Source organism: Sorex araneus, chromosome 3, assembly GCF_027595985.1.
Source record: "Sorex araneus isolate mSorAra2 chromosome 3, mSorAra2.pri, whole genome shotgun sequence".
Taxonomy (NCBI): Eukaryota; Metazoa; Chordata; class Mammalia; order Eulipotyphla; family Soricidae; genus Sorex; species Sorex araneus.
The window spans coordinates 112,240,861-112,381,820 of record NC_073304.1 but is presented as its reverse complement, the minus strand read 5'-3'; the positions used below and the strand labels follow the sequence as shown (position 1 = coordinate 112,381,820).

Sequence of the window (140,960 nt, the reverse complement as noted above, 5' to 3'; positions counted from 1 at the left end):
GACGTGTCCTGTTGCACCAACCAGCCCCGTGAGCACTGCTCGAGAAGACTCGTGAAAAACTGGACAGTATAAGTCCCTACCCACGGCCATTTATTTGGTGGTCAGTAAGTGCTGGCCACGCTTGTTATCAATCATCTAAGGCTGGAGCACTTACTTGCACTGGAAACAAAAGAAATGCTTCCCATCAGCGCCAGGCAGTCTCGATGGGAAAGATCACCACTCTGATGCAGCAGGGCCAAGGGTCAGGGTTAAGCGCAGAGGCTGAGAGCACCCAGCACGGCCACCCAGGGGTGGCTCTAGGCCAGAGAGATAGTACCAGAGCGAAGGTGTCCACCTCCCGACTCGTCACTGGTCTACGCCTACTTCTTAGCACCCACCACACCTGGTCCCCTGAGCCCTCAGCACAGAGCTGGAACACCCAGCGGTGCCAGGCTCACTCCCCGTGGGCTCAGACGGCCAGGTGGGATGCTGGGGGGGAACTGGGTGGGCTGCATGCACTGTGAGTGCCCTGCCCCCTGTGCTGTCTCTCTCGCGAGCTGATGCTTCCATGCTGGCATCTAAGAGTAGGGGCTCCAAGGGACAACCCTGCTTTCCCGGGCAGAGCCTCCCCTGGACCCCGCACCCTCCTTGGAGACACAAGAGCGACTAGCCCCAAGCCTGGTGACGGACAGTGGCTCCTGCTGCAAGGCCCCCCTGTGGCGAGCAGGTCCACCTCTGCGCCCCGTAGGGCCTTGGCCTCACAGCACAGCACACACAGGTGCCGGTGCCCAGTGTTGCCACGTGCTGCCTCCGAGTCCTGCAGCACACGGTGGTCGCTGGCGCCGGCAGGGAGGCTTCATGCAGACCTCCTGCAGACCCTCCCTCCGGCCTTAGTTCTCCCGACTGTAAAGACCGACGTGCCCCTGCCCAGGGACCAGGCTGCCGGGCTTGCTCTGGGTTCCATCTGAGTTTTACGTTCGCTCCCAACCTTTCACGGGAAGCTGGGCCAGAGAGGTACCGCAGCAGCGAGGGCGCTTGCCTTGCACATGGCTGACCAGGGCTCCACCCCAACACCTCATGGGGCCCCGAGTCCCTCCAGGAGTGACCCTTGAGCGCCGAGACAGGAGGAAGCCCTGAGCACCAGGTGTGGCCCCAGACCACAAACAAACAGGAAAAAGGGAAAGCTTTCCAGAAACCCCAGTGTTGCCTTCGGATGACGGGAACAAGTCGCCCAGATTCGGGCCAGACCTGACTGTCCCCTTGGGCTGCCAGGACCTGCAGTCACCTCCCCTCAGGGCCTGAGGCCCTCCAGGCTTCTCTCCCTCATGACCCCCCCCCCAGACTTCTGGGCCTGCAAGCCCTGAATGTCAGCCCCGGGTCCAGCCCCCGGAAGCGAGTGAGGCCCCGAGGTGGTGGAACAGGAGCCCTAGGTGGGGAAGCTGTTTGGGCAGAGTGGAGAGGAAAGGCCGAGGTCAGCGCCGACACCTGGTCCTTGCCCACCTGGCTGGGCATGTTCCCTTCCGGTCCTGCTCTCCTGACATGCCGCTGAGGTCAGCAGGAAGGCGGCTTCGCAGAGGCCTGGGGAAAGCACAGTCTTCCTGCCTGCCCCTCCCCCCACCTGGCTGGAGGGAAGTGGGGAGAGCGGGCTGCTGTCTGCCCAGGCCTGGGAGGACAGAGCCGGGCCAGGGCTGGGGCCCCCCTCCACACCCTGCCCTCTTGCTTGCCCCGGTGTGTGCTGCAACTCTCCTGGACACCCGGTTTCTCCCAGCTCAGGGCTGGTTTTGCCTCACACCCCTTCTGGTGTTACAGAAACCTGACCAAGAAAGAGGGCCAGAGAGGCAGCGTATGGCCCTGCACGCGGCCAGCCCGGGTTCAATCCCCGGCATCCCATAAGGCCCCCCAAGCACAGAGCCCAGAGGTAGCCCCTGAGCACCACTGGGTGTGGCCCCAAAACAAAACACATAAAATTAAATTAAAAGGACAAAAAAAATCTGACCAAGAAGCAGGCACTGCCGCTGGAGAGCTGACGGGTAGGGGCTTAGTCACGCACGGGAACTCGACCTGGTCAGCCCTGACACGGGCTGGGCCTGGACACAGTCCCACAGAGCTTCCGCAGGGCAGGTGTGCGACACGCCGAGGTTGGCCCGCCGTGGAGAGCACGCTGAGCTCCAGGCGTTCTCTGACGGTCTCTGGCCCGGGCCCCGCGGGGTCTGGCTCTTCTCCTCTTCTGCCGTGACTATGACGGATGGCCAGGCAGGCCCTTGCCCAGCTCCCAGAATGGTCACTCAGAGGTCCCGCCTTCGTCTCCCACCGCTGGGACACCCGCTCAGCCTCTCTGCGGTGCTCCAGGCTGCCCCTCGGCCCGCCTTCTCTGCTCATCTCCCGGCGCGGCCTGCGCCAGTCACAGCCCAGTGGTGCCCAGGAGGGCTCCGGCTTGCAGACCCAGATCCAGGAGTTGCCCTTTTCCTGGGGCAGCCCACTCCCCAGCTCTTGGGGCTGGCGGTCCCCCTCCCTTTCAGTGTGTCTGGCCCCTGGCAGCCATGGAGAGAAGTTTTGGGAACTAACAGGTTAAAGAGGGGGCTTCCCAGGGAACTGGGACCCCCCAGGATCTGGGGTAAGGGGTAACAGGTGACTTCTGCCTAGCCTGCTTGCCTGGGCTCCCGATGCTGCTGGGTGTCACCGAGTGGCCAGGCCCTCCTGGGTGGGACAGAGAAGGGGCTGCACGCTTAGGCGGTGCCGAGGCCAGCTCAGAGCCTAGAACACACGTCACCAGCCTGCACCGGTGGAGCACCAGGACAGCATTTGGTGGCTGGCACCTTCCCGCCAGGAAGTTCCACCAGCAGTTGTGGACAGGTCAGCCCAGAGCGTGTCCTGCTCGGAGCCCCTGACCCCAGAGCCCAGCGGCGCCCACCTTCTCTCAGCCCCCGGATGCCGCTGCTGTCCTGGGGTGAGTGGGCCAGAGGGAACTAGTTACTGGCTGCCATGGCTTATGGGGTACGGAGCCAACTTGGGCCCAGCCCTGACCTCCCCCACCCCCAACACAAGGCCCAGACTGAGTTCCAGTCTCAGGACCAGGTTACGACAAGGAGTGTCACTGGTGGAGGGGTCTTTGCCTGTCTCCACGTCACCGCGTCCCTCCCTGGCCGGCTCTTACACTGAGAGGGGCTTTGGCTCTCTGTCCACAGGCCCTGTGGAGGAGAGGGTGGCCCCCTATGGTAAGGGTCCGGAGTTTGGCTTAGGGGTACGGCTGGGTGGGAGGGTGGGACAGCGGGCAGGGCGGTGTCTGCTGTGCCCGAGCCAGCCACAGAGACCCTGGGCCCCTCCTGTGGTTCTTTGCCCCCAGCTAGCCACAGTGATCCTGAGTGCAGAGGCAGGAGCAAGCCCTGAGCTCAGCCTGGGGTGGCCCCCAGACAAAACAACACACACACACACACACAACTACGACTTCATATTTTGTAGTTAAGCACAGTTTTGCATTCTCCCGTTTCTTTCACCGACTCGGACCCTCACCGAGTGGAACCGGCCTCCTTTTGCTAGGTGGGTCTGTGAACGGGGCTGGCTGGGGGGCTGGCAGGTCTCTGCAGGGGGCGGTGGGGCGCCGCGTTTCCGGGAGCTTCGAGTCTGGCTGCGTTGCTCTCCGTGGCCACCAGGGTCCGCCCGCGGGCTGACCGCGGGGCGGGGCCTGAATGTGGGGCGGGGCCTGCCTTGGGGGCGGGGCCGATGCGTCTATAAAGGCGGCGCGCGCGCGGCGGCCGCGGACTCTGCGCTGGTGCGCGCGCCCGTCGTCCGTCCCTCGCCCGCGTCGCTTTGGCTGTCGCTGCCGCTGCCGCTGCCGCCCGCCGCCCGCCGCCCGCCGCCCCCGCGATGCTGGCCCTGCGCCGCGGCCCCCGCCTGCTGCCCCTGCTCCCGGCCCGCGCCTGCAGCGCCCGCGCGGCCTCGGCGCCCGGGAACCCGCTCGTCTACCTGGACGTGGGCGCCGACGGGCAGCCGCTGGGCCGCGTGGTGCTGGAGGTGAGCCCAAGGTCACGAGCGGGGGCTCGTCCCGGGCCGTCGCCCCGCCCCGCCACGTGGGACCCCGGGGCGCTGCCCGTCCGTGCTGCCCCCAGCCCCCTCCCCGCCGCGCGGCCCGGGCCTCGGTTTCCCGTCTGTGGCTGCCGGCCCGACCCTGGCCCGGCCTCTGCCGGATCCGCCGCACGCCCGCCCCGGGCCCGGGAGGCGAATGGGGGAAGTGAGAGCCCGGCCCGGGCAGCGGTGGCTGTCCGGGACTGACCGCCCCCTCTGCTTTCCCTGCAGCTGAAGGCCGACGTCGTCCCGAAGACCGCAGGTGAGACTGCCGGCGCCCGCGTGCACGCGGGTGGGGGGGTCGGCAGCCCCGCCCCCTCCCCACTCCCTCCTGCCCCCCTCCCACACTCCCTCCTGACCCCCTCTCCCCACCCCTCCCCCCACCCCCCTCCTGACCCCCTCCCCCCGCCCCTCCCCCCCCCACTCCCTCCTACCCCCTCCCCCAGCCCCTGCACTCCCTCCTGCCCCACCCCCACTCCCTCCTGCCCCCCTCCCGCACTCCCTCCTGCTCCCCCACTCCCTCCTGCCCCCGCCCACTGGGGTTGGGGTTCGGCCCGGAGGAAGCTGCCCCTGACCACCCTTGTCCACCGCATCCCCGCAGAGAACTTCCGAGCCCTGTGCACGGGTGAGAAGGGCTTCGGCTACAAGGGCTCCACCTTCCACAGAGTCATCCCGTCCTTCATGTGCCAGGTACCGCCGAGCACTGAGTGGAGGGCACTGAGTGGAGGGCACTTCCGGGCAGACGCGGGATGACCAGCCAGCTGGTGTGGGACCCGGGCTCCTGGGGGTTGCTGAGGGTCTGGGCGAACTGGCCACTGCACTCCTGTGTCAGCCCCCAGGCATCCTGTTCCCTGCACCGCCCAGCGGCTGTCCCGTGGATGGGCTTCCCCCAACGGACCGTGGCCACCCAGCGGGGAGAGTGCTCAGGCCACTGAGGCAGGAGGAGGCAAGGACAGATGCCAGCGTGGGGAAGGGGCTAGGGCTGCCCTCAGGCCACCTGTGGCGTTAGTGGACACTTGTCTGGTTCCTTGAGGCGACTGGCGGGGCCACACCTGGGTGCTGGCATGGGCAGCTCTGAGCTGCAGCCTCTGCACTAACCAGATGCCCCGGGACGGGCGTGGCGGGAGGCGCCCCTGGTCGTGCCCGCTCAGGGCACTCGGAGTCATCCTCAGTGGCCTTGGGTGCTCTGAGGGCACTTCAGAATTGCCTGGGCACATGAGCGGGATGGAGGGCGATGGGGTGAAGGACACAGGCCCAGAGAAACCACGGGCAGTACCGAGACAGTATCCATGATGAGTCTTGGCCGTGGTCACAAAACTTGAGAGGACTGGGGGCGGGAGAGATGGGGATAGCGAGTGTCACAGGACAGTGGCGGGCACTGACCGCAGGGCCGCTGGGCCGAGTACTCGCCTTGCTTGGAGCCCAGACCTGTGTGGTTGCCACCTCCTCAGCACCCGCCCCCGGCGCTGAGTGTTGCAGACGTGTGACCTGTGGTTAAAATAGGCCAGATGTCACCGTGCAGGACAAGGCAGGTGTGCTGCTGCCCTTCTGCAGATTAGGGGCTGGGGGCGGCGCAGGCAGCCCCAGGCCCGGGGCTCAGGCCTCTGCTCTCACAGGCCGGAGACTTCACCAACCACAACGGCACTGGGGGCAAGTCCATCTACGGAAGCCGCTTCCCCGATGAGAACTTCAAGCTGAAGCACGAGGGCCCAGGTGCGGGGTTCGAGAGAGCTTTGCTGTGCGGGTCCCTGGGCAGCTGGGCCCGGCCATGTGTCTGAGCTTGCTCCCAGCGCCCACGCACAGGGCACAGCCCCAGTGTCCCTGAGCACTGCTGGGAGCACCCCACCCCACAGACACCGACACGTGTTCCCCTGGGAATTTGGGGGAGCCCTCGAGGGAGCACCCCGCATCCTGCCCCTCAGAGCCCGTGGGGCCACCAAGGCAGGCAGGGGTGGGTGACCTGACTCCCTGCCCCCCCCGGCAGGTGTCCTGTCCATGGCAAACGCGGGCCCCAACACCAACGGCTCCCAGTTCTTCATCTGCACCATCAAGACAGACTGGTGAGCCCCTCGCCGCGGCCCTGAGGCCGGACTGCTGGCTCGGAGGGGGGGGTCCCCTCTCCTGGGCCGGGGGCCCCCTGGCCGTGGGCTGACTGGCTCTGGGATTCTGCTCTCCTGTCTGGCTCTATCTGGCTCTGGCTCTATCTGGCTCTGGCTCTGGCTCTCTGGCTCTTCCTCCCTTTTTTCTTGCTATTTTTTTTTGCCATTTGGGTCACACCTGGCGGTGCTCAGGGGTTCCTCCTGGCTCAGGAATCACTCCTGGCAGTGTTCGGAGGGACTATTTGGGATTCTGGGAATCGAATTGGCCATGTGCAGGGCAAACACAATACCCGCTGTGCTGTCGCTCCAGCCTCACTTTGTTTGTTTGGTTTTTGGGTCACACCCAGAGATGCTCTGGGGTGACTCCTGGATCTGCACTCAGGAATCACTCTTGGTGCTGCCTGGGGGACCATATGGGATGCTGGGGATTGAACCCTGGTCGGCCGATGCGAGGCTAACGCCCTCTCCTTGTGCTGTCCCTCCGACCCCGCTCCCTTTTATCTTAGCGGGAGGCTCAGTCCTGGCTCTTCTCTGTGCTCGGGGGTCAGGCTGGTGGTGCTGGGATTCGACTGGGCTTGCTGCTGCCCTAAGATCTAGAGCCCCTTTCTGCTTGGGGAGAACGCCCGTGTGGCCGCGCAGCCTGTGGCCGTTGGTTTTGGACAGGCCAGGGCGGTTCTGACCTCTACCCTGCCCCTGCCTGAGATCCGCCCGGGATCCTGCTTGGCGGGACTCAGCCGTGTGTGTCAGTTCTGGGGGCTGCTGCCCTGCGCCCTGGTGCTGATTGCCAAGACAGTCCTGTGCGTGACCGCCACCGTGGGCCCCGGCGTCTGAGCTGGCCCAGCAGGTGCCCAGAAAGGCAGAGTTTGGGGGCTGGCTGAGGGGAGCTGGGGGCCGATGCTGGTCTTGGGACTTCCCTGGCCCCAGGGCCATGGCACTGCCGACTCTGTCTCTGCCCGTCCCCGCAGGCTGGATGGCAAACACGTTGTGTTCGGGCACGTCAAGGAGGGGATGGAGGTCGTGAGGAAAATTGAGGCGCTGGGCTCCAAGAGTGGGAAGCCCTCCAAGAAGATCGTCATCACAGACTGCGGCGAGCTGAGCTGACCGCGGCTCAGCACACGTGGGTGACTCACCTGGTGACTGCCCCAGCCGCCCGTCACGGCATCCTTCCCACCTCAGCGTGCCCAGCAGTGCCCTCGGGAACACGCCCCGGGCCAGTCATGGCCGACTTGTCCCCTGCTTGGACAGCAGCTGCGGGCTGGGCTGGGTGGCTCGGGCTGCCTTCACTGCAGCTTCTGTCAGGACCGATGCGGCCGCGAGCCGAGGCCCTGCTGTGACTTGCTGTGCGAGTCGGCGGGCCCAGGGCTGCTGTGCGTTGTCTTTGCTTTGTTTCGATAAACGCGACCTACTGATGACACGTACCCGTGCGTATGTGCACCCACACCTACGTACATGTGCTGCCCTCGCCTACAATGTGAAGTAAATCTATTTTCTGTGAAAGACCCTGGTTTGAGGATCTGTGCCTGGGGGTCTGGAGCCAGCCGTGACCCTCTGCCCAGGGCCTCAAGGAGGCCTACGTTCCTGTGAGGAGGGAGGTCGCTGTGCTTCACCCCCGGGGGCGGGCCCACCCCCGGAGTGTCCTGTGCTGTCCACGCCCCCTGGTGGCCCCAAGTCTGTTTTCCTCCTGCCGGTTCCCGGTAGCACTGGGCGGCAGCGGGCAGCGCCGTGGAGCCTTCCAGGCGAGCTGCTGAAGGCTGCACTCGTGGGCGCGAGGGCCGGGCCGGACAGTCCTTGGTGTCGGGGTTTAGAGGAAGGCCTGGAGGCCAGGGGTGCCATTTAAACGGCAGTGCAGTTTTCGGTGTCTGAATCAGCAGGTTTGGGGAGGGGGAGAAGGCCCTCTAAGCAGGCGGCCGGGGGCCGGCAGTCAGGGCATCTGCAAGACTGGTCTTCTGCCCTGGCGAGCTGAGCGGAGAGGTGCAGACTGCTGGCCTTGGGCTCAGCAGCTGGGGGCGCCGGTCTGCGCTGCCCGACTCCCCGACTCTGTCCTCAATCACCCGCTGCCGCGTTTTCCCCCAGGGCCTCGCGGGGATTGCATTGGAAGACCGGAGCTGAGTCAATGATGGAAAGAATTAGTTACTGTTCACCAAGTCCATCTCACAGATAGGTAAACCGAGGGGTCCTGCTGGCCCAAAGGGGGCGTGCAAATCAGTGGGCAGAGCAGGACCCCTGCCCATTCGCCTTTCGCCCTTCCTCTGGACTCTGGGACCCTTGAGGAGGCAGTGCAGCCGCGGGCCTGCTCCCAGAGGGCTCCGGGGCACGAGCAGGAGCAGCTGTCTCCACCCTGGCCCTCCACCCTGTGAAAGTGGCTCTGAGCCCTTCCAGGCAGTCCTTGGATTCTGTCTCCTGATAGAATTCTATGGCCTGTGGGGTCTTGTTTGAGTTTGAATCACACTGGGAGCTGGACAGCGCTGGCCTTGCACCTGGTGTCCTGGGCTCTGTCCCTGGCACCACACAGGGTCCCCTGAGCGCCACCTGGAGTGATCCTGGACACAGAGCCAGGAGTAAGCCCTGAGCACTGCAGGTGTGGCCCAAAACCCAAAAGATAAGAAAATAAGGAGAAAAGAATGGAAAAGGAAGGGGAGGGCCTCAGGGAGTTGCAGAAGGGAGGGGAGGGGCGGGAGCCTGAGAGGGCAGGGCTGGGCCACAGACGTGCCTGGGGTCCCCGGGCTGGGGGCAGGGATGGCCTGCAGGTGCCTCAGGGTGAGCTGTGGAGCAGGGATCTTGGAGTGTAAGCCAGACGGGCTGGAAAAGGGTCAGACTTCATCGTGGGCTCTGGGACCCCCGATGCGAGGCTGGGGGGGGACACTCCGGAGGGCCCTGGTGAGGCCTGGCTCTCCACCTCCTCCCCAGGGAGAAACTCTCATTTTAATCCAGTCATTGTTTATAGCAGGGTTAATGACAGGGGTTATGCATGCAGTGTTGACTTTTTGGGGGTGGGGAGCACAGCAGGAGGTCCTCAGAGCAGACTCCTGGCTCTGTGCTCAGAGCACTCCTGGCTGGGCTTTGGGGACCATATAAGGTGCAGGGGTAGAGCATGGGTCCACTGGGTACAAGGAAAGTGCCAGGAAGCAAAATTATTTTTTCTTTTTTTTTGGTGTGGGGGGCACACCCTGTGGTGCTCAGGGATCACTCCTGGCTCTGCACTCGGGAGGTGCTCTGGGGACCATATGGGATGCCGGGGATGCAACCCCAGTCAGCTGTGTGCGAGGCAGATACTCGCCCCACCGTGCTGTCACTGCCCAGGAAGCAAAATTAATCCAGTGGGCAAGGGGAATACACCCGCCAACTCCGGGAAAATTGAGCTTCACCATGGCTGGGGAAAGATAACTCGGTAACCATCACAGGAGCGGGTACAGGAACCCATCCTGGTCCCGGTGCTCTGCAGAGACCAGCTGGGGAGCACAAAGGTGGGAGCAGACCAGGGGACGGGAAGCCCTGGGCCTGCCTGCCCTGTGCTGGGGACAGGCGGGGTGAGCAGAGGGCCCTGCCGGGCAGGAAGTGGAGCATGTTGCAGGGATGCGGGAATCTGGCTCTGCCTCTGCAGGCCTCACTCAGGAATCTGCTCCTGGGACTTCTGCAGGACGGGAGAGCGACAAAACCCAGCTCAGCTGCTGACAAGGCAGAGTCAAGCCCCGGGGAGCAGAGACCAGCGATGGCACGCTGGCTCCTGCGGGCTGGCGACACCTCACTTCCGTGCTAGGAAGCGGGCCACTCACGGGGCCCGGGCCCTCTAGCAAACAAAGGACTGGCAGTAACCGCAGCCAGAGAACGGGACTGGACAGCAGTGTTCAGTTGTAACATTCAAGGGGCCACTGGGGAGATGAACACGGGCATGAGTAGATGGGATTTGAGCAGAGAAATGATCAGAGATGTTGGAGTGAGAGCACAGCAGGGAGGGCACTGGCCTTGCACACGGCCAACCCTGGTTGATCCCCAGCACCACATATGGTGCCCCCGAGCACCATCAGGAGTGATTCCTGAGTCAGAGCCAGGAGTAACCCCAGAGCATTGCCAGGTGTGTCCCTTCCGCACCCCCGTAAAAAAAATAAGACAGGCTCCCCCAAAGAATCAGTGAAAAATTATACCTAAACTGCTCACCAAAATTAACTTTTTCAACGTGGGTGCTCCAAAAAAGCCCACTAAGAAAGACAACCCAGGCGCTCAGCAGTGAAGAATCCTGGCTGGGGGGCTCCGAAATGCCGGAGAATGCTCTGGACCCCAGACTGAGCCGGTAACACTGGGTTGCCCCAGATGGAGCAGGTGCAGTCTCCCCACCTTCCCCAGATGGAATCCTGGCGACCAGGAGCTAGGAGCTTCTGCAAATATGGCTCTGGTATGTGGGGACCAGGACTATTTCTCCAAACCACACGGCCTCATAAGTGGCCACATGACCTTTCCTGAAATACAAAAAAACGCTCAGGAAAGGCTCCTCCACCCCTGAATGGCCGTGATCCCAGAGGCACACAAGCCAATCTCGGAACGCAGTGGCTGCTGGCAGAAATGCTCCTGAACTGTGAACTCAGCTACGGCCCTGTGCAGTCCTGGGAGGGGAAGGGTTTTCGTTCCTTGGCCTTTTCCCCTTTGCGGCAGCATGGTGATTACCACCTTTCAGTGCCAATTGGACAGAGAGGTAGGAGCTTGCAGTGATGGGACGCACGGGGAATCTCGTGATGGAGGCGGGGTGGAACCGGCTCTGCTCCCCGCCCAGACGAGACCCCGAGCGGCCGCCCACGAATGGCTCCTCCGATCCTGAACAGCCATGATCCCAGAGGCACACAAACCAATCTCGGAACACAGCAGCTGCTGGCAGAAATTCCTCTGGACTTAATTACTAAAATACCAGAATTCTAAAACCATGCGGCCACTGTTGTGGCCGTGCGACATCATATGCTTTTCATTATCAGCAACAGAAAACAAATGATCTAGTGATGCCTTTTTGGCAGGTCTGATTGTTGGGGGGGAAATTCCAAATAATAGTGGGTTTTCTGTCAAAAATTGAATGTAATCAAAGTAAAGAGAGAGTAAAGTGAAAATCATCTGCCACACAGGCAGGGTGAGGGATGGGTTGAGGGGTATACTGGGGTTCTCGATGGTGGAACATGTGCACTGGTGAAGGATGGGTGTTTGATCATTGCATGACTGAGACTTAAACCTGAAAGCTTTGTAACTGTTCTCACGGTGACTCAGTTAAAAAAAGAAAGACAGGGGCTGGAGCGATAGCACAGCACGGCCGACCCGGGTTCAAATCCCAGCATCCCATATGGTCCCCTGAGCACCGCCAGGAGTAATTCCTGAGTGCAGAGCCAGGAGTAACCCCTGAGCATCGCCAGGTGTGACCCAAAAAGCAAAAAAAAAAAAAAAAAAAAAAAAAGACAACCCAGGAGCTGGAGCAATGCTGCAGTGGGCAGGGCACCTGCCTTTCTGGCCGCCCACCTGAGTTTGATCCCCCACCCCCATGTGGACCCTGAGCCTGCCCAGTGTGCCCTGAGCACAGAGCAGGAGTAGGCCCTGAGCACTGCCAAGTTTGGCAGAAAACAAAACAAAACAGTTTTTTTTTTTTTTGCTTTTTGGGTCACACCCAGCGATGCACAGGGGTCACTCCTGGCTCATGCACTCAGGAATCACCCCTGGCCGTGCTCAGGGGACCATATGGGATGCTGGGATTCAAACCCGGGTCGGCCGCGTGCAAGGCAAACGCCCTACCCGCTGTGCTATCGCTCCAGCCTCCAACAAAATAGTTTTGGATAAGCAAAATCGTTGACAACTTTTTTTTTTTTTAGCTCATTTAAGACTTTTAGGAATTATCCTGAGGACAGAGAATAATAAAGAGATATTTATTCAGGAAAATCCACCAACTGAAGCAAACTTAACCAAAATGACTGAGTATAGCAGATAGGGTGTTTGGTTTGTGCAGCCAACCTGGGTTGGACTCCTAGCATCATGCCAGGGCCCCTAAGCCCCACCAGGAGTCACACCTGGCGATGCACAGGGGTTACTCCTGGCTCCGTACTCAGGAATTACTCCTGCGCTGCTCGGGGAACCATATGGGATGCTGGGAATCGAACCCGGGTCAGCCGCGTGCAAGGCAAACGCCCTACCCGCTGTGCTATTGCTCCAGACCACATAATACGTGTATAAACAGATCCACTAAGCTGGCCCTCACTGTGGTGGGTTATTGGGTGGCACGCACCCCCCCTGGCAAGGCACAGCTCAGCGCTGGAAACCCCTGCCCTAAGGATGGCCAGTGTCAGAGCACCTCCATCCCCCGTGGAGCTCAGCGTGAGTGCTCCCTCTCCACCCACGGCCGCCAGCCGAGGCCCTCACCTGCATTCCGTTTCCCAGCTGCCTGTATCTCCCGTCGCCGACTCCTTTGTCATGTGAAATGCAGGTGTGAGGCCAAAGGTCCAGCCGGGTTGGCCAGAGCTGGGCTTCGCCCTGAGGGAGCACCGGCCGCTGCTGGCTGTGTCTGGGCGCCGGCCACGGGGGCTTGTTTCCTGCCCACCCCATGGTCCTCGCCTTCCTTTCTCCCTTTTCACCTCCTTTTGGGCATGTTTCTGACTTATGTTTTTGGGCTTGTCTGCTTGTTTGCGTTATTTTGGGGCCACCCCAGCAGTGCTCAGGGCCTTCTGGCAGTGCGGGGACACGGAGGCCAGAGTCAGCCTCTCGCAAGGCAGGCGCCCTGCCCGCTGACTCTCACTCGGGCCCCCAGCAGTAGGTGTCAATTCCGCGCTGTCTCTGGTGGCTAAGTCTGTCGGGCTGCTCTAGAGTTCAGTCCTGCCTTGACACTCTGCCGGGGACGGCTTTCTCCTCTACGCGCAGGGCCGAGCCTTTCCGTGACCTTGCTACTCTGACCCCATCTCTTATTCTGACGTAGTTTACAAACTCATATTATGTGACAGCTCTTGTTTAACCTGCATTTCTCTCTGTGTCTTTTTTAAAAAATTTAATGTATTTATTTTGGATCATACCAGTGGAGCAGGGGGGAGGGGACTCTCCTAGCTTAGTGCTCAGGTAGAGCTCCCAGCCCTTTGAGTTATCTATCTGGCCCCATGTTTGCATTTTTATTTTATTATTTTTTAAAAATAAATTTATTTATTGAATCACCATGAGAGCAGTTACAAAGTTTTCGGGTTTGAGTCTCGGTCATACAAACAGGAAACACCCGTCCCTTCACCAGTGTACATTTTCCACCACCAAAAACCCAGTTATGCCCTCTCCCACCCCACACCCTCCCCCTACCTGTGTGGCAGATGATTTCCACATTACTCTTTCTCTGTTTTTATTACATTCAATATTTCGACACCAGACCCACCATTATTTTTTTTTGTTTGTTTTTGTTTTTTGTTTTTGGGTCACACCTGGCGATGCACAGGGGTTACTCCTGGCTCTTCACTCAGGAATTACCCCTGGCGGTGCTCAGGGGACCATATGGGATGCTGGGATTCGAACCCGGGTCGGCCGCGTGCAAGGCAAACGCCCTACCCGCTGTGCTATCGCTCCAGCCCCCCACCATTATTTTTATTTATTATTTTTTTTTCTTTTTGGGTCACACCCGGCGATGCACAGGGGTTACTCCTGGCTCTGCACTCAGGAATTACTCTTGGCAGTGCTCAGGGGACCATATGGGATGCTGGGATTCGAACCCGGGTCGGCCCGGTGCAAGGCAAATGCCCTACCCGCTATGCTATCGCTCCAGCCCCCAGACCCACCATTATTATTTGGGATTTTACCCCAGCACTCAGATCTGCTGGAAAGGCAACATTAGACAACTTGTATTATTGCTGATTATGAATAGCATATGATGTCACGTGGTTGCAATAGTGACCACACGATTTTGGAATTCTGAAATTTTAATAATTAAATCTGGAGGGATTTCTGCCAAAAGCCACTGGGTTCCGAGATTTGTTTCTGAGTCTCTGGGGCCAGGGCTTAAGCCGAATATCAGTATCCCTAACCTGCATTTCTCTTGTAGGCCAACTTCAGCCTTAATTTGTAAAGCCCGAGTGCCTCCTTCCGAAACTGCCCTGTCACCTTCATCTGCGGGGGTCGTGATTTCTCTCTGGAATCATTTCTCTTCTGAACAAGCACTTCCTCTAGTGTTTCTCGCTGTACATGTCTGCTGTGATTCATTCTTTAGTCTCTTGTCTGAAAGTCTTTCAGTCGGCCAGTCTACAAGGGTTTCTGGGTGAATTAGAATTCTAGGTTTATGTGTTCTTTCTTTGATGTTGCTTTGCCGTCAGCTGACTTGGATTTTTGTTCTGAGGAGAAGTGTGTGTGACCATTTTACTCTTTATCAGACTACCTATGATTTTAAAAAAAAAAAGACAGGCTGTTTTTTCAAGATTTCCTATTTAAGGGCCGGTGAGATCAGCTCAAAACACCCGAGTGTGTGCTTTGCATATGGGGCGCACCCCTACCCCACGAGCACCACTGGGGGTGGGCCCCAAACAGTTGGATTGTGATCTGACATTATAAGATTCTCTTTATGTATTTCTTGCATGAACCCAAGTTCATAGAATATTGGGGTTTATGCTTTTTTTTAAAAAAAAAAAACACAGCCAAGCAACAACTGTAAGATGTTGCTTTTTATTGATTGATTGATTGATTGATTGATTGCTTTTTGGGTCACACCCGCCAATGCACAGGGGTCACTCCTGGCTCTGCACTCAGGAATCACCCCTGAGTGCTCATGGAACCATATGGAATGCTGGGAATCGAACCCGGGTTGGCCACATGCAAGGCAAACGCCCTACCCACTGTGCTATGGCTCCAGCCCCAGGGGGTTTATGCTTTTCATCAAATTTGAACAAGTTGTCAATGATCTTTCAACATCTTTTTGTCCTTCCTCTCTCTGACTTTTGGGGATTCCTTGTGCCGTCGGCAGGGAGACAGGGAGGGGCCCATGGCAATGGCAACGGCTTTGGAGCTTCCGAACGCCTACTTCCGGACACGGACTAAGGGCTGGTGGGACTTCACCTGTCGCCCGCAGACCCCGAGGGGGCTGGGCCCGCCTCTGAGAGAAGCTGCAGTGGGAACGGAGGCCAGGAAAGGGCTTCAGAGAAGGCCATCGCCGCTCCCGGCTCTCCAGCCCCGCCCCAGGCCCTAGCCACATCCCTGGCAGTGGCCTCTGACGAGGCCGAAGCCCCACGCGTGGCAGCTTGGAGACACGCTCTAAAAGCCACCAGGAACAGGTGCAGCCCGGGCCCCTGTGCTGCTTATGTGTATGTGGCTGAGCACATGTGTGGGGGCTCTCTCTGCCCTTGGGGAAGCCCGTGCTCTGGCTTGAGCCTGTTACTCTCTCTCCCTGTGCTCCACCCCCCGCCCCCCAAACCTCCAAATAGTGTCTGTCCTCCACTGCTCATCTTTTCCTGAAATTCTTCCCTGTGGGAAGGACGCAGGCGGCCCGGGGGAGGCCCAGGGCTGTATTCCTTCCTGCAGAGAGCAGTTCCCACTCCAGCCTGCGTCCGCAGCTCCCTAGAGGGTGGGTTCGGGGTCAGCTGCTGTGCCAGGCGGAACAAGTGGGCATCAGGTGTGGCTCCGGCCGGGCAGGGCTGGGGGACCCGAGGCCTGTGCGCTCAGGGGCTCACACAGGCTTCCTCAGTCCTGGCCTTCCTGGCCGGCCCCTGGGGCCGAGGTGGGTCGGGAGGAAGTGGCCGTCTCTCCCCTGTGCTTCACGTGAGTCCCGCGCGCCCACCGGCGTCACTTTCATGTGTATTAAACCCGTAAGAGTTGTCCTGCCATATATTCAGGGCCTTTAATTTGCTTCTTTGCCTTTTTTTTTTTTGTAGCTGTGTGTTTCATTGGGTTTTCTGTCTTGTTTTTCAATATTTTTTTTAACATTTAAATCTTTTACAATACTGTTAATGTTGCCTGCCCCATCTCCGCCCACCAGCTTCAGTTACCTCAGCTCTAGAGTGCCCCACGTCCAGCCAGCTCTGCCGCCACGGTCCAAGGGTCAGCTGGTGTTTGTCAGTCTTTGCCCCTGCCTTGCAACACCATGTTTGAGTTGTAGCGAAAGCCAGGATCTCACCTATCTCCCTAGCATCCCCCCCCCCCTCTCTCTCTCTCTCCCTCTCCCTCTCCTTCTCCTTCTCCCTCTTCCTCTCTCTCTCCCTCTCCCTCTCTCTCTCTCCCTCTTCCTCTCCCTCTCCCTCTCCCTCCCTCTCTCTCTCTCTCTTCTTTTTTTTTTTTTTTTGTTTTGTTTTTTGGGTCACACCCGGCGATGCACAGGGGTTACTCCTGGCTTTGCACTCAGGATATACCCCTGGCAGTGCTCTGGGAACCATATGGGATGCTGGGATTTGAACCCTGGTCGGCTGCATGCAAGGCAAACGCCCTACCCACTGTGCTATTGCTCCAGCCCCTCTTTCTTTTCTTTTTGGATCACACCCGGCTCCTGTTACTCCTGGCTCATGCACTTAGGAATCACTTCCAGTGGTGCTCGGGGAACCATATGGGATGCTGGGATTTGAACCCGGGTTGGCCGTGTGCAAGGCAAACGCCTTACCCGCTGTGCTATTGCTCCAGACCCCTTCATCCCCTTCTCTTTTGACTCATTCATCTGTTCCTGGACCTTTGGGTTATTTTTAGTGCTAATATGGGCTTGGTGTGCATATATCTTTTTGAATTTATGTTTCTGGCTTCTTGTGGGACGATGCCACTGGCTGGAATCAGTGGGTCATGCCGGAGTTCTATTTCTGAGTCTTTGGGTATCTCCATCCTGTTTTTCACAGGGGCAATGAACGGGAGGCTCCTTTTCACCACCCCTAGCATTGACGGTTTCTGGACTTTTTGCTAGAGGCCATTGTCACTGACACAAGATGATTTCTTACTGTCCTTTTGCTTTGATTTTCCTTTTTTTTTTTTTTTTTTTTTTTTTTTGCTTTTTGGGTCACACCCAGCAATGCACAGGGGTTACTCCTGGCTCATGCACTCAGGAATCACCCCTGGCGGTGCGCAGGGGACCATATGGGATGCTGGGATTTGAACCCGGGTCGGCTGCGTGCAAGGCAAACGCCCTACCCGCTGTGCTATCACTCCAGCCCCATGATTTTCCTGATAATCAATGATGATGAACACTTTTTCATATGCCTGTTGGCCGCTTGTATGTTTTTGTTGAGGGGCTTGAGTTCAGCTACTCTCCCCATTTTACAGTGGTTTCTTGTTATTTGTTCGGTTTTTAGTTGAGTGTTTTATATATCGTGAATATTAGCTTTTTGTCAAATGTATGGTTTGTAAATCTTTTCTCCCATCCAGTGGGGTATTTACAATAGCTGTAATTTCTTTCTTTCTTTTTCTTTTTTTTGGTCACACCCGGCGATGCTCAGGACTGACTCCTGGCTCTGCACTCAGGAATCACTTCTGGCGGTGCTCGGGGGAGCATAGGGGATCCTGGGAATTGAACCTGGGTTGGCCGCATGCAAGGCAAATGCCCTACCCGCTGTACTATCGCTCCAGCCCCTACAATAGCTGTAATTTCTTTCACAATGCAGAAACTTTTAAATTTGGTGTAGTCCCACTTGTTTATTATATGTAATCTGTTGTTTATTTTATTTTTTTGTTTTCATTTTGTTTTGTCTTGGAGGCCACACTTGGTGATGCTCAGGGCTTATTCCTCACTCTGCACTCAGGAATTATTCCTGGAAATGTTCAAGGGACCATAAGGGATGCCAGAGATTGAGCTCGGGTTGGCTGTGTGCAAGGCAAACGCCCTGTCCACTGTATTTTCACTCCGGCCCAGCCCGTTTATTTTTGCTTTTCTTTTTCCCTTTTTGTTTTTTTGTTATTTGTTTGGTCTCGCTTTGCAGCCACACCTGGCTGTGCTCAGAGCCTGTTCCTGGCCCTGCACTCACCCTGGCTATCTTTGGGGGCATCTGCAATGCAGGGATGGAGCCAGCGCCTTGCCCATTGTACTGTCTCTCCAGTCCCTACTTTTTCGGGGGTGGGAGGGTCACACCCCATGATGCTCAGGGCTTCTGCACTTAGGTGTCACTCCTGCAGGTCTCGGGGGACTGTCTGGGGTGCTGGGGATGGAACCAGGGTCGGCCCCGTGCAAAGCCAGCGCCCTCCCTGCGGTGATGCCCCTCGGGCCCACCCAGTCCAGCTTTTCTTTGCTTTGCCAACAGAATCGAACCACTGAAGGCAGCTCTGGGCCCACTTAAAAGAGTTTCTTCAGCATTTCCCCTACAGCTTCAGTTCTAATATCAAGGGCTTATGTGAGATAGTGTCCAGTTTTTTTTTTTTTTTAAATGTGAACAACCAATTTCCCAGAAGCATTTGTTGAAGATTTTTCCTTCATTCCACTCCACACGCACGGCTCCTTGGCCATAGTTGAACTGTCTGTGCAGTTCAGCTGCACAGCTCCGGGCTCTGTTCCGTGGCTCTAACAGTCTGAGTTCACTCTGATATCACAGTGTCTCGATTGCCATAGCTTTACTGTAAAGCTTAAGGTCAGGGAATGCAAAATCTCCCTCAAGTTTGGGAGTCTTGTGGTTCTGTACAAATTTTGGTAGTGTTTTTGTTCTGTGCCCTCGCTGAATGCTGTTGGAATTCTGATAGGGATTGCACTGAATCTGTGTACGACTTGGGCAGGATGGTCATTTTAACAATGCTTTTTCTGGGACTAAAGAGCTACTACACCACGTGGGGCCTGCTATTTTACTATATGAGTTTATCGTTTCTAATAGAATTTTGGTAGTCCCTGAGGATTTCTATTTCTGTTATTGCATCATGTGCCAACAGTGATGGTTTAACTTGAATCCCCCACTCTTGCCTGCCTGCTGTAGCAGGGTTCCAGCACTGGTGAATAGTAGTGATGAGAGTGGACACCTTTATTCTGGGGTGCACAAGACATATCCGAGAGGTGTTTTTTATTTTTTATATTTTAGGTTTCTTTGTGAATTCAGTCAGAGAGGACCTGCACATCCTTTAGTCAAAGGTCAACTTTACCCTATTTGAGGGCTTATTTGAGGCCCTTCTGGCGGGTGCTTTTGCAGGTATGGGGACCCAGGATGGGGTCAAAGACAGTGGCTTGAGACATGCCAAGCCGGACCCTGGCTCTGCTGACCCCAGACTTTTTTTTTTTTTTTTGCTTTTTGGGTCACACCCGGCGATGCACAGGGGTTACTCCTGGCTCTGCACTCAGGAATCACCCCTGGCGGTGCTCAGGGGACCATGTGGGATGCTGGGAATCGAACCTGGGTCGGCTGCATGCAAGGCAAACGCCCTACCTGTTGTGCTATCACTCCAGCCCCCAACCCCAAGCCTTTCTGTTGGGGGACAAATGGGGACAGAAAATATTTAAAAAATGATGTTAGGGGCCAGAGAGAGAGCACAGCAGGCAGGGTGCCGGCCTTGCACACAGCTGGTTCAGTCCCCAGCACCCATAAAGTTCCTGGAGCCCCACCAGGAGTGATCCCTGAGCACAGAGCCATGAGTGACCCTGAGGTAGAGCTGAGTGTCATCCAAAAAATAAAAATAATAGTAATATAATGCTTTAAATTTTTCAAGAGGAATTGATAAATACATGATGTCACTGAACAAAGGGATGCAACCAGACTGACAAGGGTCTCTGGGTTCCCAGGGAACAATTATGAAGGTCAAGAGGGTCACAGAACATAGCCAATGTTCTATTAACATGTGTGCGTGTGTGCATGTGTGTGCGTGTATGTGTCTCTATGTGTGTGTGTGCGCGCGCATGTATGTGTTAATACCTAAGCAGAGACCATAGTCAGATGTGTCCAAACTCTGGACAGGCCATGGGGTAGTTGGGAATATTTTTGCCCTGCTTTTGTACACCCTATTTAATTTTTTCACCCTACTTTAAAAAAAATTATTAGAGAATCACTGTGATGTACAGTTACACACTTATGAATTTTCGTGTTTGCATTTCACTCATACAGTGATTGTTTACCCATCCCTCCACCAGTGCCCATTCTCCTCCACCAATGATCTCAGTATCCCTCTCACCACCCCCACCCCATCCCCACCACCCCACTCTGCCTCTGTGGTAGGGCATTCCCCTTTGTTCTCTCTCCTTTTGGGTGTTGTAGTTTGCAAGAGAGGTATTGAGTGGCCTTCATGTTCGGTCTGTAGTCTACTTTCAGCAAGCAGCTTTTAACCTGAGTGGGTCCTCCCAACATCCTCTACCTGGTGTTCCCTTCTCTATCTGAGCTGCCTTTCCCCCCAGCACATCTCCAAGCTGTGGGGCAGGCTTCCTGGTCCTTATCTCTACTACTCTTGATTCACCCTACTTTTTCACACTCTTTTTTTTCTGTGTTGTTTCTGCTTCCCATTTCTATTATTTTTCGGGGGTGCACGCCCATGGTGCTACGGGGCCCAGATGGGATGCTGGCCCTGGTTGGCCACGAGCAAGGCAAGTGCCTTAGCAGCTGTACTATTGCTCCAGCAATGATTTCTTGTCTTAAGGAAGGGAGGGGGCAGCTTCTACAGTTCAACTCGCACAGAGGTGCATTTGGCCTAGACACTGCGGGAAATTAGAGCTCGCCTGGGATCTAGAAGAAAAATTGAATCAAAACAAACCTAGGCTGCCCTGAGGAAGGTGCAGTTCTCAGCCAAAGCCACCAGGGGGAGGCAAAGAGCAATCTATGCTGGCAAGAGCCACTGGGGGTTCTGAGCTTTAGGATGGGGAGAGATTCCGGAACAGCAGAACCGGTTCTGGTGTGGGGAAGGTCCCTGGCCTCAGCACAGACGGGGGCCAGGCAGAGACCCAGTGCGAACAGCAAACAGGCCCGTGGTGCCTGTGCTTACCTGGGACGTCTCACCCCAACTCGTGTCAGTGGGCACCAACCACAGCCTCATCTGGCCAGGAGCCTGTCAGGGTCCTGCAGGGCGGGGGGCAGAGAGCGGGGTGGGGGGGTCGGCTGCACTTGGGCCCCACAGGCTACAGGGCGCCTGGCTCTGTCCGAGGACAGGCCTGGAGTGGAGAGCTACTGAGTATCCCGGGAGGGCGGCCCTGGGGGCAGGAGGGTGCTGAGGCGGGGGTCTGGGTTCTGTGCCCTCACAGACCCTGGCCCAGGGCTGAGCGACCTGCCTCTGCAGGGGGCATCTGGGACAGGCCACAGCGCTGGGCAGGAGAGAGCGGTCACGCCGGGACACATCTCTGATGGTCAGACATGAGAGGGTGCAAAGGGCTGGCGAATGTGCCAGCCCCACTGCCCACTGCCAAGCTTGGGCAGGAATGACCCCTGGCACTGTGAAAGTGACCCTGCAGGGCGAGTGTAGGCCCCGGGTCGGCCGAGTCCTGTTCTTACTCGGCGCTGATTGCAGCCCTGCCTGCCACTCTCGACCTGAGTCACAATGCCTGGGTGTGAGGGAGGGAGGGAAGGGGGCTGGTGAGGCAGCAGACCTGCCCCCCCGCACACCCACTGCCCTCCTTTGAAGTAGCGGACCCTAGGGGTGAGCAGGCAGAGCTGGGCACTGTTTCGTTACCAGGAGCAAACGAGGGCCGCTGAAGTTCCCATGCACAGGCAGATCCTCCTCCACCAAGGCTCAGCTGGGGTGAGGGAGGGGCTCGGGGACTCAGGGGACTCAGGGGACTCGGGGACTCAGGGACTCAGGGGCTCTGGGACTCGGGGACTCAAGGGCTCTGGGACTCAGGGACTCAGGGGCTCTGGGACTCGGGGACTCAGGGACTTGGGGGACTCGGGGACTCAGGGGCTCGGGGACTCAGGGACTCGGGGACTCAGGGACTCAGGGACTCGGGGACTCAGGGGCTCTGGGACTCGGGGACTCAGGGGCTCGGGGACTCAGGGACTCAGGGACTCGGGGGCTCAGGGGCTCTGGGACTCGGGGACTCAGGGACTCAGGGGCTCGGGGACTCAGGGACTTGGGGACTCGGGGGACTCGGGGACTCGGGGACTCAGGGACTCGGGGACTCAGGGACTCAGGGACTCGGGGACTCAGGGGCTCGGGGACTCGGGGGACTCGGGGACTCGGGGACTCGGGGGACTCGGGGGCTCTGGGACTCGGGGACTCAGGGACTGGGGGCTCGGGGACTCAGGGACTTGGGGACTCAGGGACTCGGGGACTCGGGGACTCAGAGACTCGGGGACTCAGGGACTCGGGGACTCGGGGACTCGGGGACTCAGGGACTCGGGGACTCGGGGACTCGGGGGACTCGGGGACTCGGGGACTCGGGGGACTCGGGGACTCGGGGACTCAGGGGACTCAGGGACTCGGGGACTCGGGGACTCGGGGGACTCGGGGACTCGGGGACTCGGGGGACTCGGGGACTCGGGGACTCAGGGGACTCGGGGGCTCTGGGACTGGGGGCTCGGGGACTCAGGGACTCGGGGACTCAGGGACTCGGGGACTCGGGGACTCAGAGACTCGGGGACTCAGGGACTCGGGGGCTCGGGGACTCGGGGACTCGGGGACTCGGGGACTCAGGGGCTCTGGGACTCAGGGACTCAGGGACTCAGGGACTCAGGGGCTCGGGGACTCAGGGACTCAGGGGCTCGGGGACTCGGGGGCTCCGGGGCTCGGGTTCTGAGGGACTGAGCTGCCTGCAGTAGCCGTGCTTGCTCTACTGACAGTCCCCGTCTGGCTCTCCGGGACTCCCCAGGTCAGCCTGCGAGTCGGTTCGTCTCGGTGTGTCTGAGTCTTTTCAGGTGTATTGTCAGTGTGCCTGGTGCATGTGCTGTGTGTGCATGAACATGTGTGTGAGTGTGTGAATATGTGTTAATATGAATGAACATGTGTGTGAATGTCAGTGTATGTGACTGTGTGGTTTTTTTTTTTTTTTTGCTTTTTGGGTCACACCCAGTGATGCTCAGGGGTTACTCCTGGCTCTGCACTCAGGAGTTACTCCTGGCGGTGCTCGGGGGACCATATGGGATGCCAGGGATCGAACCCGGGTCGGCCGCATGCAAGGCAAACGCCCTACCCGCTGTGCTATCGCTCTGGCCCCGTATGTGACTGTGTGAATGTGTGTGACTCTGTGGGTGTGTGAATGTGAGTGTGTGTGTGAGAGAGAGAGGGAGAGAGTGACTGTGTGAGTATGTATCTGTGTGACTCGTGTGCGTTGCATGTATGTGTGTGTGTGTGTGTGTGTGTGTGTGTGTGTGAGAGAGAGAGAGAGAGAGAGAGAGAGAGAGAGAGAGAGAGAGAGAGAGAGAGAGAGAGAGAGAGAGAGAAACTGTGTGACTGTGTGTTGGGCGGGTGGGGGCACAGACCCCTCACACCCTGGATAGCAGCAGCTCCGGGGCCGCTGAGAGGGGCCTTTGTGTCTGAGGACGGGCTGTCCCAGGCTCCTGTCAGAACTCCAGGAACAAGCCAGCCTGGCTCAGGGGCGGCGCTGCCCTCCACCCTCTCCTGCCCAGGAAGTGGGGCCCAGGAACTGCGAGCAGAGAGCAGGGGGTGGGGGTGGGGTCTGGGTCCCCGGGCAGAGGGAGTCAGGACCAGGTCCCCCATCCGGCCTGGAGGAAGGTCTGCATGAGTGGGGAGACGCCCCCCGGACCTCCTGTCAGGGTCAGAGGCAGCCGGCGGGGCGGGTGGGCCGCGTCTCCGAGCCCTCCTGTCACCCTCTGTCTGCCGGGGGTGAGGTCCCAGCGGGATGGAGCCTGTGGCTGGGCCCAGCAGATGTGCCAGGGGACACAGGGGTGCCAGGACACTTGTTCTAAGAAGTGGGTGGCTCTGAGCCTTGGTGGCCACCCCGGGGCCTGAGCACTGGGGCTCTGAGCTGGGGGACACTGGGCTTCCCCTGGCTGCCCGCGTGCCAATGAAGCAGGTGCGGCGGGTCACCAGCCCCTCGTGAAGCATAACCTGGGCACTGCGTCCACTCCACCACCTGCCCCGGCCACCTCCTGCAGCTGACCTCTGGGGGCACCTACCCCTGGGGGCCTCACTTTGGCTCAGATAGATATGGGGGGTCCAGGGGTAGCTCTGACGGAAGCAGGGGCAGGCCTAAGCATCCCCGTAGTCCTCCAAGGCCTCGGGTGGACTCCGCCCTCTCCCAGCCCCCAGTGGCCTCTGCACATGGACGCCAAGTCCAACCGGAAATCCTTGCTGTCCGGGGCGAGGCTGTCTCCTGGCGCAGCAGGTGTGGAACTGCTGTTTGTGCTGGATTTGTTTCCTCTCGAGCAGACGTGCACAGCCTGAGCCCTGGGGCTCCCTCACCTGCCCCCGGCCCCTCTGAGCTGGAGCCCCACAGTGGCTCTGCGCCTGCGTCCTCAGCTCCACCTCGGGGCCCCAGGCCACACTGCACGCATCTCCTCCACAGCTCGGAGACGGCCCCAGAGAAGACCCAGGACCCCACTCTGCGGCCCCACCCGGCCATGCCCCGAGGAGGCCTGCTTTGCTTCCTCTGCTCCAGCTCCGGGGAAGCCTTTGGAGCCGGGTGGCTGCAGCCATGGTGTGACTGGGACAAGACAAGCTTGCCGACCCGGTCAGAGGCATGGGCGCCTTCTGGCAATTCTCAGGCATGGGGCTGGCAGTTCAATGCAGGCAACCGCGGTTCCGTCCCTGGAACCACAGTCTCGCCCGGAGGCCCCCACCACCACAGGGCTGGAGGCTGGGGTGTTCTGAAAGCCGCCGGGGAAGGGCCCCGTCCTGGGGGAGAGCAGAGACACAGCTGGATCCGCCCAGGGTCAGGGCTCCTGGTTCTGTTCCCTTTCCCTAGCCTGTCTGGACGCCCAGCCCAGGAGCACCGAGGGCCGAGCAGGACAGCGCTGCCCTCACGGGCTGAGGGCAGAGCGGTAGGGAGGAGGCGAATGGCTGGCCCACCCACCCGTGTTCCGGAAACAAAGACGAGAGCCTCTTGCTTTCCAAAGTCCTTTTAATACAGCACGAAGGGCTGCTTGTCTGACGCGAGCTGTACAGATCTCCAGGAATAAGGCACACAGCGGAATGCCATCCCGAGGGCCGGCTCCGGGGCCGTGAGGCTGGAGCCTTCTCCGCTGGCCGCGGGCTGGGCCCTCGGGCTCTGTTTGTCTTTTTAGCTGGACACACACACATTCACAGACAGACACACGGACGGGTGCGGAGGGAGGCTGCCCCTCGAGGCTGATGTCAGGGTTAGTGGCCACCGGCTACGATGCAGTGATGACGGGTTACTTCAGGGTAGATTCAAGTCGATTATATGACGTGGGGACAGATGGAAGGACTCTGGGTGACAAATCCAAGGGCGAAGAGCCTGGGTTGGCGGTGGCCTCACGCTCCTGTCATCCTGTCGTCCCAGCAGCTGGGAGCCGAGCCCGCTGCCCTGCAGAGGCTGCAGGCCAGGGCCGGTCCCAGCAACCCCCAAGTTAATAGCAATAACAAGGTAATAATAAGGTGCGAGAGAAATGGATTAGATACTAGGTTAGCCTCTCAGCAGAGGTTCCTTCCCACTGCCCCTAGAACAGCTTCCCCCAGAACGGTGCCGCTGCCCCGGCACACAGACGTCTACACAAGGAGCACAGGGAGCATCTCAGCACTCAGGGCAGGCTGGCTACTTAATACTGATATTTCTGTCAAAGGGAAAAATACGAGTAACAGTGATATGGCTCCAGGGGCTGCAGACGGCTGCCCCAGCCAGGCCAGGCACCAACTCCGCACAATGCCAACAATATTTCCTTCTCACTGCAGTTCACTTTGCATACTTTTTACAGACCAAAGCATAGGAGAAAAGGGGGGGGATCAAACAAAACTCCAACAACGGGCATAAGGGAGACTTTCTCACCCTAAATAGTTCCTTGTAGCTTGACCAGAAGGTGGAAAAATACTTTCAGAAATCCTTGTTGATATTTGATCGGCCTCCTGAAAGCTCTGAAGCTCTTAAAACGCTTCATTTTGTTTGTTTCTCCCCAAAGACCAAGCAATTATGTGCTTTCCCTTTCCTTTCTTTAAGGCCCTCAGATATATACAGACAAAAATCATGGTGAAGATTTTTGGGGAGAAGGTAACAAATTCAGTGTTGTGAGAAAATTGGCAGCCATGCAGAAATTTTAACATCTACTAATTTTCAAAATACACACATAGTAAGTTTTTTTTTTAAAAAAAGGAATTCTGTGTCAAGTATAACTCAAAATAAATACAAACTCACAAGTAGAACTATTGAATACTTCATATGGGGTAAACACTCTTAGCTCCCCCAGCTGGCTAGGACCTACCATCTGCCAACCACCGTCCCTTTGAACAACTCACACGACCCTCTGGCACTTACTTCCCCCAGCACGTGGCCTGGACGGCCTGGCCTTGCTCACCACACAGCACCCCTGTGCCACTGAACAGGGCAAGAGACCCCTGCGTGGTTGGTGCCTGCAGCCGGACAGACCCACCGACACCATCAGTCTAGAGCTCGCTGGGTCCTGAGCTCCAGCTCTTTGCAGGGTTCAGGGTTCTTCTGTTTCCACGACACAGGTATCTTGGGGTACCCTATGCCTTCCCTGTGGGGCCAGGTCCCTGTAAGGGCGGGGCCCATGGCACACACCCCAGAGCCTGCACACGGCCCCTGAGCCTGCACACGGCCCCTGAGCCTGCACACGGCCCCTTGGAGCCTGTACATGCCCCGAGCCTGCACACAGCCCTGAGCCTGCACACGTCCCCCAAGCCTGCCCATGGCCCCTGAGCCTGCCCACGGCCCCTTGGCGCCTGCCCATGGCCCCTGGGCCTGCACACGGCCCCTTGGAGCCTGAACACGCCCTGAGCCTGCACACGCCCCGAGCCTGCCCACGGCCCTGCCTGGGAGCAGTGAGGCTGACTTGCCCAGTGGCTCCAACTTGCCAGGATGCCAGCACCACCTGCTGCTACATGCTGCTACTCAGTCCCCATGGGCAGGACGAGCTGGCAGGGCTCAGGCTGGAACAAACACTCTCAGGGCCGGGACCCCCAAGCTGTGCCTCAAACCCACTTGCTGTCTAGCCAGGAGCCTGCGGTGGCCGTCGGGAGCGTGTGTGGGGCTCCGGCAGCTGCGGTGAAGGCCGAGTCTTCTCCACAGGCACACTGGGGGTGCGGGATGTGTGGCGGACCCTGGCAGGCAGGGCCCCGGCCCCTCCAGGGCAATGACTCAGGTCTCTCCTGGGGGCAGGACACCCCCTCCCAGACCTGCTTTATGCAGTCCAGAGGCCCCTTGGGAGGTAGGAAATCACAGGCCCCACTGCACAACGGGGGAGCCGGGCGGGCTCCCTGCGAGAGGGGGATGGGGCCCCCACCAGGCTGAGTCCTGCCTGGAGCAGCAGAGCCGTGTGGGGTGGGCTTGGCGCCTGTAGCCCGCGGGGTTCTGCAGAGCAGCCGCCCCTTGCCATGGGGCCATCCCGGGGAGCAGCGCAGGGCCCAGCCAGGTCCTCGTTCACGCCTCCCCATCCCTGACCCGAACGGGGTCGGGGCAGCTTGGCAGAGCTTGGGGCTCATGGAGGTGGGCAGCAGGTGCCGGGCTGGCAGTGGCTGGAGAGCCCAGGGGGTAGGGAACAGGGCGGCCCTGGAGAGGTGCTGCTGACGGGAAGGTTCTGGAGGTGCCTGGCTGGTCTCAGGGGACAGGCTTTGGGATTCACAGTAAATTTAGTGCATTTGTAGCCAATACAACGCTGCTGACCCCAAGAAGGCCCCGAGGAGGGGACACTGCAGGGGCCTGCAGCCCCCGACCACGGTTCTCTGGAGCCCTGAGCACTGGAGCTTGCTCACCCCACCCCGAGCCCAGCCCAGGCCCACCAGGGGGAGTGTGGCAGAGGCCTGGCTTATGGGGGCATCTGTGTCCATAACACTGCTTGTCAGCCCACATGACCCGGAAACGAAGCGTCCCCGGTGGCACGGGCAGTGCGCCTGGCCCTGTGCAGGGCGGCGGCGGTCACTGGACGCGGCGGCAGTAGTAGCCCAGGACTTTGCACTTCTCACAGAGGTGCTGCGGGTGCTCCTTGCTCTGGTCTGAGACATCCAGGCCGTCGGGCTTCTCCAGGGGTCTCTGCGGAGAGGCAGGGGGAGGCGCGGGGTGGGAGAGAGGCAGAGCGGGCGGCGCCGTCCAGGCTGGGGGTGAGACCGGGGGGCACAGCCTTGGGACCCAGGGGCTCCTTGCCCCTGTCCGGACAGCTAGCTCACCCCCTGCCGCCCTCTCTTGCCCCCCAGACCTACGACTGAGGCAGAAGGGGGCACACAGACACTGCACCTGAGGGGCCGCCCGAGTCCCGGCTGTGGGGCCAGGGCCTCTCTCAGACAGCTCCAGAGAGCATGGGCCCGCGGCCACAGCAGCGTGGGCTGGGGTCACCCTCAGCCCCGAGCCTTCTGCAGGGCTGACCTTTTCCTGACTGCGGGGCACCCGCGTGACCTCCCGGGAGTCAGTGGGAGAGGCAGGAGGGGTGGCGGGTCCTGCTTTCAGTCAGAGGGAGCCACGGGTTCAACACTGCCCCCCGCCACACTGTAGCCACTCAGTGACGCTTCCCTGCTGCCACACACAAGGCCCCAGGGCAGGCAGGGGTGTTCCAGGAGCCCCCAGCTTCTCTCAAGGCCCTTTGGGGCCACCCAGGGCAGCACGAGTGGGGCCCCTCTGCCGCCCGTGGTGTGAACCTGGCCAAGTCATTTCACCTCTGTTCCTCCCGTCCAGGAAAGGGGCTGATGATGAGATGCAAGCTGGGGGGAGAGACCGACAGACACTTTCTTAAGAAGAGCCACGGGGAGGGGGGGGCTGGAGCGATAGCACAGCGGGTAGGGCGTTTGCCTTGCATGTGGCTGACCCGGGTTCTATTCTCAGCATCCCATATGGTCCCCTGAGCACCACCAGGAATAATTCCTGAGTGCAGAGCCAGGAGTAACCCCTGAGCATCGCCGGGTATGACCCAAAAAGAAAAAGAAAAGGGGGGCACGGATGGCCAACAGGTCTGTGACAAACTGCTGCACGCCCTCATCATCAGGGAAATGCAAAGCAAAAGAGCAATGGGAAATCACCGCACACCAGAGACCCACACAGCATGAGGCAAACACGGCCAGCGCGGCAGGAGAGGCCCTGTCCACTGCTGCTGGGAGTCCAGCCTTCCTGGAAAACATGGACACTTATCCAGAGAACTAGGGACTCAGCTTCCCCACGACTGAGCAATTCCATCCTGGGCACCCACTCAGAGGGCTCCAAAGCCCTCTTCAGAAGAGCATCTTGCACCCCCATGTCCCTCGCAGCGCTGGCCACGAGAGCCGAGACCCGAAAACAACCTGAGTGCCCAAGAACAGAAGCGTGGACAAGGAAGCCAGGGTCCGTCTTCACAACGGAACCAGCAAAGATGCGACCATGCGATCCGCTGCGAGGGGGTGGCGGGGAGCACGTCACCGAGCGGATGCGGAGAGGGACACAGACCATCTCACTTGGATGCGGACACAAGGAGACGCTCGGGGACGGTCAGGCCCTGGGAACCGGGCCTGCGGAACTGAGACAGGCAGCGGGAATGAGCCCTGGTGCAGTGTGGACATGGACGCGGTCACTGACGGCCCTGGGAATCAGAGCGGGAAGCAGCTGTGGTGGACGAGCGTCACTGTCGTCACTATCCCCAGCGATGACGTGAGACCGGGGGTGACGGGATGGGCAGTGCCTGACAGAGCAGCACTGAAAGTGGAAACTGGACACCCGGGCTCGTGGGCGCCACAGCGTGACCGGGGAAGGCCTGCGGGTGGGCTGTCGGGAGGGCTCCCTGGTCTCAGTGAGGCCTGGGTCCCTGGGGCCCCAGGCTCGCACTCCACAGCTCTCCTCCTTTTGAAACGGGGCTTCCGCGAGTCAGCACGTGGTGCGGCAGCTCTGAAGCGAGCACCAGCTCTTAGGTGCAGTTACTGGGACAGTGCCACTGCAGATGCTCACTGTCGCCGGCACAGGCAGCTACTAGCATCAGGTAGGAGGGGGTGGGCTGGCGCCAGGCAACCTGCAGAGGCCTAGTGGGAACCTCAGCGGCCCCCAGCAATTCAGGCCGCCCCCCTCACCCCGCCCCTGCGGCCCCTCCCTCCAGCCTGCACCCTGGCCCCACCCCGCCCCCGCCCTGTCCACCCCTCCTGGCTGCACCCACCGGCCCAGCCCTTCCCAGGCCCAGCCTGGAGACTCCCGTGGGGCGAGGCCAGGTGGCTGCCTCCCCTCAGGCGGTGGAGCGGTGGGGCTGACCGGGGCCGGGTCGTGGGATGGCCAGCAGGGGCGGGGCCCTGCACGGTGTCCTCCTGGGGGCAGCCCACAGGGGAGGCCGACAGGAAACACGTGGCTGCGGGGCTGGGGGGTGCTCAGGTCAGAGCTGCGGGGCTGGGGGTGCTTACGGCGCCTCCTCGGCTGTCTGAGGCTCCTGGCCGCTGGGCGACCGGCCTGGTGTGCAGAGGCAAGGGGCGCCCGGGGCGAGCAGGACAGAGGGACGGATGGACGGGCTCCCGGCACCGGGACACCTCGGGGCTGACAGGCTGGGGGCTGGGGAGGGGGAGGAGGCCAGGGGGCACTGCGGGGCTGGGGGCAGAGATGGCCCCCTGGAGGCCCAGTGCCCACAGCTTCACAGACTGTCCCCAGTGGTCCCAGCTCCACCCCCAGGCACGCGGCTCTGTGACCCACGTGAAGCAGAACCGGGCTGGAGGCGAAGCCCAGGTGCAGCGCAGCAAGGGGCGCTGAAGGGCAAGCTCACCTGTGTGCAGGCGGGCTCCTGTGGGAACGGGCCCCCTACCTGGGGTGCAGGCGAACCCCAGTGCCTGCAATGCCGGGCCTCCCCCAGGGTCCCCTCTCACCGCTTCTAGTCGCCAGACTGAGGGGGCGTGTACCGGTACATACAGGGTGAGGGGTGCATGGCACAGGGTTGTGAAGGGTGTGTGGGAGGGTGGTACACGGTATGTGAGGAGGGGGTGTCGATGTGTGTGGATGGAATGTGAGGGCGTATGCGGTGGTGTGAGGGTATGTGTGAGACTGCTGAGGGTGTGTAAGACTGTCTGAGAGTGTGTGCATGGTTTGTGAGGGTATGTGAAGTGTGTGAGGGGGTGTGTGAGGGTGAGAGTGGCTGAGAATGTGTGAATTGTGTGAGGGTGTGTGTGAGTTGTCTGAGGTGCTGTGAGGTGTAAGTGTGTGTGTGTGAGGGTGTGTGTGTGTGTGAGGGGGTTTGAGGGGGTGTGTGAGTTGTCTGAGGTGCTGTGAGGTGTAAGTGTGTGTGTGAGGGTGTGTGTGTGAGGGGGTGTGAGGGGGTGTGTGAGTTGTCTGAGGTGCTGTGAGGTGTATGAGAGTGTGTGTGAGGGTGTTTGAGTGGTACAGGTGGGGGTGAGGTGTGGGTGCGCACACACAGAGCCAGTGTGGGGGTGAGAAATGACCTCCTGTGGCATCTGTAAGAACCACTGCCACGGCACATGAGTCCCTGTCCAGGCCCCTGCCAGCCCTTGGCAGCCCAGCCTGCCACCGCGCCCTGTTTGTCTGCTCAGCCGCGCCACACGGGCCCCCCATGCACCCCATCCTGCACGGCTGCTCTCTCACCCCCTCTGTCTCCCTCAGGGCCACGCTGCTGGCCCCATGGGGCCATGGTCTCCCACTCTTCCCCTCTGGCCCTACTCCCGGCCTGCTGCACGCTCAGACACCCCCAGCCAGTGGCCACAGAGCGCTGTGTGACCTCCGCTCCCGGAGCCAGACACGGCCAGCAGCGAGGCTTCCTGAGGGGCCCACGTCCTGTCCCTCCTCACCCGCACGGCTCCCTTCTAGCACCGCAGACACCCGGCCCACACCACTCCAGAACTCTGCTTCCTCCAGTCCTTCTCACTTGCCGACTCTGCTCTCGCAGGTCCCAGGGCCACAGCCCCCCAGTGCCCCTGCTGTGCCCACTGCCCATGGCCCTGCTTCTCCCTCACCCACGCTCCTGGGCTCTGCCACGCTGGACCCACGGGGACACTGGCCCAGGAAGCAGGTCGCTGTGGCCCCTGCAGGCGGGCAAACGGGGCCGACGATTCAGGTACCTCCCAAGACAGCGAGGCACCTGGGACGAACGGCCACCTCCCGCCTGGTCTCCCGTGCTCCCCGCGCTCCACCCAGCCTCGGCACTGCCCAGCCCCAGGCCCTGGTGCTCTGAACGCCAGTCTCGCCGCTCCTCCTCTCCCTGGGCCGCCGGGCCAGTGCCGGGATGGGCACTCGGTGGCCGAGGGATCCTGCTCTCCCTGTCTCCGTGCTGCAGAAGCCCCCGCCCACTCCGGACAGCAGCAGGTCAATGACAGCCCCCGGAGTCTGCAGACTTCTCACCAGCGCACGGTCTTCCCGTCTCAACTGGGGTGTTGGGACCCTGCTGGCTTCCCGCGCTATGTCCGCCCTGCCCACTCCACCCCCAGGGCCCCACCTCAGTAACCAGCACCGACGCCACCATCCCCGTCAGGCTCCAGCGGGAAGGTTCTGGATCCCTGCCTCCCCGTCGCTGGCCAGACCCTTTCCAGTGAAGTCCACGTCTCCACCAGTCCCGGGGGCAGCCTCGGCCCGCCACCTCCCAGCTTGCCCCAGACCGGGGCCAGGATCTTCCTAGGGCTCTTGGCACGTCCGAGGCCAGAATCTGCACACGGCCTCTGAGTAGCAGCTTCAGAACGAGGCTCAAGTTCTCTTGCTCAGGGCTCGCCCTGCACTGCCCTGTCTCCTCCGCCTCCTGACCCATTTCTCTTGCTCTGAGCTTTGGGCCTGGAGCCCTCCAGGAGCTCGGGCCCCAGCACATTCGCACCCTTCTTGACTGTCTTTTTTTTTGCTTTTTTGCTTTTTGGGTCACTCCCGGCATTGCACAGGGGTTACTCCTGGCTCTGCACTCAGGAATTACTCCTGGCGGGGTTGGGGGTCCATATGGGATGCTGGGAATCAAACCTGGGTAAACCACGTGCAAGGCAAACGCCCTGCCCGCTGTGCTATCGCTGCAGCCCCTTGCTCTACTGTCTTTCCAGGGTATCTTTCCCCCATTGGGACAGGTCAAGCTTCTCCCCTTTTTATTTTATTTATTTATTTATTTATTTATTTATTTATTTATTTATTTATTTTGCTTTTTGGGTCACACCTGGCGATGCACAGGGTTACTCCTGGCTCTGCACTCAGGAATTACTCCTGGCTGTGCTCAGGGGACCATATGGGATGCTGGGAATTGAACCCGGGTCGACCGCGTGCAAGGCAAACGCCCTACCCGCTGTGCTATTGCTCCAGCCCCCTTCTCCCCTTTTTAGGTTTTGAGGCCACACCCACAGATCTCAGGGACTCTGGCTCTGTGCTCAGGAATCACTCCAGGTGAGCTCGGGGAGACCAGATGGGCCGCGGGGACCAGACCCGAGTGGGCCGTGTGCAAGGTCAGCACCCCACCCCAGCACGACCTCTCCAGCCCGCCCAGGGCAAATTTTGCCCAGGACTCAGCCCTCTGCACCCGGCTGCTGTGCGGGAGGCGCCCAGGCCCGAGCCCAGGGACGGGCAAAGGCACAGGAGGCGCCAGCAGCTCCAGCAGTGGCCCCCTCCAGAGTCCAGCTGGGGGTCCCCGCATCCTTCTCCACCTGGGGGTTCCCCACCCATCCGGACAGACGGGGCTCACCTGCTTGTGGGGGTACACGTTGATGTGGCACTTGATGCACTCCTGCCCCATGTTGGCCCAGGAGTTGCCGCTCATCCACTTCCTCTTGCACTTGGGGCACTTGTACTCGCCAAAGCAGCGCTTCTTGCCCTGGTAGGGTGTCAGCCCCTCGCCCTTGGGCCGGGCCTAGAGGACAAGGAGCAAACACAGGGGTTTGGGGCCCATCAGGCCAAGGGCCGTCCCCCAGCCCCCCAGCCCATGTTCCCCTTCTCCCTCCCCCCTCAGAGCAAGTCTCTCAGGGCACCAGGTGACAGGATACACTGAGCATCCGGACTGTGGCGCCCACCACACCCTCGCAGAACAGTTTCCACGTCCAGTGTTGAAGACCTGTACGACAGACGAGGGACGCGGGATGTGTGTGATTTTGTCCACTGACTGCAGACCCGGTTCCTGGAGGTGGAGCTGTCGGGTCAACAGCACGCGCGCTTTCTTTTGTTCTGGTTTTTGTTTGTTTGGGGGAGGCCACACCTGGTGGTGCCAGGGCTGACACCTGGCTCTGTGCTCAGGGTCACTCCTGATGGGTTCAGGAAACCATGCGTGGTGCCGGGGATCAAACCTGGGCTGGCTGTCTGCCCGGCAACCGCGCCAGCCCTGCACCGTCTCTGCAGTTCCAGAGGTGACCCTCGCTGTCTCTGCCCCGTGGCCTGCTTTCGTTATTTCGAGGTCACGCCCACGGCCCAGCAATTATTTTTCATATCCTGGCTTCACGGAGCACAACCCCCCACACGTCCACCCACTTCACTCCCAGAGGCCCAGGGTCTCTTGGTGCTACTCCTGCTCCTTAGGCCACCCTCGTGCCCGCGAGTCACTCCTGGCCTGGGGACCCCTGGGATGCCTGGGGCAAGGCAGGCGCCCTCCCCGCTGCGCTCACTCTCCAGCCTCCACTGGGGTGATCCTTCCCCAGGGCTGAGCAGAGCTCCTCAGGGCCTTCAGGCTGTGCGGGTGAGACGACCCCCTCATGCGCAGGAGTGCCGGGGGCAGCCGGGAGGGCGGCACTGGGTGGTGGGTCACTGCCCCCTGCGTTACTGAAGAAACTCCACTTCGTTTCCCTCCGAAACTGCCAGCCTGCGCCCTCACCGACAGTGAGGCGTCACTCCCCTCCCTGTGCCACCGACACCTGCCGTCCGCCCGCCCGGCCACGCGGCCGCTCTGCCACTGTGCGGGTCCCTGTGGGTGCCACTCCCTCCAGGACTGGCTACAGGGGAGCCCCTCGCACTCGCGGCCTTCACTGGGACCGAGTCTTCAGCATCAGTCACTCCCGTCCCAGCCCGGCCCCAACCCTTCTGTCCCTCCGTTTCGTGAGGGGGCCCGCCAGGTGCCGCTCCTCCCGCTCTGTCACCGGGGCTGCTCCGGCTCGCCCGCCCACTGAGCCGAGGTGCCACATTCCACCGCCTCACGCATCGGCCTGAGTCGTCTTCCGCTATCATGAATGTAACAGGCAGTCCAGAGCAGGCCGGAAGGTGCTTGAAGCTGCCCCAGTATTCGGACCCGGGCCCTTCCATCTGGAATGGAGCACACGCTGGTGACCGTCAGCAGGGCGGGGAGAAGCCCCGGCTTCCACGGCACTGTCGGGCCTGGAGCTTACGCCCAGCCAGCCCCTCGCCCCCCTCCCTTCCCGAGAGGGTCCCAGCAAGTCCCTCCCGTCCCTGGGACTCTGAAATGAGTCACAAGGTGGACGTGGGCCCGACTCCAAGGGGGCCGTCGCCTGGGCAGAGGAGCACAGCACAGCTGTCTGCCCTCAGCCCAGGGCCCCCAGCACGGCCAGCAGTGGCCCTGCAGGACCCGAGGAGGAGACAAGGGGGGCTCCCCAGGGGCGGCGGGGCGGTGGCTAGGTTCGTGGGGTGCTTGGGGTCAAGGGGGAGGGCTGAGGAGGGCAGTGCCGTGCAGTCTGCTTTGGAAACAGGGAGAGAGGAGAGCCACGGGGAGCCAGGGCAGGGCCCAGCCTGAGGGGTGACAGGCCACTCTGGGCGGCCCCACGTGAGGGCTGGCACCACCTGCTGCGCCCACACTGAGGACGCACCTAGCTGGGCCTTCGGCCACTGAGAACTCGGAGCCATCGCCAATGTCCTCTGCGTCCCCTCCGGGGCTGGGGTGAGGCCTGTTCCAGGGACGAGGCCGCTCGGCTGAACAGATGGCGCCAGGTGTGAGGGCCGAGGAGTGGCCCGCTGTCCCGCCAGGGCTCTGAGGGTGCCCAGGGAGGCCGAGCCCCCGTGTCCCTCCCAGCCAGGGTCCCGGCCCAGGTCACGATTTGCTTTCACACTTCGGCAGGTGGGCTGGGGCAGCCACGCACACGCTGACAGACAAGGCTGAGCCCACGGAGCAGCTTGCGTCCCCCGGGCAGAGCCAGGGCCTCTCTGCAGACCCCAGCCTGGCGCAGAGAGAGGGTCCTGGCCCAGCAGGGGCCAGCACGGCCAAGCATGTGTGCCCCCCTCTTGGTCCACCGGCTCAGACCCCACCTGTGTGTGAGGCCGGGGGGACCCGAGGGCTTGGGCCAGACTCCAGACCAGGTGAGCACGGCCATGGAGGATGATGGCCTGAGGGTCGAGGACAAGGGGCACCCAGGGGGCTGGCAGCAGCGTGGCCAGGCACCCCTCCCAAGGGCTCGTGAGGCTTGCTGCTAGTGCATGAGTCCTGGCGGGTGGCCATAGCCCTGGGGTTCCCACCATGGGCGGTGTGAGCATGGGTGGGGTCAGCCACTGTCCACGGTGTTGGCGAGAGGCTGTTTCCCTGCTAATCTGCGTGTGGGACACTCTTCGAGTGAAGGGGCAGCCACGGGAGGGAGCACGTTTCTTGCTCTATTTTTTTTTTTTTTTTTTTTGCTTTTTGGGTCACAGCTGGAGATGCACAGGGGTTACTCCTGGCTCTGCACTCAGGAATTACTCCTGGTGGTGCTCAGGGGACCATATGGGATGCTGGGAATAGAACCCAGGTCGGCCGCATGCAAGGCAAACTACCCGCTGTGCTATCGCTCCAGCCCCTCTTGCTCTATTTCTTTACTTGGGCTGGAGCGATAGCACAGTGGGTAGGGCGTTTGCCTTGCACGAGGCTGACCCAGGTTCAATTCCTCCACCCCTCTCGGAGAGCCCAGCAAGCTACCGAGAGTATCTCGTCCACATGGCAGAGCCTGGCAAGCTACTTCTGATGCATTCGATATGCCAAAAACAGTAACAAGTCTCACAATGGAGATGTTACTGGTGCCCCTCGAGCAAATCGATGAACAGCGGGATGACAGTGATACAGTTATTTCTCTACTTAAACTGGGCCAGAGGCTGTCACACCTTTACAAACCTGCTTCCTGGGGCCAGAAGTGACAGTACAGTGGGGAGGGTGTCTGCCTTGCATGTGGCTCACCCGGGTTTAACTCCAGCACCCCATAGGGCTGCCCAAGGCCTGCCAGAGCCAAGAGTAAGCCCCGAGCATCACTGGGTGTGGCCCCCAAACTAAAACCATAAATTAACAAAAAAGTAAATAAAAATACCCTTTCCATTCCCCGAGCAATTCCTAGTGTCCTAGTTCTGGAGGCTGTCCTGAGGGATGAGCAGGGATATGTCCCCGTGGTGCTGAAGGCAGCACTCATGGCAGGGAAGATGAACATCCAACCCAAGCCAACCAAGCCACACTCCACCAGCCCTGGCTGTGGGGTGGTGCAGCCACAGTAAGGTGGCAAGGAAGAAATTCACGTGTTTACATGGGCTTTTATATTCTAAGGTTTTGGGGAAAATGCTTATACTGAATTTGGAGGAAAACTGAAAAACCAAAACCAAAAACAACTGTCAGGAGAGGGTCAGAGGACACCCAAAAGCCGGGATGTCCACGCCCTGCCGCTGGCCCTCCTGCCCACACGGGGGAGCTGTGTGCCTTTCCTGTAGTGCTGGGAGAGCGCGTCCAAGGCAGCCCCGCCTGCAGTGGCGGTGGGGATCTGGCAGGACCACCGTCCACCGCTTGGTCTGCTCCCCGCATTCACTGTCCACAGAGCTGCCTGGCGCTGCCCACGGACCCAGCTGCTCCTCTGATTTGGAGGGACGCGGCTATGTGCCCAGCGGCCTTGAGCTCCCTCAGTCCGTCCAGGGTGGGCCTGAGCCCACGCGGCCCCTTAGACTATGTGCCCCTTTGGGGGCAGGTGGCCGGGGCAGTGCCCCAGCTGTGACCCCAGCTGGGTTCTGCCCAGGCAGCCTCTGGTGCCGGATCCAGGGCCCAGGAGGGCCAGCTGCTGGCCACACCCCGCCTGACCGGCCTCGCCCTCCCCACGGCCCTCCTACGCGCCCAGGATGGCTCGTCCATCCAGGGGTCCGGAGGCACCAGAGGTCAGGCAACTCGCCGAGGGCCTTGCTGACCCCACCTGCCTGACTCGGGCCTGCTCTGTCCGTGCCCACCGGGGGGCCAGGGCCCAGCAGGAGGGGGACTGGATGGTCCTCCCCGCCTCCCCTGCTGGCCTCCCCGTCCTGCTCGACCGTCCTCCCCGCCCTCCCCTGTTGGTCTGCCCTGCCCTGCCCCGACGGTGCTCCGGGCATGCTCCGGGGCCCTGCTCACTCCCGCTCAGCACTCAGCCGTGCATGTGGCACCTCACACCTCCCTGTGAGGCGAGGCCGGCCACCTGGCCCCTCGGAGAGAGGACAGTGGCTCTCGGTGGTGGGCCTGGGCCTGAGTGAGGACGTAGCAGGACAGCTGCTCCCCAAAGGCCCCACCCTTCCCGGCCCTCCCGGACAGCCCTGGGGGCCACTGGCTGGGGGCCAGGCACCGTCCCACCTGGACGCCTCTGCTGAGCTCGAGCTCAGGCGCACCACCCTCTGCTCCCGCTGCCCTGAGCCAGGCCTGGGAGAAAAAGGGCCCCTGCTCCCCGCGCCTCACCCAGCCCACATGCCCCCAGCCCCTCCTAGAGACCCCACTGAGGCCCAGAGCCACAGACGAGACCTGCCCCACGGCCAGCACAGCCTTGGTGTGGAGGAACCCACGCGGCTACGGCACCGCCCGCTGCCCGCTGCCCGCTGCCCGCTGCCCTCTGCCCTCCGCCCCAGCTCTGCGCAGCCCTGGAATATGCAAGCACACGGACGCGCGAGACGTGTTCTCACAGCCGGGCCAGGGCAGGCGCGCCCCTCGGCACAGACCCCCTCGGCCACCTGCTCCGAGGCTCAGACCCACCGAGACTTGCGTCGTGGAAAGTTCAGAGGCTGCGGGTTGCCGGCCCAGGCTGACCCCGACAGAGACAGGAGCGGCCCGTGACGTGATGGGGCAGGTGAGGCCAGACCCGCCCTGCGCGAGTGAGGCCCAACCAACAAAAGCAACAAAGAGAAGCAAGTGACACCCTTCCCTCAAGTGTCCCAGACTGTTTCTCCCGTGTCCTTGGCCACTTCTCGAAGAACCCTCCAAAGCCCCACAGCCAGGAGGACACACTCTGGTGCCTGAAGCCCATGGGACTGCCCAGCGCTGCAGTCCGGCCCGGGCAGCTGCCTGCTGCAGAGGTCCCAGGAAGTGGCCTCAGCAGGACAGACGGGGGCGGAGCACACTGCCATCAAGGCCGGTGGGGGGAGGGGGCCACGGGAGGGGGCATGCTGGGGGGACGGGGCAGGAAGGGGGATGGGCAGGGAGGGAGGACAGGCCTCGGCCCACGTCCAGCACCCGCCTCCTCCCCAGCCCCGCCCCTCTGCTAGGCTCTGGCTGCAGCCCAGCTGGGCCCGGAGAGCCAGGCCAGCGGCCACCCCTGGCCTGCCCCAGCCCAGAGCCAGCGCGGGGCCTTGCCACCTCGGCCCGGAACAATGGCTCACAGGGAGCCAGGCCAGGGCTCAGGAAAAGCCCAGTGAGGGCTGAGGGGGGCGTGTGGCCACAGGGAAGGAAACACAGGGAGGACGCAGGGGAGGGGAGGGACGAGCTGGGAGGGGCAAGGGTGTGCGAGAAGAGATGGACACCAAAAGGAAAAGAGCCTCCAGGCACTTGAGTGGTGAGCAGCCCCTCCCTTTCTCCAGGCCCAGAGCCCCCCACCTCCCGCACCAAGTCCCACCCCGAGGCTGGGAAGTTTGAAGAAATCTCCAGAACTTTCTGGAAAGCAAAGGCTTTAAATCACATGCACAGCCGCTCTCCGAGTTATCTGCTTCCTCCACAGCCAGCAGCACGGGCAGGGCAGGGCAGGGGGAGGGCGGGAAGGGGGGCCGGCCCAGGGGGTGGAAAACATCCAAATCCCAGAGATTGCAAAAGTCCTGGCTTCCCGACGGAGGGCCGCGAGGAACGGACAGAAGCCGCTGTGGCCGGCACTCCCAGTGTCCCCAGGTCCCTGCCACCCACCCGGCCAGAGGCGCCCAGACAACGCGGCCACCTTCCCGGCTCCCTCCACTGCACTTACGTGCCAGCCCCAGGCCTCACTTCTCGCCGTGGCCGCCCGTGGGAGCCTGGGCAGGGGTGAGGTGGGGGGAACATTCACGGGCCTGAGCAGCAGAGTGGGGACACGGGCCTGGGCAGTGGAGGGGTGCGGTGCAGGGGTGTGGCGGGCACAGCTGGGCAGGTCCTGCCACTGCCCCGGCAGGCTCCCTGGCCCCGGGGCCATCCCCCGCTGGAGAGCGAGTGGGCCTGGGCGGGAGGAGAGGGCCTGGGGGCCGCGGTCACCAGCCCTGCCCTCGCCAGGCTGCAGGCCTGAGCCCCACAGCCCCTCCGGCTGTGCTGGGCGGGCAGGTGCTGGCTCAGCGGGAGGGAAGCCGGGGGTCTGGGCCACCGCCCCAGGACGAGGCGACGGACCTCGGCTCAAAATAGCGCCGGGGAGGGTGTGGTGGGCGGCCGAGCGCCAGATGAGGAATCCGAGCTGCCCGCAGAGGCCCACTGAGTCAGCAGTCTGGGGCCACTCTCGGAGCCAGGCTGCGGCGTCACATGGACCCGCCTCTCTGCACCTCTGTCTGTCCTTCTGAGCACGGAGCCGAGTGTCACTGCTATGGCCACCTGACTCTCATTCCAACTGTCCCCAGAGGAGCAAACAGGCTCAGAGAGGCTAAGGAACCTGTCCAGGGTCACACAGCAGGTGGGTGGCGGCCCCTCAGCACAGTCTCACTGGCTTTGCTCAGTTCCCTCCTTGCCAAAGTGAGGGCCAACGGCTATGGCTGAACTTCCGGGTCACTTGTGGTGACTGACCAGGCAGAAAGGAGGTCAGAGGCTCAGACTGGTCCAGGCATCACCCCCCTTTACCACCAGCCCAGTGTTGCTGCCATAGCAATCAGAGGCAGCAGGGCAGGCGTGAGCAAGAATGTGCATGCATGTGTGCATATATGTGCAGGTGTGTGCACGTGTCTACAGCTGGGCACACATCTGTGCACACACGTGTGCAGATGTGTGTGTGTTGGTGTGTGAGGCAGCATATGCACGAGCACACAGCACCAGGAGTGCAGCGGGAGCAGGCCGACCTGGGGGTGGCACCTACCTCGGGCACACTGTGGACCGCCTGGCACAGGGCGCTCCCGAGGGTCCGTGCTACCAAGGCTCCCTGAACAAGTGTGTGTCCCCTGGCGTGCACCCTGGCTTCCCCTGGGCCCATGACGCGTCACAGGACTGCTGTGGCTTCAACACACACCCCTGGCTGAGGAACATGCAGAGCCACCACTCCTTCTCCAGGAAGCCCTCCAGGAGATGTCAGCCTTCCCCAAGAGCTCCTGGCGCTGTTTGTCCTTGTGGGAACAGAGGGGATGCTCCTCCCCAGTGCTCTTCATGGGACAGACCACGGATGGGCCCTCTGGGTTCTCTGGACCCAGCAAGGAGGAGGGAGGAGAGGCGGAGAACGTGGGTCCCCCCCAGCTTACAAATGAGGCTGGAGAGAGGCTGGTGGGGGCGGGGCGGCATAGAGACTTCCTGCACAAGCTCCTCAGGGCGGCGATTGTCCCCCGGGGCCCAGGCCTGCTGTCAATGGGCCCTCTGTCCCTCCCGGGCAGGCTGGCCCGGCTCACCGCGTCCCGCCGGGCAGCTGGGAGAGGGACGCCCACACTTCCTGTCCCACTGTGCGGGCCTGGGGGGGAGGCAGAGCGCCCGGGACCCTGAGACAAGTGCTCATCTATGTCCCTCCGACGAGGGTGGCCCAGCTGGGGTAGGGGGCGAGGACAGCGGTGCTGAGGACACGGGTGCTCCCGCCCCTCCCCCATGTTGCTGTTGGAGCTCATGTGACCCACCAGCCGAGACCCGCTCTCTGCACCCCTGTCCTGGGCCTCTACCAGGTCCCAGTCACTCCGCTCAGGGTGTCACCTCCCGAGAGTTGCCCAGCAGCACGGCCCCCCGGTGCCCATCCTCATGCGGCCTGTCCTGTCCCACACTCACGATGCCCAGCAAACGGGCACAACACACTCGATCACCACGTGCCTCCGCCATACAGGCAGGGCCTAGGCTCTGGGGCCACACGGGCGCCACGAAAGTGACTTCCGAGCTCAAGTTAGGACCAGAAAGCATTATAAACCCACCTGGGAACTCCCCCCAAAATGTTACACTTGCTTCTCTTCGACTCTAGCTCCACAGGGGCATTGCAGAAACTCCAGCAAGGACACAATCTGTGTGTGTATGTGTGCAAAAGCTGATAAAGATGTATGTATCCAAATGCACTAGCGAGGATGTGTCCTGTAATGCACATGTGAGCACACACTGGTGAGGGCACACATAGTGTATGAGCCTGCATGCTTATGCACACACTGGTGAGGGCACATGTAGTATATGCCAGTGTGCACACACTGATGAGGGTGCGTGTACCATATGTGAGCGTGAGCATACACTGGTGAGGGTGCGTATACTGTGTGTGCACACACTGGTGAGAGTGCGTGTATTGTATGTGAGTGTGTGCACACACTGGCAAGGGTGCATGTACTGAGTGTGTGCACACACTGGCAAGGGTGCATGTACTGTGTGTGTGCACACACTGGTGAGGGTGTGCGTACTGCATGTTTGTGCACACACTGGTGAGAGTGCGTGTACTGTGTGAATGTGTGCACACACTGGAGAGGGTGTGTGTACCGTATGTGAGTTTGTGCACACACAGGTGAGGGTGTGTGTACTATATGTGTATGCACACACTGGTGAGGGTGCATGTACTGTATTTATGTGTGCACACCCTGGTGAGGGTGCGTGTACTGTGTGTGTTTGTGCACACACTGGTGAGGGTGTGTGTACCGTATGTGAGTGGGTGCACACTGGTGAGGGTGCATGTACTGTATGTGAGCGTGAGCATACACTCATGAGGGTGCATGTACTGTATTTGTGTGCACACTGATGAGGGTGCATGTACCGTATGTGAGTGTGTGCACACATTGGTGAGGGTACGTGTACTGCACCTGAGTGTATGGACATACTGGTGAGGGTGCGTGTACTGTACCCGAGTATATGCACACAGTGGTGAGGGTGTCTCCGATACATGCACATATGTGCACACACTGCGTGTCCCATACATGCCCCGTGTTTGTGATTGCATACCCTCTTCCCATAGGCCTCAGTGGGTTATGTGTGGATCTAGGCCACCAGCCAAGGCATGTCTCAATTTCTCAAACGACCAAAGAAACCAAAAACCGGAGGTTTATGTAGAGGAGGAATAATTCAGTCAGGCTGCTCGACGTTGGCAAACCTCTATCCTGGTGCTGAGGCTGTGGCTGATTTCTCCCGGCCAGGACGTGCATGCGGAGAGAGATGGATCCCTGGCTCTGTGCCTCAAGACTGGGGTTCAAATCCTGGCTCTGTCATTCCTGGCCATCGGGCACCTCGGAGCCAGTGTTCGGCCCTCAGTGAGACACCCGTGGGGAGCGAGTGCTGGCCAGGGCAGGAAGAGCACGGGCCAGCCTGGCACAGTGAGCTGTGCCCACGTTCTCCTCGCCCAAGGCTCCTTCTCTTCTATCCTGTCCTGTTTCCCTGCCGGAAACCCTGGCAAGTCTCGGGACCCAAACTCTCACCCTCTGAGTGACTGAGTCAGTGTGCTCGGCTCCTTTGACAAGGGGGCCGCACAGGTGACTGAGCCAGTGTCACTGCAGCCCGCCCACCCCTGCCCCAAGGCCTGTGAGGGCTCCCAAGGCCCCACAGATGTGTGAGTTCTGCTCCGCCAGCTGCAGTCTGGAAAGGCTGGGAGAGGCTTTCTCAAGGGCACGGGGCCAGTGGCTGCACCCCCCGTGCCCACTGTCTGGCCCACTCTCCCTCTGAACCAGCCGCACCCTGGCCCTGGGAAGAGTGAAACGGAGTCTGTGTGGTGGGAGGCAGGAAACGGCCGGGGATGTCACCTGGAGGCAGCAAGAGATGCTCTGGGGCCTGGCTCCAGGCTGCACGGGGCAGAGGGTGGGCGCTCTAGTCGGTCACGGGACCCTGCCAAACCTACTGCTGAGGACAGTGGGCCGGGCCCTGGGCAGGTGCAGATACACAGGGTGCCTCTGGGCAAGCTGTTCCTTCAGTCCATCTGTGTGTGTGTGAGAGAGATAGAATGTGTGTATGAGAGAGTGTGTGTGAGAGTGTGTGTGAGAGAGAGTGTGTGTGAGAGTATGTGTGTGTTGCTGTGGATACAGCAGACTCGTGTGTGTGTGTGTGTGCGCGCGCGCGCGTGTGCGTGCATTCCCTTGCATGCAGTGAGCTCTCAGGACTGGGGATGTGTCTGAGTCCTAATACTCAAGCTCCACTGACAACTGGACACCGGCAGCTCTCCCGGGAGGTGGGCCTGGGCAAAAAGCAAACTTCTCCCTCCAGCCTGCTGCAGGGTCACACATGCCCCTCACACTGGCTCAGTCTTGCACCCCTCGGCTACCAGGACGGAGCAAAAGCCAGAGCAGGGAGGCTGGTGGGCCTGTGCTGTCCCTGCCCCCTCGGGTCCCGGGCCAAGAAGGGAGAGGGCGTGCGTCCAAGCTCACACAATCACCACCTTGTCTGGGGAGACAAAGACCCGCGTCCAGCACTGGCGGCCAAGTGCCCGCACGCGGAGACAGTCCCCGGGATGCTGCACTGAGAAGTTCCCCAAACACTCGTCCCCCACAGCTCAGACTCACCAGGCCGCGGCGATGCAGCCCCGAGAAACGCTGAAGCACCACAGCCTCCGCGTGCACTGGGGGACCCAGGACCAGGCATGCAAAACCTCCCATTCAGCAGCCGGGGTCCAAGTCACCGGGGTGTGTGTGTGGGGGGGACTCTGGCCTCAGCACCCTCTGGCCCTGCCACTCACTCATGGCGAATTCTGTGGAGCACACACACTCACACTCCCGTCACCCCGCAGCAGCACACACACTCCCCTGTGCGGCCTGGGGTGACACCAGCCTCACCTGCAGAGCTGACAGGCACCCTGGCAGACGCACCCACGGCACCTGGACCCGACTGACTTCCCGCCACCTGACAGGTGGGCAATGGGCCCAGGAAACTGGCCCAGGACAGCCAGCGCTGGACCCCACTGAGCTCAGCCCCCCACATGCTTTCTCTGCCGGGACCCCTGGTTCCTAGGGTGCTTTCCAGTGGGGGTGGGGAACACACAGAGATGTCTGGGGCCTACCAGGACCTCCACGGTTCCCAGCCCCAGGACGCTGGGTCAGGTGCTGGGGCCCGCTCCAGGGGTACAGGGAGCCTCAGGTAAGTGCCCAGTGTCTCCTCGCCCAGAGGGCTCACGGCAGAGGACGGGGCCCCTGGGACCCCTTCGCGGCACTCCCAGGGCTAAGGGGCCGGAAGCCTCCAGCACCCTCTGCCAGCTGGTTGCAGCCAGTCACAGAGCCCCGCCTAGGTCTGGCCTGAACTCCGTCAGCGGCCCCTCTGCCTGGACCAGGACGAAGACTGGACTTCCTAGGGAAACCGCCTCCTGCCTGGCGCCCCCAGGAGAGGCCCGGCCCCGGCTCCTGAAGAGTGGCTGGCGGCCCCCGGACCTTCAGCACCGGCCCCCCATCCCAAACGGACTCCTGCATCCAGCCAAGCAGGGCAGTTCTGGGGCTGGGGCCCCCAGGAGGTGGGCTTCCCCGCACCCCCCAGGAGAGAGGAGCAGGAGCCCAGACGATCCTTAGAGCCGCAGGGGCCCCAGGGCCACCTGTGGTGACTGTGCCAATGGGGGCCCACGGCTGCCGTGATAACGCTGAGACAAGGCCTCCTGGGTACGGACGTGCCACGGACATGAGGGCGGCGTTGGGGCAGGCGAGGGCCTGGCTACGCCCAGAGATGGGGGGGGTACCTCAGCCTCCCCCACAGCCTCTCCCAGTGCCACACAGGCGGGCGCTCTGCTGGCCTCCAAGCAGGGTCCAGGGGCTCCGGCTGAACCGGCCCCTCAACTGACCTGCTCCCAGGCGGGGCTGGGGGCTGTGGAAGAGGCTACCTGGAGGTGCCCCCAGGCCGACCCTCGCAGCGAGGGAGGACGTGGCGCCAGGCCGCAGCCAGGGCACGCTGACAGGCAAGCACATTTCCCACTCGCCCCCGAGCCGCGTCCCTGCCTGGGGACTGACTGCAGCCGGCTTCTGCCCGGGCTCATCCTGGGCCTCAGTTTCTCCTCTGCAGAAGGTCACACGGAGGCCATAGTGAGAGCTGGGGTGGTGTGGGGAGAGTCAGGGCATCGGCCAGAGCCTGCCTGGGGAAGTTCTGGTCTGGGCCACACCTTGGGCCAGCACCAGGCTGGCAGGAACGCAGCAGCCACACCTCACTGCAGGTGGTGCTGAGGCTGTGCCTGCGGTTCCGTGGACTCCCGGTCCAAGCTCCTGCCAAGATCCCAGCCAGGACGCTATGAAAACTCAAAGCTGGTGTGTGTGTGTGTGGGTCCCCTGGGAGCCCCGCACGGGGTGAGGGTGGCCGACAGGGCCAGTGAGAGGAGGGGACACGTGTCTCAGTGTCCTATTCCCAGTAAGGCCCCAAGCAGGGGGGCGGCCATCCGCCTTGGCCAGAGGGGCTCAGGACAGGGCTGACTTGGCCAAAGGTGGGCAGGAACTGGGGCCCGGGTGCGACTCTGGGGGGATCTCAGGCCCCCGGGGTTTGCGCCCCTGCACCACATTATGAATGAACAAATGAACAAAAGCAAAGTTGAGTGATTACTAAGCAGCTGGCAGGGCCCGAGCTTGGGGCTCCTCACCCCACTGCCAGCCAGGCAAGTGCAGCCGTGCCGGGACAAACCCAGGCAGAGGAGATGGTGGTGCCAGGACCCGCGCACAGGAGGGCACAGGACAAGCCTCGGCTGGCTCGGCTGGAGGGAGCAGCGGAGAGCAGGGGGAACGGGTGGCCGAGGGCACGGCACAGGCCGAGCTACGGGCCTGAGCCGCTCACGGCGCCCGCGGCAGACACAGCACAGCCTTCCACGAGGAGCTGCATCCGAGCTGGGCCACACGGACACAGGCAGATGCGAGGCCATGGGTGGCTCAGAGCCCCGTGCCGGGGGCCTGATGACAAAAGGTAGGGGTCGGCAGGGGAGCATGCGGGGCGGCGGCGGGAGGCGGGAGTCATTACACAAAGGCCCTGCGCGCTGGGACAGGCAGCCCAGAGTGTCTGTGCACCCTGCAGAAGGCAGAGGAGAGAGGACGCCCCAGGTGGCCCGGGCTCGGTCTCCACACTGGGCGTGTGGGGCACTGAGGACTGTGTCGCCCCACACGGTCCCCCACAGACACCCCACAAAGCACACGAGACCCGATGAAGCCGTGCCAGAGGACGCAGACCAGAAAGGGCAGGAGGAGGCACGGGTCGAGCGCACGGGAACCCAGCCCGCACCTGCCTGTCCTCTGAGAGAGCGGGAGCGACAAAGGGGGAGAGTGGGAGACAGTCAGCGGTGAGAGACTGAGCGTGTGAGGGAGTGAGATGACAGTGAGTGACGCGAGTGTGTGAGTGGGCGTGAGTGTGAGAGTGGGTGCAGTGGGTGTGAGTGGGGGAGGGGTCCTATCGCTGGGGGCTCCTGGGGGGCGAGGAAAGCAGAGGGCCTTTCTGGAGTGGGAGCAGCAGGCCTCCTTCTCACGTGCCTGAGGCCCGGCCCTGTCCCGAGGGTCCGGGCAGAGGCCACAAGGTGAGGCAGCGCAGGGTGGGCCCAGGGCTCTGGGCTCTGGGCTCCTTCGAAAGGAGAACTGGCCACAGAGGATGTGAAACTCCGTCTCCGGCTCCTTCCTGCCAGGCCCAGGCAGCAGGAAGGATGTAGAAGGGACAGAAGGGACTGTCCATGAGCTGCCTGAATACCAGAGCCAGGTGCCCACCACCCCCAGCCACTCCACTAGGGGTCTGCTTCCTCCTCTGCCCCTGCAGCTGCCTGGAGGCCCCAAGCTCACCTGCCGTGGTCCCTCTGCAGAGCCCAGGACAGCCCTGATATTCTTCCTTAGGGTCTGGAACTTTCTCCCCACTGTTTGGGAAGCTGCAGGGAGGTGCTGCAGTCCTGGCCACTGGGGCAGTGAGCACCATGCCACGGGCCCCAGGAGCTGGTGGTAAAGAGACTGTCTCCAGTCAGACCGATTAGAGTGGGTCCAGCACACGCCAACCGGAGTTTGGTTCTTAGCACCCCATATGGTGCCCGAGCACAGCCAGGACCGGAGAGGTCCCTGAGCACCACAGGGCATAGCCCCCAAACCAAAAGAAATAAATGGAAAATAACGGGACTCATTTCTCCTAACTTCTCCTGACATTTCCCCTCGGGTCAGAGGTACCAGCTGGGGAGTATGGAAGAAGGAGCCCTGAGGGCTACTGCAGGCGTGGGGACTTGCAGTGTCCACCGTGGGAGCCACAGCCCTGAGCCCTGGCCAGCACCAGTCCGGACAGCAGGTGACCGCCTGTCCTGTCACCATTCTCCACGCTCTGGACGCTCCTGGGCTCTGGAACCCCGCTCTCCTTCCCTCACCCCCCTGCTCTGTCCCAGCTCCGGGAAGCTCCAGAGCCAGGAGACGGGCCGTGCTGGCGGGCAGCTTCACTCCTGCCCTGGGCCGGCCTGCTCAGCCTCTCTGCTGCGGCTTCCCCAGCTCAGCCACTCGGCGGCCGGGGAGGAAATCCAGGCTGGAAGCCCCAGGCAGAGGTCAGCGCCAGGCTGGCCGCCACAAGCCTCCTGCCTCCTCCAGATAGGAGGGGACCCGCCTGCGCTGACCGTGGAGGGGTGCAGGGTGGGGGCGGCCCGGGCCGGCCTGCTCTCCCCTGGTCTCTGGCCCCTCCCCCACACCCTGAACTGATTCACATCCTGCCTCTAAGGTTTCAGACGCTCTAGGACTGATTCTCCCCAGCTCTATTTTTCTTCTTTTTCAATCTCCAAGAAACCGGAGCTGCCAGCTGGGTGGGGCCGGCCCTGCTTTCTGTCTGACATCTGGATTCTGTTAGCGGCCCTGGGCATGCTGATTCAGGCCCTCCGCAGGCCCCTCAGGTGCCAGGTCCCCGCTGGACACCAGGGCAGAGGCAGAGATGCCCCTGTGGGCCCCCTCGGAGAAGCAGCGCCCACCACCCCCACCCCAGGGTGTCCGGGGAGTGGTGGCAGCTGAGAGCTGAGAATGTCTACTGGGGGTGATGTAGACAGAGTCTGCGCCTAGAGGTGTTAAGTGGGTCATCAAGGTGGGGTGCCCGGCAACAACCCCAAATGGTTCCGATGTTATGGAGTGAGTCAAGCTAGCTCAGAGAGGTTTAGTCCGTTGTCCAAGGCTGCAAAGCAGCCACATAGCAGAGCTGGAGCGAGGACTCTGCTCCTTGGGTCACAGATGAGCAGCAGACACCACTCACACCCGATCCCTGCAGCTCAGACCTCTAGGCTGAGGCACGGGACCACCAGGTTCTCACATCCTGTCCGTGAGGCCCGGCACCCCGGGAGCTCCTCAGGGCTCCGCCTGAGAGAGACACAGGCTGCTCAGGTGCGCCCCGGAGCCCCGGGGCGGGGGGCGGGACACCTTGCTCCTGCTGCACAGGGCGTCCCACGCTGGGCTCCTTGGCTCTGGATTTCCCAGTGACCGTCCACGCGGCCCTTGGGGACAAAAGCACCGGCACCCGCCCGGGGCAGCGACCTGCCCGAGCCTGCGAGCGCAGGAGCGTGGCCCTGGGGAGGGCGGAGAGCCGAGGCTGGCCAGGGCGGGCGGAGGGGGTGTCCAGCCGGAGCCGCTCTCTGCGCCCAGGGGTGACCCCGCTCTCTCACACCTCTGTCCGCGCCTGGCCTGGGTTTCCGGCCACCACATTCCCAGGTGTGTCTGTGCACCCCTAAAATTCTCGGGGGGCCTCTACCTGCTTCCAGACAGAGCCCAGGTGCGTGGGGCTGGCACATGGCCTCTGCCACCTGCTGGGCCGCACCTCCCCACGGCTGCCCCCCTCCCTACTGACCATCACGCTCACGGCCACTGAGGCTGGCTCGCATTTCCTGGCCTTCCGAGAGCAGCCTCCCATTTGTGGGCCTGGGGCCTCCTCACCCCTAGGCTGGCCCCCCACCTTGGTGGGGGCTCCTGTAAACCCCAGGGGAGTCAGCACTTCCCCACAGCCACAAGACCACCTAGGCCACCCTGCATTGCCAGTGGGGCCCCAGCTGTCCCCTCAGGACAGGTCTGGCTAATCGAGCGCGGGCTGGATGCAGAGTACAGGAGGGCAAACGGGGGCCCTCAGTGGGCACTATGAACCTCCAAGGGGGAGCCCCAGCCTATCCCTGGCCTCCGACCGCCTTGGGCCAGCTGGCCCCAGAGGCGAGATGGGCTCTACCAGACACCTGACTCTGCCCACTCGGGCTACTTGGTCCTTGTCCCTCTCTACCGCCAGGAAACCATCTTTTTGAGAAAGAGGGAAATGACCTGATTTTATTGTTGTATCTTAGAATTATACCCGTGGGGCTGCTGGCTCTGCACTCAGAATCACTTCTGGGGGCTCAGAGGACCAAATGGGGTGCCGGGAAGTGGACTGGGTTGGCTGCAAGCAAGGCAGGTGCCTGACTCTCCCGCTGTGCCATCCCTCGGGCCCTCAGCCTGAGCTTTTGAGATGGATAGTGGGGCTCGGAATCGGAATGCTGGAGCAGACAGGGGCGGGCAAGGAAAGGCTGGAAGGGTCTGCAGGCGGGAGTCCACGGTGACAGGCCCCAAGAACCATTGGTATGGCCCCCAAGTTAAAAAAAAAAATAAAAAAGAAAGAAAAATTTAAAACGACATAAAGCAGAGCACAGTCTAGCTTTGTGGGGGGCCAAACTCAGGGCCTCACCCACGCGGGGCGGGCCAGGCCCCCACCCCGAGCTGGATCCCGGGCAGCAGAACTGAAGAGCGGGACTCTGGAAGCAAGAAGACCTGAGATTCGATTCTGGCCCTCGCTGTAGCTGCAGACCACTCAGGGCCACTCCCTTCAGGAGCCGCAGGGGGTCTCATAGCCTCTCTGAAGCTCATCTCCGCCTGGTGCTGAGCTGCCGGGAGCCTGGAGCCGATCAGGCCCTGCCTTCCCCCAGTGCCACTGCTGCGTCACAGCCCTGGGGCCAGGGAGAGGCCCCACCCGTGTGACTAGCTAACTGCAACCTGTCGTGCTCTGAGGCTTTGAAGATGACATGGCCCTGGAGTGGCAGCTCAGCAGGCGAGGCTCTGGCTGACCCTGAACGCCAGTGGAGTGATCCTTGAGCACGGAGACAGGAGTAAGCCCCGAGCCCCACTGTGTGCCCCCCAAACAAAACCAAAATGAAAATAGAATCCATAAGGGCCAGAATATAGCTCAGTGGGCTGGGTGCCTGCTGCAGGGCGTCAGTCCCCAGGGCCACAAGGCCCCCCACGCATCGCTGCATACGGCCCCGGGCCCCCAGTATGGCTCAGTTCGCTCAGGCACCTCGGACGCTGAACGGCTGGAGAAGCACCACACCCTCAGACCTCACACTGACCTGCCTGCCAGGATGCTCGAGAACGACAAACGGGCCCCCGTAGCTCTGAGCTCTGCTGGAGCCCCCGCTCCCACAAGAGAGCGAGCACTCCGCAGCCTCTGTCTCCGAGCCCCTCAGCAGGATGTTTCACCTGGACTCTCATCGCTGCCTGCCACAGGCTGCAGCCCCACGGGCAGCGGAGGGAAGCGAGGCCGTCCCAGGTTCTGCACATTCCACCCCTATTTGCTCATCCAAGATCTGAGAGCAAGAAGCATGACACGGTCCTTAGGACAGAATGCCGGCAATCTCAGTTGGCTTTCAGAAGAGATGGCGAAGAGGGAAAGGGAGAAACACCAACCCAGAAGCTGTCTCAAGAGAGCGAGCGTGAGACCACCACATTCCCAGAAAGACTTAACTGTGGATCAACATTTAAAGAAATGCTAAGAGAGGGTCTTCAGGCCGAAAGCACGTGGCCCCAGCCACCCGCACAGCTACGCATGAGACAGAATTTGTCCTGTGAAGATAGAAGGAAGAGGGACTAAGAGGCGGGGAGAGCAACCATGCTCTGAGCTAAGGAAATGGCTCCACGAGATGATCTAACTTCCTAAGAGCAAAGGAAGAGCCCGGGGAACGGGGGCAGGAGGCTGAGTGCTAGGAACACTGTGGCTATGCAATCGCCCTCCCTGTTTCCTGGAGCATCTGAAAACATAAGGTAAAAATTATAGAGTATCCTCTGCAGCATACAGAGATGACACATGGGGCCAGGGAGCGAAAATACCGCAGCGCACTTGCCTTGCATGCAGCTGACTGGGGTTCAATCCCTGGATCCCCATATCATCCCCTGAGCCTCACCAGGAGTGAACCCTGAGCACAGAGCCAGGATTAAGCCCTGAGCACTGCCAGGTATAAATATATATATATATACACACATATATATATAATATATAGTATATATATGTAGTATACTACAGAAGGCTAATACATCTCACTGGAGTCAAATTAGCATAAATTGTAAAACCGAGTGCAAAATAAGCCAAGGAAGGAAACAGCTTTAAAATATAGTGTGAGTGGGGTGGGGGGGATGGGATGGGGGTGAGGGATACTGAGATCATCAGTGGTGGAGAATGGGCACTGGTGGAGGGACGGGTACTCAAGCACTGTATGACTGAAACACAAGCAGGAAAACATGTAAATCTGTAACTGTACCCTCACGGTGATTCACTAATAATAATAAAAAAAAGATAAAAAGCTAGGCTTTAGAACATGAGTCCACCACCTACCAATTTACTGACTTGCTATCTAATAAAACTCTTTTTCTATCCACCAAAAAATAAAAAATAAAATATAGTGTGAGTCGCTCACAAACTGCCTCTGGGTGCCATTTAAACGCATTAACGACCATGATCCAGAGACTCACGAATGACTCTCAGACCGAGCAGCTCGCTACAGAGATGTTCCAGGATCTCGCACCAGGCTGATTTCGCCGGCACCTCAGACGGGAGCCGGTTCCTCTCTCCGCCTGCCCCATGGAACCCTGACAGCTGCAAACCTCCAGAACCCAGTCGCCGCCACCCTCACAGCCGATCTTCACAGGCTCGACTTACGCACCCCCCCACAAGAGACTAAATCTGCTGAAAAACCCAGGTGTGCGGGCCCAGTGACACAAAGCGCCAGGCCGCAAGGGTCAGGATTGGGCCACCCCTCCCCAACTCCCCGCCCTTCCGGGGCCCTGGCTGTCACGCCCATGAACTGCCTCCGGGCGCCATTTAAGCACATTAATGGCCATGATCCAGAGACTCACAAATGGATCTTGGAACCCAGCAGCTCACTTCACTACAGAGATATCTCTGGACCCCAATTATTTAAAATTTAGAATTCTAGGAGCGTGTGGCCGCAAAAGCTGCTGCGTGACATCACAAACTTTCTTTTTCTTTACTTTTTTTGTTGAATCACTGTGAGGCAGACTCTTATAGACATCTCATACTATTCATAACAAATGCAATACAAAATAAATTATCTAGCATTTGCCTGTGGGGCAGGCTTGAGTGGTGGTGGGAAAATTAAAAATAATGGTGGTGAGAAGGTGTAATGGTGGAGGGGTTGGTATTGAAATATTGAATGTAAACAACTATTGTGGACAACTTTATGAAAATAAAATTTAAAACAATTTAAAAAGAAATAAAATAAAATATAGTGTGAGGGCTGGAGCAATAGTCCAAGTAGGGTGTTTGCCTTGCATGGGGGCAACCCAGGTTCAATTCCTGGCACCCCATTCCTAAACCCTGCCAGGGCTGACCCTGAGCACAGAGCCAGGAGTAAATCCCGAGCACTACTGGGAATAGCCCCAAACAGAAAAAACAAAAAATACACATTCACATAGAGAGTATGTGAAAAAGTCCTGAAGAACTTACAGTAGTAAAAAGTACTACTTAACCTAAGAGGAATCAGCAAGAGAGGAGCAAACAGGTCCGAGAGACCAGGGGACAGGACAGTGGTCAGCAGGCAGCACCGCACGAGTGCTCCTTTCCCTGAGGGTCACCTCCCAGGCACCGAGCGGTTCCCCCCCCACCAAATACAGTTGAGCAGTTTACAAAGGAAAATTACCCTACAAGGAGGGATCCCGCGCACGCTGGTGGGGGAGGATGGGCACTGTGGAGGGATGGGCAAACAGTCACTGAATGACTGAAATGCAAACACGAAAGTTCATCAGCTAGTAACTGTACCTCACGGTGATTCACGAATAAAAATTAAAAATAAATAAATAAATAAATAAATACATAAAATGCTTGACTTCCATAGGGAAAAAAAAAAAAGAAAAAGAAGCCTACAGACTTAATTCCAACTTTACCAACAGCTTACATCAAAATAGGGTTGGTAATAAGGCGAAGTGAATAAATTGAACAATGTCAACAAAAGGCAAGAATTATCAGTCTGGGTTAAAAACAAACCAAGATCCGTCAACAGCCAGTCTGGGGAAGACACAGTCTAGGTTCAAAGAGACAGCCGACTGGGCCCCTGACCTCCATCCACAAATATTCCCTGAGCACAGACTCAGGTAAAGGCCTGAACACTGTCAGCTGTGGTCAACTTCCTCCTACCTTCCCACTAAATATACATACACTGAAATAATACACTGTAGCACTGTCACCCCGTTCATCGATTTGCTCGAGTGGGCACCAGTAACGTCTCTATGAGAGACTTGTTGTTACTGTTTTTGGATATCGAATGCGCCACAGGTAGCTTGCCAGGCTCTGCCGTGCGGGTGGGATACTCTCAGTAGCTTGCTGGGCTTTCCAAGAGGGGCAGAGGAATCAAACCCAGGTCGGCCGCATGCAAGGCAAATGTCCTATCCGCTGGAAATAATACAAATATGAATTAAACTAGAAATAATTAAAAATACATATTTGGGAAGTTCATAAATGTGTGAATATTATGAACATTCTTAAGTAACTAATAGAGCAGAGAAAATAAATCCCAAAGGAAATCAGATTATACCCTACAATAAATAAAAATGAAGATGTAACAATTTAAAACTAATAGGATACAGTTCAGTGAGAAATGTACAGCATAAGTACCAACATTACAAAACATTACAAAGTGGAAGAAAGAGGAATCCGTCACAGAAAACCCACCTCAAGAAATGGAGAAAAGAACTGAATCTAAAGCAAGGAAGAAAATAATAAAGATTAGAGCCAAGAGCTAAAAGGATGGACGTGGAGGGATATTTACTACAGCAACAGCAGAAGGACAGAAAGGGGGAAATAAAAAGTGAAATTTATGGGAAAAAAAAAGAGGAAATCAGACTAAAAGTTTGTTTGTTTAGGTTCAACAAAATAGACAAAACTTGAGCAAGGGAAAGAAAAGATTCCAACTACAAGAATTAAGAAGTGTTGGGGCTGGAGTGATAGCACAGCAGGTAAGGTGTTTGCCTTGCATGCGGCTGTTCTGGATTCGATTCCCAGCATCCCATATGGTCCCCCAGGCACCGCCAGGAGTAATTCCTGAGTGCATGAGCCAGGAGTAACCCCTGTGCATCACTGGGTGTGACCCAAAAAGCAAAAAAAAATTATTAAAAAGTGTTAAGAGCTGGAGTGACAGCACAGCAGGGAGGGTACCGCCTTGCATGAGGCCAACCCAGGTTTGATCCGGCATTTCATATGGTCCCCGCCAGGAAACTAGAAAAAGTTTCCTGAGTGCAAAGCTAGGATTAAGCATCACAGGGTTTGGGCCAAACCCTGCCCCACATCCTCCCCCCATCAAACTCTACCCACAAAAGAAAGTGCAAGCTCAGAGAGCTTCACAGCTCTGCAAAACCTTTAAAGACAAGCAACATCAATTCTTTAAAGCTCTACAACAGAATGGAACAGAATGGAACACCTCCCAAACCCAAAGAACTAGTAAATGCTACTCCATGAATGACCCCTGAAAATAATACAAGAGGAATTGGCTCACAAAAGGCCACATGGATTCCACATGTCTAAAATGTCCAGAATGGATGAATTTACAGAGAGAGAAAGCAGATGAGTGATTACTAGGCAGGAGGGCCCAGGAGACGAGGTGTTTTTCTGAGACACTAAGAATGCCTTACAATTGACGGTGGTGACAGCTGGACAGCTCAGCCAGAGACTGAAGCCCCGCAAGGTGCATGTCACATGGATGAGTCACATGCTGTGGGAATCACAGCTCTGAGCGCCGTTACTGAGACGCGCATTCCACGCATATGTCGTGGCTGAGCGCTCACTCACTGAGGATTTCACAGGAAACTGAAGTTTTCATGGCTTTGAGAAAGGCTTGTCAACCTGCTCATTCTTAACACCTGCCATGGGTGCTGCGGTGGGCTGAGGCGGGGGCCAGACAGGAGGGGGACAGAGAGTGAGAGCGGGGACCTGGACCTGTCCCTGGAGGCAGCGAGCAGCTGGTGCAAACACCGGAAGGCTCCAGAGGGGTGGGGCAGTTAAGCCCCGGGCAGATACGAGACGCTGAGTCAGCGCCTTCCCTGAGTCCCTAACGCCATGCACCGATTAGCCCCTCTGACAGAAGTGGAAACAAATCAGTCCCCAAAACTCTGTTCTCCCAGCCTTGGGAATGGGGCGGCACAGGCCGGGGTGGACCTGGGACAACGCAGCTTCACGCTGCCTGGCCCCCCCAGGAGCCTCCCAGGAAGGAAGAGCAGGTCAGCTGTGCGTCCCGCAGGCAGGGCCACAGGCCACACGGCCACCCCTGCCCAGGGGCGCTGCGCTGGCTCCCACAGCCTCCAGCCCCTCTCATGCTCTCCCTCCCCGGGAAGCTCCTGCAGGGACAGTCAGCGTCCCCTGGGTGGGGGATGTCCCTGCCTACCAGGGCCTCCAGGGCTGTTAAATGATCCCCTGTAACGTCTTACAGTTGTGTGCTCTGAGGTCACAGCCAGGGGTGCTCCAGGGCTACTCTGGGCTCTGTGCTCAGGAGAGAAGCCTGGCACTGGGGCAGGTGTCCGGGTGCAGGGCCGGGGATCAAACTGGGTTTAAACACTTGCAGGGCAGCACCTGACCCACGATCCCATCACTCCACCCCTGGGTGCCGAGTCCTGGCCACACGCGGCGTTACCTAAAGTGATACCAACGGGTTCCCAAGCTCTGCAGGCGGAAGGAAACCAGGCCGGGGGGCCCAGGCAGCACCTGTCTCCTTCCACGGGGCAGGGCTGCGGCTGCTCTGCCCCCTCGGAGGTTCTGCGGGGAAGAGAACGGAGCCCCTTTGGCTGGGGGTCAGGTGGGGAGAGCATGGGGTGAACAGAGCTGGCAAGGACCAAACAGACCTGGGTAGCCAAGGCGCTGCCCATCTGGCCCACAGAGCCCCCGCGGGGAGCCTCCTGCCAGAGGGCCACTCTGTGCACAGTGCAGGCTGCACCAGGGGGCCAGCTGTCACCATTCCCTGACCATGTGGGCCTGTCCACTGGTGTCCACGCATCACCAGCAGCGTCTCACTGAAAGGCAGGTCAGGGTGGTGTCGGAGACTCTGCATTTCCCACAGGCCTCCAGGGGCACTGGGCACTTCAGGCTGTGCCCCGACAGACTCCGCGCGGCAGGCACCTACGGCGTCACTGCGGGGCCTTGCCGCGTCCACGTCAGACACCTGGTGCCTCCTGGTCTCCCCATCTTGGGAGGACCGGCCCCACCCCCATGTGCCGGGGAGGGGGACGTGGATTCATCATGACACGCAGCCAACAAAGGGCTGCCCTGAAGAACAGTGGGAATGTGCTTCAGGAAGAGGAGGAAAGCAGGACCGAGAGAGTGCACAGCCGGGAGGGCGCTGGCCTTGCACACAGCTGACCTGGGCTCCATCCCCAGCACCCCACTGAGATTCCCGAGCACCATCAGGAGTGACTCCTGAGCACAGAGCCAGAAGTAAGCCCTGAGCACTGCTGAGTGTGGCCCTCAAAAAAGTAATAATAAGCACAGGAAAAATAGTCACTGACTGCCTGATGCCAGGTCCCAAAGCCCACGACCCTCGTCTCCCCAGGGTTCCCTGGCACGTCCATCTGAGTCACGGTCATCCTGTCTGTGGGACCCGTCCCTGGCCAAGTCCTGCCCTGTCCCAGCAAGGGCTGGGTGGGAGATGGGGCGGCTTCCATCCTCTGGAGAGAGCCATGCCTCGACCTCCCCCTCACATCCCGGGGCCCCGCCATGCAGGACGCTCCCCTCCAAGGCAGCAGGCTGAGGACCCAGCACGGCCGGGAGGCGCACATGTGGATTCCTGGCCCGGGGCCCGCATTCCTTCCTGTGCGTGTAAGGAGCCTGCAGAGCGGCGAGGGTGCTGGCCCCTGGCCCGCACAAGAACGGGGGCCTGGAGCCCAGAGTGTGTCTGGAGGTGCAGCAGAGGAGACGGACACACAGACCGAGGTCAGGGCCTCACCTGCGGGCAGTCCTTGATGTAGTGGCCCTTGCTGAAGCACAGGTGACACAGGTAGTTGGGCGGGGGCCTCTTGCTGGGCTTGCGGCTCTCGGCGGTGAGCGTCAGGTCCGAAAAGTGCTCGGTGAGGGAGCTGAGGCCGTCAGCGATGTTGTGCAGGGAGCCGTAGGGCGAGGTGCTCTTGTACACACTGCTGCCCAGCGCCTGTGAGAGACAGCCGTGAGAGGAGGGCCCCGGGCCTAACAACACAGTCACGGACACACAGACTCACACATGCACAGCTCCTGACACGCAAACACACACCTGCAGTCATGGATGCGCACACTCATGTGCACAGTCACAGACACACAGACTCACAGTCAGACACAGACTCACCCAGACACACAAATTCACAAAGACATGTACACAGACACACATGTGCACACACACGCAGACTCGGGAAAGGTGCCGGCTGCCCACTGACTCCTCCTGGAGCCCCAGGGCCCCTTTGGTGTGTCCAGGGGCAGGCCCAGCTCATCCCCAGTGTTCTAAAGGCCACCGTGAAGCGTGAATTCCCATCCCCTCTCCCAGTATGCAGGCAGCGGCCAGCACACGGTGCTCTGTGGTCAGTCCCTGAGCCACGCTGGGACGCAGCGGGAGATAGCGTGTTGGTTGGAAGCCCCACCATGGACAGGCTGAGGGGCTGTGTGAATCCCGGTCTGTCCCCTGCGGCCGGGAGGAAGTGGCCCAGCTCTCCACCTGCACTTGACAGGAACCAGATGCCTTGCCCGCCCCCAAGCAGGGGTGGCCCAAGCCCCGGCAGATACAGCCTCTATTTATAGGAGTCACGGGCTGCGGGACGCCAGACACGCTGGAATTCCAGGATGGTGGGGCCCGCACCCAGGCTGGCCGAGAACACTGGTGGCCCCGTCCCGAGGTACAACCAAGGCCCCAAAGCCAGTCAGTGGTCACCTACTCGCAGGCCCCTGAAGCCCGGGAATGCTCACTGCAGAGCCCGTGAGCACCTGGGAAGCCCCGAACTTCTTTTGCTCCAAAGTGGGGGGCAAAGCCCCTTAGAGGGAGTTGCCTTGGGTCCCCCTTTTTGTGGGCCACACCCAGCGGTGCTCAGGGGTTACACCTGGTGGTGCTGGGGTACCATGCCAGGTGCCGGGGCTCGAGCCCAGGTCGGCCGGGGTGAGGCAAGTGCCTTCCTCACTGTGCTATGGCAGCGGCCTTGGGGCTCCATTCAAAGAAGGGCGGCCAGAGGCTCACAGCGGGCTCCTGCCTGCCCTCCAGGGCTGGGGCTGAGCTGAGACCGGACCCCCAAGGATGCGGCCCGGGAAAGTCCCCACTTCTTCCCCATGACAGTCTCCCATCGAGGGGCTTCCTTTCCTGGTAACCCCGGCTGGGCCTTGACCCTTCGGACCCCTAGTCACTGGGGTCTGCAATGTGGAGCTCAGACACGAGGCCCGGCTCCAGGGCAGCCCAGAGCCACCTGTGACCGGCAGAGAGCGGCTGGCTTACAAGCTGAAGGCTCCAGCGACCGTCTCTACTCTGCTCCCAGCATGGCCAGGAGCCCGGGACACGCATGGAGCTGTCTGCAGCAGGACACTGCCCCACGCCCCAGGGCGGGTACGGGCAGCACGCAGACACCGCACAGGTTCCCGTGCCTCAGGCTTTCGGTCCTTGAAGGCTGGTGGCAGCTCACGAGACAAGACTATGCACGGGATCATTTTCCTGGCAGCTCAGATGATGCTCAACTTTTCTTTGAAACAGAAGATTTAGACAAAATTTTTGTTGTTTTTGTTTTTGGACCATCACACCTGATGGAGCTGAGGGCTGACTCCTGGCTCTGTGCTCATGGATCATTCCTGGTGGGGTTCAGGGATGTGGGGATTGAACCTGGGTTAGTCACATGCAAGGCAAGTGCCCCCTTCTCCCCCGCTGTACGATCTCTCCAACCCATAATATCTTTATACACTCACTAGGCTACAACTTTAATTTTAAGTTTTTTATTGTTTTTGGGGCCACACCAAGTGATGCTCTGGGCTAGCAGTGGCCGGGGGACTGGCCATACGTGGTGGCGTGTCCAGGGAAGCACCTCACCTGCTGTGGCTCTCCTGGCACCTCTTTCTGAACAAGGCCATGGACACCCTTTTCCAGCGGCTTAGACAACATTAACTTCCTTTTTGTTGGAGTGGAGCAGGGACAGGATCTTTTTCAGAAAAGACATAATGCTACTGCACACTTCACAGGTCTTTATCACTCGAAGCGCCGGGACAGACTCTGCGGTGAGCTTCGGGAACACAGGGCAGACCTGAACCTCAGCAGGCAGGAGCCAGCGCCTCCTCTCCACAACCCATGACAGTCCCATTCCACAGAAGGGGACCAGTGAGTCCAAAATGGTGGCGTGGGGCCAGCGAGACAGCACAATGGGTAGGGAACTTGCTTTGCATGTGGTCAACCTGGGCTCGATTCCTGGCATCCAATATAGTCCCCTGAGCACAGAGCCCTGAGTGCAGAGGCAGGAGTAAGCTCTGAGGCCACTGGGCATGGCCAAAAAAAAAAAAAAAAAAAAAGCATCTGGTCAACGTGGGAAAGTGTCAGCTGACGCACTCTGCTGGGTCCCACAGCAGACAGACAGAAAGACAGACACTGGGGGTGAGGTGGGGCCAGGCCCGACAGGAGGGAGCTCAGGCATGGAAGGATCTCAGCCCGTGGCAAGTGCAAGGTATTCGGGGTATGAACTGCCCCCCGATGCTGTGGCCAGGCCTGACCTTCACTGAGGCTGGAACTGTCCCCACGAGAAGCTCTCCCCAACCCACCTGCCACTGTGCGTGGCTGCTGTGGGGGAGGGGAGGGCGCCGCAGGGCGGGGCCCGAGCAGGGGCCTGGGCCTCCCTCTGAGTCCTCAGCCACATGCCCACCAGGCCGGACCCCTGAGCAGCAAGGCTGCATCCTGGCCGAAGCCCCAAACTCGCGTGGAGGCGGGACACAGGGACCCCCCCCCCGGAACCAGAGAGAAGTTCTCTCAAACAAGAAACGAAGTTCCGAACGGCGTGACTCACCCTCATGACTGGGAAACTCGATTTCTAAATAACAACCCTCTTATTCCCTGCCCCCCCGTCTTTCTTTCTTTTCTCTCCCCCCCCCTTTCTTTCTTTCTGGGTAAAAATTCAGCAAATCCACAGGAATCAGCACTGTTTTGGCAACAAACAGCCAGAGGAAGGGGAAGTTTGTGGGTGCCAGAAAGGGCACTAATTACACCCTGGAAACTGTCTCCCTGTTCTGTGGCCCTGCGGTGGTGTGGGGCGTCCACAGGCCTGGCAGGGCCACGGCCAAGCACTCCGCCCGCGGCAGGCTGGCCTGTCCCGGCAGTGACCTCCACACGCTGCCCCTCACGGAAGGGCAGGCCAGGCGCTAAGCCGGCTCCCTGGCCAGCCTCCGACACCGAGTCCGCTTCCTCTGAGGCCTGAGGAGCTCGGGCCAGGGAGGTGAAGGGCGAGTGCCCGTCCATGCCCAGTGCCCGCTCTGGGGACCCACAGGGAAATGGAGAAGGCACGGCAGTGGGGTGCAGATGCCACGCTCTGGGGCTCCCACTTACCCCAGGCCCAGAGCCAGCCCGGGGCGCACCAGGACCTACCTAGGCGCCCAGCCGGCCCAATCCACCGAGCCCACCACACTGCCGCCCCCGCGAGGCACAGAGCACCCGGCCACTGGTCTTTGAGCCGCCCGAGGCCCGCAGGCTTCAGAGAGGAAGCAGACTCTGTTAGAGGCTGGCCAGGGGCCCGTGCGGGCCCGGGGTGCCGGCTTAGTGCCTTCCATCGGGGACGCCGTGCGGAGGACACTGCCCACAAGAGCCGAGACGCCCATTTCCTCCTGCGGCTGCCTGCGCCAGGCCTGACCGCCGTAGGCCAGGGCAGGGCACACCCCCCCAGGCCCCCGCCGGCCCGAGGGGCTCTGCTGTCCATCAGCCTCTCCTGCGCCAGGCCTGACCGCCGTAGGCCAGGGCAGGGCCCCCCCCCCCCAGGCCCCCGCCGGCCCGAGGGGCTCTGCTGTCCATCAGCCTCTCCTGCGCCAGGCCTGACCGCCGTAGGCCAGGGCAGGGCCCCCTCCACCCAGGCCCCCGCCGGCCCGAGGGGCTCTGCGGTCCATCAGCATCTCTGCACAGGGTCCTGGGAGACACCCCAGAGCCCAGCGCCCACCTGTCCTTCCTGCTACTGCCCTGGCAGGGCAGAGACCCCCAGCCCCGCGGGGCACCCCACACCCTCCCAACCTGATAGGCACAGGCTCAGGAGAGCCCTCAGGATGAAGAGATATCCCTTCTAGTTCCAATCTGGGTGAGTGACCCATGGGACCCCCACACCACCACAGCCGGGATGGGGGTGGGCACCCACACATTTGGCCGTCGGGGTAGGTTGCTGGGAGATGGAAATTTATTCCCCTCCCATCAGTGGGTCAGGATCTCAGTCCTCTTATGCCTGGCAAGGACACCGTGTGCCTGGGCATTGGTGGGCCCATTTTACAGAGCTGGAAACTGAGGCCCTGAGAAGCTCAGAACTTGCCTGAGGGCAGGCAGACAGCACAGGCTGAGGATTGCATACCAGATGGGTGCCGAGACCCGCAGGCGGGGAGCAGGGAGATGGCTGGTGGACCATCCAGGCCACCGAGCGCTGAGCTACTGCTGGCCCTGGGTGAGAGGGGGTCCGGCCCAGGAGTGGGGTTCTGAGGAGAGATTTGGGGAGGGAAGGTGGGGCTCTTGCCCGCGGTGGGAAGAGGCAGGAGGCCCAGCAGGGGCGCAGGGAGTGGCACTCCAGCCAGCAAGGGCTGGTGAGGCCGGGCCCAGCAAGCCGCTCACCATCACGGCCCTGGGCCTGGCTAGGACCACGGGGAGGGCGCCTGCCTGGCTGAGACCGACCCAGATTCAGTCCCCAGGACCCATGACTCCCGCAGCCAGGTGTGACCCCTGAGCACAGAGGCAGAAGCGAGGCCTGACCACCACCAAGGTTGGCCCCACAACGAAACAACAACAGCAAAACGCTTCCCTGTTCCTGCCCCACAGCTCAGACATGTCCGTGCACTTGGCACCACAGACTCACTCTCGGATATCCAGGCTCCGCACATTCTACCCTGCACATGCACACACACATGCACATGTGTGCACAGGTATACACATGCATGCACACACAGGCACACACACATGCCTGCAAACACACACACAAAGGCGGGTGAGGGTAGGTGGAAATGAACCAGCTTGGTTGGGTCAGGAAGCAGGTCAAGGAGTTGGAGAGATCACAGCGGGGAGGGCATTGACCTGCCATGTGGCAACCTGGGTTCGATCCCCAGAGCACCAGTGGGACTGACTCCTGAGTGCAGAGCCGGAAGGAAGCCCTGAGCACTGCTGGGGGTGGCACAAAAACAGACACACAAAGAAGGTCAGCAGGGAAGGGAGGCCAGGAGCTGGTGGGTCAGGCGAGGGCAGTGCAGCTGTGCGGTCACGCCCCCTCCAGCCCCTCAGGCACCATCTCCTGAGCCCGCGCCCCAGGGCCACAGTGGCACAGTTCCTGGTGTGTCTGTGCCGGATGGAAGATTGTGGCTCAAGAGGCCCCGGGCCACCGAGGGGGAGGCGTGGAGCAGGTGTGGCCACTGTGTGGCCTGGTACCACGCAGAGACAGGGGCGTCCTCTCTGCCCCACACCCTGCAGTCCCACTGCCCGCACTTCTGGGGTTCACCGGGAAGGATCCAGGGACCAGCACTGGGAGGAGTCTCGAGGCCTCAGGCACACCCCTGTGAGCAGGAGGGGGACGAGGGCGGGCACAGCGGGGAGGGCACTGGCCTTGCACGCTGACTCAGGCTCAATCCCCGGCATCCCAAATGGTCCCTGGAGCACGGCTAGAGTGATCCCTGAGGTCAGAGCTGGGAATAAGCCCCGAGCACCACCCGGTCTGGCCCCAAACACAAACACTGGGCAGTGAGGTGCCACGCAGACAGGTCTCTGGCCTTGTGCTGAGCAGAGACTGGCCACCCCATGTCCTCGGGGCTGCCGTCAGCCAGGAAGCCGAGAACCTCGCGCACTCCTGGCTCCTGCGAGACCTGCATGGTCCCGTCTCATCAACACCCACCAGACTGTCACCAGGCAGGGGACCAAGATGTGGCCAAGGGCTGGGTGCCCACTGGGAGGACACCAGCAGCGCCACTGCACAGCCGCAGTGAGCGAGGAGGCGGGGGGGCCTGGAGTAGTGCCTGGGCCAGGCGGCCGGAGAGCCCACCGGTCAGTGCCCGGGTCAGGAGGCCGGCCATGGGAGGGTCAGGACACGGGCGCGTGGAGCAGCGAGTCACACACTATTCCGGGGGACGGGCACAGCGGCCATGGCTACGATAGCCAACAGCCTCAGCTCAGAGAAACGTCAAGGGAACTGGTGTGGTCAGGGCAGACAGAGACCATACAGCTCCCTTCTTCTCTCCCTCCCTCCCTCCCTCCCTTCCTCTCACTCTCCCTCCCTTCCTCTCACTCTCCCTCCCTCCCTCTCACACTCCCTCCCTCCCTCTCACACTCCCTCCCTCCAGCTCACTCTCCCTCCCTCTCCCTTTCACTCTCCCTCCTTCTCACCCTCCCTCCCTTACTCTCCCTCCCTCCCTGCAGCTCACTCTCCCTCCCTCCCTCCCTCTCCCTCCCTCCCTCTCCCTCCCTCACTCTCCCTCCCTCCTTGCAGCTCACTCTCCCTCCCTCCCTCCCTCCCTCCCTCCCTCCCTCCCTCTCTCCCTTTCACTCTCCCTCCTTCTCAGTCTCCCTCCTCTCACTCTCCCTCCCTCTCTCCCTTTCACTCTCCCTCCCTCACTCTCCCTCCCTCCCTGCAGCTCACTCTCCCTCCCTCACTCTCCCTCCCTCCCTGCAGCTCACTCTCCCTCCCTCCCTCCCTCCCTCCCTCTCTCCCTTTCACTCTCCCTCCTTCTCACTCTCCCTCCCTCTCACTCTCCCTCCCTCCCTCCAGCTCACTCTCCCTCCCTTCTTCCCTCTCACTCTCCCTCCTTCTCATTCTCCCTCCCTCTCACTCTCCCTCCCTCCCTCCAGCTCACTCTCCCTCCCTCCCTCTCACTCTCCCTTCCTCCCTCCCTTCTTCTCTCCCTCCTCCCTCCCTTCCTACCTTCCTCTCACTCCCTCTTTCTCTCCCACTCTCTCCCTCCCTCCCTCCTCCTCCCTCTCTTCCTTCCACTCTCTCCCTCCCTCTACTCCCCCCTCCCTCCCTCATTTTATCTCCCTCCCTCTCTCTCTCTCCCTACCTCTCTCCCTTCCTCTCTCTTCCTCCCCCCTCCCTCCCTCTCCCTTTCTCTCTCTCCCTCTCTCTCCTGGTCTCTCTCCCTCCCTCTTCCTCCCTCCCTCTTTCCCTCTCCCTCTCTCTCTCCCTCTCTCTCTTTCTCCCTCTCTCTCTCCCAGTCTCTCTCCCTCCCTCCCTCCTCCTCCCTCTCTTCCTCCCTCCTACCTCCCTCCGTCCCTCTTTCTCCCTCTCTCTCTCTCCTGGTCTCTCTACCTCTCTCTTTCTCCCTCTTTCCCTCCCTTTCTCTCTCCCTCTCCCTCCCTCTCTCCCTCCCTCCCTCTTTCTCTCTCTCCCGGTCTTTCTCTCCCTCTCCCTCCCTCTTTCTCTCTCTCCCAGCCTCTCTCCCTCTCTCTCTCCCTCTCTCTCCCTCTCTCTCCCTCCCTCTTTCCCTCCCTCCCTCTCTCTCTCTCTCACACACACACACAAACACACACGAACACACCCCTGAGGCACTGGATCACGCACTGCAGCCTCAGCTCTGCTCCACCCCCGGCTAGTTCATCCTCTAAGGGCCTCGATTCAGGGATGTTGCACAGCACCTGACAAGAAACAGCAGTAGTGGACAGAGGGGACAGTGGGTCGGGCGTCGACCTGCACGCAGCCGCCCCAGCTCAATGGCCAGCACTGCAGAGGGTTCTCCGAGCACCTGCACAGCCACACGCAGCCCAAAACAGGCAGAGAGAAGGATGAGGAAGCGCTCGCGGCCGCTCCTCTGCCGTGCCCAGGCCTTTGGGACCCACATCTCAAGGAGCTCTGGGCTGGTCTCTGGGGCAGGGCTGGGCCGGGAAGAAACCCAGGGTGCCGGCCAGTGGCTGCCCCGCTTCCAGGGAGCGGGACAAGGACAATGCATCAGGGGTGTGAGCCCTTGGTTCCCGCCCGCACTGGAATGGCCCGGGCAACCTGGCGCCTGGCAGAACTCACCGCAGGGACCCTCCTAGACAGAAGATGGAAATCAGGCAGCCAGAGTGATAGGACAGTGGGGAGGGCGCTGGCCTTGCATGCAGCCAACGCAGGTTCAATCCCCAGCATCCCACATGGTCCTCAAGCACTACTAGGAGTGATTCCTGAGTGCAGAGCCAGGAGTAACCTCTGACATCGCTGGGTGTGACCCAAAACAAACAATTAAAAAAAAATACAACACCAAAAAGACAGGAGTCTACACCTGGCTCTGCTGGGCTCTGCGGGGCCAGCTGCTGCTTCTGCTCCTTGTAAGAAAGATGCCCACTTTGGTCCCGGGGAGTCTGTCAGAGGCTCCGGGTCTGTCTTGCAAGCATCAGGGTTGAGTCAGGTCCCTGGAGCCTGCGTCTGAGGCCAGCATTGCGGCCAGTGTGTGTGAGCTTCAGACCAGGGGCCTGGCTGAGCAGTGCCCACCCCAGCACCCAGCACGGCTCCTGGCCCTGCGGCGGGCACCATCTCCCCAGCTGTGCACAGGGGAGGGGAGAGCACCGCCCCAGCAGCTCGGAGCTCCTGAGCGTCGGCCCCACCACCGACAGCAGTCACCGCACGACTGCTCCTCTCCGGAAGGGGGACACGCACGACCCAGCCACTGAGGCTGACCGAGGGGCCTGGACGAGGCCTTCGTGCCTGGGTCTGAATTCACTGCGCTAAGGACCAGGTGGGTGGCCACCCATCCGGGAGGGCACCACAGAGACTCCAGGTGAGCGAGGCCCCCCCACCCTGCATCATTCCTCAGACTCACGAGGGTTAGGACCCCCCAGCACAGGGGCGCCAAAGAACAGGAGAATCTTCCAACTGTGGTGCTGGAGCATTAGTACGGTGCCTTTCCTTTGCACATGGCTGGCCTGGGCTCGACACCCAGCATCCCATACGGTTCTCTAGGCCCACCAGGAGTGATCCCTGCGCACAGAGCCAGGAGTAAGCTCTGAGCATCACCAGGGGTGGCCCCAAAACAAAAACAAAGCACCTTCCAACTGTCAGCCTTGAGAGCTTTTTATTTCTCTGAGGGGCCGCACGCAGGGATGCGTGCAGGGGGGCTGTGAGGCTCCCCGGGCCTCACAGTGGCAGCGGGGGCCGACAGCTCAGGGCACACCAGAGGTGTGGGACCGAGCCTGGCCTTGCTCATGCTAAGCAGGTGCCCCTCACTCATGCCCCAGCCTCAGACCTCCGGGAGCACTTTACTTTGTGTCTGAGTTTGTTAGTTTTTGTTCGGGGTCCACACCCAGCGGGGCTCACACAGGATTACACCTGGCTCTGAGCTCGGGGGACCAGACGGGGCTTGGGGGTCGAAGCTGGGTGGGCTGTGTGCGCAGCAAGCACCCTGCATGCCGCACTGCCTCCCGAGTGTTCCTGAAAGCAGGAGCTCCCAGTGGGGGACAAGCGAGAAGGGGTCCTTGGTGCTGACAGCATGAATGCAGGGTCCCGGGTGGAGCTCCAGAAGGGTGGGCTTGGGGCTAGAATGGCCCCAGCAGTGAGAGTCGGCGCCAAGGAACATTCTCTGGGCCTGGAGGTGCTCACGAGGGCCAGCAGGTGCCCTGCACCCGAACGGACCGCGGGCAGAGGGGCGCTGCCGGGCACGCGGCCTCAGCGGAAGCCAGCACAGGCTGTGTGGCTCCCGGGCCGTGGCGATGCTCTGCTTTCCAGGCCCGGTGACCCCAAGGTCCTTGTCCTTCGCCCACCCCCACAGGGCCCCCGATGCCCCGTCAGGACCATCCTGAAGAAGGGCTCTGGAGCACGCCACGGCCAACAGGGGCAGAGGGGGTGAATCTGGTCCCGACAAACATGGCAGGGAAGGCGACGCCCTCCCGCCTAGAGGGGCTCAGTGTGTGGCCGGGGGAGCCCCTCGGGGCCGCCCAGACCCCCGAGGCCTCCGTGGAAACTGCACAAAGCCTGCAGTGGCCTGGCACCCTGACCACCAACTGAGGGACTGGGCACCTGGTCCCATCCCCACGGCAGCCTGCTGGGGCTGGCCACTGCACCCCAAATAGCGTGGTCCTCCCCTGCTCTGCCCACACGCCCCCAGAGCCGAGGGCCCGGGCACAATGCGCTTCTGTGCCCCTGTCCCAGCCCTCCGCCAAAACCCAGCTGCATTCACGGGCTTTGCTATTGTGGCGTGGGGGCGGGCTGGCTCCAACAGGCCGTGGTCAGCGGTCAGCATGCAAGTCACATCCGCAGGCACTGCCACGGGCCTGCCAGCCGCACACAGAACGCGACGCTCCCGCGCCCAAGGCCCTCACGGCTCTCGCCCTCCCCACCGCCCCCTGGGAGCCTTCAGGTGGGGGGAGTTCTTTCTTGCCTTCTCAGCCAGTTGCTATTTTGGGGCCGTATTAGGTCACCGGCTAAGCCCTGGACACAGGAAAAGTCCGTCCCCAGAAGCAGACCGAGCCTCTCAGAGGAGCTGGGCGGCGGAGCAGGTGGAGAGACCGTGAGCCTCGGGGAGGGTAGGGCACCACCCACTGCCCCGGGGCCCGCAGGCCTGTGCGTAAGGCCCCTCTCCCCTCACTCAGATGTCAGGGTGGGGGGGAGAGCAGAGACTAATTTGGCGGGGAGGGAGGACCATACCTGCTGGTGCTCAGGGGTCACCCCTGGCTCTATGCCCGGGAGTGACATGGGTGCTGCCTGGGGGGGCATATGGGGTGCCGGGGACGGAACCCGGGCAGCCATGCGCAAGGCGAGCGCCCTCCCTGCTGCACTGTCACTCTGACCCAGAGACTACACAGAGAACAGGTAAACTGAGGCCCAGGGACAGGAGTTTCCTAGGATGCCACAGACACATCTCTGCCACTGCATGGGGCTCTTTCACACCTGCCCTGGGGGAAATTAGCAAGAAGGTGACTGGAGGTGACAGGCCTTGCAGGTGGGCGGGGATCCCGGGGCCTGAATGTCCTCAAGAAGGCGACCTCCTGCCCTCCAGCACTCTCAGACTCTGCAGCCCCTCACAGGACTCCCTCACCGTGGGCTGCCAGGCTGCCAAGTGGGGCAGAGGAAGGTCAGGGAGGCTCCACACCCCCCTGGGAAGGCCGTGAGCACCCCTTGGGGTTCCTGTGTGAAGTCATCCCATCATTCACACTGTCATTGCTCCTGTCCCTGGTCTTGGCCCCGGCGGTCAGGGCTGTATCTGAGAGGCTCCGTGTGGCTCCACGAGCATCGGGGGCAAGAGCAAACTCCAGAAGAGATTGCAGCAGATGACAGCCCGCAGGCGCAGGAAGGGAAGGTCCACAGGGGGTGCGCCTCGTGGGCGCCCACGGGCTGACATCGCACCCAAGGCCACCTCTTCCTGACCTCCCCAATGATCCCGTCCTTTCCTTTGCCTCAGCGTAGACGCCAGCTAAGGTGTCTCCAGTATAACTCCGAGCTGACCCCCACCTCCTCCCCTCCCGCACAATCGCGCACACACATGGGCCCCTCCCCTCCTAGAAACTACCAGGCGCCAGGGCCTGACCCTCCTGTGCTTTTGCCCAGGGCGGCCGCCACGGGCCCCGGAGAGGGACTGCAACTGCCCCAGGACGGCAGCAGGCAGCAGGAAGGAGTGGGATCTGCGTGGGGCAGCAGGGAAGGCTCCAGAGAGGGCCCCTCCGAGGTGAGTGGGCCCCCCCCCCACGGCAATCTGTAAGTGCCGGTGTGGGAGGAAGCGGGCCCTTCCGCCGCGGGGCCGCCCCACACGCGGAGCCCGTGTCCGGGCAGACGCGGGCGGCCAGTCCCCGGCCCCTGGCCGCGCTCGGAGGATTTCCCTTTCATTTCCGTCCAGGCTGCGCGGACCGTGGGGTCAAGCCCTCAAAACCACTTCCTCTGTGATTGGGCCCGGAGCAGCAGCTGGAGGATGGAGCTGGGGGTCCTGGTGAGGACAGCCGCGGGGCGAGCCCAGGGCTCCCCGGATGCCCCTCGGCGCGCGGAAGGAGCGGGGAGTCTGTAGGCCACTCGGCAGGGGCTGGGCAGCTCGAGGCCGGGTCCCCGCCCGCGGTGGCCCAGCGGGGGCCAGCGCTGGGCGTGGGAAGGACATTCGTTAGGGGCTCCCCGCCCTGGCCGCGCCCCTGCATTCTGGAGCCGATCCCGAGCGCCCCCTCCGCACCCGGAGCCCCCACCCAGTTCCCGCGGGGCGCGGAGCCCCGGGCCGGGAGGGGCCAGCCGGGCCGGGAGGTGACGCGCTCCCGGCGCCCCGGGGACTTCGGGCGGCGAGTCTGGCACCGCCGAGCGCAGCGCGGCCAAGGAGGACCGGGCCAGCGGGGGAGCCGGGGCCCGCAGAAGGCCCGGCGCTGGGGCGCGGGGACGCGGGGGCGCGGGGGCGCGGGGGACTCAGGAGAAGGCCCGGAGCGGGGCGCGGGGCGTGCGGGGGGCACGGGGAGCTAGGAGACGGCCCGGCGCGGGGGCGGGAGCCCGGGGGGTGCAGGAGGCGGCCCGGCGCGGGGACGCGGGAGCCCGGGGGGCGCAGAAGGCCGGGCGCGGGGCGCGGGGGGCGCGGGCGCCTACCTCTCCGCGCTGCAGCTGGAAGAAGCTGTTGAGATAGCTGGAATGCAGCGGCGAGCCCAGCTGCTCCGGGCGGCCCTTGCCAAAGGCCAGCTCCGGGGGCGCGGCGCCGTCGGGCCGAAAGGCGTCGAAGGCGCTGGGCTGGTGCGTGTCCTGCAGCGACAGGTAGACCCAGTTGAGCAGCTGGGCCGGCTGGTACACCGACGCGGCGCTCGTGTCGATGGCCGACAGCAGGCTCATCGTGCCGCGGCGGGGCCGGCCCCTCCCCGGCCGCCCGGCCGTGCCCCCCGCTCCGGCGGAGGGGCGGGCCCCGGGGAGCCTGCGCCCACCAGCCGCCCGCCGCCCGGAGCCCCGCGCCCGCCGCCCGCCGCGCTCCGCCCGCCGCCGCCGCCGCCCCCGGACTGCAGCGCCCCGCGCGCCGCCGAGGGAGCGGCCGGCGAAAGTTGAGCAGGAAACTTTAGGCCCCGCCCCCGGAGCGAGGCCCCGCCCCTGAAGGCCCCACCCCCGGCAGGCCCCGCCCCCCGCGGTCCGCTATCTGCCTCGCCGCTGACCCCTCGGGGCGCTCCGCGGCGGCTCCGCCCGGGCCCCGCCTCCCGGCGCCTCTCCCGCTTCCCATTGGCTGTCTCCTCGCCGGTGGTGCGGCGCGGGGCGGGGCCCGCGGGCGCGGGGCGAAGCGGCGGCGGGGCTCCAGGGCTCCGGGGGCCGCCCCGCCCGCCGGCCGGGCTCCGCTCCTGCCCTCGAGCTCGCCCCGCCCGCGGTGCCGCTCCTGCCCGTCCCCTCCGTCTCGCTCCCTCTCGTGCCCCCCTCTCCGCCGCTAGCGCCTGTCCGCTGCCTTCTGCCTCCCTCAGCTCACACACGCTCACACACACTCCGTACTCACGCGCTCGCACGCTCTTGCACGCCTTACTCACACCCTCGCTTGCACACACTCACACTCGGGTCACGCTCACACGCTCGAGTGCTCTTCCACGCTCGCACACTCTTGCACACCTTACTCACACCCTCGCATGCACACACTCACACTCGGGTCATGCTCGCACGCACTCGCGTGCTCTTCCACTCCTCCACACACTCCCATACTCACGCGCTCGCACGCTCTTGCACGCCTTACTCACACCCTCACATGCACACACTCACACTCTGACACACTCACAGTCTCCTACACTCTCACAACATACACTCATGTATTCTCACTCACACTCTCTCTCCCTCACATACACACTTGCACCTTCACACACACACTCACACTCTCCCTCACATACACACTCGCACCTTTACACACACACTCTCCTACACACTCATACTCACATACTTATACACTCGCACACACACACAACCCTTTCTCCCTTCCTATCATGGAAGGACCCCTCCCCCCTCACTTAATTCCTTCCATCTGCAGAATCACTTTTGGGGCGGTTCCTCCAACCCCCCATTCCGGTCCCCTCCTTCTTCCTTCTCCTATTTCTGCTCTCTGAGCACCTCTCTTCTCGCCCCTTTCCTCCGCAGAGACTCCTGGGCCCAGCCCACTCGGGGTGCTCTGGCAGGAGTCTAGGTGCATAGAAGGGGCCTAGGGGAGTAGGGGAAGACAACTGTCATCCCCAGGAGAACTCAGGTTTCCAAGGGGGGCTAGGGGAGCCCTCAGGCCGCCCCCACACATACTGCTTTCTCCCTCCCTGACTGCAGTCTTGGCTGCCAGCTCCAGGAAGCTTGGGAAGGGGCCAGGTCACCCCTTCCACTTCAAGCCTGGTGTGGAGCCTTTCTGCCGGCCTTCAGGTACCCATGTGGCCATTTCCAGCTGCCTCACTACTGCCAGGGAGCCTGTTTCCTCCCGACATGGGACATCCTTGCCCTCTTCCTCAGAACTTCTATTACTGCCCAGATACACTTCTAAGAGACTGAGGTCCCCAGGACCCGGTGGCAACCCTGGCTCTGCTTCCCTCCTGGGCTGCCGCCTGAGAGCCCTTTCCGTGTATTTTGCTTCAGACAAACGCCAACCTATGTGATTGATATAAAGGGTGCTGGGCCAGAGTGATAGCACAACCTGTAGGGCGTTTGCCTTGCACACGATCGACCCGGGTTTGATCTCCAGCATTCCATATTGGCCCCCATGCAACACCAGGAGTAATTTCTGAGTGCAGAGCCAGGAGTAACCCCTGAGCATCACTGGGTGTGACCCCAAAACAAAAAGAATTAAAGGATGCCTACGCCAATAGCATCTTAGTATTTGTGCACTTCTCTACAAACCCTTTAAAAATAGTAAGCCTAGGGCTGTAGTACAGCAGGTTGGGTGCTTGCCTTGCATGCAGTAAACCCAGGTTGGGGCCGACGGCTGTGCCCCAAAACACAAAATGAAACAAAACCCACCTTCTTGTTTAAAGAGAAGATCCGCCTTTAAAAAACAAATGTGCTAATGGAGATGTGTCCCGGTGGTAGAGAACAGGACTGCATGTGTGAGTGTCATCTGGGGATCACCCAAAAAACATAGTAAATAAATTTGCTCCTGGAACTTTTGGGGGTTCATCTCTAGAACTCTGCAGTCGAGACCCTCTCAACCTAGGAAATGAGCTAGGATTTGGAACCTTTTCTCTGGAATTACCATAGATTTTATAGGGAAAGATGCTGTTCTACAGGGGGACATCTTCCAGCAAGAAATTGAGGAGCCGGGGGTGGGGGGGACCCTGCATGCCCAGCAGAGCCCAGGGTTCAGCCTCTGCAGTCTCGACCTTCTCCCAAGTTTGCATTGCAAATTCAAGTTGCTTTAAGGGCCAGGCAAGTCCTTAAAACAGGTAGAAGGCAACGGACTCCGCCTGTGCTGGGAGTGAAACCCCAGCTCAAAAGGCACGGCTTGCCTGACTTTCCCTGGCTCTGAGTTCCTTTTGTTGTTTTTTGTTTTGTTTTGTTGTTATTGTTCTCTGTTTTGGGGGGGTCATACTCAATGGTGTCCCAGGCTCTGTGCTCAGGGATCGGGGATCACTCCTGGTGGGCTCAGGGGACCACATGGAATGCCGGGGATCAAACTTGGGTCAACCTCATGCAAGGCTAACGCCCTTCCTGCTGATCTATCACTGCTGTCTCATCACTTCGGCACCCCTGGCTCTGTTTTCTTTGGTGCAGTGAGAGCGGGAGCTTGAGATACCTGCAGGCCTAGGCGGACCCCACAGCTGCCCCTTGTGCCCAGGGCATTGGTGCGTGGTAGCAGGCAGTCCTGCCTGCCTGCCTGCTTGCTCCAGAGTGTCTGAGGAATAGAGAGCAGCTGAAGGCTCACTCTCCCTTTGGAAGCCTGAATGGTTTCTCTGGTGAGGTCTCTCCCTCCCTCTGACCCATGCACACCCGCTCAGCATGGGGCCATGTATGCAGTAGGCGATCAATACTCTTGAGCAACTGGTGGCAGCTTGCCACCACTGGAGGGATTGGCCTGAGGTCAGCCAGCCTCTCGAGAGAACACTTCCTGTGGGATGGGAAGGGGGGTCCCAGGCCTGGCTGCAAGGTGCTGGCCTCCCTTCCCCAGCTCTGGACACAGAAAGCGCCTCTCCAAGAAAGTGTCACGCGGCCTGGCTGAGGCCTCCCGGCACGGAGGAGGCCCACACCAGAGGTGGTGGGTTTGCCGGTGGTCAGGAAGCTGCGGGGGGCTGCACGTCTCCCCATTTCTCTGCCACCACACCTTCCCTCTCCCTTCTCTGTGCTGGCCTACTGTGCCCCAAGGGGGCAGTCCTGGGCCACAGGGAACAGGGGACCTGAGATGTGGGACTGCCCTCTCCTGCTCTGGTGCCTCTCTCTGGCGGGAGGCCTGTGGTTCAAATGCTTGCAAGGAACAAGGTCCTGGGGTTTGGTCCCCGGTGCTCCATTCCCTTGGACACAGCCAGGTGTGGCCCTGGTCCCCCCTCCCCAAATCCCTGAGCACCTCTGGGTGTATATAATTCCCTCCCACACACAATAATTTTTTGAAAGTAAAGAAATATGACTGAGGAAGCTTGGGCAGATCGGTGCCCTTTGAAGGCTTCCATTTTTCCCAATGAGTGAATGTCGGGGTGCAACGCAGATACAGGCCCATGCATGGAAGCATTCCTACGTAACCAGTCACATGGGGGGATGTGGTACTTCAAATATCAAGAAGAACCCTATTTTATGCATTGGGAGTGGCGCTTGAGGGTGGGGCCAGGTAGGGAACTTAGGTCTGTGCCCTAAAGTTCCCCTGGCATCAGCACTTGTGGAATTCAAACCAAAAACTTGAATGCAAGCAGGAGAAACTTTGGGAAGAGCAAGCAGAGGTGTCACTGCAGGGTTGGCCTTCCGCTTGGTCTTGAGATCAGGCAGAAGCGAATAGAGGACATGAGGGTCCCTGCAGATGACACAGCTTCAACCCTGCAGTCTCCCCTGGTGACTTATGGTGAGGCCCCTTGCCCTCTTCATGCTGCCCCACACCCACGTTGGGAATAATTAGAAAGTGCCCATGGGGAGTGTGGAGGTGCCTAACTCTGGATTGTGGGCTTTGTTATAGCAGGTGTCCATTTACAGCAGGATAGCAAAATGGCAAAAACTCCTTTCTCACTCCGCACAGGGACAGAGCTGCTCCTGGGAAAGATTGGGTGGGAAGAGTCCTAGGTACAGTGGTGGAAGGATGTTGGTGTCTGGGGTGCCTGTGATGTGGTGACATAAAAGGAGACTGATAAAAAATAAGATGGAGGGCCAGAGAGATAGTACAGTGGGTAGTGCCTTGCATGCAGTTCACACAGGATTTTATGGTCCCCAAGCCCTAAGCGCAGCCTAGTGTGGCTCAGTAACAAATAAGAAAGAATACAATGGAAAGGCATATATATATAATATACACATATGTATGCATATATGTATATATACATGTATATAACTAGACTGCCAAAGCGAAGGACTAAAATGACTGTACTTTCAATGCACATACACTGGCATCGGAAGCATCCATTGAGGACCTGATGATGCAAGCGCAGAAGACCAAGTACGACATCATTGGTCTGACTGAAAAGAGAAGGTATCGATCACATCACACCATTTTTGACACTGGAGAAGAACTGTTCCTCGGAACATGTGACAACAGAAGCATTCGTGGCATTGGTGTCCTTGTCAACTTGGCCATGAGCATTGATTTATTCAAATGTCTAACAACCCAAATCGGACGATTACGCTTAAATAGATGTGGCTCACTGCTGGCAGTTTCTATCTCTGTCATCTATGCACCAACATCCAACTACTATGAAGAAGAAATTGAGAAGTTCTACATGGAGCTGGAGAAGTCCTATAAAGAAGACTACGCCTTCTACAAGATCATTGCCAGTGATTTTAATGCCAAGATAGGGCTGAGAAGGTTGCTTGAAGAACTCCACATTGGGAACCATGGCCCAGAATGGAACAATCAGGGTGAGAGACTGTCTGAGTTCATCACGTAGACCAAGACCATCCATGGTAACTCACAGTTCCAGAAGGCCAAATCTGGAACATGGGAGTCTCCCGGTGGACAGTTCCACAATGAAATTGACCACATCATATTCAATTGAAGGTTTTGCCTGACCATGTCAAGCTGTTGTCGCTGTTGTCCCAAAATTCCAAATGGGATTAGACCACCATCTCCTTAGTGCAATATTCTACTTCACAGAGCAGGGAGAAAGGACTGCAAAGCTTAAGTTTAAGAAGAGAACTCCCAGAATGACCACCAACTGGGAGCTCTTTGGCACTATTGCGGCAACGTGGGAAGTTGCCATCATTGATAACATTGACAAGGAATACAATTGGCTGGTTCAGCACCTCCATGACTGCTCGAGGAATGCCGAGAGTAAGAAGCTATAAAAAGATGCTTGTCTTCGAAAACTCTCGAGCTCATTCGCCAACGTGGTTTGGCATGAGTCTCAGGCAATCACAAGCTAATGTCCGAGCTCACAAAGCTGTGCAGAGAAGCGATAAAGGAAGACCTTAAAGAGAGAAGAGCAGCAGTGTTGGCCGATGTGGCAGAAGTCAGGAAAAGTATTCGCTTGTCCTTCGCCAACTACAAGACCAAGATGACTGCTGTCCGACTTCCTGATGGATCTATCACATCTTCTAGAAGGGCAATGGAGAGGATTATTCACGACTTCTACTCGAATATCTTCGACAGCCACATCCACCTGCCCACATACCAAATTCCGCAGGATGGATATGTCATTCCCAACGTCCTCCCTTCTGAAATCTGAGACGCCATTTCATTGATAAAGATGTGTACAAAAAAAAAAAAAAGAAGATGTGTACAACACCCGGTCCAGACAAGGTCAGACCCGAACACCTGAAGAATCTGCCACCAGTACTCATCAATACACTGGCCTGACTCTTCACACACTACCTGTCCGTATGCAAGCTTCCATCCCAATGGAAAATCAGCAGGACTGTTCTGTTGTACAAGAAGGGAGACAACCACAACATTAGCAACTATCGCCCAATCTGCCTGTTGTCCATCAACTGCAAGTTGTTCACTCGAGTCATTCTGAATAGAATAGGCAGAACACTAGATGAAGGACAACCATACGAGCAAGCCAGGTTCTGAAAAGGATTCAGCACAATTGACCATATCCACATGGTGATCAAGTTCATTGAGGTTTCACAAGAGTTCAAGATGCCACTCTGTCTAATGTTCATCGATTTAAAGAAGACCTTTGATTCTGTTGAGACTGAAGTGGTCATTGAAGCCCTAGCCTAACAGGGTGTTCAAACTCAGTACATGAAGATTCTCTGCGAGCTATATTATGGATTCAACACAAGGATCCCACCATTCTACAAGGAAGTGATCATTGACATAAAGAGAGGGGTTTGGCAGGGTGATATCATTTCACCGAAACTCTTTAGTGCCACCCTCGAGAATGTCATGCGATGACTGGAATGGGAAGGAATGGGAGTGAAGATAGATGGCCGACAACTACAACACCCCTGCTTCGCTGATGACATCATTCTAATAACACCAAACATTCGCCAAGCGGCACAAATGCTGCTGACTTTGACTGCAAGTGTGAAAAGGTCGACTGCAGTTGAATCTCACCCAAACAATGTTCATGAAAAACGAACTAGTCCCTAACATTCCATTTGCTCTCAATGGAATGAACATCTCCGAATACAGCAGCTATGTGTACCTGGGTCGAAAACTCAACCTGAGGAACGATTTGGCGTCAGAAGTGCACAGGAGGAAGAGAGCAGCATGGAATGCCTTCAAGAGCATCAAAGAAGTGGTTAAGAGGAGGAAGAACCTCCCGTTTCGGGCACATCTTTTTGACTCCACCATTCTTCCTGCACTAACATACACCTCAGAGACCTGGGCCCTACGCAAACAGGATGAGAATGCTATTTGGGTATCCCAAAGAGGAATCAAAAGAGCTATGCTTAGAGTATCATGTTTCACTCAAGTGAGAAAAGGAATCTGGAGTTCCGACCCCCATCGATGATCAAGAATTAGGGACTCTGTCTTGTTTGCCAAGGTGTCGAAAATCAGATGGGCCAGACACATAATGTGATTCAGAGACGACCGCTGGACTAGACCTGTTATCGACTGGATTCCACGGTACATCAAAAAACCACGTGGCCGCCCACCTATGAGATGGTCAGACTTCTTTGTCATAACCCTGCATGAATGGTTTGAGGCTCTTCGTGTTTCTGGAGTGAACATTGGGCTACAATAGCACACGACAGGGATGAATGGAGATGTTACTGGCGCCCGCTTGAGCAAATCAAAGATCAACGGGATGACAAGTGACAAGTGATGTATATGTATGATAAAAAATTATAAAACAGTGGAATTCCATCCGTGCGACAATTAGTTGATTTAAAAGTACTATGACATGTCATAGTAATGAGTCTCACATTTTGTTTGCATGTAGGAGTTCTGGGTTTGATCCTGCCTGCCACATGGTTGGTCCCCTGGGCACTGCCAGAAATGACCCCCCAAGCAATTTGGGAAAAACTCAGAGCCAAGAGTAACCCTGAGTGGTGACTAGGTATGGTCCCACCAAAAGAACAGAGCAAAGGACTGGAGGGATAGTAAAGCAGGTAAGGACTTAGCTTGCATGCAGCAGATCTGGGTTTGATCTCAGCACCCTGTATGCCTCCCTTCCCCAAGGCCTGCCAGGAGCGATGGAGTAAGTTCTGAATTATAGAGCTAGGAGTAAGTTCTGAATTTATTGCAGGTGGGGCCCAAACACTGAAAAAAAGAAAGGGAAGAAAGAAAGAAAGGGAAGAAAGAAAGAAAGAAAGAAAGAAAGAAAGAAAGAAAGAAAGAAAGAAAGAAAGAAAGAAAGAAAGAAAGAAAGAAAGAAAGAAAGAAGGAAGGAAAGAAAGAAGGAAAAGGAAAAACAAACAACAACAGAAAAAGTTTTGCAGACACCACTTTATTTTTTAATTTTTTTTAATTAGTGAATCACTGAGAGGTACAGTAACAGACTTACAAACTTTCGTGCTTGCGTTTCAGTCATACAATGATTGAGTACGCATCCCTCCACCAGTGCCCATTCTCTACCACCAATGATCCCAGTATCCCTCCCACCACCCACCCCATGGCCCCCACCCCACCTCTGTGGCAGGGCATTCCCTTTTACTCTCTTTCCTTTTGGGTGTTGTGGTTTGCAATAGAGGCATTGAGTGGCCATTGTGTTCGATCTATAGTCTACATTAGGCATGCACCTCCCAACCAGAGCAGGTCCTCCAAACATCCTTTACTTGGTGTCCCCTTCTCTATCTGAGCTGCCTTTTCCCTCAGCATGTGAGGCCGGCTTCCAAGCCATGGGGCAAACCTCCTGGTCCTTATCTCTACTATTCTTGGTTACTTTATATTCCACAGATGAGTGCAATCTTTCTATGTCTGTCCCTCTCTTTCTGACTCGTTTCACTTAACATGATACTTTCCATGTTGATCCACTTACATGCAAATTTCATGACTTCATCCTTTCTAACAGCTGCATACTATTCCATTATGTAGATGTAACAAAGTGGCTTTAACCAGTCATCTGTTCTTGGGCACTTCGGTTTTTTCCAGATTTTGGCTATTGTAAACAGTGCTGTGCTGAAGATACAAGTGCAGATGTCATTTCTACTATACCTTTTTGCCTCTCCGGGATATATTCCCAGGAGTGGTATTGCTGGATCAAATGGGAACTCATCAAATTTCTAATTTTTTGAGAACTGCCCATACTGTTTTCCAAAAGGGCTGGCCTAGTCAGCATTCCCACCAGCAATACATCACTTTAAGTGAGTGTCCTGGCCCCCAGCTGCAGCCAGGTGCTCCTAGGGCTGTTCCCAGGCCCCACAGCCTACCTCACTCGGCCAGTCTGGAAACCAAGCATGCACCCAGAAGGCTTCTAGAGGCCAGACTCATGGGGGTGGACACCTTCCTGCACTCTGGAACCAAGTACCTAGGGAGAAATGGGGTGCAGAGGGAGGGGAGGGAGAGGCTCCATTTTCCGGCCACATGCTGGGAGGGGCAGTCTCCAAAGGCGGGGGGGAGGGGGAGAGGGCGGGGGGCGTTTTACATCTCAGGGTCTACAAGAGGCTGCTGACTCAGTTTTCTTGGGGCGCGGGGAGGGGGTGCTATACCTGGGCATGTTCAGGTGCTTCTTCTGGCTCAGTACTGGTGGGGGGGTGTTGCTCCTGGCAATGCTCTGGGACCATGTGATGCTGGGGGTTGAATCCAGACTTTCTACATGCTAAGTGCACTCTCAACTCTGTGCTCAGACTCACTCCTGGCTCTGTGCTCAGGGTTTACTCCTGCTCTGTGCTCAGGGTTTACTCCTGGCTCTGTGCTTAGGTCTTACTCCCGGCCCTGTGTTCAGGGCTCACTCCTGGCTCTGTGCTCAGGGCTCACTCCTGATTCTGTTCAGGAATCAATCCTGGGATCAAGAACATATGGGGTGCTGAGAATCGAACCTGAGTCTGCCGTGTGCAAAGCCAGCGCCTTATGCACTATCTCTCCAGCCCCAGTCTTGTCTTCTTTAAAGAACAGAAGGGAAGCTGACCAATACAGTCTCTGGGAGGGGCTGAAACTGCCTCTGCTGCCCCTGACCACCCCAGTCGTCTTAGTATTTGTCCTTGGCTGTCCACTGATTCCAAACATCAAACACCCCCTGAGCATCACCAGGGCTTTTCTTTTCTTTTTGTCTATTTTTATGAGGGAGTACTTCTGCTTATTCAGCCACTGATAAAGCTGATTGAAGCAGGCATGAACTCCACATTACTTCTTTTTAATTTAAAAAAAATTTTTTTAATTTTTCATAAAGTTGTTCACAATAATTGCTTACATTCAATATTCCAACACCAGTCCTACCACCACTGCACCTTCCCACCGCCATTACTTTGAATCTTACCACCACCCAGCCTACCCTTAGGCAAACGCTACACCATTTCTTTGTATTGCTTGCTATGACTAGTGTGACGTCTCGCATGGCCACAAAAGTGTCCATGTGCTACCAGGTTTTTCACCCTGTTTCCTGACTACCAATGGCCCTACTGGCAGGTCCAACCCACCCTCCCACTTCTCCCCCAGCGGAGGCTCGGGCCGTCCCCACAGAGCAGCGTCCTTGCCCTGTGCTCTGCACTTGCTCTCCTGCCAGGAAGAGCCTCTTTCAGACTTCCTGGCAGTCTCCTCCCCCCTCTAAGACCCAGCTGGGAAAAAAAAATGACTTTTCTCAAAGACATCTTTTGTAAGCATAACCCAACTCCCACCCTTGCATTTGACGTTCTCTTTCATTCTTCTCTCTGGGCTCACGGCATGGTCCGAGGCGGCCCACGGCCCTCCCTTCCTTACGGCCTCCCCGCCAGCACCAGCTCTGGGCTCGAGGGCCTTTGTCTGACCCAGGGCTGAGGCAGGCAGGGGCTCTGTTTACTTAAGCAGCGCAGGCATAAACTCCGAATGCCTTTGTGGTTTGTAGACTAGAGACAGGAGGCTGTCAGATCGGGTCTGGAACAGCTCAGAGGCTCTGCCAGGGAGAGGCCTGTCCTCAGAGTATCCGGGCCTCCCTCGCTTCCCAGCCTCCTTGCGGGGCCGGCCGGGCCACAACGAGGCAGGAGATGCAACTTGCCCCCTTGTGTTCTTGGCACTGTCTCCTGCCCGTCCCTGGGCGGGGAGTGGACACTCCAAGGCCCAAAAGCCCGGCTCCCCGGGCAGCGCGGGGCTAGGAGCCCTGGCCGTGCTGCTTTGTCACGCAGCAGACCCTGCCCTAGAGCAGCTGAGCAGAGGGTTCGGGGTGTCTTGAGCTCACAGCCTCCTCTGACCTACATGAACATGGAGGCCCAAAGGATGCTGGGCCCATGACTTTGAGCTGGTGGCAGCACCCGATCTTCTGCTTCCCAGAGCCACCCTCCTCCCTCCTCCCCAGTCAGAAACACTAGAACGTAATCCTTCCTTCATGACATTCTTATTTAGTCATTTTTATTAACATACGTTCCTATGAACAAACCAGCCAGCATAAACCCCAGGGCCTTGGTGATGACTTTCCCGCGAGGTCTCCACTGGGCCACGCAGCCGGACACTCAGTAAAGCACAGAATCCAGGAGTCAGGGCACTCCCCTGGCATATGCCAGCTTGGGTCGGGTCGCTGATCCTGAGAAGGACCCCTGAGCCCAGCCAGAAATGATCCCTGAATACAGAGCCAGGAGCACAGCCAGGTGTGAGCCAAAAGCCAGAGGCCCACGACCAACCAGCAACCAAAACAATGTGCCGGATCCCACAGGCTCCCCAAGCTGAGGTTAAGCACACCTGCAACCATTTCCTTTCCTTTTCATTTGTGGAGTTATAATAGAAATGTGATAAATATATATATACATATGTAACTATATGAATTATTAAACCATTCCATTAAAACGTCATGAAGGGAGGATTATGTTCCTGTGCTTCTGAAAGAAGAGAAAGGGAGTAGTTGGGTATGGAAAGCAGAAGGTCGGGGGCTGTTACCAATTCATAACCAGGGGGCTAGAGTCCATATGATCGGCGTGATATGCATATATATAGACACTCTACAAATTTTTGTCTTTTTAAAATAGGAGCCACCTTAGTGGTGTCAAGGGGCTAGAGGCCATTGAGGAGACCATTCCGTGCTTAAATGCTCTTGAACTCTCTCACCATCTCTAAAATCACACATCTTCAACTTGCTGGTTAGCTTCATTAAGAGAATTGTCTATGGGGATTGAGCAATAGTACAGTGGGTAGGGCGTTTGCCTTGCACACGGCTGACTCGGGTTCAATTCCCAGCATCCCATATGGACCCCCGAGCACCACCAGGAGTAATTCCTGAGTGCAGAGCCAGGAGTGACCCCTGTGCATCGCTGTGTGTGACCCAAAAAGAAATAAAAAAGAGAGAGAATTGTCTATGTGAAACATGTGTGAGTTTTCTCTCTGAGAGTAGCACCACTGAGTTTGAACCATAGTGAGATAGGCCACAGATTTGCTCATGTCAGTGCTGTCTCTGTTCCATGGTGCAGTGAGGTCAGTCAGCCACTCTCCGTAGCTCTGAGAGGACTCTTTCCGAAAGAAATTGGCCCGAGGTCTCTGGCACACGTGCACTTGCTGCATTGCTGGACACTTAGATGTTCTCCTTTGTAAGACACTGCTAAACGCCCTTCTGCAGAGAAGGTCATGTGGGGGTAGAGAAATAGTTCAATGGAAAGGGCACCTGCCTTCTACGTGGGCCAACCAAGTTCAATTCCTGACACTTCTGGTCCTCTGAGCACAGAGCCAGACATGAGCCCTGAGCATAGCCAGGTATGACCCAAACCAGAGAGAGAGAGGGAGAGAGAGAGAGAGACAGAGAGAGAGAGGAGAGAGAGAGAAAGAGAGAGAGAGGAGAGAGAGAGAAGGAGAGAGAGAAGGTGAGAAAGGAAGAGAGAGAGAGAGGGAGGGAGAGAGGGAGGGAGAGAGGAGGGAGAGAGGGAGAGAGAGGGAGGGAGAAAGTGGGAGGGAGAGAGTGGGAGGGAGGGAGAGAGAGGAAGAGAGAGGAAGGGAGATAGAGGGAGGAGGGAGAGGGAGCGAGGGAGGGAGGGACGGAGGGAGAGAGTAAGGGAGAGAGAAAGATCTTCTGGATTGGCCCTGAGCACCATCAGGTGTGACCCAGACCTCACACACAAACATATAAATGTGTGTGCAGTCAGCTCGGCAGCTGCCTTCATCAACAGGACCCCAGCGTCCAAATCTGCTGCAGGGAGGTGACACTCACAGCCCCAAGGCTCCTGGGCTGGAGACGACAAGGCAGTGCTCGTGCAGGACAAAGGGCACTGGGCCCAGAAAGCCCAGCCTTACTTCCGTCTGGCTCTTCCCCGAGGAACAGGCAATGCTCTCTCTGAAGTCTCTGCCACCTGCCCAGCTGGGCCACTCCCTGGTCGCTCGGGAGTGACAGTAAGTCAGGGGCTTTGCTGACTCTCAGGCAGTGAAAAGGCAGAGAAAAGCAGCTTTCACAACGAGAGCATTGGTGGTACTGGCCCTAGCAGGGCCTCCTCTCTGCTTCTTCTGAGCCCCAGTGGGCTCAGGGGAGCAAGTGAGCTCCGTGGCCACCTGTGGCTGGGTCTCTTGTCCCAGTTTGTAGTTGTTACATAAGTGCAACCCTGGAAATCCATCAATGCAACGAGCAACAGTGTTTCCATTTTGTATTCTGGGAAGCTTATTGTTCAGTGTTGGCCAGGACGTCATGACTCTCAGTCCCTCTCCCTAAGCTCCGCCAGGATGGACAGCAGGGAAGCGGCCACCAAGAGCCCAGGTACCTGCAGCGCCAACACCCTTAGTCCTCTTTTGTTTTTGTTTTTATTTGGGGGCCATACCCAGCAATGGTCAGGGTTTACTCCTGGCTCTGCACTCAGGAATCACCCCTGATATTGCTCAGGGAGCCATGTGGGACGCCAAGGATGGAACCAGGGCTGGCCGCATGCAAGACAAATGCCCTTCCCACTGTACTATGACTCCAGCCCCTTTTTGTGTATTTTTTGAACACTAGACTAGAGCAAGAATTGTGAAACCAATGAGTCATGGCTTGGTTTTTTATTTGAATGAAGTAGGAGAATCGGCACCATCAGAATATATGACAGAGTACCTATTGTGTGATACTTTTGTTTCATTGTTTAAAAAAAAACACAAACACATTTGGGCCTGGAGAGAGAGTAAAGCTGGGAGAACGCTTGCCCTGCACATGGCTGACCTGGGTTCAAGCCTCAGCATCCTATCTGGTCTCACCAACTGACCAGGAGTGATTCCTGAGTGCAGAGTCACAAGTGATCCCTGAGCATTGCTGGGAGAGACCCAAAACAAAAACCAAAACCACATTCATATAGACATGATATGTAGATATGATTCCTGTACTTGGTCTTGATATAGCACATATTATAACATGTATTTCGTGTGTTGTGTGTGTGTGTGTGTAAGAGGGAGGGACATTTTACATAAGATCCACATGCCAGAGAGATGATAGTGCAGCAGGTGAGGTGTTTACCTTGCTGCCTGACCCCGGGCACCACAGATATTTCCCAGGCCTACCCCCAGAGGCGACCCTTAAGCACAGCCAGGTGTGGTCCAAAGCAAAAGATTTACCCTCTTAACAAAGCTTGAAGTATATAACACAATGTTATTAACTATGGACATACTTTGACCTATAGATTTCAATGTATGTAACTGAAACTTTGTCTGGTGGCTAATGCCTCTCTTTTCCTCCTCCCTGGCAACCATCTTTCCACACATTGATGCGGTTAGAACCATATGTAAGCAGGAACGTGCCATTTGTCCCTCTGAACCTGGCTTGTTGCATGAAGCATAACCTTTCAACATGTATTATCCTTTTGTTTTGTTTTGAATTGATACAGCTTCGGTTGTGAGGGTATAAGCCCTGGTGTGTTTGGGGGGCACAGTGTCGCCAGGCCACGCCCCTGCCGCCTCTCAGATGCTTCCACACTAAGTGAATCTCCAGTGGCGTCCGCCACCTTGCAGACCCTTTGGGGGCTCCTTGCGTCCACCCTTGTGTGGCTGCTGACCTCCTTTTTGCTCTTGGGAACCCCTGCTTGCCTGCCCTGAGGGTCTCTGTGCAGCCAGGTGGGCTCAGCACCAGCATTACTCTCCACACAGACAGTTCACCTGCTCCTTCACTCACTGGTCCCTTGATTCACTGTCTGAGCCTGTGCACGTACCAGGAGAAGCCTCTAGAAGACAGGGGCCTGGTTGATCTCTCCCAGCATGCTTGGGCCATATATGTGGGGGCAGCAGTGCTCAGGGGCAGTGCTCAGAAACTCCCTGAAGCCTCCGTGAGCCTGTCTGCAGAGCCCAGTCAGAGCCCCACCCCTGAGCAGACAGGCATGGCCCGGGACAGACAGGACACTGGGCAAGGGTGCGGCTAGGTGACCCACGGCCACTGACCTTCCCTCCTCCTCCCCACAACCAAGTACCCAGTCTGTAGCCAAAGGCTCACCCTTGAGCTGCCCAGGCGCTGGCCCAGTGGGCTTCAGGGCAATCCTGAACTACCATCTGAGAGTTTGCAGCTTGCTGCTATTTGTTCTCTTGCTTCTTTTTGCTTTATTGCATTTTACCCTTCTGCTTTTTTTCACTTCACCATTTGATCATCACAATCTGCAGGTTCTGCATCCTGGGTCCTGGTGAAGACTAATGATTCACAAGCGGAGCCTGAGCTTTGGCCACTGCCTTCCCCTTGCCCCTTCCTGCCTCCCTCCCTCCCGGGCAGCTGGCTCCCTCAGACCCTTTCCTCTCCCTGTGGACTCTGTGTGTGTGTGTGTGTGTGTGTGTGTGTGTGTGTGTGTGTGTGTGTGTGTGTGTGTAGAGGGGGTGGTTCTTGGGGGTCCATCAAAGCACCAGGACCCCCAGGCTGGCTGGGAGGTATCAGATTTGACTTCGGCAGAGCTTCCTGCTGTGCTTCCTCAGTTCCTCAGCCTTTGCCCTGGCTCTGTGCTGGGCCTGTTTCCCAGGGCCCAGGGGCAGAGAGGATCAGTGGGGAGAACTGCTCCTCTGGCCTGCGGGGCTCTGCTTGCTCTTGAGCCAGCGTCCTCAAAAGCCGAGGACAGTTTAACTTGCCCACAGGCTGCAGCTGGCTCTGACTGACGGCCAGCTTCCAGCCTTCCTCCTTGGATAATTCAAACCTTTCCCACACTCCCCACCTCTAGCTGCCCTTATGTGTGAGTCCAGGCCCTGTGGTTCCCTGATCCACTTGGGCCTCTGGCCACGCCCCTTCCCCTAGATTCAGCAAACCAAAACAAAGACCAAACCCCAGGCTGGGGCTGCAATCCCTGCACAAATCTGAATTTCAGATAAACAGTACTTTCGAGTGTGATGCAATATTGAGGACTTCCTACACCAACACACACACACACACACACAAAAAAAAAAAAAACCCGAAAACCCAACAACCCACCACCAACAAAATAATCCAAAACAACTTAGGGCTTCTCTGAAATCCCCAATTCAAATTTAACTAGACCTCCTGCATCTTGCCTGGCAGCCCTACTGCAGATATTTCCTGTTTGCACTGGGTCAGTCACTGGCAAATCCTACTCTGCTTCGGTTTCACTTCCTGAAAGGTGGAAGCTTAAGACAAAAGTATGAGGCTGAAGAATAAATGCTCCAGAAAGTGCTAAAACGCCCATCCTGAGTGAGGCTGCATAAATCCCATTCTCCAGTTAAAAAGTCCACTCCTGTGTCCTCCATCTCCCTGGCAAGCTTCCTGCCATCCCCCTCGCTCTCTCCTCAACGGAACTTGGCCACATTAGTGCTCCCTGTTCAGTGCTCAGCTGCCCACACATCTTGTCCTACCTGGTGACTTTGCATCCTCAGGATTTTTGCTGGCCACTGACCCGACACAGGCCTGCCAGTGGCCCCAGTGGCTGTAGGGAAGTGTCCATGGGCTCAAGGTGTCCAAGCCCTGTTCGCCACTCTTGTGTAGATTGTCAGTCCACAATGTCTCCTTTTGCTTTCAAAGGTAATCATCTGGCAAGATAGTACAGTGGTCAGGGTACTTGCATGTGCATGTGGCACACCTGGGTTCATTCCAATACCTCGTATGGTTCCCTGAGCACTGTCAGAAGTGATCTCTGAGCACAGAGCCAGGAGTAAGTATTGATCACTGCCTCGTGTGGCCTCAGAGCAAAACAGAAATCAAACAAAAATTAGACAATCATAACCACCCTGCAGTTCCTTTACTTGCTTCCTCTCTGGGGACCACCAACACCTCTCCTTTGCACTGGCCACATTCTGGGCCATGTCCTCAGAGCTGTCTCACCTCTGACACAGAAAACACAAACATTTCTACGGATCATAAACAAGCTCCTCCTAACTCTATCACACAGCTTCTCCTGTTTCCCTTCCTCCCCTGTCTGCCTGTGTGGGGACAGGCCTGGGAACCACGTGCCAATCAGCATCACGCTGATCCCAGTGGCCTGGCATCTCTCCTGCTTGGGAAATATCAGCTTAGCTGTCATTGGTCATCTCTGCCTAACCCTGGGCCTGCCACGATCACTACAGAGTTGGCCAAAATGGTGTGAGCAAATCTCACTGGCCACAGCTGGGAGGGCAGGGCTGAGCCAACCTGGTGCTTACTGGTGGTAACCACACAACCTGGTCAGTGTGACTTTGACGATAGCCTCTGGAAAGAGAGACTCTAAAGAAGCTGCAGGCCAGGAGACGTGTAAGTGCACAGGGCACAGGGTGAGCTGGTCTCTCAGAAAAGCGTCAGGCAGGACCCAGTGCTAGGCCTGGGTGGGTTGGTGAAAGCAGGAGGAGGCAAAGGCCTGCTGGAGCTCTGCAAGACAGAAGCAGGCAGACCCAAAGGGGGTGCTCAGGCTCACTGTGCACGGAGGAGTGGATGTGTGTGGCACAGAGAGGGGTGGATGTGTGTGGCACGGTGTGGCATAGGAGACAGCAGAAAGATGCAGGTTTCAGGACTGGAGCAACAGTCCAGCATGTGGGGAGCTTGCCTTGCACGTTGGCTGACCTGGGTTCAATTCCCGGCATCCCATATGGTCCCCCAAGCACCACCAGGAGTGGTTCCTGAGTGAAGAACCAGGAGAACCCCTGGGCATCGCTGCGTGTCACCCAAAACAGCCACAACCAAAAACGAAGTGCAGGTGGAGAGTTGGATCTCTCAGAAACTGTGGCCATCAGAAGAGAAGAGGCTTTCGGGGAGACCCAGAGTTCCTCAGGGGAGCCGGCGGGCCTGAGCCTGATGGGATAGTGGGCGGGGAGGCTGCTGCAGGCAACAAAGGACAAGATGAAATCAAGGTGGGGTGGGGGGAAGTGGGGGGGCACTCGCCTCGAACTCGGCCAACCTGGGTTCAATCCTCGGCACCTCAGAGGGTCCCTCAGTCCCCCAGAAAAGATCCCTGAGCACAGGTGAGCCGCTGCCTCACCCTTGTCCCAGCCAACCCCCAGCCCATGGCCTGGAGGACGCCTCGTTTGTGGGAGTGCTGCCCCACATCTCCACTGAGTCTGAGATCTTTCCTCTCTGTGATTTCACATCAGAGTTCTTTATAGAACCATGAACCAGTGATAGATTTGTCCTGCAGCAGGTTAGACTTGTAGGAAGACTCACTGAGCCCTGGGTCATTACGATCATCCTTAGAACATGAATAAATTACACACCATGGACTTCTCTCCCAGAACTGGACACAGCCACTGGGAATTTGTATCATGAGGCAAAGAATCTTGTTCAAGCAATGAGTAATAGAAAAGACAGTTGCCAACATCAGACAGAATTCCGAACCCCACAGATGAAAGGAATTTGGATTTAATGTGAACACATACATCTTAGATACAAGATCAAGGCACTAGCAGTGAAAGGGGGTGAAATGCTCGCATTGAAGTTCTTCCAAATGCAAAACTTTCTTCTTTAAAGGGAAGAGCAGCTGGTGGAAGGAGAGAAAATATTAGCAACCCATGTACCTGATGAGGAATTCGATATCAGAACATAAAAAGAGCTATTACAAATCATTCATAAAAATGAAAGGCCCACTTTTTTTTAATGCCCAAAGGATCTGAAGAGGTATTTCTCTTAAGAAGATCTACAAATGACTCAGCATGGGAGAAGATACTCAACCATCACTAGACACTAGGGAAATGCATATCAAAGCTGTAAACCCCACTTCCCACTGGTTGGGATGGCTTTCAGATACAAGAGTGTGGGGGATGGATAAAAAGCATCAGTGAATAGAAAGTGGAACCTTTGCATATCAGGTGGAGTCATTTACAAGAGTATGTCTGCCCCAAGGACTTGTTGAGGATGGAGGCGAGTGTACAGCAGGTAGGATGAGCAGGGTTCCATCTTCGGCACCCCATATGGTTCCTGAACCCTGACAGAAGTGACTCCTATACAGAGACAGGACTAACCCCTGAGTATTGCTGGGTGCTCCCCCCAAAAGAAAGTTGTTGAAACAGGTCCTCAAAAAGATAAGCACAGGACTATCCTTGCCACCGCTGAGTTGTCCCAGGTAAGCCTGATCTCTGGGCTGAAGTCCCTGGAGCTTTCTCAGGATGGGAGCCGGCTGAGCTGCGCCCCACCCACACCCTGCATCCCTTGACGTCTAAACAGCCTGGATCCACAGCTCCACAATTAATCTTGAAGAGATGCCAAGCCGCTAAATCACCCCAGTTCCATGCTCCTGGAACATGCGACTGCATATATGGTCATATGATGGCTCCAAATCTCCCAATATGACAGCCCAGTAGGAACACACAAACTACATGGGACAGTAACATAGAAGCCCACCGAGCTCAATGGGCAAAAACAATTGCACAGAAGGCTCGGAAAATCCTCAATAACTTTTAGTAACACCATTGTGAGATATATATTGTAACAAGCAATACAAAGTCAATTGTTTTGTGCCGGGTAAGGCTTGAGGGGTGGTAGGAAGCTGTGGGTGATGGTGGAGGAAAGGTCGCATTGATGGTGGGATTGGTGCTGAAGCACTGAAGTCCTGAAACAACTGTGTTCTGGACAATTTTGTAAATCAAGGTGTTTAACTTGTTTCAAACATAAAAAAAATGGTTAGCACAGATGGTCATATCCCCCTATCTCACTTCTAAGATGGACCCAGTAGAATTGAGAGCAGGGAACAGGTACCTAGATACTTATCTACACATGCTTATAGCTATGCTACACTTTAGACAAAAGGTAAAAACAGTTCAAGATGTCCACCAGTGAATGAATGGATAGACAAAATGTAAATATTAATGAGCTGCAAAAAGGAATAAAGTCATGCTAGACACCACTATATAAGCTCCCCAAACATCCAGCCTAAGATGGAAAAATACGTGCCCCAAAGTTTTTATTTTATGGTTCCATTTATTTGAAGTATCTGGAATAGGGAAATCTATCTCTATCATCTCTGGAAATGCAGAGAGAAGGCAGTTGGGCAGGGGTGGTGTGCCAGAGAGATTGTACAGTGGGTAGAGCACTTGTCTTGCAGCCATCCCATATGGTTCCCTGAGCCCACCACTCCAGGAGAGCCCAGAGTAAGCCTGGGTGACCCCCAGCAAGAAAGCAGTTTAGGGTTAGAGGTGGGAGAGGAGGGAAGCATGGGAAGAGAATGCTAATTGTCCTGGGGTTTGGTTCAGTCATGAGCACCCTTTGGAATTAGACCCAAGTGCTGGCTCACAGCTCTGGGAATGAGCCGATGACTGCATGGCTCATTCGAGAGGAGGTTCGCTTTGTGAGTTATACACTCTAGACGGCTGAGTGTCAGCTCCCAGGCCGTGTGGAGACCCACTCCCCACGTCCCTGGGAAGACCAGACTCTGGCTTGCTGCTTTCATCTTGGCCATGGTGAAGGAAGAAGACAAAACTGGGGGGTGTCACAGAGCCCCTCAAAGTAACCAGGCTCAGTGGGGAAACCTGGTGCACAAGTGGATGAAGGTCACTCTGAGCAGACAGCAGCCTTCCCATGAGTGACCTGTGGGAAGCCAGCCTCTCCCCCGGCTGCTGGGCTAGCCCGGTCTCAGAGCTCTCCCTGAGGCTCGTCTGTTCCTGCTATAGCCCAGCCCTGCCCCTGGCACTGCTCCGGGGCTGCAACCAACCTGACCGAACCCCTCTGGACACACACAGTTCAACCAGCTGAGCTGCAGAGGAGGCCAGGGAAGGGGAGGGGTCCCTTTCTCATCTATGCCTGGAGTCCTTCACCAGGCTGAGTGTCCATGACAGAAACCCCTTGGGGGTCGTGAAACAGCTTGAAGGATTGCTTGAACAAGGGCAGCCTGAGTGCCACCTGCATAGATTGTATTCAGAGAAAGTTTTGACAGGAAGCACCACACACATGCATACACATGTACACACATGTACACCATACACATACATGCACATGTGATCTACATGTAACACATGTGCATGCTGTTCACACTGTACACATGCACACACAATCACAAGCATACACATGTATACAGTATATATGTGCACAACACGCATATGTATGTTTGCACGTATGCTATACATGCAAACACATGTGCACTGTACATATACACACTATGAATCTACATACTCCATAGCACACATAGTCACACATGCTTATATGTATACACATATATGTACACATGTGTACACATGCATACATTGTACAAGTATACATACACTACTCACATACACATGTGTGCATATACATTATGCATGTGTAAAATATATAGTGCACACATGTAAATTATATACTGTGTACTATACACATGTACACTTCACACAGAGCCTATGTGTACACTGTATAATGTACACTCACGTGTGTACACATGAACATGTACACACAGACACTGAATAATGTACACTCACACATGTACTCACATGTACACTGTATAATGTACACTCACACACATGCCCACATATACACTGCATAATATACACTCACACACATGCCCACATGTACACTGAATGCACACATACACATACCTGGTGCTTCGCCTCCCTGTACTCCACTGTGAAGTTCCTTTTGGGGTCTGCAGATCAGGGAAACTGAGGCTCAGAGCTGCAGTCACCGGGGGCCTTGAGGTTCAGCTCTGATCCCTCCTGGGTCACGTGCTGTGGAGGGGGTGGGTTGGGAGCTGCTGCAGGCCAGAGGAACACGCCACCAGGAATCGGAATGAGCTGGAGCCCACCCCTGCCAGTAGCCCCCCACTAGCTCTCAGGTGGCAGGTTGAGCGTGCTGGTTTGTCCTAGAGAACACTTGAGGGAAATGTGGCCAGTGTCTGCACGTCCTGTGACCCCAGTGGTGCAGGTAGAACAGCTTCCAGACCCCTGAACACGGGCAGGGGCACTGGACACACCCAGCCACTGTGTCCAGGGTCATAGGTCCAGAGCTGGACTGGCCCCGCCTGGGAGGGCAGAGGAGAGTGCCCATGTCCAGGCCTCTCCAGAGGCATCGCCACCCATTGTTTTTCTATTTTTATTTTATTTTTAAAAGTTGTTCAGATAGTTCATCACATTTAATATTCCAACACCAATTCCACCACTGTGCACCTTCCCACCACCATAAGCAAAAAGTGTGTGAAGATTGTTGTGTTTCATACCGAAGCCTTTTAAGCCTGTATAAGAGATCACAGGCATGTGTGTGTTGGGGCCACGCACTCCAGGACGATCAACGGCACTCTCTTCTGAGAGCTTTGTTTCAGGGTCTCTGGGTCTTGGCCATTGATAAGATTATATGGCACTGGGGGCAGTTTGTGGATGTGACTGCCAAGCTACTGGAAAACTGGGGAGCTGGGGGGAGGAGACCCAGTCCCGCTCTGAGCGAGCTTAGGGTTCTCATGGGTCCCACATACCTGTTTTTTCTGCAAGTTCCCTCATAGGTGAGGCTCGTCTGAGCCTGTGGAGCGCAACCTTGAGCATAGCTGCAGTTGGGTTCTGGAGGTTTTTGGCTTCCGGGGTTCTACTGGGGCAGGGAGGAGGCTCAACCCACCCCCTCTGAGTTGCCCCAGTGAAGACACCTCGCACAGGGTCAGGACATTCTGTGTCACTCTCTTCCGGGAACTTTATTTCAGGGTCTCTGGATCTTGGCCGTTGATGAGATTATATGGCACTGGGGGCAGTTTGTGGGTGTGACTGCCAAGCTACTGGAAAACCAGGGAGCTGGTGGGGGAGACCCAGTTCGGCTCCGAGCAGGCTTGGGCATCTCCACCCATTGTCCTATGTTCTGGGGCGCCTGCGGGGCTGCACACTATCATCTGCTTCCCAGCCCAGTGCTCTCCCTAGCAGGGCCTCACTACAGCTGCTAGGCTGAGGGACCAGAGAGCATGGCAACAGGGCCCAGAACTTGGGGACGCAGGTCTGCGGGGCTGGCAAGGACCTCAGGGGACAGAGCAAAGTGCAGAGGGTACAGGAAATGGTGAGTGCCTTGGGGGCATGAACAAGGATATGTACCTGGATATAAAAGATGTGCTCAGCGTCCTCCTGCCTTCACTTCCTCCCTTCTTCCTTCCCTCCTCCCCTCCTCTCTCCCTTCTTCCTTCCCTCCTCCCCTCCCTCTCTCCCTTCTCTCTTCCTCCCTTCTCTCTTCCTCCCTTCTCTCTTCCTCCCTTCTTCCTTCCTTCCTTCCTTCCTTCCTTCCTTCCTTCCTTCCTTCCTTCCTTCCTTCCTTCCTTCCTTCCTTCCTTCCTTCCTTCCTTCCTCCTTCCCTCCCTCCCTCCCTCCCTCCTCCCTCCCTCCCTCCCTCCCTCCCTCCCTCCTTCCCTCCCTCCCTCCCTCTTCCCTCCCTCCCTCCTCCCTCCCTCCCTCCCTCCCTCCCTCCCTCCTTCCCTCCCTCCCTCCCTCCTTCTTTCCTTCCTTCCTTCCTTCCTTCCTTCCTTCCTTCCTTCCTTCCTTCCTTCCTTCCTTCCTTCCTTCCTTCCTTCCTTCCCCTTTCTTCCTTCCTCCTCCCCTTCTCTTTTTTCATCTTCCTGGCTTTGGGTTCTGCTGCATCTCCCGGTACAGGGCACAGGAATGGGGCCACTTGACGAGCTACATAGCTCTGATGACATGACCCTACACTGGCCCCACATGCTTTAGTGGGGCAGTTCTCTAGGTTCCAAAGGCAAATTTCCAGATAATCCTTGGTGGGGCCAGTTCTCGCCCCAGCTCAGGCCCCCGCTTTCTTCTCTGGATTTTCCTGGGCCTGTCTGAGGTCAATGGCTTCACCTCAAGGGTGAATCTCGCCCTTGCGGCTAGCTCTGAGAGTCAATCCGAGAATGGGGCCAGCGAGATTAGGGGAGCAGGAGCCAGCAAGGCAGAGCAATAGGATTGGAGACGCGAGAACCATGGTTGAGGGCCGGGACACAGATTAGCTGTATTTATTTCTTTTGGGCTTAGGGGCCATACCTGGTGGTGCTCAGGGCTTACTCCTGGCTCTGCACTCAGGAATCACTCCTGGGGGAACTTGGAGGACCCTATGGGGTTCCAGGGACTCTCATATGTAAGGCAAGCCCCCTTTCCCACTGTACTATTGCTCTGGCCCTCTGTTTATTTCTTTTAAAGACTTAATTTGATTAGTTGCCTCCTGTGCAGTGCTTCAGGGGTCCAGGGACTCCCCCACAACATTCGGCGAGATTGGCCGACTCGTCAGACAGCTTAGTACCCTCCTCCTGGACTACCCGATGGTGCTGGGGAGCGGGGAGGGGAAGACGATGGCAGGGATCAAACTCGGGAACTCACCAGACTCTCCGGCCCTTGGGCCTCTCACCCCACTGTGAGGTTTTCCAACAGTAACATTTGACGTAGGGAGCACACAGTAATGAGCATGTAATGTTGCTGGACATGGGGAAGGGCTGGCCCCATGCCCAGGAAGAGGGGGAGAGGGTGCAGGGCGAGAGGGAGCGAGCTGGCGACCACAGGCTCCTCGTGCTGACCACACTCACCCGGACCCATGGCCGGAGCTGGCCTGAGCCCACACTGGAACTTCGGTCTCTGCACCCCCAGATAAGGGCAGTTCTGCAGCTGCCGTGTGGTTTTGATCCCAGGCGGGGCCTCTGGGTCCTGTTCCCTAGCAGGGAAGGTTTACTGGCCCGGCCCGGAACAGCGAGAACATTGCACAAACACCGGGTAATTGGTTAAATATCTCTGGAGTCATCCGGGAACCAGGGTTTCATCCCCTCCTTCCCATGGGAACAAAGGCTACAGTATCATTTCCAAAAGGGCAAGCGGAGAGCTGGGTGGCTATTCTGAACCGCTGATGAGCTAATAGTGCAGGAGAGGAGTGAAGATTGAAAATCCACAGTAGGGCCTGGAGAGACAGCACAGCGGGGAGGGTGTTTTCATTGTGTGCAGCAGACCCGGGTTCAATCCCCAGCATCCCATATGGTTCCGAGCACCACCAGGAGTAATTCCTGGGTGCAGAGCCAGGAGTAACACCTGAGCATAGCTGAGTGTGACCCAAAAAGCAATCAAAAACCAAAAAATACAATTAGCAAAGAATCATTCATAATGTTATTTTTTTAAATTTATGTATCTGTGAAATCTCTGAAGACCTCTGGAACCTAGCCACAGCCATGCTCAAGGCCCCTCAAGGCCCCTCTCCACATGTTCAGACGATCCTCACTCATGAAGGAACCAGCCGAGGAACTCGGGTGTGTGGGACCCATGCTGAGACCTCCAAGCCTGCTCAGATCGGGACTGGGCCTCTTCTGCCCAGTTCCCCATTTTCCAGTGGCTAGTCAGTCACCCAGGGACTGTCCCTAGCACCGTGTAATCCCACCAATGGCCAACATCCAGGGACTGTAACACCAAGCTCCTGGAAGTGTGCAGCTGCAGAGCAGCCACACGACATCTTTTAGCCTAGTTCTCCCTCTGGGAGAACCTGGCAAGCTACCGAGAGTTTCCTGCCCACATGGGAGAGCCTTGCAAACTCCCCGTGTCGTATTCATATTCCAAAACCAGTAACAATGCTGGGTCTCATTCCCCTGACCCTGAAAGAGCCTCCAATGTGGCACCATTGGAAAGTAGGAGTAAAGAGAGGCTGCTAAAATCTCAGGGCTAGGACGAATGGAGACATTACTGAGACTGCTCGAGAAATTTGACGATCAACGGGACGATGATGATGATGATATCTGTGAAAAAAGATAGCTTTTGAAAAGATTTACTTTAACAACTTGCCGTTGATTTATAATTATATGGAATTCCAGGATATCAGCTCTGCTCATCTACGTATCACCACCTCCATAATAAAAAAATGGTAGTACAAAATGAAAATAAAAAATGCTAAATAGAGAGATTGATTCCAAATATAGGACTAAAAAGAAGAGTAAGGGGACAATAAATGGTTGAAGTCACCAGAACTGAAATTTTGTCTATAGAACCAAGTTTCCATGGGATGATATGGGTGCGGGTTGGAGGGGTCTCTGGTCAGTGGTGGGGGTGCCCTGGAGGTGGATGGGCATTGGGACGATGGTACGTGGGAAGTATAATTAACAGTATTGTAAGTCCTGGTACCTCAATAAAAATTGGGGTGGGAGGAGAAAAGAAAATTGCTTTTCTGGAAAAAAAAATTTTAACTAATAAGAAAAAAAATATCTTTGGGTTTTGGAAGCCTTTAAGAAGGAAGATCCTGGCCCAGGGCTGGCACTGCTGCAGAGAGTAAGGGTCTTTTTGGGCGAGCAGGTCCCTCAGTCAGGCCTCTGCCACCCGGGCCCTGGCGCCCTGCCAGCCCAGGGAAGGTCAGACCTCAGCTGCTGAGAAGGGAAAGGGGCCTTGCTGGGGAACGTTAGTAAGTTTAACAATGACTTTTTCCCCCAACTTGTTGGGGAAAGCGTTAGGGCCACACCCAGAGGTGCTCAGGCAGGGCTCACTCCTGCTGGTGCTGGGCCAAGTGCACTCTACGAGGCATGGGGGTGAAGCTTCATGCTGGTCAACCTGGACACGATCTCTCCAGCCCTTAGACTACATCTCACTAAAGTGAGCATTCAAGAAAAGGCACAGAAACAAAGGGACAAGGAGATGGGATTCCACGTGGTCTCCGGGCTGGGAAGCTGACCTAGAGTGTGTCTTAGCTGAGTCATAAATGCGTATCGAGACTCAGAGGAGCAAGTGGGTTTAACGGGCTCATCCTCTGCAGATTTGGGAACAGGCCACACACACACTCACCCCGTTTCCTCTGGAAGTGAGTGTGAGGGAGGGGCCAGGAAGAAGAACGATTGGTCAAAAGTCTGTTTGATTACACAATGGATTGGAAACTTATGCCCAAAGAGAAGCCCGTGGGTAGCAGCTTTATGAATAATTGACCCAAACTGGAGGCAACCAGGTTGCCCTTTAGTAGGGGGCAGTTAACCAAACCGGCACATCCATACTGTCAAATACATCGAGTGGTAAGAAGACACAAGTTTTGAAGCTGTGAAAAGCTTACATTTTCACATTTTATTTATTTATTTTTTTTTTGGTTTTTGGGCCACACCCGGCGATGCACAGGGGTTACTCCTGGCTCTTCACTCAGGAATTACCCCTGGCGGAGCTCAGGGGACCATATGGGATGCTGGGATTAGAACCCGGGTCAGCTGTGTGCAAGGCAAACGCCCTACCCGCTGTGCTATCGCTCCAGCCCCACATTTTCACATTTTAAAAGAAATGGATTCTTAGTGCATATGGCTAAAGGAAAACGACCATATTGAGAGGCCAGATTGGGCTGCAGACAGCTCGCAGGCCAGGCACTCGCCCTGTGGGACCCAGCACCACCAGGACTGATCACAGAGCACAGAGCCAGGAGTAAGTCTGGCACCACCGGGTGTTGTCCCATTTCTCCCCCAAGCCCTAAGGGAGAGAAGAGATCACAGGCTACCATATTCCAAATGTGTGACAGCTTGTATTCTCTTATATGCAGGCTTAAATGGCTCCAGAATGAAATACAACAACCTTCACACACTCCCCTCGTACTGTGGTGGCATTGGTGTTTGAATACTATCTGCAATGAACTATTTTGAGCTATATTATGAAAAGAAAATATATTTTAAAAGTCCCAATGTGTGACATTCTGGAAGGTGAAAGTACACCGAGAAAGTGAGAAGATCACATTTGACTGGAGAGACGGTTTGGCAGCTGCGGTGCCCAGGCTCACGCAGCTGGCCCGGTTCTATTCCCAAACCACATACAGACCTCTGAGCACTGCCAGGAGTGATCCCAGAGCACAAAACCAGGAGTGATCGCTGAACACAGCCAAGTGTTCCCCTCTCCAGAAGGAAATAAAAGATCAGCGATTGTGTGAAACTGGGGGGATAGGTAAAATGTGGATTCCCCCCAGAACATGCAGCTTTATTAAGCTTAAGAAGAAATTACATTGTGAAAACCAAGTTTCAACACTATTACATCAAGACTTTTCTGTAGGCAAATTTACCTATCTGATATTAACGTTGTGAATTTTAGATAAATATTGTATGACTGAGACCTGATCCTGAAAGTTTTGTAACTGTGTATAGCATGGATGTTTATTCAAGGACTCTGAACTATTCTGTACCATTCTGAGCTCTTGCACACAAAGCATGCCTTCCAAACTCTGAAACATGCAAAAAATATATTTTTAAGTTATTTCATCATCATCATCATCATCATCATCATCATCATCATCATCATCATCATCCCATTGATCGTCGAATTTCTCGAGCAGTTTCAGTAACGTCTCCATTCGTCCTAGCCCTGAGATTTTAGAAGCCTCTCTTTATTCGTCCTTCCCAACAATGTCGCATTGGAGGCTCTTTTAGGGTCAGGGGAATGAGACCCATCATTGCTATTGTTTTTGGCATATGAATACTCCATGGGGAGTTTGCAAGGCCCTCCCATGTGGGCAGGAAACTCTTGGTAGATTGCCAAACTCTCCCAGAGGGAGAAGTAGGCCATAAAATGTTGAGTGGCCGCTTTGTGGCCGAGCATTTCTGGAAGCTTGGTGTTATAGTCTCTGGATATTGGCCATTGGTGGGGGTGGGATTACATGGCGCCTGGGGCAGTCCCTGGGTGTGACTGCCTAGCTACTGGAAAATGGGAACCAATTTCTCACTCATTTGGGGATGGGTGACAGAGAATCTAAAAACAATCTAACTGCATGACAATGTGTGAATGAGTTTGAAAGGGTTGAGAGAAGGTGTCACTCGAAATGACTTTAGAAATGAGCCAAGTCTGGGGCCTGAACGCTGTGTGGGTGCGGCTATGCAGACACAGCAGGGAAGACACCACCCTAGCATGTGACTTCCCAGGGTTCAATCCCTGACACCACATGCGGTCCCCTGAGTCTCAGCAGGAGTGATCTCCAAGTTCAGAGCCAGTATAAGCTCTGAGCATCACTGGGTGTGGCCCCAAAACCCAGAAAAGAAATGAGCAGAGTCCCCAAGAGTCAAGGCAAAAGAAACTACCTGATTGCAGCCGTCTCCACTTCCCGGGGAACAGGGGCTAGCGGCACCCCCACCGCTAAAACCCAAGAGCTGACCGAGAGATCTTGGTAAGAAGATGGAAGTTGGTTTCTCACCGTTGGCACTGGGGGTTACAAGACAGTGAGACAGGCTCGAATAATTTAAATGGATGTAAGTAAGCAGCATGAAATCACATTTTGCCTAAACCAGATTCCACGTAGATGGCTAAAGAGAGAGATTCCTAGGTTGCTCCTAGACATGGTTTATATACACATATGCATGGGGTCTTTCCCCTTCAAGCAAAACAAGGGGAGCGTGATATCCATGTACCCACCATGGGCTTTGGTTTCTAACGCCACCGTCCAGGTAAGAGAGCTGAGCCTCTGGAGAAGTGCACCCTCTTAGGACAAGGCCACAGATAGATGGGGGTCTTGCACTCCAAAGTAGGAAGGTGCCCCCTTTCACTTTCACACACATGCCATAATACAGGTATGTAAAACCCCAAAATACATAGACAAATAAAGAATAACAATTTAGTTCTAATTTTTAAAACAAGAATTACCCCAACACACTGTATTATCTCTCTGGCTCCTGGATAGTTATTATGTTGAAGTGATATTATTTTATCATTTATATAGGCTTGGGTATGTATAGAACCTCACAAATCAACATCTGTGTATGCGACGTTCTGCATTTGTCAAGCCAGTTTCCACCCACCACCATATGCTTGATCTCTTTGTCCATCACCCCACCCTCCTTTCTTCCACTACTCACTCACTATTTTTGTTTCTTTTTTTTAAGGTCTGGGGTTACACCCAGTCCTGTCAGTGCTCAGGGGACCCTAATGGGTGTCAGGGATCAGACCTGGTTTGGGTACATGCGAAGCAAGCACCTTCTCCACTGTACCATCCCTCCTGGCCCTCTAATAATTATTGCTTTGGCCCGATAGCTTAAGAGGTTTTTTTCATTATTAAATTGTTTTGGTTCTTGGGACTGTAGCAATAGCACAGCGGGTAGGGTGTTTGCCTTGCATGTGGCCGACCTGGCATCCCATATGGTCCTCTGAGCACTGCCAGGAGTAATTCCTGAGTACATGAGCCAGGAGTAACCCCTATGCATTGCCGAGAGTGACCCAAACATAAATAAATAAATAAATAGTTTTGGTTCTTTATCTTGCACATCACTGTATCACTGTATCACTATCATCCCGTTGTTCATCAATTTGCTCAATCGGGCGCCAGTAATGTCTCCGTTTGTCCCTGTCGCATGCTAGTGCAACCCGATGGCATATTAGGGGCTCTTTTAGGGTCAGGGGAATAAGGACTGTCATTGTTACTGTGTTTGGCATATCGAGTACACTACGGGTAGCTTGCCAGGCTCTGCCGTGCAGGCAAGATACTCTCAGTAGTTTGCCAGGCTGTCTGAGAGGACGGAGGCTTTTGGGGCAGCCACTAATCGCCTTTACAGGTGTTCCCAGTCTATTAAATGCTGAATGTAAGCTTTTGGCCAACTGGCATGTTTTAACAATCTGCACACTGACAAACACGCACCTGCCTGTGTCTCTGGGCAGCACCTGGGACATCTGCGGCCTCAGGTTGATCGCCTTGAGGTTGATGGAGTGCGCCCGGAGGTTGGTGAGCAGCTGGCAGAGCAGGACCCTATCGAGGAAGGTCTGTGCCAGGTCGAACACGTGTGCCGAGTCCCAGGTCACCTGGTGGTTGGTTGACAGCACCCCACAGTGTATGAGCCGTATCTTGCACATGTGGAGAAGAATGCTATACCTCTTTCTCTGTGGGACTTGCTCCCTATAGTGTGATGTGCTGTGTCCAGCCGTGGTGCTGCAAATGGCAGTCTTTCCTGTTTTCACTCCATTGTAATTTGTGCTACACTCACTGGTGTATCTTATTTTATATCTTAAAATTATAGCCTGGGTAATAAGGTGACAATGACATTGAAGCTTCTAGTCTTGCTGTGCAGACTTGCTGGACGCCTCCCCCCCCACCAGGAGTCCCTGCCCCTCCCTCCCTGCCCTGTCCCCTCTGCCTCCTCTTCCTTTGCAGCCTTTGTCCCGTGTCCCTGCACTGCTGACAGGCAGTGACTGTCCAGCTGCGACAGCTCCCCCGAGTCACATGGCCAGTGTGTTCTAGGCCCTCACCTTAGTCCTCGTGTTACTTCTGATCTACTTTATCTGGGTAGTGGATGTAGTGGGGGTCGGCCTGTGAGGTATTTATCTTGGGTAGGGTGGGGCGTCTGGGTTGGACCCCTCCCTCAGATGCCGGGGATTGGAGGAGGCAGACAGAGGATCTTGTTTCCAGGTCTCATTGAACCTAGAGCTAAGGTCGCAAAGTTCTGCTTACCTGGCTTTGCGGGGCTTCACTCGTGCGTGAGGTTCGGCCCAAGTGTCCGGAGAGCAACCTGGAGGGTGGCGGTGTCTGGGTAGTGGATGTAGTGGGGGTCGGCCAGTGAGGTATTTATCTTGGGTAGGGTGGGGCGTCTGGGTTGGACCCCTCCCTCCCAGACAGGAGTCCTGTCCTTCACCAACTACAAGACCAAGATGACTGCCCTCTGACGTCCCAATGGATCTATCACATGTATCTATCTATCTATCTATCTATCTATCTATCTATCTATCTATCTATCTATCTATCTGTCTGTCTGTCTGTCTATCTACCTATCTGTCTATCTATCTATCACATCTATCTATCACATCCTCGAGAAAGGCAATGGAGAAAATTATTCACGACTTCTACTCGGATCTCTTTGACAGCCATGTCCACTTGCCCACATACCAAATTCCACAGGATGGATATGTCATTCCCAATGTTCTCCCTTCTGAAATCCGACACGCCATTTTGTTGGTAAAGATGAGAACAGCACCTGGTCCGGACAAGGTCAGACCCGAACACCTGAAGAATCTGCCGCCAGTACTCATCAATACACTGGCCTGACTCTTCACACGCTACCTGTCTGAATGCAAGGTTCCATCCCAGTGGAAAACCAGTAGGACCGTTCTGCTGTACAAGAAGGGAGACATCCACAACATCGGCAACTATCGCCCAATCTGCCTGTTGTCTGTCGTCTACAAGTTGTTCACTCGTGTCATCCTGAATAGAATAGGCAGAACACTAGACGAAGGACAACCATGAGAGCAAGCCAGGTTCTGAAGAGGATTCAGCACGATAGACCATATCCACACAGTGACCAAAGAGTTCAAGATGTCACTCTGTCTAACATTCATCGACTTAAAGAAGGCCTTTGATTCTGTTGAGACTGAGGCGGTCATCGAAGCCTTGGTCAAACAGGGCATTCAAACTCAGTATATCAAAATCCTCTGCGAGCTGTACTGTGGATTCACCACCAGGATCTCACCATTCTACAAGGAAGTGATCATTGATGTAAAGAGAGGGGTGCGGTAAGGTGATACCATTTCACCGAAACTCTTCAGTGCCGCCTTTGAGAACATCATGCGACTACTGGAATGGGAAGGAATGGGAGTGAAGATAGACGGTCGGCAATTACACCACCTCCGCTTCACTGATGACATTGTTCTCATAAGGCCAAACATTCGACAAGTGGCACAAATGCTGGCCAACTTCGACCGCGAGTGTGGGAAGGTCGGATTGCAGCTGAATCTCAACAAGACGATGTTCATGTGAAACGAACTGGTCCCTGAAGCTCCATTTGCTCTCAATGGAATGAACATCTCCGAATGTAGCAGCTATGTTTACCTGGGTCGAGAAATCAACATGAGGAATGACTTGGTGCCAGAACTGCGCAGGAGGAAGAGAACAGTGTGGAATGCCTTCAAGAGCGTCAAAGAAGTGGTTAAGAGAACGAAGAACCTCTGACTCCGGGCACATCTTTTCGATTCCACTGTTCTTCCTGCACTAACATATGCCTCAGAGACCTGGGCCCTACACAAGCAGGATGAGAATGCTATTAGGGTATCCCAAAGAGGAATCGAAAGAGCTATGCTGGGAATATCATGTCTCACTCAAGTGAGAGAAGGAATCTGGAGTTCTGACCTCTGTCGACGATCAAAAATCAGGGCTGCTGTCTCATTTGCCAAGACATCAAAAATCAGATGGGCTGGTAATGTAATGCGATTCAGAGACGACCGTTGGACTAGAGCTGTTACAGACTGGATTCCACAGGATGTCAGAAGACTGCGTGACCGCCCACCAACTAGATGGTCAGATTTCTTCGTCAAATCTCTGAGTGAACGATTTGAGGCTCTTTCTATTCCTGGAGCGAGCAGGTATCATTGGGCTACAGTAGCTCTCGACAGGGACAAATGGAGATGTTACTGGCGCCCGCTTGAGCAAATCGAAGATCAACGGGACTACAAGTGATACAAGTAATAATTTCTGTTTAAGAACTTTATGTAGGAGATAGGGGCTGGTTCCAGGGAGATGCTTTGTAGCATCTGCTCAAATGTTCTGTAAATTTCTTCCCCCAAATACAGTCTATTAAATAAAAGCTGTATTGAAAAATGTGTTACTAGATTTATGTTGCTGCTGGAGGATTCATAAAATTCAGAGCTCAAACTGGGTCCTTGAAATGCCCTGCGGGGCCCAGGGACCACAGTCCTGAAGGCTCGGAGCAGGTAAACATCTTGCGATGGTCTCTGGCCCTCTGGGCTGAGCCGCAGAGCGCTCCCTTCCTTTCCTTTCTCCCTTCCTCTGTTCCCTTCCTCAGTTTTCATAAAAGTCTGTTTCATTTTTGGTGGATAGCTCATTTACTGTCTTTCGGGTTTTTTTTTTAAGTGCCATTTTTCTGAAAAAGAAAATAACTCAGTTGAAAAAAATAAACTGAGAGACCCTTGGGGAGCAGAGGGAGGGGCAGCAGAGACAGCACTGAGGCCCTCGTCTCATGTGTGGCCCACTGGGCTGAGCTCTGGCACCCCGTATGGTCCCCCCAAGCCCCATCGGAGTAGCCCCTGAGCACTGAGTCAGGAGTATGCCCTGAGCACTGTAGGTATGACCTCAAAAGCAAAATAAATCAAAATACTACAGAGTAATTTTCAAATGATTCAAACAAAATGATCCCAAGGGAAAAGTACCATTTAGAAGGCAGGTGGGGGGGTAGTGGGGGGGAACATACTAGAGCTTCTTTTGCTAGGGTGGTGTTTATGGAATCGAAGTGTGAATCCTGAAAACGGCTCTTTATTTTTATTTTTATTTTATTGAATCACCATGACAAAAGTTACAAAGCTTTCAGGTTTAAGTCTCAGTCATATAATGATCAAACCCCCATCCCTTCACCAGTGCACCTGTTCCCCAACCAAGAACCCCAATAATACCCCCCTCCCACCCCACCCCCCCACCTGAGTTGCTAATGATCTTCAGTTTATTCTCTCTATACTTTGAATACATTCAATATTTCAACAGAGAAATCACTATTATTATTTGGAAATTTCCCCCAACAATCAAACCTGCTGAAAAGGCATCATTTGATAATTTGTTTTCCATGGCTGAGAATGAAGATTATAGGAGCTCTGTCGCGGCCCCATGGTTTGGGATTTCTGATATTTTAGCTCAGTTCACAGTCTAGATGCATTTCTTTTTTTTTTTCTTTTTTTTTTAAAATTTTTTTATTGAGTCACCATGTGGAAAGTTACAAAGTTTTCAGGTTTAAATCTCAGTTATACAATGCTCGAATACCCATCCCTTCACCAGTGCACATATTCCACCACCAAGAATCCCAGTATAGCTCCACCCCGCACCCCCACACCCCTAACCCCCCACGCCCCTAGCCCCCCCACTCTTAGCCCCCCGCCTGTGTAACTAATAAATTTCACTTCTAGATGCATTTCTATCAGAAGCCGAGGGGTGCCAAAAAGGGTTAGTAGACCTCCCGCATCATAGTCTTTAAGGAGCTGAGGGGCCGTGCTGTGCGCGGCTGCTCCAGATCCCTGAAAAGGATTCTAACTTTATGCTTACCCTAGGGCGGGATGGGCCAGCACAGGGACAGGGGAGGGAAGAGTCGGAGGGGGCAAGTGAGACAGAGAGGGTGAGATCAGGATGGGGGGAGAGATGGAGAGAGGTGAGCGGGAGGGAGAGGGGTGAGGGCGAAGGAGAGGGATCGAGGGGGAGGGGAGGGTGGGCTTGAGGTCCTGGCTTCTGTGTGGTGAGCACAGGCCAGCTCAGCTTCCGTGAGGGGAGGCCACTGGGAAAGCAGAAAGAAGAGATCCTGGCCAGGGTCGGCTCCTCGCTGGGATCCAGCACCTGAAGCTCCATGCCCAGTGCTCCCACAGCTCTGCTGTCTGTGCTCACTCACCCCTCGTGCAGTTCTGGTCACACCAAACCAGCGCCTCATGTGCGCAGCTCCCCAACCAAAGGGCCCTGGGGGAGCACCACGACTCTAAGATGTTCACGCACTTGGGCCTGGAGTGTGACCCCCTCTGCGGTTGAGGACCGAGTGGGCGGGGGGGAGCACCAAAGCCAGGCGTGTGTGAATGTCCCAGCAAAGGCAACATCGACAGAGAAGTAAAAGGGGAAAGAAATGAAAAGCCAAAAAGTATCAACGCCAGCAAGCTTTTAGAACATGGAAACACTATCAATCAGGTGTCCAGAGAGTTGAGAGTGGCTGGTTCTGGGGGACGGTGAGAGCCAGGCGGGTGGGAAAGGGGCAGGACAGCCCCCCGGAGACTGAGCAGGGCCCAGAGCCAGCGCTGAGTGGACTCCGGGCCCTTCCGTCCTACTAGGCCCACTAATGTCGCCCCCAGGGACCTGCACTCTCCTCCCATCCAGCTGAGCAAACAGGCCTTCAAGGACCGCCCCGTGGCCCGTGGCCCCTCTCACTCCCCGCTCCCCCCACTTGGGGCAGCCCAGGCCAACACGGGATTCTTCCTTCTGAATTCGGTTCTTAGAAGAAAAGGTCTCGTCCCTCCCCCAAAGACTTCCTCAGCGCCTGCTGCAGGGCTGTGCCCTCGGGGACATAACTCTGTCAGGCTTTAATTCCGTCCAGATGGCCTCTCCCCGGGCTCCTACATCAGGCCTGTGTGTGTGTGTGTTGGGGGGCGGGCTGAGCGGCAGATAAGCCCTGGGCTGCAAGAAGAGATCGAGAAAGCTGAGCCTGGCGGGCTGGGGCTGGAACAGCGGGCAGGGTGCAGGACGCCTCCAGGGGCGAGCGTGGTGAGCCGTCTCCTCCGCTGTCAGGCCTGTGGCCAGGGGCTGGGCCTGGGCTGCAGCCCAGAGTCTTCGGTCAGAACGAGCGCCAGCCGCTCCCCAATCTCACAGCACTGTGGGGACAGGAAGCGGGGTGCAGGGCTGGAAGGAGGTCAACCCCTGCCTGAAAGGGCTCCCAGTCCAGCAGAGAGACGGGGAGGCAGGAAGTCCACCAGTCCAACAGAGAGAAGGATGGACACATCAGAGGAGACGCAGTGGTCCATGAGCCAGTCAGGAAGAACTGGTCACAGGGAGGGAGCATGGAAAATGAGAAGCTGGGAGGGCCAGCAGGCAGGTCTCAGAACAGTGGATACGGCTGCCAAGACCCAGGGAAGTGGCAGAAGGTTCTGGAACCACCCAGAGGAGCCTGCAAACCCAGCTCCCTTTCTGCTCACCTCTCTTCCTAGTGTTCAGGTCACATCATTTCTCCGTGCCTCAGTTTCTCCAACTACTTACTGGAGCATGATGAAATATATATATAATATATATATGTATATATATATATACACACACACATATATAGTGTGTGTTTTAAGGAAAGAAATGTAATATATGTGTGTGATGAAAAACAAGTCTCTGTCCTGCTGGCCCCGGCCTGACTCATTTCCCTGAAGCAATCTCTCTTAACCACTTGCATATTTGTTCCTTTGGATCATGAGACACGACAGCTTGAAATAAAATGCTTAGGGACCCATGGGCAGATTTACTGACTTCAGCTAATCTATTCACTCCATACTATAAAAAAGTGGCAATTTAATACACATAAACTCCTTCCTTTTGATCTTCCTCTCTATTTTGTCAATATATCTGTCTGTTTCTGTCCCTGTCTTTCTGTCACCCACCTACCAGTGTAACCATTAATTATCATCTATTTTTTCCTTCTACTTTATACTGTTAAACATTCAAGCAATGCACTTACACTTTTATCAGCCCTATTTGGTACCCTCAAAATCCACCCTGTATGAGAATCGGGCCCTGAAGCCCTCCACTTTCCTCACCAGGTGTTCTTTATTGATTAATATACTTAACTTTAGCCACCATGGTTGACAATTTTATGACATTTTCCATGATGGGGTTTCCTGCATATGATGTTCCAGCACCCCACTCTCCACCAGAGGTGAAGGGTCCGTTTCCCTTAACCCGATATTGTCTCTTGCACCCCAACCCCCTTCCACCCTCTCTCCATCTCACTGCCATGGGAATCTCAGTCCTTGCATTCTGTTTGGGGGGCATACTTCTTTCGTTAGTTTACGTTGGGGGGACAAACCCAGCGATGCTCAGGGCTTTGAGTCTAGAGGCATCGTTAGTGAGTCAGTGCCATCGGCCAGATAATGAGAAGTCAAGATAAACAAACGGACTACAACAAACTAAAACACTTCTGCACCACAAAAGAAACAGTTACCAGAATAAAAAGACTGGGAGAGAACATGTGCCACCTCTCCACTGATGCAGAGTTAGTATTCAGGGTATATACCACACTTGTGAGACTTAAGGAAAGAGCAATCGGTCCCATCGAGAAGCAGATGAACAGAAACTTCCTCAAAGAAAACATACAGATGACCAGTATGAAAAACTGCTCCCCGTCACTAGTCATCAGGGAAATACAAATCAATACAACAGTGAGATTTCACCTCACACCAGTGAGACTGAGATCTCAGAAACAACAAAGTTGTTTTTGTGTTGGCAGGAATGTGGGGGGAAGGTGACCCCATTCACTGCTGGTGTGAATGTCGACTGAAGTCGTGTTTTTCTTCATCTGCCACATCCCCCAAACCGAGTATTCCATTGACTATCTATTTTTCTTTTGTTGAGATTGTTAACACTGACGTTTTATCTTTCTGAGTTGTTTTAAACAATAAAAACAGAACCATGCTTGCTGCGGAATGGACGGCACATCGTAATGGCATTTGCCTTCTTCGACGTTTCGCTTTATCCTACTCCATGCCCTTCAGCGTCTCAAGCATAGTGTGTCTAAATTAGACATAGTATGTCTAAACAAGACAGACGCAATCAAATACCTTGCAGAGCTTTGAATTTCTAAATTGTAAGCTCTGCAAGGTATTTGACTGGCTCTGTCTTGTTCACTGTTACATGTTCCCAGTGTGCCGTTTTCAACCTTTTTTCCTGGAGCCCGGGATGGGGCTCAGGGGTAGAGCCTCAGGCGGGACGCCCTGGGTTCATTCCCAGCACTGACCCTCAAAACAAGACAAAGCAACTTTGACCTGTTGTTCTAAACTATTTTGATCATCTTATTGTGGTGGCTTGGGGCCATGCCCTTGTGCTCAGGACTGACTCCTGGCTCTGTGCTCAGGGGGTCATCCCTAGAGGGGCTCAGGGATGGCATGTAGTGCTGAGGGTCAGACCAGGGCTGGCCACTTGTAAGGCAAGTATCCTAACTTCTGATCCAGCATTCTGGCCTCAAAACTCTTTTAAAGCTTAATTGTACCCAAACAATTAATTAAATATTAAGTAAAATAAACTAAGAAAATTTTCTTTTTTTTTTTGCTTTTTTTTTTTTGCTTTTTGGGTCTCACCCAGTGATGCACAGGGGTTACTCCTGGCTTTGCACTCAGGAGTTACTCCTGGCGGTGCTCAGGGGACCATATGGGATGCTGGGGATCGAACCCGGGTCGGCTGCGTGCAAGGCAAACGCCCTACCCGCTGTGCTATCGCTCCAGCCCCAAACTAAGAAAATTTTCTTTGAGGGCCACTGTAGCACTGTCATCTGTAGCACTGTCATCCCGTTGTTCATCGATTTGCTAGAGCGGGCACCAGTAACGTCTCCATTGTGAGACTTGTACTGTTTTTGGCATATCGAATATGCCACAGGTAGCTTGCCAGGCTCTGCCATGAGGATGGGATACTCTTAGTAGCTTGTCAGGCTCTCCAAGAGGGACAGAGGAATCGAACCCAGGTTGGCCACATGCAAGGCAAATGCCCTACCCGCTGTGCTATTGTTTAAACCTTTTTGGATAGCCACATCAGGCAGTGCTCAGGAGCTACTCATGGCTCTGTGCTCAGGAGTGACTCAAGATGGCGCAGGGAGCAGCCACATTTGAGGCACGTGCCTTACCCAATATGTCTCTGGTACCCTTTTAAGTCTTTTCTTTCCTTCTTTTATTTCTGGGGTGGTGAGGGTGGCGCACCTGGAAAATCTCAGGAGTAACCCCTGGCTCTGCACTCAGGGATCACTCCTGGCGGTGCTCAGGGAGGCCAAGGATCGAACCTGAGTTGGCTGTGTGCAAGGCAATCACCTCCCCGCTGTGCCATGGCTCTGGCCCCAGCCCTTCCTCTCATTCCTGCATTGCCGACCCTCTGCTCCTCAGTGCTGTGGGGGTCCCTGGGTGCACATGGGCTCTGCGCTGGCTCCCCCATGTGTAGCTGTGATGCTCCCCAGACTCACTGTGGTGGTTCCTCCTGACCATCTGGTTTCCATTGTGTGTTCACAGACTCACACCTCTGGTGCAGTGCTTGCACACTCCTGGTCGTGCACGGCTGCCCATTGTCTGCAGAACCTGGGTTCCAGGCATTAGAGCTGCCCCAGGGGGCTGAGCTGTGATTGCATGTTGAGAAGGCTGGTCTTCTAAGCTCCATCCGCTCCTCGGTGTCAAAGTATGGCAGTTATTTCTGGGTCTGGAGAGACGGTACAGTGAGGAGGGCATTTACCCTCCATACAGCTGACCTGGATTCTATTCCTGGCACCCCATAGAGTCCCCTGATTACACCAGAAGTGATTCCTGAGCAGAGAGCCAGGAGTCAGCCCTGAGCATGCCTGGGCGTGCCCCCAAAATAGGCAAAAATAGACAAGAAAAAAAGCTCAAAAAAAACCCACAAAGTTTTAGCAATTTTTATTTAATTTTGTTTGTTTGTGTGATTGTGTGGCTTGGGGCCACACCCAGTGATGCTCAGGGTGCTGACTCCTGGCTCTGCACTCAGGGGTCACTCCTGGAAGGGCTCAAGGGATCATATGTGGCTCCGGGAATCAAACCCGGGGAGAGCCAGAACACAAGGCAAGTGCCCTTCTTCGGTACTATCACTTCAGCCCCTATTCAACTTCTAAAATCTTATTTTAGGCACCACAGTTTACAATACTGTTAATGGTAGGGTTTTTTGGTATAAAATACATCCCAGTCCCTTGAGCATCACTGGGTGTGGCCCCAAAACAAAACAAACAGAAAACTACCCCGGCACCACCCCCTCGACCAGAGTATCCTTCCCTCTCACGGTTGTCTCCCCCTGCCACCCACATCAGCTTTCCACGGAGACCAGCGCTGAGCTTTGGTTGCCTTAGGCCATTGCGATTCCTCTACAAAGTGTCTTTATATGGCTCATGTGAGAGATCATTCTGTGTCTGTATCTGTCCCTCTCCCTCTTACTCACTCGGCCTGAGACTCTCCAGATCCATGCACCTACCAGCAAATTTCACGGTTTCATCTTTCCAAATAGCTGAGTAAGATTCCATTGTGTAGATGTGCCATATTCTCTTTATCCAGTCATCTGCTCTTGGACACTTGGGTTGTTTCCAGAGTTTGGCTATTGTGAACAGTGCTGCAGTGACCACAGGCGTGCAGATGGCATTTCTGCTGTGTGTTTTGGGGCTCTTGGGGTACATTTCACAGGAGTGGAATTTCTGAGTTGTATGGAAGCTCAAGTCCTAGTTCTTAAAGGAATGTCCATATCGCCTTCCCAGTTGACATTCAACTGAGAATGTCACCATTGACAGCAGTGAATGAGGGTCCCTTTGTCCTGCATTCATGGCAACACTGGTTGTTGTTATTTTTAAGGTATGTCACTCTCTGTGGCATGAGGTGATATTCCATGGTTGTTTTGATTTACATTTCCTTGATGGCTAATGAAATAGAGTATTTTAAATACACCTTTTGGTAATTTGTACTTCTCTGAAGTCCTTAATCCATTTTGAGTTTTTTTTTATTTATTTATTTATTTATTTATTTTGCTTTTTTGGTCACACCCAGCGATGCTCAGAGGTTACTCCTGGCTCTGCACTCAGGAATTACTCCTGGCAGTGCTCAGGGGACCATATGGGATGCTGGGAATTGAACCCAGGTTGGCCTTGTGCAAGGCAAATGCCCTACCCGCTGTGCTATTGCTCCAGCCCCTCCATTTTGATTTTAGTTTTATGCATGGGATTAGAAAGAGAGAAAGAGATCTGAAAGGGGATTTTTGTTTTTGGTTTTTTCACATGACCAACCAGTTTCTCTGACATCACTTGTTGAAGACATTTTGCTCCTTTATCAATGATTAACTAACTATATATATGTATGTATGTATATATATATATATATGTATGTATGTATGGGTCTATGTTTGGATTTTTGTTCTATTTCACTGATCTGAGATCTTTATTCCAGCACCACACTGCGTGGATTTCTACCTCTTTGTAGTACAGTTCGAAGATGGGGAAAGTGATGCTTCCTATTTCTTTTCCCTGAGGATCGTTTTGGCTATTCCAGTGGGGGAGGGAGGAGGGAGGAGGTGTACTTGCTCCATATGAATTCAGAAATGTGATCTATTTTTTTTTTTTGAGTTGTGGGTATCCTTGTAGTGACTCTATTAAATCTATAGAATGTTTTGGGAAGTATTTCAATTTTGATGATGTTAGTCTTTTCAATCTATGAGCAGGAAATGTTTTTCCATTTTCTTGTGTTCTCTTTCATTAATTTAAGTAGTGTTTTATAGTTTTCTTTGTGTAGGTATTTCGCATTTTTAGTTAAGCCAATTCCTTGGTACTTGATTTTCTGAGGCACAGTTTATTGTGAATGGAATTGTTTTAAAAATGATTTGGGGGCTGGGGAGGGCGTTTGCCTTGCACGTGGTCGACCCAAGTTCGAATCCCAGCATCCCATGTGGTCCCCTGAGCACTGCCAGGAGTAATTCCTGAATGCAGAGCCAGGAGTAACCCCTGTGCATTGCCGGGTGTGACTCGAAAAGAAAAAAAAAGATATTGTATTTTATTGTTTGCAGATAGGAAAACAATAAACTTTTGCATGTTAATTTGTATTTCATCACTTAACTGTACAAATCTAATTGTTTGTAGAAGCTTTATTGTAAAGTTTTTAGAGTTTTCTAAACATAGTTTGTTATCCACAAATAGTGAAAGCTTGACTTCTTTCTTTCCTATCTGGATGTCCTTAACATCTTTTTCTTGCCTAGTTGATATGGAAAATACTTCCAGTATTATATGTATTTTTAATTTTTAAATTTTATTTTCATAAAGCTGTTCACAATAATTGATTACATTCAATATCTCAACACCAATCCCACCACCATTACATCTTCCCACCGCCATTATTTTGAAGTTTCCCACCACCACTCAAGGCCTGCCCCACAGGCAGATGCTAGATAATTTATTTTGTATTGCTTATTATGGATAGTAAAAGATGTCTGTAAGGCTCTATTTCACAGTGATTCAACAAAAAAAGAAAAAATAATAATATGAGATATAACATAGCTGCTCCTGGGATTCTAGAAATTTAAATAACTGAGTTCTGGAGCCATCCCTGCAGTGAACTGCTTAGTTCTGAAATTCATTTGTGAGTCTCTGGATCATGGCCATTAATGTGCTTAAATGGCGCCCAGAGCCAATTCATCAGCATGACAGCCAGGGCCCTGGAGGGGCATGAGATGTGGAGGGGCCGCCCAGTCCCGACCCCTGAGGCCTGGTGTTTTCAGTCACCCAGGTATTTCATTCACATACCTGGGCTTTTCCGCAGATTTATTCTCTTGCATGTGGGGCCCAGGATGAGCCTATGAAGATCGGCCATGAGAATGGCAGCCATTGGGTTCTGGAGGTTTGGGGCTGCCGGGGTTCATTTGGTGCAGGCAGAGAAAGGACTCCTGAGATTCATTTGCACAGTCAGGGCAAACACAGGTATGTTTTGTGGCCCAGCATGTGTATTGAGAATATGTATTTGGCCTTTGGGAGATGAAAACCCATATATACATATATACATGCATATATATATACATATATTCCCTCGATGGTTCACTGCCTCATTGTGGTGAGGCGGTGGCAACTGTGCCAACCAGTGAAGAGTGAGCCAACAGGTGCTACCCAGAGATGCAGGCAGGTGCAGGGCTGGACACCTTGCATTGACTGTGTCGATCTGGCCAGTACTTTCTGCAGGTGAGCAGCATGTCCATGCACAAAGTGTGTGGTATGTTTATCAGCATGCAGATTGTTACAACATGCCACCCACATGGCAGAGCCTGGAAAGCTACCTGTGGCTTATTCAGTATGCGAAAAAGAGTAACAACAATGGGCCTCATTCCCCGGACTCTGGAAGAGCTCCCAATATGGCAGTGTTGAGAAGGATGAGCAAGGAGAGGCTGCTAAAATCTCAGGGCCGAATTAGGCTGCCAAAACGAAGGACTGGGGCCGGAATGATAGCACAGCGAGTAGGGCGTTTGCCTTGCATGCAGCCGACCCGGGTTCGATCCCCGGCATCCCATATGGTCCCCCAAGCACCGCCAGGAGTAATTCCTGAGTGCAAAGCCAGGAGTAACCCCTGAGCATCGCTGGGTGTGACCCAAAAAGCAAAAAAAAAATAAAAAAAATTAAAAAACAGAGAAGAAGGACTAAAATGAAGAAGGACTAAAGTCTCTGTCTGCACTTTTAATGCACGTATGCTGGCATCAGAAGCATCCATTGAGAATCTGATGGTGCAGGCGCAGAAAATCAAGCACAAAGTCATTGGATTGACCAAGATGAAAAGGCATCGATCACATCACGCTGTTTTCGACACTGGAGAACTATTGCTCGGAACATATGACAGTAGAGGTGTCGGTGATGTCGGTGTCCTCATCAACACGAACTTGGCCATGAGCATTGATTCATTCGAATGCCTAAAAACCCAAATCAGATGATTATGCTTGAATAGATGTGGCTCACTGCCGGCAGTTTCTATCTTCATGATCTACACACCAACATCCAACTATGACAAAGAAGAATTTGAAAAGTTCTACATGGAACTGGAGAAGTTCTATAAAAAAGACCACACCTTCTACAAGGTCATTGTTGGTGATTTTAATGCCAAGATAGGGCTGAGAAGGCCGCCCGAAGAACTCCACATTGGGACACATGGCCTATGTGGAATGGAATGATCAGAGTGAGAGACTGTCTGAGTTCATTATGCTGACCAAGACCATCCATGGTAACTCACAGTTCCAGAAGGCCGAACCTAAACGTTGTACATGGGAGTCTCCTCGTGAACGTTCCACAACGAAATTGACCACATCATATTCAATCAACAGTTTTGCCTGACTGTTGTCGCTGTTGTCCCAAAATTCCAAATGGGATCAGACCACTATCTCCTTCGTGCAAAATTCTACTTCACAGAGCAGGCAGAAAGGACTGCAAAGTTTAAGAAGAGAACTCCCAGAATGACCACCAACTGGGAGCTCTTTGGCACTATTGTGGCAATATGGGAAGATGCTGTCATTGACAACATCGACGAGGAATACAATCGGCTGGTTCAGCACCTCCATGATTGTGCGAGGAATGCTGAAAGTAAGAAGCTACAATAAGATGCCTGTCTTCGGAAACTCTCAAGCTCATTCGCCAACGTGGTTTAGTGAAAGCCTCAGGCAATCACAAGCTAATATCCGAGCTCACAAAGCTGTGCAGAGAAGTGATAAAGGAAAATCTCAAAGAGAGAAGAGCAGCAGTGTTGACCGATGCGGCAGAAGCCGGGAAAAGTATTTGCAATGCTCACCTGTCCTGTGCCAACTATAAGACCAAGATGACTGCCCTCTGACGTCCTGTTGTCTGTCATCTACAAGTTGTTTACTCGAGTCATCCTGAATAGGATTGGCAGAACACTCGATGAAGGACAACCATTTGAGCAAGCTGGGTTCTGAAAAGGATTCAGCACGATTGACCATATCCACATGGTGACCAAGCTCATTGAATTTTCTCGAGAGTTCAAGATGCCGCTCTGTCTAACATTCATTGATTTAAAGAAGGGCTTCGATTCTGTTGAGACTGAAGCAGTCATTAAAGCCCTAGCCAAACAGGGCATTCAAACTCAGGATCCTCCACGAGCTGTCTTATGGATTCACCACCAGAATTTCACCATTCTACAAAGAAGTGATCATTGATGTAAAGAGAGGGGTGCGGCAGGGTGATACCATTTCACCAAAACTCTTCAGTGTCACCCTCGAGAACGTCATGCAACAACTGGAATGGGAAGGAATGGGAGTGAAGATAAACGGTCGGCAACTACACCACCTCTGCTTTGCTGATGACATTGTTCTCATAATGCTAAACATTAGCCAAGAGGCACGAATGCTGGCTGACTTTGACTGTGAATGTGGAAAGATCGGACCGCAGCTGAATATCACAAAGACAATGTTCATGAAAAATGGACTAATTTCTGATGTTCCATTTGCTCTCAACGGAAAGAACATCTCCGAATGCAGCAGCTATGTGTATCTGGGTCAAGAACTCAACATGAGGAACGTCCTGTTACCTGAGCTTCGCAGGAGGAGGAGAGTGGCGTGAAACGCCTTCAAGAGCATCAAAGAAGTGGTTAAAAGGATGAAGAACCTCTGGCTCCAGGCACATCTTTTCGACTCCACCATTCATCCTGAACTAACATATGCCTCAGAGACCTGGGGGCTACGAAAATAGGATGAGAACGCTATTTGGGTCTCCCAAAGAGGAATAGAAAGAGCTATGCTTGGAGTATCACGTTTCACTCAAGTGAGAGAAGGAATCCGGAGTTCCAACCTCTGTCGACGATCAAGAATCAGGGACACTGTCCGGTTTGCCAAGGCATCGAAAATCAGATGGGTCGGACACACAATGCAACTTGGAGACTAGAGCTGTTACTAACTGGATTACACAGGATATCAAAACAACATCTGGCCGCCCACCTATGAGATGTCAGACTTCTTTGTCAAGACCCTGAATGAATGATTTGAGACTCTTCGTGTTCCTGGAGCGACCAGACACCATTGGGCTACACTGGGCAGGGATGAATGGAGGCATTACTGGTGCCCGCTCGAGCAAATCGATGAGCAACGGGATGACAAGTAATACAAGTGATATGCATATATATAATATATATATACCACTCTCTTCCATTTCTTCCTCCAAATCTAGTATTTCCTTGATGATTTTTATTCTAGTTACTCTATCAAAAGGCAATAAAGTAGTATTGAAGTCTCCAATTATTAGTTTCAATGTTGTTATCAATGTCTTACTTTGAGTCTATTAAGAGTTGTTTTATGTATTTTGCTGATCCCTTTTTAGGTGTATATACATTTTGGAATGTGAGATCCCTTAATCATTAAGAAATGACCCTCTCTGGGGCTGGAACAATAGTACAGTGGGTAGGGTATTTGCCTTGCATGCGGCTGGCCCAGGTTTGATTCCCAGCATCCCATATGGTCCTCTGAGCACTGCCAAGGGTGATTCCTGAGTGCAGAGCCAGGAGTAACCCCTGTTCATTGCTAGGTGTGACCCAAAAAGCAAAAAAAAAAAAAAAAAGAAAAGAAAAGAAATGACCCTCTCTGTCTCTTACAACATTTTTGAACCTGAAATCAGGGTTCTCTGATATGAGTATGCCTCCCTGGGGTTGTGCTGCTATTTGCTTGGAATATTGTCTTTCAACCTTTGACTCTGGGTCTGTGTTTGCCCTGACTGTGCAAATGTGTTTCTTGTAGGCAGAAGAAGGCTGGATTCAATTTTCTAATCCACCCCGCAACTCTGTGTCTTGTAATTGGTGCTTTTAGGCTACTTGTATTGAGTGAGATTATTATCATGGAGTTTTGTGCCATCTTTCTGTAGAAGTTTAAGATTTTTCTTGTCTTAAATTAGCCCCTTCAGTTCTTCTTGTAAAGTTGGTTTCAAGTCTATGAAGATCCTGAATTGTTGTTTACCCACTAAGTTCGTCATGGTTCCTTCAAATTGAATGAAAGTTTAGCTGGGTAAGTTATTCTTAGTGAGGCAGTCATTCACTGAAGTCTTTTTGTTTTGTTTTGTTTTATTCTATTCCATTGTCTTCATTCAGGCCTGTAGGGTGTCATTTGAGAAATATACTGTAAGTCTTGAGAACTCACCTTTGAATATCACTGTATCACTGTCATTCATCCTGTTGTTCATTGATTTGCTCAAGCAGGCGCCAGTAACATCTCCATTCATCCCTGTCACATGTTAGTGTAGCCCAATTTCTATCATTGATTTTGCTGCTTTCAGTACTCTGAATCTATCTTTAGCTTTCATCATTCTGATAAGAATGTGTCTTGGAGTAGTTTTTTGGGGGGTCACTTTTAACTGGTACCTTTTGAGGTCTCTTGAATCTCTTCAACCTTGGAAACTTCTCAGCGATGATTTCTCTGGCTTCTTCATTGTAATTGCCTTTCTAAGCCTCTGGGAGCCTGTTGATGCTTGTGCTGTCCCTCTTAAATCCATCCCACAGTTCTCTTGTTGGCTGTTCATTTATCCTGAGTCTTTTTTCTGTCTTTTGCTGTTGCCTGGAGGCTGTCTGCATCTCATCTTGGAGCTCTCTGACTTTTGTTCTCCGCTACTGTTACTCTGCTGCTGCAGCCTTCCAGGGAGTCTGTCACTTCACCTACCAAATTCCTCCGTTCCCTTCTGCGTCTCTGCTCTCACAGCCTCTTGTGTTTTATTGGCTGTTTGTTCCATTGTTTCTTGAACTCATTAAAGATCCTCAGTGTTTCCTCTCTAACGTCCTTACAAGAGAGGTTGTGTAGCTGGTTGTTCCTGCCTCAGTCTCCAGGGCTACCACTGTTGCTTGCCAAGACTGGTGCGTGGTTCCATATGTGACTTCTGCAGTCCGCAGGGGGGTCTTTCCTTCTCACCACCCCCAGCACCTGAGACCTCTCTGTGGGACCCCGCTGGGTCTTTCCCCCTTTGTTGCTTTCCCCCTCTGTTGCTCTTTCCCCCTTGTTGAAGCTCTATGGATCGGATTTGTTATTACAACTAGTTGTTCAGATTTTCATTTACTGGCTCCAGGAAGGCCTTCAGTGTCTCTGGCCCTGCTACCACTCCAGCCCTGATTTAATTCTTGCTACCACCACTAGTTTTGTGTATCGCGTTTGCTCTCCTGAGCTATGAGGTGAAGTGTCACTGGAGCACAGCCTGGGTGCAACTTCCCAGCAGGGTTCTTTCACGATGCCCAGTTCACAGACTGGGCACAGGGCTGAGTGCAGCGGGGGCAGGCGCCCTTACAAGCTCTCAGCCCAGCAGTACAGTGGGCTTCAGGGCTTGAAGCTTTCATCAGAGTCAGCACAGAGTGTCTAGTGGGGCTCTTCTCCCCAGAGTGAACGCCACCTCAGCTATGCCCCCAGACTCCAGCAGGAAGGGAATCAGACTACTGCTGTGACCCCCTCATGGACTTGAAGCTCCTTTTGAAGAAACTTACCACGAAAAAGGTAAGTTACACCTGTGAACTTGGACCATTTTACAGGTGACCCATAAAGCAGAAACTCCCTCTCTGGTTTCTTCTCCTGCCGAGGCCAGCAGTTTTCTGCTTCCTGGGCCCAATTTGCAGGTCGGGGGCTGGCATCGAAGGCTGCGTTCACCCTTCCCACACCTGCCCCCCTGTAAGCTCATCTACTGGTCCTGCTCCAGAGACTCATAATTCAACCTCAAAAGAGACCAAATAGCTGCAAAAATTTCCTGGATACCCATTCCTGGCGGAGGCGTCCAGGGCACTTTTGGGAGGAGCCCTCCAAAGCCCCACAGTCGCATTCACCCCCAACAGCTGCCGCCGTGCCCCCGGCAGGACTGCACAGTTAAATATTCTGGGTTTCCTGGAGCCACGTCTTCAAACTCTACCATACTAACATGCCAGTAGGAGCACAGCAGAGTGGGTGAGAGTGTAATGCAGAAGCCGACTAATCTTGGCTATGGAAAGCATCAACCCAGAAGGCTTCATGGCAACGGCAACTTACAAACCCTCAGACAAGGCAGACAAGGACTTCATGTCCGTCCCCATGATGAGAGACAACTTTCACCAATTTTCTTTCATTGAAGTATTTTTTGCCCATTCCATTAACCATTTAGTGGTAGCAAGCAATATAAAAAATCAGGGTAGGCTTCTATGTGGACAGGCTTGAAGGGTGGTCGGGAAAAGGAAGACAGTGGTGGAGGGAAGGTGAGAGAGTGGTGGATCAGTGTGGAACATTGGGTGCCTGTAATAACCACCAGGAATAACTCGTAAACCATGGTGTTTAAGTCAAGTGTGTGTGTGGCGGGGGGAACAGAAAATATTTTTAAAAGTTTGGTCCTTTGGGGTCCACTAGTCCAGCAGGGAGGCACTTGCCACGCCCACAGCCCTCCCCAGCCCCACTCCCCACACCCTCTGGGGTTCCCCGGCCTCCCAGGAGCGACGAGGGCAGGAGTAAGTCCTGAGCACAGCTAGGTGTTTCCCCCCAAAAGGGAGCGGGGTTCCCTTTCTGAGAGAGGACCCCAGCTGCTCAGTGGTCCCCACCGGAGCGGGTGCGGGCACTTGGCACACTGTCCTGCAGCCATGGCCACCCCACGGCTGCCCACACAGGTTTCGGAGCTGTGTGTGGTCGGGGTCGCCTCGGGATTTGGGGGCTCCATTCCAGCTGTGTGTGAGTTGTGGGGTGGCCAGGGTACGCCGTTATAGGCTCCCTGGCAGACGGTGGGGTCAGGCGGGGACACAGTGGGGTAGTCCAGCTGTGCTCCATCTAAGAGGTGATCAACAAGGGAAAGGGGGTCCCAGTTAATGGGGGTCGCTTGCAAAGGCTTTGTGACAGGCTTGGAGCAAGGAGGCAGGGACCTGCAGGAACCGGATTTAAATATGCGGAGTTTCCCCAAGGCTGGAGACAGCCAGAAACTGCTGCCGGAAGTAGGGGCCCCTGGGAAGGGTCTGGCCGGGAAAGTCGGGACGCTTGGGCCGGGGTCCCGTTTGCCCGATGTAAGGACATGGACAGGTCTGGGCTGGACCCCTACTGGGAGCGCGGACAGGCCCCGCGGGTGAGAAACAGGAGAGCAGACCCCAGGCCACAGAGGCCGCAGAGTCCGGCCTGGCGTCGGGGCAGCACCGCTGGGACCCGGGAGCCCTTAGCCGGCTCCCCCCGCGGGCAGCGCTGAGCCTCTCGTCTTCCCCCTGGTGTCTGGAGTAGGTACTGCAGGTTGGGCACACGTCTGGACTCCAGGACCCCAATGCAGGTGGAACGGGACCCGGACTGGATGGCTCAGATTCTCCTCTAAGGAAACCTCTCTGCGCCCTCCGCTCTGAGCCCTGCAGCTCTCTGTTGTTAGTGGGCCACACCCTACAATGCTCAGGGTTTACTCCTGATGGCACTCAGGCAAGCTCCGGGAATCGAACCTGGGTCAGCTGCACGCAAGGCAAGCGCCCTGCCCGCTGTACTTCTCTCCAGCCTCTGCAGCTCACTTTTCTGACACCCTCTTTCCTATGTCACCGCAGGCCATGGGAGCATCAGCGAGCAGAGCCGGGTGTTCTGCCTGCTACTGAAGAAACGAGAATGTCCATAGACTTACACGGACGCAGCAGGCGTTGGTGACCCAGGGGGCTGGGACATAAGCAATGTCTGAGTAGGGGCCGGAGCCACAGCACAGGGGTCGGCTCTTGCCTGTGGCCGACCCAGGTTTACCCCCAGCAATCCGTATAGTCCCTGAGCCTCCAGGAGGGGTTCCTGAGTGTAGAGTCACGAGCAAGCCTTGAGCATCCCTGGTGTGGCCCCAAGACCAAAAACTGAAAATAGTAATAGGTTAATGCCCTCTCTCGTCTGGTCCACTCCACTTGAGCAGAGTGGGCAGGAGAGACGGGGTAGCGGTACCGCATTTGCCTTGCACAGGGCAGGCTGGGTTGGACCCCAGCTCCTCAGATGGTCCCCCAGGCCCTGCCAGAAGTGAGCAGCCGGCCCTGGCCCAGATGAAGGAAATTAGAAATAAAACCAAAGCTGACGGAGAAACAGCAGGAAGGCGACGCTCCACAGGGCCCACTTCGGTGATTGCATGGGAAAGCCAAGATCATGAGACATCAATAAATGACACAGGTGGTTTCCGGGGATATCTGGGGTGTGCTGAAGAAACTGGTCAGGAGGGGTGGGGAGGAGGGGAACATGTTGGGGAGCAGAGAGAACCCTCCGTCCACAGACCAGTGACCGTGGCGGGACAGCTCAGTCTGGCGAGTGCCCAGAACTCCCCCAGCTCTGCCCCTCTGCTGACTAATGCCTGGGGGTGCAAGCAGCATGGGCGGGTGTGGCTGAGGATTGGGCCGGGCCAGGCTAGTGGGGAGGTGGGATCAGAACTTCCCGTGGGCTGCCAGGACTGCCTCAGGCTCGTCCACTTAGACCGCTGAGTCACTGTGGCCCTGAGGGAGGGGGTGGGCATGAAGGACAGAGCATGAGGGGCCAGTAGATAGTACAGTGGGCAGGGTGCTTGCTCGCATGCGGCAGACCCATAGAGTCCCCTGAGCACCACGAGGCATGACCCCTGAGTGCAGAGGCGTGACCCCTGAGTGCAGAGCCAGGAGTTAGCCCTGGGCACCGCCGGGTGTGGCCCCCAAACCAAAACAATGGGAAAGAGCAGGGGAGGGCCCACGGGACTTCCTGCCCACCCCCACCCCCATCTCGCACTGTGCCCACCGGCCTCTGCATGCCTGTGTGGGGCCTGTCCCAGTGGACTGTTGGGCCGAGGACAGCTGACAGCTGAACATGGACTCGCGTGCAGGAGGCCCAATTCCAGTGCTAGCACCTCTCGAGTGATTCCCGAGCACTAAGCTGGGAGAAGTCCCTGAGCACTGCCAGGTGTGTCTCAGTTATACCGTATTCAAACACCATCCCTTCACCAGTGCCCATATTCCACCACCAAAATCCCCGGTATACCCCCCCGCCCCCCACCCCAACTGTATAACTGATGAACCTCACTTTATTTTCTCTTCACCTTGATTACGTTCCATATTTCAACACAAAACTCACTATTGTTGTGGGAGTTATATCCCCAAACAAGATAACCCTAATAAGGAGGCATTTGATAATTAGTTTTCAACGATTGTATGTTTTCAGGTTTTAGAAAAGGTCGCGCGGCCGCTAACTCGACCTCTCGGCTCGGATGTGTCCCAGTCCCGAATCCTGGAGCCGTGTTAGTTGCTGCTCAGTGTCGCCAGGGTTCCATCTGGAGAAGGTGTGCTGGCGGCACCTCCTCCCTCCGGCCCCCCAGTGTTGCTGGCCCCGATTCGGGTCCGGAGCATTGTCCGGGCCGCGTTGCTCACCAGAATGCCTGCCGCTTCTCTGTGGATTGTGGCATCAAGATGGCGCCGAGGGTGGGTCGAGGGCGTGACTTCTGGCGGCCGGGACCACTTGGAGTTTTGGGCTGCCAAATCAACTTCTTCATGCTCCATAGCTCTGGCTCCATTTTGTTTGGTTCTTGGCTTGGGTGCCACATTCAGCAGTGCTCAGAGCTTACTCCTGGCTCTGTGCTCACTTTTGGGGAGAACTTGGGGGACACTGTGTGGTACTGGGGATTGAACCAGGTTGGTCCATGCAGAGCAGGAGCCTCCCCGAGGCCCAGCTCCTCAGCCGCTCCAGTGGGTATTCCACCTACTTCTGGGCATTGGATCTGTTGGTGCCTCCCAGTGCTCTGAGTCCAGTGCTCCCACAAGTCTGCTTCTGTGGCTAGCTTTCCCCAGCCCACCAATACCTTTCCCCTCTCTTGTGAAGACCCAGGGGTATCTGCACACACCAGGGGTGCACACCGGGCAATGCCCACCTCTTTGCTGGCAGTCTCCCCAGGGCACCAACTCCCTGCTGGACGAACTTGAGGCCACCCACCCTGGTGCGGCTGGGGTCGCGAGCAGCAGCGCTGTTGGGAGCCACTGGCCAGCCTCGCCCAGCTCGGGGCTCCGCGTCAGGAGGGCACATGGCATGGACCTGGTTTGGGAGCAGCCAGACTCCTGGTCCCGTTTTCCCAGACAGGTGTGCCAGCGGGCTCGTGAGGTAGCTCCGTGCCTGGGAGCGTGCCCCAGGGGCCGTGCGCCTTGGCAGATGTGGTTTCTCGCCCTCGAGTCTCCCCTCCCTGTGGCTCACGAGATGGGTGAGGGGGGAAGGCATCTTTGGAATGAGGCGTCTCTGCTGTGTCTGATGCCGAGTCTGAGGCCTGTCGGGGCCCATCCCTGCCCCCTTTCAGGTTGCAGCTGTCTGTGCGGGGCGGGGGGGGGGGGGGGGCAGCCCCAACCCCGGGGGCTGCCCAGGGGTGGGGGAGGGCTGGGACTGCAGGCTGCAGATGTTCAGAGCCCAGGGAAGGCCGGGCTAATCCTGGGCGGCTGGCTGGGCTGGGCCCAGCACAGTGCAGGCCCCTCCTGCGCGCCGGCTCGGGTTTCGGGTTTCGGAGTGGTTCGGGAACAGCTGCGCGGCTTCCTCCCTCCCCCAGGCCTGGCCAGAGGCCAGAGGCTCCCACAGCCCCACGGGCCTCTGAAGTGGCAGGGAGTGCAGTGCGAGGACTCACAGCTCCTGCTGCTCTTGCTTCCTTTGGCCAGAAACCCGGGCCCCAGCTTTGAAGCTTGGGGTCGCATCCGCCCTGCCCACCCTTTGTTCCTCAGCCTCCCAGTCACCTCAGCCTCCGTGCTGGGTTCTTCCCTAAATGCTTCTCCAGCTGCCTGCCAGGATGCCGAGCCCGTGACCACCTTCTCCGTGGCACGGGAATGTCTGGCGTGTGCTCGCGAGCTCCTCTGCAGTGCGGGCCACTCTCACTGGGCACTCGTGCACTCTCTCTCCTTTTCCCTGTCTCTCTCTCCTTTCTCTCTGTCTCTGACGCTCTCTTTTAATGGGGGACACGCCCACTGGTGCTCAGGACTTACTCCTGGCTCTGTGTCCAACGATCACTCCTTTTTAAATTTTTGTTATATTGTCAGCGTATTTTATTTGAGTAATTATACAGAATTCTAATAGGAATCACTATCAATTATTATTTTCTTGATAATAAAATAGTTCTAAAATTTCTAGTTCTAAAACTGAGCTCTAAAAGGCAAATTAGGTTAAGTCTACAATGGACATTCTAAAAAAGAACCTAACAGATTCTAAGATTATTTAATTCTTTGAAAAGAATTAATTCTTTTCAAAGAATTAAAAAGAATTAAATAATCTTGGGGCCGCCGGAGCCATAGCACAGCGGGTAGGGCGTTTGCCTTGCACACGGCCGACCTGGGTTCGATCCCCGGCATCCCATATGGTCCCCTGAGCACCGCCAGGAGTAATTCCTGAGTGCAGAGCCAGGAGTAATCCCTGTGCATTGCCGGGTGTGACCCAAAAAAGCAAAATAAATAAATAAATAAATAAATAAATAAATAAATAATAGGGTGCTGGCGATCAAGAACTGGCGATTCTTTCCCTAGGAGGAAATGTTGCGAGAGAAGACAGACTGCTTCAAAGCCTCCACAGATCAGTGACCGTCACCAATACTCTGATGGGGTCTCTCTCTCTTTTTTTTTTATAAATCTGGAATGCTTTTCAGTGGTTTGTCCTCTGTCTAAGATATTATGGAATTTCTCGGACTCTGTTCCATCTCTGTGTGTTTGTAACTGCCACCTCCCCTCCGCAAAGCTCCGAGGATCTCTCTTGACTGCTCAGGGCACCACATGGGCGCCAGAGTAGAACCCAGGTTGTCCACATCCGAGACAAAAGCCCTAACTGCGCACCATCGTGCTCACTCTCTCGCTCGTTCTCAGAGTGCCCAGCAGTGCTCAGGCCCAACAGTGCTCAGGAGGCCGTGAGGAGCCAGAGCTCTAACTCAGGCAGCTGCTGACCCACTTGAGCCAGCTCCGGGCCCTTAGCTCACTGCCCTTCTGCTCCTGGCCCTTAGCTTCCTGCTCCAGAAGCTCATCTGACTTTCTCCTTAACCGTCTTTCATTTTTCCCTTTTCTAGTTGGCAACTAGGGACGTAGAGAAACAGCAAGGTGCTCGAAAGAGGTACGAGCTAGAGTCTGCACCGGGGCCACACCTGGTGACTCTCAGGACTTACTCCTGGCCTGATCCAGGGACCACATGGGGTGCTGGAGCGGGCGCCCTGGCCCCAGGCCTGCTAACTTTCTTATGCTTTGGCTGTCCCAGTCTGTCCTTGATTTCTCCCCGAGCCCTGAGGGTTCCTGTGCCTTCGTCATCCCAGCTGGACAGTGTTGCTGAGTGGACTAGCAAGTCCAGTCATGTGGAGACTTCTTTTGCACGAGCTATAGCCAAGTGACCGGTTACCTGCCACACTCAGGTCTCTTTCTCACAGGCCCAGGGGCATCTGCCTCTTGATGCTCGTGAGAGGCACCCAAGAAAATTCTGCATGGAATTAGTAATTTCTGCTCCTCAAAAGGCTCCATCCGAGGGACTGTGAGACAGCAGTGGGCAAGTCGCTTTCCTGGCACATGTCTGACCTATGTTAGACCCAAGCACCGTCAGGAGTGATCCCCAAGCAGAGACCAAGAGCAGGTCCTGAGCACAACTGACTGTGGCCCCTCCCTGAGAAAAGACCCCAGGAAAGTGGAAGGCAGCTACAGAAGATCAAGATTTACCAGATACAAGCACTTTATTAATGATTGTGCTGGGTTTTATTGCAGATAAGGCTTTGTTTTTTCCTTTATTTTTATTTTATTTTATTTTATTTTATTTTTGCTTTTTGGGTCACACCCAGCGATGCACAGGGGTTACTTCTGGTTCATGCACTCAGGAATTACTCTTGGCGGTGCTCAGGGCACCATGTGGGATGCTGGGAATCGAACCTGGGTTTGCCACATGCAAGGCAAACGTCCTACCCGCTGTGCTATCTCTCCAGCCCCTTTTTCCTTTATTTTTTAATTTTGTTTTCTTTTATGCCACATCCAGGTGTACTCAGGGCTCATTCTCGTCTCTGTACTTGGGGCTCACTCCTGGGCCTGGGCTCAGGGTTGACTCCTGGGTCTGGGCTCAGGTTCACTCCTTTACTGTGCCAGGGATTGAATGAAGTCAACCATGTGCAGAGCAAGTGCTTTACCTTGTCACTGTCACTGTCACTGTCACTGTCATCCTGTTGCTCATCGATTTGTTCGAGCGGGCACCAGTAACATCTCTCATTGTGAGATTTATTTGTTACTGTTCTTGGAATGTCCAATATGCCACGGGTAGCTTGCCAGGCTCTGCCGTGTGGGTGCGATACTCTCGGTAGCTTGCCGGGCTCTCCGAGAGGGGCGGAGGAATCGAACATGGGTCTGCCGTGTGAAAGGCGAATGCCCTACCACTGTGCTATCGCTTTACCTTGGACCATTATTTATTTATTTATTTATTTATTTATTTATTTATTTATTTCACTGTCATCCAGTTGCTCATCGATTTGTTCGAGCGGGCACCAGTAACGTCTCTCATTGAGAGACTTATTGTTACTGTCTTTGGCATATCCAATACGCACGGGTAGCTTGCCAGGCTCTGCATTATGTTTTAGTTTGGGGGCCATACCCAGCTGTGCCCAGGGGTTACTTCTGGCTCTGCACTCAAGGATCACACCTGGCGGAGCTTGAGGGGACCATAATGGGGTACTGGGGATCAAACCTGGCTCAGCTTCGTGCAAAGCAAACGCCCTATCTACCCACTGTCTTATCAATTCTGCTTCTGTTTTTTTGTTTTGTTTGTTTCGGGGCACACCCAGCTGTGCTCAGAGCAGGGGTCACCCTGGCAGGCTCGGGGAACCTTACGAGATGCAGGAAATCCCACCCGGATCTACCCCATGAGAGGCCAGCGCCCAGCCTACTGTCCTATGGCTCCAGCCATCTTTTTTTTTTTTTTCCACAAAGCAAAAGCTGTGGCAATCCAAGGTCAAACAAGACGATGCCTTGCACTTTTCAATTATATTTGATTTTAAATATGTACATTTTAAGGGGTTGAAGCAATAGCACAGCGGGTAGGGCGTTTGCCTTGCACGTGGCTGACCTAGGTTCGATTCCTCCATCCCTCTCTGACAGCCCAGCAAGCTACCAAGAGTATCTCGCCAGCACAGCAGAGCCTGGCAAGCTACCTGTGGCGTATTCGATATGCCAAAAACAGTAACAAGTCTCACAATGGAGACGTTAGTGGTGCCTGCTCGAGCAAATCGATGAGCAACAGGACGACAGTGCTACAGTGCTACAGTGATACATTTTAAGGACATATGTGACCATACATGTACTAGATTGCAGTATATTGTCGAGGTAAACCATCTGCACAGGAAAATAAGAGGCTCCTCACGACGGCTGTTCTGAGACGTCCCGACCGTGGAGACGTGGCAGCAGCAGGTGGTGTCTTGGGGTCTGCACACACCAGCGACGCAGGGGCCATGTCCAGAGCGTACACTGCTCCTTCCCTAGGCTGCTGTGAGGTTGGGCTCACACCTGGTCATGGTACCCCGAGATCACACCGGCACTGATGCCAGGGATGACACCGAGTGATGTGGCGATTACAATGTATTACAGACATTACAATTAAATTCAAAGTTGACAATGCACATGGTTACAGTCCAATTTCAGCCCTCGATGATTCTCAACAGAAGCCTGTGTACTTGCATGTCCAAGTCAGGCAGACCGGGAAACAGGGAAATGATTCAAGTGTCAAAACAGAAGGTGTAAATAAATTATATTCATAATAAAATACAGGGCCTGAGTAGTAGTACAGTGGGAGGGCATTTGCCTTCTAAGTGACTGACCTGGGTTCAATTCCCCCACATGTCACCAGGAGTGATTCCTGAGTGCAGAGCCATAAGTAACCCCTGAGCACTGCGGGTATGGCCCCCAAACCAAAAGTAATAGTAATAGTAACAATAATGAAATAGCTCAAAGATTTTACTTCCTTGGGGGCTCCCAAATAGTGCTCAGGGAGTCTGAGGACCCTCCCACCAATACTCAACCTGGTTGTGTGGCTGCTTAGGGCTTGATGAGAGTGCTGTGTGGACCAGGGGTGCTGTATGGGCCCAAGGGTGCCATATGCACCCAGGGATGCTGTCTGGACCTAGGGGCCTATGTGGGCCCAGGGGGCTGTGTAGGCGCAGGGGCCCTGTGTAGATCTGGGGGCATGTGCCGTGTGGCCTGAGGGGCACAGGGCAGTGCTGGCTGCATAGGAGCACTCCCACAGGGCCCAGCTCTCCAGCGCCTGGCTTCCCTCCCACCTGATCTGCTCCCAAGCTACCTTCCTTCCTCCTTCACGAGTTGCGCCCCCCAACCCCACACCCCCAGCAGACACAGGGGAGGATAGACGCCCAGAGAGGTGGAGCCCAGGGGCTGGAGCAATAGCACAGTGGGAGGGGCCGGAGCGATAGCACAGTGGGTAGGGCTTTGCCTTGCACGCGGCTGACCCTGGTTCGATCCCCGGCATCCCATATGGTCCCCCAAGCACCGCCAGGAGTGGTTCCTGAGTGCAAAGCCAGGGGTAACCCCTGAGCATCGCGGGGTGTGACCCAAAAATAAAAAAAAAAAAAATAGCACAGTGGGTAGGGTGTTTGCCTTGCACGCAGCCAACCCGGGTTAAATTCCCACATCCCATATGGTCCCCCGAGCACCACCACGAATGATTCCTGAGTGCATGAGCCAGGAGTAACCCCTGAGCGTCGCCGGGTGTGACCCACAAAGCAAAAAAACAAAAAACCATAGAGCTGGAGCCCAGCCTTGGTTCCCCAGGGGACATGCATGGGAGCTTCCGGTGGACCTTCCCTCCCAGTCCGCCTCGGCCACACCCTCCCTCTCCTCCTCATATCCCCAGCAACGCCCATTCTCAGGGTCATCCTAGTCTGTCCAGATGGACCTGCAGCTCAGAGAGGTGGAAAAACGTGGAGGCCTGTCGCCACGGAACGGTAGCCGTGGTCTCTGGAGTCATGACTCTGGTGGCACAGTTGGAGGGTGAGTGTCTAAGGCCCGTCTGCGCCCACTCACAGCTCCCTGAAAGGCAGCCTGTGCCCACAGCTGCCACGTCCTCTCCATGTCCTTAGCTGTAAAATAATGTTTGGGGGGCTGGAATGATAGCACAGCGGGTAGGGTGTTTGCATTGTACACGGCCGACCCGGGTTCTCTTCCCAGCTTCCCATATGGTCCCCCAGCACCACCAGAAGTAATTCCTGAGTACGAGCCAGGAGGAACCCCTGAGTATCCCAAAAAAGAAAAAATAATAAATTATTGTGTGACCCAAAAAAAGAAAAAATAATAAATTAAATAATGTTTGGATTCTGTTTACACACACGTGCATACACACATACATACACACACAGAAACAGACACACACAGACAGACACATAGACAAATAGACACACAGAGGCACACAGACAAACACACACACACACACACACACACACATATGCACGCACACTAACCAGCAGAGGGCAGCATTTAGCTGCCCTAATTCCTAATTAAGTTTGTTTACAGGGAGCAAAGTTGTTTTTTTGTTTTGTTGTTGTTTCTTTATTTTATTTAGTCACCGTGCATAATAAAGATGTTTATGGCTGCATCTCAGGCGTACAATATCCTCACACCAATCCATCCACTGGTGTCCCCAGTGTCCCCCCCACCCACCAGCCTGTCTCTATGAATGACTCAAAAAGTTGTTTTATATTTTCCTTTTTTCAAGTTCTGCCACCGTGTCCTGAGTTCCATCGCCACATGAGCACGCATCCTCACCCTTTGCTGAAAACAGCAAATAAACAAGGAAAAACATCCTGGATGTCTTGAGAAGCTGCCGTTTTTAACATGGTATTGGGTACAAGGTTCGTGCAACAAAATATAAAAGCTTTCTCTCCAGACACAAAATTCTGGCTTCTAGGTCTGTGCTACAGTGTAAGGGAAGATTCCCATGTTCACTTGGGGTAACTGGGGCTCAGAGAGGCAAAGTGGTGTGCCCATAGTCACACAGCAAGATTAAATTATTTTACTGCTAACACACTGCATTACGTTAGTTGCTTTTATTCTGCTTTGTCTGGGGGCGGGAGCACACCAAGTGGTCCTCAAGGCTTATTCCTGGCCCTGCACTCGGGGATCACTAGTGGAGGGAATCAGGCAGCCTTTATGCCATGCTGGGGAGGGGACTCAGTTGGACTCGTGTAAGGTAAATGCCCTCCCTGCCGGCCCACCATCACGTTAATTTCACTGCATTAGTTTGCAAAGACAAAGATCCACCTTGGATGCATTTTCACCCTTGCCATGCAGACAGATGTGAAAGCTGCAAAATTCATTTCTATTTTGAGCAATAAAGGAATGACAGAGAAAACCCGTCAGGGATCAGAGGAGGAACAAGCACCTTCTGCTGTGTGTCTTTGGGCCAGACTGGGATGCAGCTCTGGGCTGCCCTGGGGTCCCACTCCAGGCCCCGAGGGAGGGACAACCTAAAGACCCCGAGGGCAGAGAAGCCTCCCAGGGAAGAGAGGAGCCCTGAGCAGACAAATGAAAGAAAGAAGCTGCTGGCGGAGTCCAGGTCAGGAGGCTCCTCGTCCCTTTGCCGCTTCTCTTTGCCTTGCATTTCCTGCGCGTCCTGACCATGACAGATGTTATTGATCAATCACAGTCATGTTCTTACACCCCCGACTGTACCCAGGGTTTACTCCATGCTCTGAGCTCAGGGATCACTCCTGGCGAGTCTGAGGGACCCCGTGTGCCAGGGACGTGCTGACCTTGTTCTCTGAGCTCTGGCTAAGCTCAGTTCCCATCATGCACTTCAGCAAATGCTCCACGGATCCTCTATCAGCCAACAGGACATGAGGTGAACCCTATTTGCTCTTCTTTACCTTGCTCCCTAGAAGCTACGGTCTGTTGTATCCTTACCGTGTTCCAGACATACTCAGACCTTACACACCCACACTCCCACTGACAATATATCTTACAAATAAACAAAACTGAGGAACAGAGCAAAACTCTCATAGGTGCAACATCAGGCACCCGAAGCCTTCTGTTTCCAAACCCGAGGCTCTTGCCTCCTGATACACGGGTTGGGGGAGGTCAGGACTGGGAAAATCTGTGTGGTTCTTGCATGATATGACACAGCACCCAAGACCCACTCCACCAGGCTGCTGGCCTGTGAATTCATCCCTGGGCCCCAGGTTCTCAGGCCCAAGTGAGGAAAGGAGTCCCTATTGGATATCCAGGTCCTTGTCTTTTGTGGCAGAAAAGAATTTCAGGAGAAGATGAACAGTGAAACAAGGGTTTTACTAAGGGCTGATACATGTTTTTTTTTTTTTTTTTTTTTTACGGAATAGGGGTCACACCTTCTGTCTGTGCTCAGGGCTTCTGGCACTGTGCTCAGGGATCACTCCTGGAGATACTTGGGGGATCACGTGGGATGCTGCGGGCTGAACCAGAGTCAGCACTGTGCAAGGCAAGCATCGACCCACTGTACCATCACTCCGGCCCCGCGCCAGTACATGTTCCAGGGAAAGTGCTGGCTTCTCCAGAGCAGGAGGGGAAGGGGCCCAGGCGGGGCTGCAGGGAGCTCCAAACGGAGTGCCCCGGCTTGCTTTGGAAACTTTGGGAAGTTGCTCCAGCCTGGCTCCTATGCAGAGAATTCCTTGCTTGGCCTTGGTCAAGTGGAAGAGTCTTATGGGCCCCTGTTCTCTTCGTTCTTTCCATCTTCCCAGTTATCTCTGGAGGAGGCTGGCCTTTGTCTGCAGCTGGCCGAGTCAGCTCAAGGACGACTTCGTTTGAGAGGTTATGTCGTCTCTCTGCACACTTCTAGGTTTTTTGGCTTCCTGAGTTGCTGCCAAGGGGACCAACCCAACCATCTCCCTCTCTCTGAAGCTGCCCGTAGTGGAACAAACCAGTCTGAAAAGTCCTGTGGGTGAGGCTTGATGGGCAGATGGTCACAGGAGAGCAGAGGGCATGAGAGGTGCTTTTGGCTGCTCCTTCATTCCTTTGTTTGCATTTACTAAAGTGATGAACAAATGAGTCCATCAACTATTATTTGGAGGGTATTCTATGCTGTCGGGGGCTCAAGGCCCAGAGCAGAGAGCTGTGTCGAGCTCTGTGGGCATTTACTGCTATGAAATGAGATGATCTGTGTGCCTGAGTCTCTGGAGTGACTAATACAAATACTAAATACAACAGGCTTTAATGAGGATTTGGTGAGCCTCCTGCTCGGGGATCACTCCCGGCAGTGCCCAGGGACCGTACGGGGTGCCGGGAAGCAAGGCCGGTATTCTACCCACTGTACCGTGCGTCCTCACTTCGATGTCCTTGCTAGAACCTAGGAAGCATGACTCTTGCCAGGCAGGGTGGGGAGCCCTTCCTGTGTGCTGCTGAGTCCAGCTTTGCTCTCTGCTCCCCAGCGACACTGGTCTGAATGTTTCTGGACGGAATTGGCTCATAGATGCTGTTACAAAGAATTGCTGTTTTTCTGGGTCTCTGAAAGAGTTTGAAAAGAGCAGATCCATACTAAGTCCTCCCTCTAGAGTCAGTAGAACTTCTGAACCTGGTGAGGGAAATCGTAAGCGCAGGCCCTAAGACATGGGCAAGTATCCCGGGTTAAATAAATTTAAGAGCAAACACCCAAGCAGAAAACGTCCTGGTCAGGACAGCACAGGCTGAGCAGGGAACGTGCTGCTAGGGACGGACCTCAGCAAGGGAAAGCGTGGGTCCACGCAGGACACTTCCTGCGGGGGAGAGCACGGGCCTCGACAGGCTTACGGGCGCCAACCCAGGCAGCCCCGCAGGAGAGGCCTGTCCAGGAGAGAGAACCCCGCAGCCCCGAGGCGGACGTCTGTCTGCCACATTCCCACTCCGCTGTCCTGACAATTTGCCCTTTGCTCTGTGTGCTCACAACGCACAGCTAGTGGTGCCCGTCGTGAGAGGGAGGAGAAAACTGGAAGCCGAGCCCAGTGGCAGGCCGAGGAGTCTCTGGTGCTGTTGGAGATGTGTGACCTGGATGGGCCACGTCTGTCTCCTTTGAGACTGGGTGGAGGTCAAAGCTGTTGGTCCACCTGGTCTAACTGTGGCAATCTACCATGCCTGGGGCTTTATCTTGGGGGAAATTTTTTATTACTGTTTTTTTTTTTAACTAGAAATTGGTCTGTACAGGTTTTCTACTTCCTACTTATTCCATCTTAGGATGTTTTATGATTTATCAACTTCATCTGATTATTCTCGACTGTCCAGTTGTGGGTCGAGCATTTGCTCCTGTGATGGTTTGTATTTATGATGTATTGGCTGTGATTTTTCCCTTTCCTTTGCTAATGTGTTTTGTTGAGAGTTTTCGGGGAGGCGGTTTCTTCATTATTCTGAGGGTTTATTGATTTTATTTACTATTAAAAAATGAGTTCCGGGGGCTGGAGCAATAGCACAGCGGGTAGGGCGTTTGCCTTGCACGGGGCCAACCCGGGTTCTAATCCCAGCACCCCATATGGTCCCCTGAGCACCGCCAGGGGTAATTCCTGAGTGCAGAGCCAGGAGTAATCCCTGTGCATCGCCGGGTGTGACCCAAAAAGCAAAAAAAAAAAAAAAAAAAAAAAAAAAAAACCCAGTTCCAGATCCTTTTCCAGTTCATAAGTATATAAGTATTACGATTGGTATTCACGCACTTCCGTGACATGTGCCTCTCTTAAATCTTGTTACGCATTTGGCACATTACCCATCTGAGGGAAAAGAAAAAAAGAAAAAAGAAAGAATTCTGTGTTTGGTCTTTTTGTATTGTTTTGTTACTGTGCCATTGAGAGCCATTTTCTCTAGGAGAAGGAGCTTGTCCATTCTTTGGAGACGTTTAAAGAACTGACTCTTGGTTTCATTGATATTCTATGTTGTCTTTTAGCTTCTTTCTTTCTTTCTTTCTTTCTTTCTTTCTTTCTTTCTTTCTTTCTTTCTTTCTTTCTTTCTTTCTCTGTTTCTGTTTCTTTCTTTCTTTCTCTCTCTCTCTTTCTTTCTCTCTCTCTCTCTTTCTTTCTTTCTCTCTTTCTTTCTTTCTTTCTTTCTTTCTTTCTTTCTTTCTTTCTTTCTTTCTTTCTTTCTTTCTTTCTTTCTTTCTTTCTTTCTTTCTTTCTCTTGGTCTTCCTTTCTTTCAAGTTCTGACGCTCAGATCTTACTCCTGTCTCTGTGCTCAGGAATCTATCCTGGAGGGAGAGTCTACGACTCTACTGTATGTAGAGCCAGAAATCAAACCTGGGTTGGCCGTGAACCATGCAAATGCCTTGTCCGTTGAACTAGCCCTCCTAAGCCTCTGTTTTCTGTATTTTAAAGAATATTTCTGGTGTCCCTCTATCCCATTTGTTTCTGCTATTTTCATGTGACTAGCTTTCTCTGGTGACTTTTGTGGTGGAGGCGGGGTCACACCTGGTGGTGCTCAGGGGTCACTCCTGGCAGGCTCTGAGGACCATATGGGGTGATGGGGATGGAGCCCAGGTCAGCCACATGCAATGAAAATGCCCTCTCTACCTGCTGTTCTATAGCTTTGGTTCCTGGTGATTCTATCTTCCCTTTTCACCTACTGTGTCTGAGTCACATTTTTATTTATTACAGGGAGTTGGTATCACACTTTTTTCTTTCTTTCTTTCTTTCTTTCTTTCTTTTTTTTACTGATAGTTGCATTTTATTTTATTTTATTTTTGGCTTTTTGGGTCACCCCCGGTGATGCATGGTGATGAATTCCTGGCTTTGCACTCAGGAATTACTCCTGGCGGTGCTTAGGGGATCACGTGGGGATGCTGGGGATCGAACCAGGTCTGCTGCATGCAAGTGCCAAGTATCACACATTCTTAAAAAGTCTTTTTGTGTCAGTGCAGGTATCAATTCATCTTCATTTGACTGTGGCAATTTTGTTCTTTTCTTCCTCCTCTTTTGCCTTTTGTCTTTTGTAGCTGTCTCTCTCCTGTAACAGTGATGTTTTTGTTACTGTATCACAATTTCTTTTTTTGCTTTATGTTTCATGATCTTCCTTTCTTTTTTAAAAATTTGATTTTATTTTTATAAAGTTGTTCACAGGGCTGGATCGATAGCACAGCCGGTAGGGCATTTGCCTTGCACGCGGCCGACCCATGTTCGATTCCTCCGACCCTCTCGAAGAGCCCAGCAAGTGACCGAGAGTATCCCATCCGCATGACAGAGCCTGGCAAGCTACCCATGGTGTATTCAATATGCCCAAAACAGTAACAAGTCTCACAATGGAGACATTACTCATGCCCACTCCTGCTCGAGCTAATCGATGAACAACGGAATGACATTGACAGTGCTACAAAAGTTGTTCACAATCATTCATTACATTTAATATTCAAACACCAATCCCACCACCATTGTACCTTCCCACCACCATATTTCAAATGTTTCCCCCAAAATCCCAAATTGTAACCCTAAAGCAGAACCAGAATAGTTAATTTTGTATTGCTTGTTATGAATAATCCATTAAAAGTGGTCCAAGGGTTTTCCTTAGAGAGAAGTGTGTGAAGATTGATGTATTTCACCGGGAGCTGTTAAGCCCTTGTATAAGAGGTTAGTAACAGGTTTGTTAAAGGTTGAGGGTTGTGTGCGCATATATATGCACAAAGAAAGGGCACATATGCTGCCCGAGCCCATGTGCTGCTTGTGCCCACGTGGCTGAGCACACGCACACGTGCTACCTGAGCACATGTGGAGATGAGTACTTTCAAGCTTTCATAGCTAATGCTGGATGTACGTAGGGGCTGTCTCCACCTTTGGAGAAGCCCACGTTCTCTCTTGAGCGCATTACTTTCAGTCCCTCGTTCCCCTTCCTAAAGCCCTCCAAATAAAATCTGTTTTTATTTCACTGTTCATCTACTCCTGAAACGCTTTTCTGTGAGGGGAGTCAAGAACCCCGAAACCCTGGGTAAGGCTTGGGACTAACTTTCCTTTTCTGCAAAGAGCAAATCCTCGCTCCAACTTGAGTCTGTGGGGTTCCCCGAGAAATCGGGTGGTGGGGATCAAGTCCGTACCTAGAAGACCAAACAGACGTCAAGCAGATTTGAATCAATGAGGTTTTTTTAAAAAAAAAAGATTTTAGTTTGTTTTTGATTTCTGGTCTACACGGACTATGCCCAGTTTACTTCTGGCTTTATGCTTAGAGATTACTCCTGGCGATGCTTGGGGACCACCTGGGGTTCCAGGAATCAAACCCAAGCCATCCATAAGCCAGGCAAGTGCCCTACCCACGTTTCCATCTCTCTGGCCCCCAAGGAGATTTATCTTTAACTCCTGTTTGAAAACCTAGACCTTCTTGTGCTCCTGTGGCCCCCCGGGGCAGTGTTTCGTGTTCTGTTGGTTGAGATTCTCTAGGTTCATCAGCTTCCAGTGGCTTTTTTCACCCTTTCTCTGGAACTTCCTCCAATTCCGCATCCCTAAGTTTGACCCATGGAGATTTGTCACTTGAGGAATTTCAAGGAAAAGGCTTTGTCCTTAAAACTTTTGCAACAGTTGTCTAGAATTTTTCTGCTTACTAGATTGGGTTAGTTATTTGGTTTCCTATAGGTGGCGCTGTGATCTTAGTGTTGAAATTCTTTTTCCATGACCTTGAGGTAGAATTAGGAGTGGGGGATAGCTATGGAGAGATAAGAAATTACCTTGAGGGGATTGGAGCGATAGCACAGCGGGTAGGGCATTTGCCTTGCACCTGGCTGACCCGGTTCGATTCCCAGCATCCCATATAGTCCCCCGAGCATAGCCAGGAGTAATTTCCTGAGTGAAAAGCCAGGAGTAACCTCTGTGCATCACCAGGTGTGACCCAAAAAGCAAAAAAACAAAACAACAACAACAAAAAACCTTGAGGGGTTGGAGCAGTAGTACAGAGGGTAGGGCACTTGCCTTGCACATGACCTACAGGGTTCGATCCCAGGAACCCCATAGGGTCCCCTAAAAACTGTCAGGAGTAACTCCTGAGCACTGCCATGTGGGCCTGGAGCCCCCTAAAGAGAGAACCTTAGGGGTATGGTGCCGACAACAGGTCAACCTATATCTGCGGGGCAAGGGCATCAGCAGCCTGATGGTGCCTTCAGGCTTCCTCATACCCCAAAATTGTCGCTGTGCCTATGGCCAGACCCCAACAGCTTGGGACCAAGTTTACCAAGAAACTAAATGGCCAAAAGTTAGGTGTGTGGGAGCCACACCCACAAACCTACTCCAGTTCAGCTATACAAGCTTATTTATTGGCCTTAGAGACCCATAGATAAATCTCGAAAGAAATTAAAAACCACAGTTAATCTCAGATGTGTATATGGCTGAACAGACTGGAGTAAATTGGAGGGAGGCGGGTTGGCCTGGTGGCCCGCCTAAGCAGAATCCTCAGCAGCCACTTGCTTCCACAAACCAAAATCACTACTATACCCCCAGCCTAACTCCACCATCTCAGGACAGACCTCACCAAGATATAATCTGCTGAAAATTCTGGTATGCCTGTTTTGTGACGGAAATATCCAGGCTTTCTCAGAGTTGGGATGGGCTATTTCCCCCCACTTCCCAATACACATGGAAGCACTGGCAGTCACCCCATGAACCAACTGTACCACCCTGTAAACTCTACTACCAGCCTTGTTTCAGAGACCCCTAAATAAATCTCAAAAAAAAATCAAAACCACACTTAACCTTGGACCCATACATGGTTGAACAGACCGGAGTAAACTGGAGGGATCAGGTTGGCCTGTGCCTACCCAAGCAGAGCCCCCAGCAGCCACTTGCTTCCACAGTCCAAAATCGCTGCCGTGCCCCCAGCCTGACTCCACCGTCTCAGGACGGACCTCACCAAGATATAATCTGCTGAAAATGTTGTAATGTGGATCTAAGTGCACCAACTGCCCTGGCCCAGAGACACAGAGGCAAGTTCCAAAAGACACCACAGCGCCGGGGACCTCTCTGGGCCCCATACCGAGCCAATATCACAGGGCACCCAGATGGAGCAGGTGCAGTCTCCGCGCCTACTCCAGATGGAATCCGGTGACCAAGAGCTTCCACAAGCAAAGCCCTCGATATGCAGATTCTAGGACCAAATCTCCAGGCCTCATGGTGGCAGAGGACACAGGCTGCCCCTCCCCGGGGTTCCTGCCCGCACAGCAGACTGGCTGTCACGCCCACAATTTGCCTCCGGGCGCAATCTTAGTGCACCAACAGGCCTGGCCTAGAGACTCCCAATTGAATCCCAAAATGGATTAGTGCCATACGGAGATGTCTCTGGAACCCAACCATTTACAATCTAGAAACTTACATTTACAATTGTAATTTGTACAATTGTAATTTGTATCCGCGCAAACTCTCATGATATTCAAAATGAGCAATGGAAAATGAATTATCTAGCCTCTGCCCCTGGCAGGTAGGCTTGAATGGGGCTGGAAAATTTTGAGCAAAACATAATGCCCAAAATGAGAGAGAGAGTATTGGGGAGGTTGTCTGCCATAGAGGCAGGGTGAGGACTGGGATGTGGGTGGTGGAGAGTGTGCACTGATGGAGGGATGGTCTTTCATCACTGTATGGCTGAGTCTCAAACATGAAAGCTTTGTAACTCTATCTCATAGTGATACAATAAAATAAAAAAGTAACAGGGAGTTCATGCCCAATTCAATCAGCTTAACCAGTGGCTGAACAAATAGCAATACTCCTACATTATTAAAAAAAAGAAAAGAAAAAGAAAAAAGAGAGAACCTTGATTGATCAAAGAGTATTGCCAGTCAGGCTGTGTGGACAGAGCAGCCGGACAGCTCTATGCTGCTCCTCTCTCCTGGGCCCTCCTGGGCCCTGCTCCTGCCAAGGCCAGCCTCGCATCACAGCCCTGAGCTGAGTTCCTGCCCTTTCCTGATAAGGAGGAAGGAGATCCAGTCGCTTTGCTGGAAACTCCCAGAGAGCTCAGAGGCACCATCTTTCATGAGCTGTTCTCTTCTGCCAGCAGCAGTCCCTCACCTCTGACTGAAATGTGGACTGTTGCTGCCAGGGTCTTGTCCTGCCCTGCCCGGGCCCGCCCACTGCGAGGGCCAGGCCACTCTGTGGTGGCTTTTTTTTTCTTTCTTTCTTTCTTTCTTTCTTTCTTTCTTTCTTTCTTTCTTTCTTTCTTTCTTTCTTTCTTTCTTTCTTTCTTTCTTTCTTTCTTTCTTTCTTTCTTTCTTTCTTTCTTTCTTTTTTTTTTTTTTGCTTTTTGGGTCACACCCAGCAATGCTCAGGGGTTACCCCTGGCTCTGCACTCAGGAATTAGTCCTGGCAGTGCTTGGGGAACCATATAGAATGCCGGGGATTGAACCCAGGTCAGCTGCATGCAAGGTGAATACCCTGCCCGCTGTGCTATCGCTCCAGCCCCTGTGGTGGCTTTCTTGTGGCTGCCCTGGGACCAGGAATGAGCTGACCTTTGAATAACTTCCGCCCATCCCCATGTGTTTAGCCCAGATGTACTTTCTACGTTACTTGCCCCTTCCCTATATGCTTAATCCGCAGGTAGTTTCTGTCTTCTGACTGGACACAGATTAACCTATTACAATTCACGGGGCCTCAATCCAGAGAAAACAAGATCATGAAAATTCTTCATTTACTGTTTAGCAGACAGACAACAAGTAAAAGCAGCCGCAATTATCTACATTAAAGATGGGCATCTGCCTCTCTGTTGTTACAAGGCTCTGGAAAATCTCCCTTCGGCTCTTTG

The 140,960-nt window shown here is 55.5% G+C and overlaps 2 protein-coding genes, 1 long non-coding RNA gene and 1 pseudogene across 3 annotated transcripts; 3 read left to right on the top strand and 1 right to left on the bottom strand.

Annotated features, from left to right (window-relative positions):
* The first annotated feature begins 3,778 nt into the window (after positions 1-3,778).
* Positions 3,779-7,637, top strand: PPIF (peptidylprolyl isomerase F). Its single transcript, XM_055133906.1, has 6 exons — positions 3,779-3,990; positions 4,273-4,303; positions 4,643-4,731; positions 5,658-5,754; positions 6,026-6,101; positions 7,106-7,637. Exons 1-6 carry the CDS (start codon positions 3,844-3,846, stop codon positions 7,239-7,241), a joined length of 576 nt encoding a protein of 191 aa, XP_054989881.1. The 5' UTR covers positions 3,779-3,843; the 3' UTR covers positions 7,242-7,637.
* A 17,338-nt stretch (positions 7,638-24,975) lies between these two features.
* ZCCHC24 (zinc finger CCHC-type containing 24) lies at positions 24,976-71,356 on the bottom strand. The gene is made up of 4 exons (XM_055133905.1): positions 70,978-71,356; positions 58,263-58,463; positions 33,650-33,814; positions 24,976-28,095 (listed from the first exon to the last, which is right to left on the bottom strand). Exons 1-4 carry the CDS (start codon positions 71,212-71,214, stop codon positions 27,982-27,984), a joined length of 717 nt encoding a protein of 238 aa, XP_054989880.1. The 5' UTR covers positions 71,215-71,356; the 3' UTR covers positions 24,976-27,981.
* LOC129403686 (uncharacterized) lies at positions 68,490-98,946 on the top strand. The gene is made up of 3 exons (XR_008629381.1): positions 68,490-68,988; positions 69,973-70,090; positions 98,730-98,946. It is a non-coding gene; the product is annotated as an uncharacterized LOC129403686 (long non-coding RNA).
* Positions 98,947-134,874: 35,928 nt separating this feature from the next.
* Positions 134,875-134,985, top strand: LOC129404095 (small nucleolar RNA U13; annotated as a pseudogene).
* Positions 134,986-140,960: the final 5,975 nt, after the last annotated feature.

What these genes read in the sequence shown, in the direction of transcription:
- ZCCHC24 (XM_055133905.1), bottom strand. Translation starts at nt 71,214, where the DNA reads ATGAGCCTGCTGTCGGCCATCGACACGAGCGCCGCGTCGGTGTACCAG. An exon ending in TCCAGCTGCAGCGCGGAGAG is followed by an intron (nt 58,464 to 70,977) that starts GTAGGCGCCCGC and finishes TGTCTCTCACAG; the next exon opens with GCGCTGGGCAGCAGTGTGTA. An exon ending in ACGTGTACCCCCACAAGCAG is followed by an intron (nt 28,096 to 33,649) that starts GTGAGCCCCGTC and finishes GCCTCTCCGCAG; the next exon opens with AGACCCCTGGAGAAGCCCGA.
- PPIF (XM_055133906.1), top strand. Translation starts at nt 3,844, where the DNA reads ATGCTGGCCCTGCGCCGCGGCCCCCGCCTGCTGCCCCTGCTCCCGGCC. An exon ending in TGGGCCGCGTGGTGCTGGAG is followed by an intron (nt 3,991 to 4,272) that starts GTGAGCCCAAGG and finishes CTTTCCCTGCAG; the next exon opens with CTGAAGGCCGACGTCGTCCC. An exon ending in GCTGAAGCACGAGGGCCCAG is followed by an intron (nt 5,755 to 6,025) that starts GTGCGGGGTTCG and finishes CCCCCCCGGCAG; the next exon opens with GTGTCCTGTCCATGGCAAAC.